Source organism: Papaver somniferum, chromosome 5 (genome assembly GCF_003573695.1).
Source record: "Papaver somniferum cultivar HN1 chromosome 5, ASM357369v1, whole genome shotgun sequence".
Taxonomy (NCBI): Eukaryota; Viridiplantae; Streptophyta; class Magnoliopsida; order Ranunculales; family Papaveraceae; genus Papaver; species Papaver somniferum.
This window is the reverse complement of record NC_039362.1, coordinates 144,065,289-144,189,283: the sequence shown is the minus strand read 5'-3', so window position 1 is coordinate 144,189,283 and position 123,995 is coordinate 144,065,289. Positions and strand designations below refer to the sequence as shown.

Genomic DNA, 123,995 nt, shown 5'->3' with positions numbered 1-123,995 from the left:
TACATAAGAGCACAAGAAAATATAAATAAGTTGGTAAGAATATATAATAAAATACCCCAAACATTTATTTGCTAGTCTGTCTCTAAGCAAAGCTACTCTCAAACTATACCAGGAAGTTCGATTGTGCTTGGTATTTACAATAAATCACTAAATTCCTAGAGGGTGTCATGTAAGATTGGCTAAATATTCATTTATTGGCTTACAAGACTCTAATGTTCTGTTGAAGACTGCTCTTGTTTATGCATGCTAAGTGTGGTTCAATGGAAATGACAAATCTGGTCTTCGGTAAAATGGCACAGGATGGAAGACAGAGATTTGTTTGTTGCACAGTTCAAAGTCATCTGCCAAATGGGGAAGTACACCTTAAGGACTGACTCTCTCGGCCTCCACCTCCATCATATCTGTTGTCGATATAACTTGTACAATGCATGAGATGATATCATGCCATGCATTAGCAAAAAAATCTGAACCAAATAAGGACAACAAGAACATCATTCAATCGACCATAGAAAAACTATTAATCCAACATACCATTTCACCTTCAGGGTTTCTGAAATGGGGGCTCTCTATGATGTACTCATCAGCGAAGTAAACTGTGGGCTCATGGTTTACTTTAAAATTGATCTTGGTCTTGAATCCAAGTCCAACAGGAGTTTTACCTCCAAGTCAAACCCAACTGCCGTTTGTTCCGGCATACAACCATCTAATGACATCTTTTTCTTTATAATAGAATGACAGCTAGCCTTCAACCTTACTAGCTAGCTCTAAATCATAAATTGCTAATAGGGTACCTAATTAATTGAGAGGTGCTAAATTTCATACTAAAGCAAAACATCCTTGCTCTTTAAAATGGTACACCCTCGGCCAATATGATACCCCTATTAGCAGAAGCCTTGTTAAATCAAAGAAATCACGAACTTTTGTTGTCCGTTGTCTTCCCGATGCACATTCAAACCACACGTTATTAAACAAGGAAAAAATACGATTTAGTCCAAAATCCCATTCAAATATACTAGTTAGTCCTGACCCATTCAACTAGGTACAAATTAGTCTCGGAAAGTACATAAATAATCTTCATGATTTACAATTTAGTCCAAATATTTACATTTTAATCCAAAGTGACTCACGATGATGTCAACTGTTTTAAATAATATAAAAAAAAATTAAAATGTTGCAACTGCAATTTTTGATCGGGATGGAATCGTTTTTGTTTCCTAGCTTCGATTAAAAAAGAAGGTAATATCAACATCATAATTTTTATTCTTCGTATTTTTTTTTTGTATAACACGTACAACTTACGGGTTTAATAAGGATTTGGAAAAGATCTTGATTCGCTTATCCTGGAAAATTTAGGACAAGGAAGTCAATTTCTTTAAATGAAGATCACCAGTCCATCGAGGAGGGAGAAAGTAAGTAATTAATGGTCCATTTTCTTTTTTTCTAACTATATGAGTTAATTATTGGTCAAAAACTTGAACAAATAAAAAAATTTCTCTCTAACTATTTGTATTTATGTCGGAGTATATTTGTCCCTATATTTTCCCTGTAATGGTATACTGGAAAAGGTAAGTGCCGAATGTTATTCGGGAAAGCTGTCCCACTTGATGTTTTTTTGTTAATTAATATTTTTACTTTGAGTTAGGGTCCTAAGTTAATTGTTCACTTTACAGATGACTGGCAAAGATAAGGATTTCAATTTTCAGATATATGGCAACTTCTGATTTGTTGAATGAGTTGTCTAAAGACGGATATAAAGCGGATCATGATCTAGAGTTGAAGATTTCGATGACCGTTCAATAGAAAATAAAAGGAAATCCCTCGAAAAGTTTGCATCCTTCCATAGTTTTATTAGCGTTTTTGTTCAATTTTCACTTAGTCACAGAACAATACAAAATCCGATCATAATTAAAGAAGGCAGCTTGAACAGTCAAACAAAATCTAGAAGACATTTTTTCGATTGTATTCCTATACTTTTACATGATTTGTGTTCATCTAATTCAAGTTTAATCTCAATGACAAAGTCGATTATGTATTTTTTATGTAAATGAAGTGTTATATATCATACGAAAGTAGCTTTTGTTGAGAAATCATCAAGCACATTCTTCTTAATTTAAGAAATAAGTTTTTGTCTACATTTCAAAGCAAAAAATACCAAGCTTAAATACCTATCCAATACTTGATGTCTTCTAGATATTTTTTTTATGGCTTACTGTTTGTTGAACCACGGGTATGGAAGAAAATCAGTTTTTGAGAATTCTTTTAAGTACCATTAACTGAGGAGCTCAGGCAGTAATTACTATCCGGACATTTCTGTCCACTGAGAATGAGTTTCTCAATGCAGTAATCGTAGCCTCATATGGAGATTTGGTAAGAAATAGATTCAAAAAATAGTACGTCGCTCATGCTGCTATTCTCTCTCTTCAAGATGACAAGATCAATGAAATAAATAAGCGCATCGCGTTCCTGTATCCAGGAGAAGGACGTGAATACCTGAGCAGGGATTATGTATCTTTTACTGCTAATAATTACACTGAAGCAGTGCAGTTGTATCATAAAGAATTTCTAAACAAGATTGAAAATGCGTACATGCCGCCTCATGAATTAAAATTAAAAATTGGACTGCCAATTATTCTCTTGAGTGGACTAACCAGGGACCAAGATATTGCTTGGGGCACAAGGTTGATTATAATAGAGCTACTAGAACATGAAATTGTTGCGGAAGTGTTAACATGAGCTGCAGTCGGGGAAGAAATGGTGATAGGAAAAAGTGTGATGAAATCAAAGGACACCTTACCACTAACTAGATGTCAGTTTTCAGTGAAAATTTCCTTTGCAATGCACACTGACAGATGCAAGGCACAAAGCTTACACGGCGTTGGGTTTTACTTGGAGGATGACAATCCGTCATACATTGGCTTTTCAAATACAGCTAAGGAACCATCAAAACAAAAATCACTAGAAAGAATGATTTACCAGATGGATACACCAAAACCATTGTCCATCAACACAATCCTGAAAATTTCGGGTCTATAGACCATATAATTCTCCAAGCAGTGGCCTATGATGGGAATCATGAATAGAGGAAGGTTAGAATGATTTGGGTCCTTAATTAGAGTTTTGCTTTATGTTTAATTAGGAAAATGAGTTTTGCTTTTATTTTTCTTAGAATTAGATTTGTTTAGGAATCACAAACAATTCCAACTTTGTTATACTTTCCCTTTTAGTAAATGTTATGGTTCCTTTTTAGTAAATGTCATATATAGCCTTCTTTTATTCATTTTTTTCTTACACACTTAGACGCATCGCAATTTCCAAACAATAACGCATCTCAGATGAACCTGCATTCCCAGTTTTTTCAAGGACACACTTGCCTGCTTCTTTGACGAACCTGCATTTCCCTCATGTGCCTTCACAAACACATTCCTTCTGAGATTTGCTTCTCTATCTATATCTGCATCATATACACAAAACTGAGCAAACGTTTGACTTATAGTAGGAAAAATCTAGTTTCATCATGTGATTTTTTTTTGGGTTAAAGATCGCTTACATTTGGTTTATATATATAGAGGATGACATGGTGTAATTTTTTTCTTCTTTGTAGTCTTCATCTGAAAATCTTCGTAGTATAAACAGGTGCGAGTATCACTACCTACACGCGGTAATCAAAAACAACAACAAAAAATGGCAGAAAACAACAGATTCACAAAGGAAAATACACAGAAGACTTGCAGAACAATATGAAAAGGAAAAGTATACTTATCTCTACCTTGAAGAACTTCACGACCAGGAAAAAAAAAAAAAAAAAAGACATACAAAGACGGCAAAGAAACCATAGGCGAAAGGATGTGAATCTTCGATTTGATAAGAATGATATGATTTTATTCAACCAACAAAAACAAGTTTAATAATGGGGAATACAGCTAAGGAGCCATCAAAACCATAGACGACAAAGAATGTTTGCTATTTTCGATCAATTCTTTGTTGGTTGATGAATCACCAATATTAAATTTTTATTATTATCAATAATTTTGGCCATTTTTTTTGTTCATTTTATTTTCTTGCACACTTATTGGGATTACTATGATTTTGTGATATATAATCTCTATATAAAAAGAACATTCAATATTCCACAAGCAATAAACAGACCCGTGCATCGCACGGGTGATGAACTAGTCCTTAAAACAGTGGTTTTTGTTTGTCCTCATTATCGATTATGCCTCTCTTGAAAGATACTCTTAAGAGATGTTGTATTCGGTCAATTAATTTTTAATTAATGACCTACTAATAATTTTTTATATGAGAAATACAATTAACAATTGGCGAATTATAAAACATGCCGTATGTGTGAGCTGAAAGGAGAAGACAATTCATTTTCTTGCCCGTGTTAATTAACAACACCTCTGAAGTCATTGATGACTCAAGAGAGGCATTTCTATCTTGTCTAAAAAAAGAATTAATTAACAAAATAGGACAGTGTATGAACTACTAAGCTTAGCACTTGCTTTCCCTTTCCTGAATAAATGAACAATGGGTCCCTATGTTTTAGATAAGACGATTAAAAAATATCAGCGCACCTTTGATTTAAATATATTCAGTCGCATCTTAAAGAAGTGTTCGACATTTCATTAAAACAGATGAAATCTAGGAGAAAAAAAAAGTAAATACAGTAAAACTTCTCAAATATTTTTATCTGTGTTGGAAAATCACATAAACTCAACAGACGTCTTTCCGTAAATCTTAACATCCATTCCACAAAGAAAGCAAATATGCTCAAGTATGGTTAGGAAAAATGTCTAAGAGCCTAGAAACCATCCAACCATGCTTTTGTGCCATAACTAAAAAACTATGCATTTTTATGTACACCGCGTATAACTGGTGTACAAGAAAGTACACCTGACTTATAGAAACTGCAAAATTACCGTCTAACACCACTTGGCCATCCCCAAATGAACACCGATTTTAGCAGCAAGTCCAACACCACTTGGTCCTCCTGCAATGATTAAGCATTGAAACTGCAGACTCTATCTAATTATAGTCTGTCATTAAAAGAAAAAAAGATACACCGACACTTCAATTTTTTAGAAATCATCCCTTTAAAGAACTCATACAAAGTAAGATATTTTATGGTTTCGTAACTCGGCAACCAATTCACTTTGACGCAAATGAATTATTTCACGCTTAAACATTCATGTCAAGTCCCAAGTTTATATTAATCATAGTGCTCAAGACTACACAATATGCGAGTAATAGATCATTTCTTTTCCACAAGCATTAGTGCTCAAGACTAGAAGATTACTAAATACAGTATAATTGATTCAGATTAAAAGCTATTTTGTAGCTTCCAAGTTACTGAATTCAAAGACCTAGCTACCACAGATGGCAAGCATTTAATCCACATAACCCATCACTAACTTCATAGTTACTGATCATTCATTCCCTCTGCCAATTTTTGTTTCAGAAAACGAAAAAGAAGCTAATAAATTGACATTTCTCGACTCTCTTTTCAGTTTCTCCCACTGCAAATACTCGTTCTTCCCAACTATTCCTAATCTGTTATATCTATCCAATTGTTGTTTAAGACCCACAACAGATATGTAAGAATCAAGGTAGGATAAAATTACCCGTAATTGTGCCGAGTTATTCCTTTTGATTTTTCATCTAAACAGACCTACATGTAGTTTCAGCATGGATGAAAAAAATTCAAATATCTATGATCAGAACTATTATAGATGCCCACAAAACAACACATTCAAATCAACAACAACATTACATAAACAAAAATGCCGAAATTAATGATACCGAGAGAAATCACCTAACGACATGCTGACATTTCCTAAATGCTTCTTTGTATTTCTTGTGAGTTCTTCCTTTTGATTTTTCATCTAAATAGATATACATGTAGCTTCAACATGCGACATTTTCTAAACGCTTATTTGTATTCCTCAATCTCAATAATGGAGTTAATTCTGGGAAAAAAATATCTTATTATACGAGTATTATCCACACCATCGTAATGAATTATCCTTCTGGTAAAACTAAACTCATAATAAGACGTTGTGAGTAAAGAATTTGGATCCATACACTGATTCATAAATTGAATACGATATACGAACTAAAATCGAGGTAATTAGGTTTTTGAAATCAAAAAAATTCCTGAAATCAATAAATTAATATTTACATCAAATTAAATAATAAGAATAGGTAATACTTATCTTTCAAATCACTTTGATTCTTAAAATTGTAGCGTCCCCTAAGCTAGCAGCTGACTAATCCAAGAGATTAACTAAATAAAGAGACACTAACAATCTAAATCATTTACTTAAACATTCAATTAAGAAATCTGCTACAAAACTTAACCCAAAAACTAACCCCTCTCTGAAAAATATATACAAGAATGCCTCTCAGATGATACATATTCCAGTCATTTGGCTTACAAATAAAATATACAACATAATACACATAGCATAAGTTAACCAACTAACGAACAAAACCCTTGAAGCTTTCGCTGCGCAACTCTGGTCTGTCTCTGAAACTGAAAGTGGGAAAGGGTGAGCACATCATACCTAAAAGGGGTGCCCCGTAGGAATAACATTTAACTTTCATGCAATCATTGGAAATTATTTGAAAACAATTCTTGTTTTCCTTAAACACTAAACACAACTAATTTCACAGCAGTAAACAATCATGTATATGGAACTAACTCCTTCTTCAAACAATGTACTATATTGAGTGTCGACCAATTCCTTACACATCCTATTAGTTTATACTGGTGTCGACCAATTTCTTACACACCCAATACGCATAAAAGCTCGAGTCATGTAGATATAAATGAAGGAGGAATATCCTATATCCGCATGGAAACTCTTATTTCCAGATAGGTGTCGACCAATTCCTTACACACCTATTATTTTCCTAATGGATGTCGACCAATTCTTTACACACCTATTAGGCATACAAATGGAAATTCTTATTTCCCAAACAATTCATAAGGCAAATAAAGCATTACAATTCCTTTCCAAGCAATGGAAAGATTTAAAGAATCAACAGAATTATCGTAATACAAGTTAAACGATGCATGGAATACACAACCAGGCAATGCATGAATTTGTTAAACATAAACTTTTGTAATAGAAAACAACAATAATCACAAAAGAGTTAAATGTATTCCCACCTCTTTTGATGACAAGCCACGCTTACCTCGAGATCCACGATCCACTAGTTCATCCTTTGAATTGATCGTTGTTAATAACTAACTGCAAATAGTAATGGCAAGTCCCAATGAACCATTTACGAAACTCATCACTCCATTCATCTCATTCTTCACTCACAGTTCATCCATCCAATAAACAACATTACAACCAACTTTAGCTGGAACCGCCACTCACATTATACTTCTTATTTCAACCACTAATCTGTAATCAACAGTTACCTGCCTCCATCATTTCATTATAACTTCATCTCTTCATTTTTTCAACTCATTCAACTAAATGACAATTTCAACTTTCCTCCATGTAATTCATCCCAATACCAATCTTTAAACTCAATCCATGCATCATCTCAGCCTATACCAGTTCTCTTATAATTCAAACACAATCTTAATTCACAACCACAGCTTCATTCTCTATTTCATTGTTATCTATTCAGACATACACTCTGAATGGATTCAATCGAGAAATTGAAACTGAGTGCTTCTCTACCTGTCACAATTCAGTACATCCATTCAACTAAACCATCTTCTAAACTTCTTCTTGTTCCTCCTTAATCATAAACTCAGGCTCTAGTTTCACCAACAACTTCATATCCAAAAACCCTAACTTTCAAATTCAGTTTTTATATAATCCTCATCTTCATCTTTGATTCTCAGAAACAGTAGACCAATTTCGTTGAACCTAATTTCTATTTCTTGAAGAACAGGAACCCTAACTAACTTCAATCTCGAATTAAAACTCAAAACATCAATCAAAGTCTTCCAATCCAGCAAACCCATACTGTAATTCCTTCTTAATCACCCTTAATTGAATCTCGAAATCATTTAAGGAACCCTAATTTCATCACAGTTTCGTTACATCTCAATTATTCTTCGAAAAAAAACGCTACCACTTCAATCTAGCAACAACCCTTTGATCTTCAACTGTTAACTTATCGATTTCCAAATAAACTCAACATCAAACTCAAACCCTAACTTATTTCTAGATAACTTATCTTATTCTCGTGACTTCACAGCCTCAGAAATCTCAGAGATTCGTCAGAGACGAAGAACAGAAGAATAAGAAGATGAGAGAAAGGAAAGAAGAAGAAGGAAGAAGAAAAGAAAAATACGAGCTTAGCTACTCGATTGGGATAAGACCCACGACAACTGTAATGTACTATCCAAATTGATATGGGTGGTCCGGGTCGGTCCGGAGCAAAAAGACTATTTTTCCCTTCATATCTATCCAATGATATCTCCTTCATCCCGTATCCGATTAACATGTTCGAGTAGTCCATTCTGCATAACTTTTCGATACATATCCAATGGTACTAGTTTCGTATCCATATCATTGTTAGATTAATTTTTATTAATTAACGTTCGTGTTAAACTAATCGAGTTATTATCGGCTAAGCCGTCTCTTGACTATCGCTAGACCAGTCAAATAGTGTTGACGAGCTTAAGGGTCTACTGTTGATGACGATTCAAGTTATTTAAGTGGAATTGAAACGAGAAATTGTTTATTTGATTCTCAAATTTATATTTCGGTATTGAATTTCCATTCAGACATTGAGAAGATTAGGTTTTAGGATTTTTTTTTTCTTTCATTTGAGAGCTCTCTCGATGTTGGAATGGAGAAACTAGATCCTGAAGAACTTGTCATATCTACTATGATGGGCATTTTCGTCTTAAAAAAATAGATTTGGACCGAATCGTCGACAAAAGGATCAACTCGTTTCGAGTTAGATGAATTTGGACCTCCTAGTACTAGGTATCAGATGTTAGGACTAGAGCGTCCAAAGCCCAGTAAAAATGGGACTAAACGTCATTTTTTATATTAAACAAACACAATCCCACCAAGAGCAACAACAAACTTATGATTTAGCTTAACGAGGCCTTTCCTTAATATCTATTTTCCAAGCCACCGCCCTCACGACCTTTACCATTATCTGTTGGTGATGCAAAGGTCGTCTCAAGGACACCATCGTTGATCAACAAAAGATCTCCCTTACTCAAGCTCTTACTCACCCCTTCCAACTGGCCGCTTTGCTACAAATAGATGTGATTACCCACCTTCATATTTTATTTCAATAGATTACTTACACATAAATGACTCGTCTGAAGGAGATGAAATCAACCATGCTGCCGCACCTGTAACCGTAGACGAAATCCTCTCCTTAATGTGCACCACCTGTTGTCAGATCATTCTTTACATCACATGACAAGGGGAATCGACCACAATTAACCATGATGGGCATACCATTCCACTGCTCTTAGTACAATTAATCACGAGGAATAAGGATCTGATCTTGTGTCTGAGTTGATTAAACCGCGGGCCATGTAGAGCTTTGGTAAAAACATCTACCACCTGATCAAGAATATAGATATAGAAGACCTGCAGCTGATCAGATTGAACTAATTCACGAATGAAGTGAAAATCGATGGCGACATGCTTCATTTTGTTGTGCATCACTGGATTGCTGGCTAAGGATACAGAGGAAATATTATCACAACCAATAGATGGAATCACAAGCAAAAACATGTGTAAATCTCGCAGAAGTTGACATACCCACACTAGCTCTGCAGTTGTTTGAGCTAAACACCTGTATTCATCCTCAGTGCTAGACCTAGCAATTGTATACTGTTTTCTTGAAGACCATGTGATAGGATTAGGACCAAAGAACAAACAGAAGCCACCTGTATATTTTCTATTAATGGGATTACCTGCCCAATCACCGTCACTAAATGTTAGAGCATAGCTCGGATGAACCCACCAAGCGTTGGTATGTCAAGTTTGGTTGTCATATTTTAGTAAATCAAAGCTCATTTTAAGAGTCGCTTGATTATGTACTAGAGTCAACTTCGTAAAGGTTAGCTTGAAAGTATTAGTATATGATACATTACAAGTATTGCGAAGACTAGAAGAAGTGAAGAAGTAAGAATCTACAATGACAACATCATCCTTCCAGTTGAGGTTAGTGATATTTGACTTGAACTGTTTCATTCCCTAACGTATCTTTCAAGTCGTTCATATTGAAAAAAAAAACTGTGAAGCATAAACACTCTAGATAGACATAATATTAAGGAATACAATATGAAGTTTATTGCTTAACCATTAAACTTTGTAGATAAGACATCGACATAATCGTTTAAATGCTATTGTGATTATGTATGGGTATGAGGTGAGGATTTCATCCTAGGAAACAATGTTTTACATGTGTTTTAAGGAAGTAAGTTCATAAACTTGTTTATGAATCGAAAAGGAAATCTCCAGGCGTTATTGGTATTGTTATTCATTGCATATATTGTGAATAACCAATATGTGTGATTTAGTATGACCGCTCATGACTTGTTTGTGTTCTTGGTAAAACTATTCACAAAAGCCTGACTTATGTATTGATATGACTTTTATTAGTGAAACCGATCTAAAGTAATCACCTGAGATGGTATGATCGAGTATGTGATTTGTGTATGACCGAATCTGGATAAAGGGGAACCGATCCTTGTAAGAGGTGCAACATGTCACAAAAGGGAATCGATCCTTGTATGAGGTGCAAAAAGTTTTTAGCAGAAAGGAGAACCGATCCTATGGACATGTGCAACACGTTTTTAGCCAAAGGGGAACCGATCATATGGACATGTGAAACACATATAAGTTAGATACCATATATATATGGGGAACCGATCCTAGTACCTAATCAACCGAATTTTGGAAAGCTAGTGTGACTATGCACAGTACTCACATGGAGGTAGAATCGAAACTTGTTTTGGTAGAACCGTTAAACCCATGATTTGTGATTGAGTATTCTTGATCAATCACATAGTTCTTGAAAGTCAGATGAACCAATTCTAAACTTGTTTGGGAGTATGGCAAATCGGTTTCAAGGTTGTAAGTATGAAAGAGGACTTACAAAAGTAAGGATGTCGACATACTTTGAACATGTACCGTAATGTTTATCTTTAATTGTTCAAAGTTATTCCTTAATAGCTAAAGGAAGAAAATACCAGGATCGAAAGACAAATAAGTTAAGAATATTTTATTTAAGGTTGTTAATTTTATTTTAGGAAAACGAGAATTAGTAATGTGTATTTACTAGTTAAAGATTTTCCAAAGAGATTTTCGTGTCAATATTTTGGACAGAGCATTTCCAGGAATTATGGAAACCGAATTTGGAATATATTGCATATCTTTAGAATATTTTCGGTTTTTGAAATTCCTTGGTGTCCAAACTTCCTTGTCTATAAATACTTGAAGTTTGCATTTCTAGCAAACTAATCCTTCATGACAACAAACTTCCTCGGTTGTGTTTTTACTGGTGTAGCCACCTATTCGGAGAGGAGAGTAACCTAATTAGGTGAAATCTCTTACGGCCACTCAGTTTAAAGTCTTCTTTGGGATTGAGAATCTCTATTAATACCGTTGGTGGGGAACTAGATAATTGCGGTTTATCTTGTATTTTTGATTGATTTGATTGACTAACGGTGGTTAGACTTTGATTGCACCTAGTTTGTTTATGCTTGAGAATCTTCTCTTCTGATATAAGATTCACTCAAACTAGATCGAAGTTTCGACATGGATCTTTAGACTGTTTTTAGTGCTAAAGACGGTCTTGTGATAATCCATTGTTAACAGACTCTGTTCTGTGCGTGATTGATCACAAGAGATTCAAGTTTTTATGTGCAGGTGTTTATTGAAGATCTAAAAAGATTTGAATACTAAGAAGATATTGAAGATTTCTGATTTGGGGTTCATAATCTTTGGTGTGCACAATACTTGTCTCGGTATAAGAGGATCCAACTATAATCGGTTTATCCTTGTGGTTTATTGGATTGATTAGTTGTGTAGATCGACATCAATACAATTCTTTGTGATTAAAAGTATTGATTTCAAAATCTTAACAATTACCTTTGGTAGTCGAACATATATAAGATAGATATAAGAACCTGACAAAGGAAGTTTATTTGAGATAAACAGAAGAGCCTTTGTCTAACTCACATCACTTGGTTGAAGAGAGTTGATACCAAAAAAATTTGTTATTCCTTTACTGTTTGGAATATGAACCAAAGTAATTGTTCCAAGTAGGGCTGAACATGGTTTCGGTTTTCCGCTGAAACCGGAACGAACCAGACCAATTAGGAAGAAACCAAACTGAACCATTTACTAATGGATTGGTTATGGTGTAGAAAGTGGAAAACCGATAGTGTTGGTTTTGGTGTGGTTTGACCACTAAAACCGAACCAAAAACCATTGGAAAACCGATTAATTTTTAAACTTAGTTTTTACCTTGATTTACAAGTATTAGATTCTATCCATTGATTTAGAGGATAAATAGAAACCCTAAATCTAATATTTCATTATAATACTCTCCCTCTTTCTCCTCCTCTTAGTCGCGTCCCTTCTCCGCCCCTAACTATAGCAGCCACTGTTGCTACTCGACTTTCTACTTCCCTTCTTCCTTCTTTTTTGTTTGTCAATAACTAAATTAAGATATATTATATATCTTATTTTTATCTCTAGATTTAGAGTATTCTTTAACTATTCTTGATTTTTTTTTTGTCTGTAAATTTGTGTAAACCAATACTATCGGCAGCTACGATTTTTTATCTGTAAATTTGTGTATTTGTTTTTTGTTTGAGTCGTTTGACATAATTATTGGTTAACCAAAAACCACTGGGACAAACCGAAACCGGCTGGAACCATTTGGAAACCGAACCAATGGTTAATGGATTGGTTTGGTTTATATTTTTAGAAACCGATAGTATTGGTTTCGTTTTTGGTTTGGCTAGGAACCGAACCAAAATCGACCATGAACAGCCCTAGTTCCAAGTACGTGACTTATTCATAAGTTGGAGGCATGGGAATACAGGCGGAACTAGGTGAACTATAGGTTTAGTTGCTTGGTCTCAATTATACGAAGTTGGTTTAATTTTGTGTAGTGTCTTAATCCTGAGACTAGACAAGGTCCCGGGGTTTTTCTTCATTTGCGGTTTCCTCGTTAACAAAATCTTGCTGTGTCATTTACTTTTATTTTCTGCAATTATAATTGCTTGTTATTATAATTCAAAGTAAATTACACAAACTTTAATTCCTATTTACTTGATAGCAATCCTATCGTGTTTGGTTAAGTACGAACCTTTTATCAAGTAAACATGCTTCGTTGTTGTATTGTCTCGATCTCGTATCCAAAGACGATCACACGAAGTGTGAACCGATTAGTTGCATTGTCTCGACTCACATAGACAATCACTTTCGGAAAAAGGACTTATAGGTAGGAAAAGTTTTATCTTGAGGTATATTCGGGTACCCTCGCCTTTTCAATTGGTATCAGAGCAGGCAAAGACGAAAAGATCTAACAATCTGTGTTTGGTGCGATCCAACCTATAAGAATGAATCTAATGTGTGATTCAGTTAACGTACCACCAAGATTTAATGGGACAAACTACCCGTTATGGAAATCGTCTATGAAAGCTTTTCTTCAATCCCGAGATTTTAATACGTGGTTATTAATCGAAGACGGATACGAACTACCGATGGATTATTCGGAGTCAGAGTTTAAACACCTAGAGTCTTATACTCTTGAAGAAAGAGCTCTTGCAAAGCAAAACTCTGATGGTTTGAATGCCATCATTCATGCAGTTAGTCATGATCATCTACATCATGTGCTGACCTGTAGAAATTCTAAAGAAGCATGGTATATTCTTGAGAACGTATTCGAGGGAGATGAATCTGAAAAAGAATCTAGACTTCTTTCCCTTTCATCTGAATGGGAACATCTCAAAATGGATGATAACGATACTTTCTAGGAGTTTAACTCTAAACTTTCTGAGATTGTTAATGCATCTTTTTTCCTTGGAAATGCCATACCTTAAAAGGAAATAGTATGCAAAATTCTCAGATCGTCACCATCCAGATACGAGTCTAAGAAACATGCCATAATAGAAGGTAATGATATTTATATACTTTCTCGAAGCTCTTTTGTAGGAAAGTTAAAGATCTTTGATAAAGAATTTCTTCTGAAGAATCAGACTGAGAAACGTTGACAAGAGGACAAGGTATATGTTGAAAAATATCTTGACTCAACTATTGTGCAACTAGCGCAACGAATGAAGGACATCTTATCTATTGATAAACGTGATCCTAATACATTATCGTTTTGCCATAAAAAGGGTAATGATGAAGTACAATTCTTCAAGTGCCGTAGATTCAGACATATGGCAAAACATTTTCCCAGCAGAAGAAATCAGAAGTGCAACAAGGCGTATATCTCTACTCTTGCTGATATTCCGGAGGAAGAATCCAATGAAGAAATATCTGATTGTAATGCACTTCTTGCCAACTCTAACAGTGATGAATTCTGTGAGTCTAATCAACTCCTAGAAAAACTTGAGTTGGAAATGAAGGAAAATAAAAGGTTAAGCCTAGTACTTGAAAACCTTTTGAAATTCCTTTCAGATAAAACCCGTATGGAAAAATGTGAACTAGAAAAATTGGGTGAAAAACCAAGAGAATCGGAAACTAGTTTTTCTGATAACATGATAAGTTCTTCATGTGGAGAAAATAATCTCACTACAATCCTTCTTGAAAATAAAATTATCAAAGCTCTTCGTAAGGGGATAAATAAGACGAGTAGGTTTATGAGATCTCAAAAGAAAATTGCAAACTCTTGCAATTACAAGAGAAAGAAATAACAGAAGGAAACACAGTCTATTGTGTTTATAAGTCATCCTAAGGATGTCTTTGTTGACTATGGAGAGAATAATTCTCACCTCAACACACACTAATTGTGTTGAAATATGCATCCTCACTTGTTGCCCAAAATTCTGATTGTGAGGAAGCATAAATCTGGGAAAGTTGTTCATGTCTGTTTCTTTAGTGAAAAATAATGGATATCTTTATTTTTGGGAAAAATAGTTTCGGTTTCCATAAACCAAGTTATTCCGAGATTTTCTCCCATCTTATATATCTTCTTCCCGTCCGAAAGAAAACTATTTTATTTCTATGGAGAAATAGGTAAAAGAAGGGTCATCTATTGATGATTTAGCACTTTATGCATCAGTTATGACTGAAACTCATGATGTCTCTCTTCATGGTAACTCTCAAGATTCTTTAAGGAAACAGATTCTTACTGTTAAAGGTTGCATTAGATATCATGAGCTGATGATAAAGGAATCAAAAGAAGTACTAGCTAATCTTCATTCTCAACTGTTTGAGATGAACAAATTATCTACTGAAAAGGGAAGTGCTCAGAAGAATTTGTATCAAGCTTTTGAAAGCAATCTTCACAAGAACTGAGAAGGGAATGATAGACTTCAATTTTTTATTTCTTTCAATGATTGTATTAGGTCTATTATGAATAAAATTATTTTATTTATAATTTTTGTGATAGTTTTTGATTTACATAGCATGTGCTTGAATGCTTTATTATTTCTATGGATGTTTATGGGATGTTTGATTTCGGTTTTATTACATTGATATTCGATCTCATAATGTTGTGAACCATTATGGTTTGGGTGACTTTTAGATTTAGCAGGATTAAGTTCTAGCCCATGTTGGTAGGCTTTATGAAAGGATCATGAGGGGTTCTGGTAGAAACAATATGTGAAAAATTCATAATATGTTGAATCGGTTTTGGTTTAGCATAAAAGCATATGTGTTTCGGTGGTTTTCAACTTTTGCTTGCAATAGTTAAAAACCGGTTCTCAACCTTTCTCTGGTAAAGGTTGGTTGTTGTTATTCTTTTTTTTTTTCATAAGGATGACAACATAATGATAGATCTCGAAAAGTTACCACCGGATAGATCTCGAAAAGTTACGCGGATTTGGCTAATCGAACGTGTCAATCAGATACCAGACGAAGAAGTAATCATTAGATACATATGAAGGGAAAAATAGTCTTTTCATAATTTGGATCCGCCTGGATGCCCTTATCCATTTCTCGGGTGCATTTAATAAGTTTGGCCGGTCTTATATTCACCCGACCGAGAAGATAAGTTCTCTTCTCCCTTTCTTATTTCTTATTCTTCTTCTTCTTTTTTCTTCTTCTCCTGTTTATCTTCTTCTGCGAGTTTGAGAGAAATTAATGGAGGTTCAGCAGAAGGTGGAGAAGGTCATGCAGTAGTCGGTGGTGATGCTGATGGTGTATGTTGTTGATTTAGACTTGAAAGAGAAAGTGAATTAGGAATTAAGTTTTCTTAATAAGTTCAGAGAAGAGGTATATGGTGAAATTGAGTAATTAGGAAGAAGATTAGAGATGGGTTTTGTTGACATGAAGATTTAGATTGTTGATTAGAGTTCAAATTAGAGAAGAGGAGATTTGGAAATTTAGGGTTTTCATAAGAAGTTCAGAGGAGAAATTAGAAGATGAAATTAAGGTGTTAAAGGAAAGATTAGAGATGGGTTTGTCATGAATTAGGTTTGAGACTGAAGAATTACTTGAGATTGTTAGTTAGGGCTCGGGAATTGGTGAATTGGAGTATTTCTGAAGTTAAGGTTAATAATTTGGAGCTTATGAAGAACTTTGGATTCATTCTGGTATCAAGAAGGTGATGGAGTTACTATTGGTGTTGATTCAGTAGACCTATCTTGAGGTGAAATAAAAATGGAGATAAGAGTTTGGTGGTAATGGGCGAATGATGTGACGTGAGTGTTACAGGGAGTGGAATGTTGGATTGCATTTGTAGATAATTGAGTTGCAGTTGTATCTAAGATAAAATGGTAGAGTAGAGTGTAATTGTGCTAATCTGAATTGAAGTAGAAACATCATGTTTGGTTGCTATGGAATGGATGTTGGTAACAGGGGTTTGAAGTGAATAAAATGGATGTAATTTGAGATAGTTATGGTTAGTAGAGATTGGTGTTGTTGTTGTGTTGGTGAAGGTTTAGGAAGATAATGGAAATGAAATAGAGAATGAAGCTAAGTTGGTGGGTTCGGCAGATGGTGTTGGTATTGGATTATGATATGCAGGTAAAGCTTTTGACTATGTGAAAATAAAGTTGAATTGGAAGTATGATTGCAGAAAGAGTATTGCCTAGAGCTTCTATTGCAGTTAGTCCATATTAACAACGATCAATTCAAAGGATGAACCAGTGGATCGTGGATCTCGAGGTAGGCTTGGCTTGTCATCAAAAGAGGTGGGAGTTTATATTTAACTCTTTTGTAATTATTATTGTTTTCTTTTACAAAAGTTTATGTTTAACAAATTCATGCTTTATCTGATTGTGTATTCTTTCCATTGTTTTATTTAAATTCTGAAAGTGTATAGAATACGCTCCTTCATCTTGGTGTGTAAGGAATTGGTCGACACCAACATTGATGTGTAAGGAATTGGTCGACATCAATGCATAATATTGGATATGTAAGGAATTGGTCGACATCCAATATATTTCACTGAAATGTATACAATTGGATGTGTAAGGAATTGGTCGACATCCAATAATACATTGTTTTGTCGAAGGATTTAGTTCCATATACCATGATTGTTTGTTTCGGTGTTTTGGATGGCTTTTTAGTGTTTTGGGAAAAACATGATTTGTTATTGGATGTGTAAGGAATTGGTTGACATCCAATAGACTTCATTATCAATGTATAATATAGGATGTGTAAGGAATTGGTCGACATCCGATATATTCATTGTTTTCCAAATAATTCCAATGATTACTTGAAAGTTAAATGTTATTCCTACTGGGCACCCCTTTTAGGGATGATGTGCTCACCCATTCCCACTTTCAGTTTCAGAGACAGATCAGAGTTGCACAGCGAAAGCTTCAAGGGTTGATTTCGTTAGTTGGTTAACTTTTACTATGTTTATTATATTGCATATTTTATTTGTAAACCAAATTATTATTATATATGTATCATTTGAGAGGATTTCTTGTATATATATATATTTCTGAGCGGGGCTAGTTTTGGGTTAAGTTTTGTAATAGATTTCTTAATTGATTGTTTAAGTAAATGATTTAGATTTTTAATGTTAATTTGTTGGATTAGTCAGCTGCTAGATTTGGGGGCGCTACATCTATGAACCTATGGTTAATACAAAAGGAGATGTATCTATACCGAAGGATACTGGTAGATATAACCCAGAAGAAGTTCTTGCTGCAAAGCAAAATTCTGACGGCTTAAATGTTATCTTACATGCCATTACCCCAGACCTTCAGCACCATGTGACTATGTGCACTAAGTCTAAAGAATCCTGGGATATCTTAGAAACCGTATTTGAAGGAAATACCAATGAGAAAGAAGCTAGGCTTCAAAACCTAAGTTCTGATTGGGAAAACCTTCGTATGGAAGATGAAGCAACGTTTGATGAGTTTAATCACAAAATGTCTGAAATTATTAATGCATCTTTTGTATTGGGTAAGACTATTCCTGAAAAGAACATCGCTATGAAAATTTTCAGATCGCTGCCATCTAGACACGATTCTAAGAAGCATGCCATCGTTGAAGGAAATAACCTTGATACTCTTTCCAGAAATACTCTTGTTGGAAAGCTAAAAATTCTTTATCAAAGTTCTGTTCGAACGTCTGTATTTACTGCTGTCTCCAACACAAGTGAAGCTTCTAACTTTTCTTGGGCTGATGAATGTTGTTTCAATGATGGTTGTTTCGATAAACCACTGATAACAGAAAGGATCAAAGAGTTTGTAAAAAGAAGCAATAGATGTATTAAACGTCACTTGTCAGCATTTGCTTTGGATGATTCAATAGAAGAAAAATCTCTAAGTGTCAACGTCTTGAATACGCCTGATGGATGTAATGAACCCTCAGCTCTTGCAGCAAAAACATTCACGTACTCAAGTTCTGATTCATAATTTGAGTCTGACATAGAGATCTTTGAATTCTTGAATAGAGAGGTTCTTCAAGAAAATCTTCAATTAAAGGCTTCATTGAAGAAACTGGAATCATCAATCCAGGTGAAAATCTTGAGATAGACTGTCTTAATGATAAATTCACCAGAACCATTTCTCTAAAGGAAGAAGAGATTAATACTCTTAAGGATGATCTATAAAGATTATCTGGAAGTTCTGACAAAATTTCAGGAATGCTATTTGGTCAAAAATCCTTTGGAAACACAAATGGTTTAGGATTTAAAGGCAAAGCTGCAGGCATAGTCAACCCCTTTGTTTCTATTGATCATCGAAAAATCAAGGTTGATGGTTGTGATAAATAGAAGGCAATTCAACAAGACAAAGAATCCTTGGTTTGTTCGTTTTGTGGAAATGCGAATCATGTTCAAATCACGTGTTGGAGATTCAAAAGGAACAACAAAAGAATTGCCAAACTGCAGAAGAACATGCAAAAGATGAATCTGGATAATCAACATGGTTTTCCTAAAACCAGTGCTTCCAGAGTTAGAAGAGGTAGGAAACCTGTTTATACAACAAACCTTGGTAAACCACTATGTGGTAAAAGAGGGGAGCGTTTGGCTCACGACGTAACTATCTAAAACCAGTGACGTTTACATCCCCATCTTTAACTCGAGAAGATGAGGTTTGCATCTATGTGGCTCAAGTGATGTAGTTATACGTTATTCTAATTTTTGTTAAGAAAATATTCTCCTAACGTTTTAGATAATGGATCATTAAACCACGGAAGACTTGTTTTACATTCTTCTAGGGTTTAGACGATCATAAGTCTTTTATAAAATCATTTGTAGACTTCCTTTTTCCCCCTAAAAGATACAGTTTCATGGATCCTGTAACTAGAGGCACCACAAAAAGGGATGCATTCGAAGTAGTTAATGTGTATCTATGTAAATGAATCCTTTCCTCAAGAGTGAAGAAAGTGAAGGCCAACAAATAATGGAGAAGGTTCTTCCTCTAACTTTCTCTTGTCTTTTTATCATCTTGATAATAACTTTAGGGGTTTGGTGAAAGATTTAATCAACAAAAGAAACAATTTAAAATCTCAAATTGTTTCGTCTTTAGAAGAGATAACTCACTATGAACGAATGTTGTATCTAACAAAGAACACCTTGCGTGAGCTAAAAAGAGAACTTAGTGAGTTGACAGATATTTCTGAAGATTTAGAGGAATTGAACGATCCCATAATCAATAGTTTTTTCAATCATGAGAAGGAATTCTCGGTAGATGCTTTGAGAAAGATCTACAACGACTAGTAAGTCTTCAAATGAGAATTTTATTTTCTTGTTTTGTTTAGAAGAATAACTAGAGTTTGGAATAGCCATTATTGTGATTACACATAGCTATGTCTAACGTTTTTCATCTTCATGGTTTTAGGTTTATTTGTTTAAATTCTAAAATTGTTTGGAATACGGTTTTTGCAGTATTAATCTTTTTGGTTTTATGTATTGCAATTTGTTATGGGATATGTGTGTTTGCGTCCGTGAACTATGATTGTCCCATACCTTGTCAATAGTTAAGTCTTTCGTATGTCGATATGCATGTATTGATAAGAGAATGAATGAACTTTTTACATTACAAAATTTTGAAACATATTATGTTATTATGCAAATATTGATGGAAGACAGGATGACTAGATGAACTTTTGTTTACAAGGATTATATCTATTGTATGTTATTGTGGAAAGAGTGATGGAAAATATAATAAATCCTTGTTTACTCCAGTATTGATCTTCCCTGATACATATTTTATGTATATACTGTGAGGCTCCGTAAGTTATCTTATGTCGAGCAATTCTAATTAGATTAATCATGGGTTCTCTCGTGGTTAATCTAATTGAGTATTTTTGGATTCAAATTCATATTCGTATGTGATTTGTTATGTCCAAAGAAATCCTTCTTTTCTTATGAAATTAGGGTCGCTCTTGTTGTTCTTTCGAGAATGACATTTTATGGGGGAGAGTTATTAATTGAACTTGTGCTTAATTGCCAAATCTTTGTGGGGAGTGCGGCTGTGGAATATTATAGGAGTTATCCCGTATCTTTATAAACTCCTTGATGAAAGAATTTAGCTTCGGCTATATGATTGCATCTAAATAAGTTGATATGTGCTTTCTTTTGTTCATGAAATATCTCTATGGAAATTTTTAATAGGATCCCTTTTTCATACCTTTGCCAATTTTATTGACAAAAAGGGGAAGAATTAATGTGTAGTTCACACTACAAATACATATGGTTTTCAGATCATTATGTAAGGGGGAGTGGTTTCCATGTGAGATGGAGTATTGACTAAGGTGGAGTGATACATATCAGCATAGTATTGTTGTCGAAGTTGTGATACAATTGAACTTTGATACTGTATAATAATACTATGACACTGTATAACAATGATTGAGAATTCTTGTTTTCTCATTGTTATAGCTACGGATTTTCAACAACGATGATGTTAAACTTACAACCTTTGTGATCATTGGAGTACTTGGAAGTGATGAAGATTTCGAGTAATGTTGAAGATTAGGCATGTGGAAGAAGAGCTACAAAAGTTTATTTATCTTTTTTTGTATTCCATATGTATTGATAGTTTTGTCACTAAAATTGACAAAAGGGGAGATTGTTAGAGCACTGCTCGGTCTAACTAGCATGTGTTGCTATCTCAAGCATGTTTGTCAATGTTAGTGATCAAAACTATAAGTCTTGATTTCTAGTCTACTATAGCTAAGTCTCGGACTAGGATAGAAAGTGCAGTTGAGTTCAAGAAATCCATGGCGATCATCATACAAGACGAAGAACTACTCAAGGAACTGGTGTAACTTCATCGACTAAAAGGTATGTGGAGACTTGAACTTATATATCACTAAAAATTCCATCTACTCTATCTCCTATCTTGAGATAAAAGTCGTTTTTCTATATAGACTTTGATTATACACATTTGCTATTTCGAGCCGAGTTTATCTCGCTTATCTATTTCTCGAAATATGTGTTGGTAAGCTTTCGCTTTGGCCAAGTTCATATTTACCTAGTGACGAAAGTCATATTATGTTTCAATTACTTGAAAATGTCTTTGACGAAAAATGGTTTGTGAATAACAACTATATAACGTTCTCTAAGAATGTTTCAATGATTGGAACGATAGTTTAGATTATATAACCATTGTTGGATATAAGCATTGTGTGGAAAAACATACATGTATAAGTCTTTACTCCTTGAACCAAAGTATGCGTAATTTGCTGCTCAGGAAAACCGGAACAGAGTCCGCGTACTATCGGAGGTTCTCTTCCCGAGAAAATCTGCTGGAGTTTGTAAACTTTTACAAACTTATTCCGGGTACTTAAGTCCGCGTACCTAGTCCGCGTACTTAGGTTGGTTATTTTCTAAAAACGATTTTTCGTGAACTTATACTTATATTAATTAAGGGATGCAAGTTTGCAAACCGTAGCTATAAAGTTCATGAATCGATTCGAGTGAATCAAATCGTTTTTCCTTCGATTGTGTCTTGTATAATTCTACAAGATCTAAGAAATTGAACAACTCTGTAACTAGTTCATTTGAGTCATTTGAACTAGTTGTGGTAAAGAAGAATATGGTTAATATGAAAGTGATCATATGGCTAACCTTTTGGTTAACTATTGTTGAACCAACCAATATACATGTTTGGGTATGGTTACACAAACCTAAAACGTGCATTTCATTTGTGTGTAACAAGCTAAGTTTTCGATCTAACGGTTGAAAGATATTAGCTTGAATCTAATCAGGTTTTCATCTGACGGTGAATATTGAATGCTTTGTTACTAAGCTAACATTGATTTCAAACCCTGATTTGAAAGACTATATAAAGGAGAACTCTAGCAACTGGGAAACATAATCCCCACACCTCCTGTGTGATAAGAGTTGTATAAGCTAGAGTGGATTCTCCTTTAACCTTAGGTTTCTACCGAGATCCTATAGGTTAATGACTTGAAGACTTCATTGGGATTGTGAAGCCAGACCGATACTACTTTCTTGTAGTTGTGTGATCTGATCTTGTTGTTTCTATCGTATTGAGTACAATCGTAACGATTGGCTTGAGATTGATATCTCCAATAGGTAAGATATAAAAGTAATCACAAACATCTTCGTCTCATCGTTTGTGATTCCACAATATCTTCTTTCGCCGCGTCGATTAAGATTATTGTGAGGTGATTGATAATACTAGGATGTTCTTCCAGAATATAAGTCTGGGTTATCAATTGGTTCCTGTTCACCTTGATTTATCAAAAGACGGAACAAAAGTCGTAGGTATTTCTGTGGGAGACAGATTTATCTATTACCGTAGACTTTTCTATGTGATACAGATTTGTTTACTAAAGTCTTCGACTTTGGGTCGTAGCAACTCTTAGTTATGGGTGAGATCAGCTAAGGGAATCAAGTGCGTAGTATCTTGATGGGATCAGAGACGTAAGGAGCGCAACTGTACCTTGGATCAGTGTGAGATTGATTGGGGTTCAACTAAAGTCCAGACCAAAGTAAGTTTGTATTAGTCTAGTGTCTGTAGCAGCTTAATACAGTGTGTGTTCAATCTGGACTAGGTCCCGGGGTTTTTTCTGCATTTTCTGTTTCCTCGTTAACAAAACTTCTGGTGTCTGTGTTATTTCTTTTCTGCATTATATTTTGTTATATAATTGAAATATCACAGGTTGTGCGTTTGAATCAATCGATTGGGAAATCCAACCTTTGGTTATTGATTGAAATTGATTGATCCTTGAACATTGGTCTTTGGTACCGTTCAAGTGATTTCTCTTGTATTCAATTAGACTCACACATTTGTATTTGCTTGAGTAAGAATTGAGTCGAGAAAGAGAGATATAACTCTTTGATATACTTTATTAAGATTGAGTCTAGTTGATTCTCTTGAAAGTATATTGGAGTTGGTCCATACAAATTTCTAATTGAAATATTGGGTGTGGTTGTTGTACCCCCCGCTTTTTCAATAAAATTCACTCAAACTAGATCGAAGTTTCGACAAGGATCTTTAGACTATTTTTAGTTCTAAAGACGATCTTGTGATAATCCATTGTTAACAGACTCTGTTCTGTGCGTGATTGATCACAAGAGCTTCAAGTTGTGGTGTGCAGGTGTTTATTGAAGATCTAAGAATATTTGAAGACAAAAAAGACATTGAAGATTTCTGATTTGGGGTTCATAATCTTTGGTGTGCACAATACTTGTTTCGGTATAAGAGGATCCAACTATAATCGGTTTATCCTTGTGGTAGATTGGATTGATTAGTTGTGTAGATCGGCATCAAATACAATTCTTTGTGATTAAAAGTATTGATTGCAAAATCTTAATAATTACCTTTGGTAGTTGAACATAAGATAGATTTAAGAACCTTACTAAGGAGTATATTTGAGATAAACAGAAGAGCCTTTGTCGAACTCACATCACTTGGTTGAAGAGAATTGCTACCAAACAGATTTGTTGTTCCTTTACTGTTTGGAATACGAACCAAAGGAATTGTTCCAACTACGTGACTTATTCATAAGTTGTGTGGGAATACATACGGAACTAGGTGCACTATAGGTTTAGTTGCTTGATCTCAACTATACGAAGTTGGTTTAATTTTGTGTAGCGACTTAATCCTGAGAGTATTCAATTCTGGACAAGGTCCCGAGGTTTTTTTGCATTTGAGCTTTCCTCGTTAACAAAATCTTGTTGTGTCATTTACTTTTATTTTCCATAATTATAATTGTTTGTTATTATAATTTAAAGTAAATTACACAAACGTTAATTCCTATTTACTTGATTGAAATCCTATTGTGTTTGGTTAAGTACGAACCTTTTATCAAGTAAACATACTTTGTTGTTGTATTGTCTCGATCTCGTATCCATAGACGATCACACGAAGTGTGAACCGATTAGTTGCATTGTCTCGACTCAGTCCATAGACAATCACTTTCGGAAAAATGACTTATAGGTAGGAAAAGTTTTAGCTTGAGGTATATTTGGGTACCCTCGCCTTTTCACTAAACCCTTTCAATGCGAAAATGCCTTTGGTAAACAGAATGCCATAGTCTATAGTCCCTTTCACATACCTGAGAATTCGTTTGGCAGCAGTCATTTGTGTGGTAGTTGGACTTTGCAAGTGCTGGAAGACTTGATTAACTGCGAAGCTAATCTCTGGTCTAGTGCGAGTGAGGTATTGAATACCACCAACTAAGGATTGATATCCAGTAGGGTTGTCAAGATACTCAAGAAAAAAAGAGATAAAAAGAGTCTAGACTTATCCCTCTTAACCTCCAAACCAAGAAAAAAAATGCAGTGGACCAAGATCTTAACCTCCAAACCAAGAAACAAACCCTAGAGACAACAACACATTAGAAAGTTTCTCATACCAATTTCAGGGAGCTTATTTCAGACTGTAGATTGACTTGTGGAGACAACAAACATAATCAGGATGATCAGGATTGACAAAGCCAGGAGGCTGTTGCATATACACCTCTTCCTTGAGATCACCATGTAAAAAGACATTGCTAATGTCTAATTGAGAAATAGACCACTCAAACTGCACTGCGAGAGATATAATTAATCTTATGGTCGTAGGTAAGAGACAAGGTTAAATGTCTCAGAGAAATGAATACCCTGATGTTGATGAAACCCCTTAGAAACTAACCTGGACTTGTGCTTATCTATAGTGCCATCAGCTTTATGTTTGACCCGAAAGACCCATTTGCACCCTACTACATTTTAATCAGGAAAAGGTGGAACCAATGACCAAGTTCCATTTCTAATGTGAGAAGTGACCTCATCATCCATGGAGGCTCTCCACACTAGAAGTTTGTTAGCTTGAATAAAGCAAATAGGGGTAGGCGCTGAAATATCACTTAGAAAAGCTTTTGGCAGAATATATTTAGAGGCATAGTAAGCTTTATGTTTAAACACTCCCATTTTAACTCTAGTAATTATCTTGTGTGGATTACTCAGTATAATAGGTTCAGGTGCAAGGGAGGAGGATACAGAGATAGTAGAAGAGATAGTAGAAGTAGGAGCACCAGATGAAAACTCAACAGGCAGAGAAGATGAAGTAGGAGCACCAGATACAGGTGGAAGAGAAGGATATGAAGCCTCAGAAAGGGTGGACTGCCTGAGACAGAGAAACTCATATGAAAGTGTAGGACATGTAGTGGAAAGACACAAATCTTTAAAAGGATAAGAAGATTTATCGAATATAACATTCCTAGACACATAGACTCTGCCAGTAAAAGGATCTAAACAACGATAGCCTTTTTGAAATGAGTTGTAGCCAAGGAATACACAATGTTTACTTCTGGGTTGTAACTTAGAGGGGGTTTAGGGTCTAAGCCAGGGAAAACAAGCACAACCAAAACATTTTAGGAAATTTATAAGCAGGTTTGCGGTGAAATAAGACCTCTAAAGAAGTAGTGAAACCAATAGATTTAGTAGGCAGTCTGTTAATTAAAAAATTTGCAGTAAGAAAAGCATCGACCCAATGAGAGTGAGGGAGTCCAAATTGAGTGAGTAAAGTTCTACTAAGATTTAAAATGTGTTTATGTTTATATTTGGCGGCCCCATTCTGTTCAGGTGTGTGGGAACATGAGAATTCATGGGTAATCCCTTTGCTGGTTAAAAAATCTTTGAGATAGTGATTAAAAAATTCACCACCCCCATCTGAGCGAATAACTTTAACAGGAAATTGAAGAAGAAGTTCAATTTGATTGACAAAAGAAATAAAAACATGTTTAAAGTCATACTTGAGAGACAATGGAAATAACCAACAATATTTGGAATAATCATCAATAACAACATCATAGTATATTGAACCATCACTAGAGATAACATTACATGGACCCCAGATGTCCATATGTAAAAGAGCAAAGGGTTCAAGACTAACAGAATTATATAATCGAAATGGTTGTTTATGACTACACCCTAGTTGACAGTCATTACAAAACAGTGGTTTATTCTTAAACTCAGTAAGAGCAAAAGATTTATTAACTCGCTAAAGTGATTGGAATGAGGGATGGCCTAGTCTCCGATGCCAAACTTCAGTTGCAGAAAGAAAGGCTGATGGTTGCCAGGAAGATGGTGAAGAGGAAAAGCTGGTGTTGAAATGGATGGGGTATAGGCCATTAATTTGAGTTCCCTTGTACAGAATCCTCCCAGTGGAAAGATCCTGGATAGTGAAGCCATTATAATCAAAGGTTAGGGAGCAGTTATTTTCAGAGGTGAATTTATGTACAGACAATAAGTCTTGAGCTGACTCGGGTACTGTTAGAGCACTGCTCGGTCAAACTCGCATGCGTTTCTATCTCAGGCATGTTTGTCAATGTTAGTGATCAAAACTATAAGTCTTGATTTCTAGCTTATTTATAGATGTCGCGAACTAGGACATAGATTGTGTAGTTGAGCTTAGTTTTTACGGAGTTCATCATTTGAAGACGAAGAACTACTAAGAGCATCCACAGTCATGGAGTCGACCAAATGCCAAATAGCAGACCAAAAGCTAAATATTTTTGGCATTTACAGTGATCAAACACAGTCATGGAAGACTATTTTTTAGTCAGGCGGAAGTATAAAAAACGCCCCAATTCAGACGCACTTTCAATGACCGCCCGATTTCAGGCGCACTTTTAATGACCGTCTGATATCATGCGCACTTTTAATGACCGCCTGATTTCAGACGCACTTTTAATGACCGCCTGATTCAGGCGCACTTTTAATGACCGCCTGATTAGTGAATTTACAGAAATATTAGCCCACTAATCTTCTTATAATAACATATTAGCCCGCTAATCTTCTTCTAATAATGTATTAGCCCACTAATCTTCTTCTAATAACGTATTATCCCACTAAACGAGTGAATACACCAACGTCCCATTGGGGCGTACATTAAAACAACGTCCCATTGGGGCGTACAATATACCAACGTCCCATTGAGGCGTACAATATAACTACGCCTGTGTTGGGGCGTATGTATTACATGCGTTCGGTTAGGCGGAGTTTATAGATGCGCCTGATTCATAAGCTAATTGTATCACCGCCCCATCTTCAAACGGTAATTATACTCTCGTCTGATTTCATACGGTCACTAAAATCTCGCCTGCTTTCATACGCTATTAATACTTCCGTCCCACTATATCTTCGTTTAGTCTGGGTGGATGACCACATTTGGTCTCAAACCCTAATTTTGGCGACCAAATTTGGGTTTGGTCCCTTCCGTTGCGGCACATTTTGAGACCAAATTTGGGTTTAGTCCCCAAATTTGGTCGTGGCTGTGGTTGCTCTAAGGGGAGCTTGTGGAACTTCTTCGACAAAAGGTATGTGGATACTTGAACTCATCTATCACTTGGAAAGTCTATTTCTACTATCTCCTATATTGAGACATAAGTCGTGTTACGATATAGTTTTCTCTATACACATTTGAGATTTCGATCTGAGTATATCTGGCTTACATATTTCTCGAAATATGTGTTGGTAAGCTTTCGCTTCGACCAAGTTCAACTTATATCATGAGAAAATTGCCGAGTAACATCTTACATGGTTTATGTGATACAATCATTAGATGTAGTCTTGGAATGTTTCGATAATGATTATTTCAAATCTTGAAAATTGCTTTGATACTAATAGTGTGTGAAAACATCTATTATCATTATAGAAGAATGTTTCAATGATTGAAATAAAGAGTTTAGAATCTTGTAACCATCTTTGGATATAAGCATAGTGTGTCTGCACATTAGTGTATAAGTCCAAAACCGGGAACCTAAAATATGCATACTTGTGTGTATACAAAAAGGTTGTAGGAGACTGGTTAAGTATGCGTACCCGTACGCATACTGGCGGAAGTTCACGTCCGTGAATTTCTGCTGATTTTGAAAACCAAAACCAAATTCAAATCCGGTTACTTAAGTACGCATACTCGTATGCATACTTAAGTGTGTTACTTTCTAAAATCGGTTGTACATGAACCTAAACATTTATCAATAAGGAATGCAATATTTGCAAACCGTGGATATAATTTTCATGTATTGATTCGAGTGAATCAAACCGATTTTGCTTCAATTGTGTTCTTGTATAACTCTATGAGAATATAGCAATTGAAAAACTCTTTAACTAGTTTCATTTGAGTCATTTGAACTAGTTATGGTAAAGATGAATAAGGTTGATATGAGAGTAATCATATGGCTAACCTCGGTTAACTATTTGTGAACCAACATGGTGTACACGTTTGGGTACGGTTACATAAACATAAATGAGGGTATATTTCATTTGTGTGTAACAAGCTAAGTTCGATCTAACGGTTGAAAGATATTAGCTTGGTTGAATCAGGTTTTTCATATAATATTTAATATTGAATGCTTTGTTACCAAGCTAACTTGGATTGCAAACCCTGATTTGAAAACTATATAAAGGAGAACTCTAGCAACTGGGAAACCTAATCCCCACACCTCCTGTGTGTTACTAGTTGCATAACTAGAGTCGATTCTCCTTCAACCTTAGGTTTCTTCTCGATACCCTGTAGGTTAATGACTTGAAGACTTCATTGGGATTGTGAAGCCAGACCCAACTATTATCTTTCCAGTTGCGTGATCTGATCTTGTTGTTTCTATCGTGTTGAGTACAATTGGAATAATTGAGTCAAGATTTTATATCTCCGATAGGCAAGATATAAAAGTAATCACAAACACCTTCGTCTCATCGTTTGTGATTCCACAATATATTCATTCGCTAGTCGATTAAGATTATTGTGAGGTGATTGATAATTCTAGGCTGTTCTTCGGGAATATAAGTCCGGATTATTGATTGGTTCCTGTTCACCTTAATTTATCAAAAGACGGAACAAAAACTCTTGGGTATTTCTGTGGGAGACATATTTATTCAATCCTATAGACTTTTCTGTGTGAGACAGATTTGTCTATCAAGTTTTCGAATTTGGGTCGTAGCAACTCTTGGTTGTGGGTGAGATCAACTAAGGGAATCAAGTGCGTAGTATCATGCTGGGATCAGAGACATAAGGAGCGCAACTGTACCTTGAATCAGTGTGAGATTGATTATGGTTCAACTAAAATCCGGTCTGAAGTTAATTGGTAGTAGGCTAGAGTCTGTAGCGGCTGAATACAGTATGGTGTTCAAACTGGACTAGGTCCCAGGGTTTTTCTGTATTTGCGGTTTACTCGTTAACAAAATTCTGGTATCTGTGTTATTTATTTTCTGTATTATATTTTGTTATATAATTGAAATATCACAGGTTGTGCGTTAAGATCAATCAATTAGAATATCCAACCTTTGGTTGTTGATTTACATTGATTGACACTTGAACATTTGTCTTTGGTACTGTTCAAGTCTTTTCACATAATAATCAGGCTCGCGGATCTGTATCTGTTTGATTTGCTGATTACATTGTGAAACAAAGATATTAAAACTCTTTGAAATACTTTACTCTAGATTGAGTCTAACTGTCTAGTTGATTCTCTAGAAAGTGTATTAAAGTAAGTCCTCTCAGATTGCCAAACGAATTGTCGGGTGTGGTTGTTAGACCCCTGTATTTTCAATTGGTATCAGAGCAGGCAAACACTATAAACCGAATAAGTTTGTGTTTGATTGATCCTTACAAATTTGCCCTATGGGAAATTTCTTTGGAAAACTTTCTCTTGGCATCTGTAACGCACGTCAGAACTCCTTAAAGATTGTTCGAAGATTATTATGGACAGAACCTCTGGTGTCTCATGATAATCTCTTTTCATCTAAGACTTTGGAAAACTTAGATGGTAAGAAACAATCCAAAGGAAAAATTAAAAAGAAAGGAAGACTGAGAAAACGTTCTTTACGTTCAAAGATATGGAATCTTAGTAGATTAACTCTTAATCTTTTTGAGGATTACTATCGTGATGGATCAATGGAAAAAAATCTATTTAGAGCTTTTGAAAGCGTTTTTAGATTCTTAGAAAAACTTAACTCCGTTAAGTCTAAGAATCAATCCGATAAAGGTTCAATATATGTAAAACCATGCAATCATGGTGTACGAACTAAACTTGCTGTCGACATAAGTAGATCCAATAAAACCGGTTCTCATGATGTTGACACAGTTTCAAGTTATCGGAAAAATCTTCTTTCTAGTCAAATGAAAAGGAAGTTATAAAGATCTAGTAACCCTGATTATCATCATTACTTTGATTATATCACTGACACTGCTCACAAATATCAACCAGGAATAGTGCATGAAGGTCCCTCTGCACGATCTTTCCACAAAGTCTGCTCCGCTCTTCCGCCTCTTTCAGTACCCGATCCCGAAACTTTGTGTTGTGCCTCTTGGTAACAAGTATGGCTCTACCCCATTTGTATATATATTTAGATGGGGCAAGTTATGGTTTGATTTGTGTACAGTTGGGTTAAATATGTTATTTTATCCTTCTAGGATTTTCGAATAAGCTTTCTACTGCATCTGTTTCCTCTCACAAATTGTGTTTTCACGGGATGCACAACCTTGGTGTATGTACATCAAAGAAAATCCCACATTCTTTCTGTGGGTCGCGGTTCATAAACGGGTCCAAGCCCATTTTTAGGCATATAAAGAAGAAGTACGCGTACCTTCTTCTTCTTCCCATCCAGTCCGCATACGTGAACTTTCTAGGGTTCACGAATTTCCTCCATTAAATCTTCCTTGGAGGAAAAATAAGACAAAGGGGTGTTCAAGGTTCATTCCAAGTAAGTGATTTTCTCTCGTCTTCCCTTCCAATTTCTGATGAGCGATTAATTCTTACATGTTTACTACCCAAAATATATATTGTTGGTGCTTATTTTGGTATTTATTGTGTTTTTGTAGGTAAATGAATAAAATGGGCTCTTCCAAGAAAATCGGCTAAACTTAGGATTCCAAAAAGAAAATATGGACTACGGAGTACAAGGGTCGTGGATACTTTTGGATCTAAATGGGATAGGCCCAATTTAAGTTAGTGAAGGAGATGATGGACTGAAGTTGGTTTAAGAAATTAACATGCTCGGGCATTTTGGTCTCGTAAATTTTAGGATGAAGGACTTGGTGATTAGTTCTCGAGGGATTTAGGAGATATCACGTAAAATGAAAAATCCTATTCAATAATTAATGTACGAGGTATGTCGACATGGTGGAGGAAAAAGGAAACTAAATATCTTTTGCAACTAAAGAAGATTGATTTTGAGCATAATATATACTTCACCACATTAATACATGACATCTGTTTTGGAATTGAGATAATGACAAAATGAGTACTTACCTCGTACATAAGATCAACATGTGCTCATATAATATTTTATTTCCCATGAAAAGAAAAGAAGGTGGCCGGACATGTGGCGAGTCTTTATTAGGTAATATTGTGTATTCTTAGACAAGTGGCACACTCCCATTGGACATGACATGTGGAAGAGAATTAAAAGACGAAGGTTAGATTTTGTTGAAATCTATATATTGATGTTGATAACAGGAAACCAGGGGAGTTATTGGAGAGCCGGTGAGCCGGTAGCCAGTTTCACAATTTTCTTTTATTTCTTCTATTTAGTTTTCTTTATAATAATGAGGAACTAGAATCACATGCTGGCATTATGGAGGAAACGTTGTTCCAATAATAAAGTGGTATTTTCTTATTAATTTATTATTGCAATTTCTTTATGATTATTTGCACTGAACTATAATTGATTATAATATTTTGATTAATTAGTTGTGTTCTATCTTGATGGTGCATGCTTATCTTAGATCTCTTGATGTTCCATACTTGCGATTAAAAATTAATATTTTGGAAATCTAATATTGGCAATATCTTAGAATCAAATTGAACGTATGAATTGCATAAATATTGTTGTTAACTGAATCACTTAAAAATTGGTCAATGGTGGAATCCATAGTCTCAGTTCTTTCCAGAATCTTAAATCTTAAATCAATCTTCACAAGTCCGAGAGAACGACAACCTTCTTACCACTATATAAAATTCGATCAATTTTTGGCGCCGCCGATGCTGATTTGTTTATAGATTTGTTTTTAAGTTTTATTTTATTTGTTTTTTTTACGCGTTTTGGTATTTTTGTTTGCTTACAGATTTGGAGCTAAGCTAAAGGAAAAGAGAATGTGCTGAAAAGAAAGGAAAATCCCAAAAAGGAAAGAAAAGAGAAATCCAAAAGGAGTGAAGAAGAAGATTTCGTAAATAATTTTTAATTTTTTTAAAAACAATAATTAAGGTTTTTTATTTTTTGTAATGTTTTATTTTTGGACATTATTTTCTTCTTCTTTTCTTTTGGACATTGAACATTGGACTTTATTTTTAAAACCCTACGGAAGGGTAGTTTTAAATAAACTGTTTGTAGAGAAGGACGGAGATTACGATATCGCCTCGGCCCCTCGGGTTCGTACATGACATAGGAGTCGTGGCCCGAGTCGAATTCAACGGTTCATCCCCTGTCTGGAACGGGAGGTAAGAATTATAAACACCCGCGAATCCCCTGTCAGTGGGTTTACTGGATGATTTCGTATGCATATATGTTGAGGACCTGAAATCGGATTTAATTTTCTAGTAAAGGGCAAGGCCTGGCCAAATCAAGATAAGGACTCGGATTTCATCACCGTTTCCTTCTTCCCCGCCTTAGGAACACGTAACCTACGCGAACCTAAGCCATCAAATTTGGACTAGAACGAGACCGATAGGGTAACGATCTTATTAGGAAAGTTGTTTGGGAAATATTGGTTACTCTTTTGAGAATACTTTGAAGTTATTGATGGTTTCTGTGAGTTGAATACGCCGCCTTGTAACGTCGGTGAGGCCTTGGGTATCAAAGCTCCACTGAGCTTCCGTGGTCTCTATTCAACTTACTTTAACTCGGATTGATTCCAGAGAGGTTTTCTCAGATTGTAACGAATTCCTTTTTGAAAGAATAAAAGATGGTCTAGAAACAATCTAAGGGAGCCATCATGCTTTTTGTTTGCTAGATAAAATAGGCTTGTTGTGGTCGAGTCAGCCTTCTTTGTGTTTGTTTAGAATTCCCTTGCAGTTAGGATGTCGAACTGGTATATCCAATACAATGATTATTCGAATGAGCAACATGAACATTATTCTTTTTATGACCATAATGTGAATAGTGATTGGGAACACCAAACTTTTGAAGGTTATGGGTCATACCATGGTGAGCCCAATTACTATCCACATGCCCACCGGTCATACGAGCAAGATTCTTATAATTCCTCTCCTCTAGATGAAGCACGTAAGATACTTGAGTCAACGCGTAAGTTACTTGAGTCGATACATAAGTTAGCGGACACAAATGACTTAGTTATGGACGAAAGAACGGTAAAAATGAGTGAAACTTCTTTAGAAGATACCCTCAGGAAGTTAGTTGAGTCAACATGTAAGTTAACTGAGTCAACACGTGAGTTTCCTGAGTCAACACGTAGGCTTGAATTAGAGACGGAAGAAAGAGAAGCTCGAATTACTCGTGATTTCCAATACATTCTTTCCTATATCACCCGTGAAAATAGGATAACTTTTATAATAATCAAGATGAAGAGGTTAGAATTGGTAACACTACTTGTTTAGATGAGGTTCGATCATTTTCATGTTATTATAATGATGATTATGATGAGGATAGTATTGATGAAGAACATGAAGTATGTAGGCATAGTGATCAGGAATTTGTTACTCCGATTGAGCTATAATGATGGTTTTGTTTCTAGTACAAATCCAAATAATTTTAATAATTATTCACCTATTCAAAAAGTGAGGATTTGACTAGGGATACCACAGTTTTAGACGATGTAGTTCATGATCCTTTAGCCTGCAGTGTGTTGGATAATCCATTATTAGATGTGCCTATCAGTGAATCGGAGGAAGTAACTTTGATTAACACCTTATTTAATGATCCTTTACTAGAAACTTTCTCTAATAATACTTTATATGATTGTGATGATGGTTTTGAGGAACGAGTTTATTTTGAGTCTAGCGATTTAGAAACAACAGTCTTAGACAAAGAAAGTGAACTCGTAAAAATGAGTGAGGATGCACCTGATTACAACTTAGAAGAATCAATTGACCATTTTAAGGAATCTAATGATTTAGAAATTAGGGAAAGTGTGACTAGTCTACCTAGATACACTGAAAACTCTAAGTTTGAGGGTGATTATCACTTTCCTGGTGCCTTACCTTTAACTCTTAGAAAGTTCACTCGTGTAGGACTTGACATTTGTGCCTCAACCATCTTACAAGATTATCTTCATACACTTTTTCCCGAACCTAGTTGAGTCCATAAGAGAGCTCAGTTGTTAGAAACCCATCCTCTGGTTGATGTGGTTAACCCAGACTATGATACCAAGATTGACTTTGTTTTCCCACCAAAAACTTTTCTTCCAATTATGGGAACATATGATTTTCAGATGTGTCGGTTATTAAGTTTTGAGACTAAACCTAATTACTTTAGGAAAATGGGGTCGACACATTTTCTTAAGGAATACCACCTCTTTCATTGTGGTCAGCTGTGTGAGTCAAATCTGATTGACTTAGAGGATCCCCAATTATTCAGGCTTTTGTTATGCACTTCTAAGTTCTTAGTTGAGTATTTCCAGACTCTTCATCCTGATCTTCAGAATTCCTTTGAGGAAATCCAACCGATGAAATCTTTTTATTTAGACCCTTTTATAGAGCCTGAACCTGAACCACAACTAGATGTAGTTGTCTTAAACAAGGGTATGTTCGATGTCTTCTTGGTTTGTTGTAGTTTCATCTTCTTGTGGTTAGCACTTTTTGATCCAGATGACCCACAGTTATTCCAGCTACTGCTTTATGATTCTATGAGGTGATTAATTCCTTCCGATGTCTGGCTGAAGACTTTAAACTTAGCAATTCTTGGGAGGTAACCCAATCTCATGCAACACGGTAATATCTTTCCTTAACTCTTTTGCTTCGAGTGGTAACAGTTTCTCCTTGTTCATGCTTTTAATTTTATCTTTAGAACATTGAGGACAATGTTAGATTTAAGTTTGGGGGTATGGGAGAAACTTTTTAGTTGCAATAAATAAACTCCAAAGCCTAGAAATTTATGTTTATTAAGGATGGCACTAACCAATCTAAGTGGATGGGAACATCTTGGTTATAGGAGTTGAGGAACCAATCTGATTAGATGGAAACATCTAAAGAGTCTATTCATAAAAGCACAGATCTCAGGTGTTAGAATTAAAAAAAAAAAAAAAAAAAAAAAAAAAACATGGTAGTTTCGCCATATCTCGTTGAATCCTAATCCTTCTGTTTTTATTTTTTTAAGTGATTTGGTGGGGCACACGATTCAAGTTGTTACCATTGCTAGGGTGACATAGAGTGATTGAGATACCAAAAAAAAAAAAAAAAGACCAGACCATCAGACCAACCGGAATAAATTCAATAAAATCGACCACTGGTGCCCTTGTATATGCCAGTTGTGTTGACCTAGAGTTAGGTTTATCGACCACTGGTCCCCTTGTATATGCCAGTTTTGTTGATATTAGTCATACCGGTATCTCAGTCCATTAGGATAGGTTCATCTTGGCAGAGGCCTTTAGACAGATATGGGAAACACCGTTCACTTTAAACCATCTATTTTTTCTCTTTATCCATCTTCTTAATCTTTCCACGTGATTGGTAGACTCCGCTTATGATGTCCAGAAACTATATGAGTAGAGCTCTGTCACTTATATATGAATTTTAGTATGTTGAATGCAAACTCGTGTACAACAATTGGAATTCGCATCAGGGTACTTCCTCCTGTAGTCAATGAGAGTATTCCAACCAAGGAGATTCTTTAGTGCCTTTCAAAGTTCTGCGTAGATAGATAGGGTCTGGAGTAAAGGTTTTGTGAGTACACCTCTGGTAAACCCTCCCGAGAATATAACTTGGTCACTAGGGCCACCTAGTGAGTTTTTATTTTCTAGAATAAATTTTATCGAGGACTAGCAAAATATAAGTTTGGGGGTGTGATGAGCAATTACTTCTTACATGTTTACTACCCAAAATATATATTGTTGGTGCTTATTTTGGTATTTATTGTGTTTTTGTAGGTAAATGAATAAAATGGGCTCTTCCAAGAAAATCGGCTAAACCTAGGATTCCAAGAAGAAAATATGGACTACGGAGTACAAGGGTCGTGGATACTTTTGGATCTAAATGGGATAGGCCCAATTTAAGTTAGTGATGGACTGAAGTTGGTTTAAGAAATTAACATCCTCGGGCATTTTGGTCTCGTAAATTTTAGGATGAAGGACTTGGTGATTAGTTCTCGAAGGATTTAGGAGATATCACGTAAAATGAAAAATCCTACTCAATAATTAATGTACGAGGTATGTCGACATGGTGGAGGAAGAAAGGAAACTAAATATATTTTGCAACTAAAGAAGATTGATTTTGAGCATAATATATACTTCACCACATTAATACATGACATCTGTTTTGGAATTGAGATAATGACAAAATGAGTACTTACCTCGTACATAAGATCAGCACGTGCTCGTATAATATTTTATTTCCCATGAAAAGAAAAGCAAGTGGTCGGACATGTGGCGAGTCTTTATTAGGTAACATTGTGTATTCTTAGACAAGTGGCACACTCCCATTGGACATGACATGTGGAAGAGAATTAAAATAGGAAGGTTAGATTTTGTTGAAATCTATATATTGATGTTGAGAACAGGAAACCAGGGGAGTTATTGGAGAGCCGGTGAGCCGGTAGCCTGTTTCACAATTTCTTTTATTTAGTTTTCTTTATAATAATGAAGAACTAGAATCACATGCTGGGATTATGGAGGAAGCGTTGTTCCAATAATAAAGTTGTATTTTCTTATTAATTTATTATTGCAACTTCTTTATGATTATTTGCGCTGAACTATAATTGATTATAATATTTTGATTAATTAGTCGTGTTCTCTCTTGATGGTGCATGCTTAGCTTAGAGCTCTTGATGTTCCATACGTGCTATTAACAATTAATATTTTGGAAATCTAATATTGGAAATATCTTAGAATCAAATTGAACGTATGAATTGCATAAATATTGTTGTTAACTGAATCACTTAAAAATTGGTCAATGGTGGAATCCATAGTCTCAGTTCTTTCCATAATCTTAAATCTTAAATCAATCTTCACAAGTCCGAGAGAACGACAACCTTCTTACCACTATATAAAATTCGATCAATTTCTAGATCTCATGATGAATTTCAAGGTTTCAAAAGGAATTTCAAAAAAATTGAGTTCTTCATCTTCTAGCATGAATTTACCTATAGATCAAAATTCTCTTAGGATTAGATTTGTCAGTACTACATATGCTGAAGTTTTTGAACGGATTTCATCCAATGGTTTTATTTTAGAAAAGAAATTAGATTTCTCTTGTGGACATAAAGAGGATTTAATTTGTTTTGAAAAAATCAAGCTTGGAAACATTTTTGATGGTCTTGGTGAAGGTTTTGACACTCTTACAAGAATCTTCTATGCTAACATCCATTATGTTAATCTTAATGACATGGAATTCATGACCATGGTTAATATACAAAAGATTCATGTAACTAAAAAGTTAATTTCAAGAATTATTAATATTCCCCTTGGTAATTTTTTCCTTCCAAGATCTTGTCATTAACGTCCTTCTTATAAAACCATCTCCATTGGTCTATGTAGTAAGAGTGTAGTTTGGAATGAAGGAAAGTTTCCTACTATTGATATTAGTCTTTCTTTGACTCCTTTGCTAAATATAGAATATCTAATCATTGTCCCCCCACGATTGAGAATTCTCGTTGGAGTCGTGAGTTTGCGGAATTGATCTATTTCCTTGTATTGGAATTTCAAAGTCTCGACATTTGTGGCTTTATCATTTTTCAAATGGTGTCGATGACTTCTTCCAACAAGAATCTAGGATTTCCTTGCTTGATTGAGCAAATTTGTCGCACTTTCGTTATAGATCCAATTGGGAACTCCATTGGTCGTCCCAAGCTCGTCCGCTCTTGTACCTTCAATCACATGAAGGAGAATGCTTGCAAGAGACAAAGGAACAACACACTTTATGGCTCATATGATTCCTCTTCCATGAATCTTCTTCATCAAATTCATAAAGATGTTTGTAAGATCAGTGCCAAAGTAAGGTGTGTTCAAGAGCAACTACTTGTAATTGCTATCAAGTTTTCGGATATCAAGGATGACACGGACATGATTCAGGCCACTCTTATGGTTTCTGATGATGAAGATGTTGACTAATCTTTCCTTGTCTTGACACTGGTGATTGCTCTTTGTTCTTAGAGTTGTTTTTGATTATGCCTAGTAAATCTTCTTTTAGAGAATTTATTTCTTGTGTTTTTAAGAAGAATAACTAGGGTTTGGAATAGCCATTATTGTGAGTACACATAGCTATGTCCAACGATTTTCATCTTCAATGTTTTTAGATTTATTTATTTGAATTCTAAGCTTTTTGGAAGATGATTTTGCAATGTTAATCTTTTATTATTTCATATATTGCAAATTGTTATGGGATATGTTGTTTACTTCCGCGAACATGTGACTGTCCCATACGTGTTCAAAAGTTATCTCTATTATGTCAGTTGATGAGGTGTCAAACTCACAAAAGATATATTCCTTACTCTTCTTACACTAATGAATAGCACAATGATAAGCAGGTTTGTTCATAAGGGAGAGTTGAATTAAAGTTGTCGATTTAATTTCTGAAAATATGGATAATGCAAAAACTACAAAACAAATATGAATGTGAACAATGAGGATGAGAATGATTATGGGTTCTTTCTCCACTAGCGAACATGAATCTTCTTCAAAATACGTTTACTAACAATCCTAGACAATTTATAAGTTCAACAAGTCCATTAAACTCCAAAGTCACTTCGTAGAATAAGTTCTCTACTCGTGTCTAGTGAATCAAGCCACTTTGAATAAGCTCTCTAGTGTAACTTAACCAACCGATATGCGCTATGAGTCGAATTGATCCTAACCACATGCTCGTAAGTTCGACATGTTAACTTAGGGTTGTCAAACACACATCAAAATCCACAACATCCCATTGTAACGTTGATGCTTTGCTACTAGTGATTAAATCATCTTAACAATTATGGATTAAGACTCATTAACCTAGCTTTAGTATCACAAACAAGATATTTGATTGACCACTCGAACAACTCCCAAACAATCCATGGTCATAAACGCGGTAATAGACAATCAACAAAACAATATAGAAAAGAAAGATTAACTCATATATTCAAGTCACTTAGTTTCGAAATAATCCCTAACCAAACAAGTATTTAGCTACACATGGAGTTCATGTTCTCAATAATCAATTCAAAAGATTCGGGATATGTGCAAGATAAATCGAAAACAAAACCCAATCCGTGGTTGGTGGTATGAATGCGAGCAGGAATCTCCCTGAGTTGGATTGTAGGCAAACTGCAGCTGTGATGGTGATGTTTCGAACTGATGGTGGAAAGTGGATGGTGAAATCGTGGTCTGCGAAGGTGCTACTGTGTACCTTAGTGGTGTGAAAATGGGGTTGCACACAAAACTTGCAAGTATACAAGGCCAAGCTTTATAGTATAGGGATGAGTAGGGGTTTGTCCACAGGGACTTGTGAGTGTGATGAAGTCTTCCTAGCTAAAGTTATCCTACAGTGAGCTAAGGGTAGTAACTATGGTGACAGTGACAATGATCTAGAGTGGTAGTGAGCAGTGATGGATGAAGGCAGTGAATAGCAATGAGGTAACAGTGGTAGTGAAACAAAGGCAGCAGCCTAAGGCAAAGGCATTGAGCAACAGTGACAGAAAAGGAAAAATGCAGAACTGTGTGAAGTTACTAAGGCTTTGAATCCACCCTTGTGTCCTAGCCAAACAATGTGATCCTAGGTTGAGTTGAAAATCCTATGCATACATCTAGAATGGGAGGAAAACTAATTTGCTCACTAGTTTGCCCCTAGCATTGACTGTCTTTTGACAGAACAATCAATCACAGGCACTATGAGCATCAATCTCTTCCCATTGCTCAATCAAAACAATGCATTAAGGCTCTAACCTAGCATTCCACTATCAGACAGTGCACTGAGGTTTCATCTAAACCTTAACACAATGAATTAGAACATAATGCAACTACTACTGAATTTAAACATAAACTTGAAATAAACTGAACTGAAATTGAAATTTGAATATAAACAGGACATGGAAAATAGCATTGAACTTGGAACAAAACAGGACAATTGAGGTCCTGGCTAGTCCAGACCTCTAGAGAGTGAAGCTGGCTAATCCAGACATAACCTTCATCCTCTACACTATGAGCTATTTATACTTCAAAAGCCCCAATAATTTACAAACCCTAAAATTAAAATTAGGTATTTTCAATTCCGAAATTGCTCACCAAATCCGCTGAATTGGTGGTGACCCATGCCTCTTCTCTTCTCTCTCGATCCTTCTCTGCCCTCAATTTCAATCTATAGCCTCATCTATTTCATCAACTCTTCACGCCTAGGGTTCCAGCGAGAAAAAGGGGTGATGGGCTGATGTAATAGATGGCTAGAGAGTAGGGGGATGTATAGGTGATTGAGACAGAGGAGTTGGTGGTAGAGATGGTGGTGACAGGAGCGATGGATGATGGAGTTGCAGTCGGGAAAGTTGGTAGCAGGTCGGGAGAAAGAAGAAGAAAGAAGGAGGAGAAATGATTTGGGTTAGGGTTCTCTCTTTTGGGGTATAGGGTAATTAATGTTTGGGTGTGAGGCAGTTTCATCAAATTTCGATGTCTTGCGATGCTTAGCCGTGGGGTGTGGAGATGAAGATTGATCTAACGGCTAAAAGTGAAGAGGCTGGCAGCGACCGTTGGATGCAGATATACAACGAAACTAACGGCGCCAGATGGAGTTAGGTGCTGTAGTGTTAGACAGGAGCTTCCGATTTCGATGAACGACGATGAAGCGACCATTGGATGATGAGATGGATCCAATCCGACGGCTGAAGATGGAGGCGGGTTTGGATATAGGAAATGGGTTTGGGTGAGGGTTTTGGGCCTTGGGTATGCCAAGCCCATATCTTCTTTAAGAACAATTCTTCCTTCTTGAGCCCATTCCTAGCTTTTTGGACTTGTGCGCACCATTCTTTGCGGCTTCCTTGCGTAATTTCTCCCGGCTTTTCACTACTTTTCTGCTCTTTTCGCTCCGCTATTCATCCAAACTTTATTTATTACCTAAAAATACAAAATTAATTAATAAAAATATTTATTCTTGAAAACAATGAAAATACAGAATATGGGATAAAATGTAGAATTAATGCACAAAAAATGAGTTAAATGCCAAGAAAAATATATAGAAATATGCACTTTTTAGCACTCATCACTTAGATCCTGGGTCAGGTACTTGTATTGTTGTAAACTGGCGCAAGAGATTGATGAGCCTGCAGACTGGTGGTAAAGGTGGATGCAGGTGTAGTGGTGGTATTATGCAGGTGGTATGAGAAGGTGGTGATGTATGTATGCAGTGGAGGAATTATGCGATGTTGATGGAAGGGTTTGGAGAGGAGCAGAGAGCTCCTCTCTGCTGGGAGATGGAAGCAGTCGTGAGAGGGGTGCTGGATGATGTCCGCAGTTCAGCCTTATTTCTTCTTTTTATAGCTCTCAAAACCTGCAACTCCAATTAGGTAAGGAATTGAGTTTCCTTAATCATTCAGAACTCTCAACAGGTACGAATCCCCTCCATTCAGTCATGGAAATCAACGGTGGAAGCAACAAAACTTGGAACTGAATTCTCGCTCAAAACTGAACTCCATATCGTCAAACCCTTGGCGGTGAAGTTCCTTGCCATTCTTAATCTTGAATCTCGGTCCTAACCTTTGGTACAGACCCACCAAGTCACGGCAACACAGCTTCAGTTTTACCCTTCTTCCATTGACCCTCGCGGCTAAATTCAAGTATTCAACGACCAAAATCGAGCCAAGAACTGGTCCTTGCTGCTGTTAGAACCTCTCTTCAACCCATTAATACATTCCATGGTTCAGCTGTGGCTACACTTGGTTCTCTTCCTCCTCTACTTGTTCTCCAGAATCATAATAGCAACAGTCCTTATACACAGGCTCAAATAATCCGCAGCTGAGCTTGAAGTGGTGATGAAAAGGTAGTTCAGACATTTACTCGAATAACTTGTGTGCCTTGAACTTGCAAGGAGGAGATACACTTGCTCTTGATTTATAAATTCATCCCATATCTCCTTCCCTGCAATAGTATATATTCATTCATAACTAAGACTCCTGCCAATCATTCACAAACATTAAAATGCAGCAATCTGCGTCGTTCACTGCCGACCATTACCCTCGGTTCAATTTCAGTCCTATTATCCTGGTATGTCGAGTTCCTGTGAATGTACTTTGAATCTAACACACACCCATTCTTCTTACTCATTTCAGAACTCAAAATCTCTTCTTTGATTCACTCCGTTCATCACCAAAGATCAACAGTATCATATCAGTTTCTTCCCTGTATTTTCTCGGTCAAAACTGAGTATGAAAATAGATTCGGCCCTGACTTTGTATCCATCTCGGCTTCAATTTCATGTCTATTCTCTTAAACACGACCTCAAGAGCCCAAGGCTGACCGGCGGCATATATTAAGAGGAATTAGTTCAGTACATAAGTTTTATCTCGACTAAGTTGAGATCTAATTTCAACTGGAGAAAAACCAGACCAAGCAACTGATAAAGCATTCTCTCTAGCTAGTTTAGAGAGGGTATGTGCGACCTTATTGCCTTCTTTTGGTTCTTGGTTCTAAATTGAGATAAATGGATGTAAACATTCGACCTGTTTCATTGTATATAAGACTAGATTATTGCTGCGGCAGTGCAGTGACGACCGAAGTTTGGAAGTGACTCCGTGGAACTGTAGGGGGCCGTTTTTATTTTGTAACAGTTTTGCAACGATTTTTGTAACAGTTTTTAATAACAATTATAAGTGTAATATTTATGTGATACTTATTATCTAACAATTTTGTAACACTTGTTTGTAACAATTTCGAAATAACAACAGAAGCTTTAGATTCGATGGCCGAATTTTGTTGGTAATCAACGGTCAAGATCAAAATTGAAAGTATAGGTGACGTTTTTTAGCCATTTTCACGCTGGAAATACCGTCAATCGGTTCAACTTCCCATCGTTTTGACCACGCCTAACTATAGTTGTGGTTGATGACTATCTTATTGTCGATCCAATTTTGTGGAAAGAAAACTAATGGGCGTTCAATTTTTACGATTAAAAACCAAAAAAAAAACGTTACAAACGGACTACATTTTGGCTCCACTATGAACACTAAAGGGACTCCCTTCGGTCGTCCCAAAAACCGGGTGGCCCTTAACAACTTCTCGTCTGTCTTTAGTGAACCTTCAGATGGTTGTCCCTTATCCTCTGCTGGGCTCCCGATAGCACTTGCCTTTAAAATGACATTCCTTTCCCTTTTTCAGTTGTTTCTTATTCTTTTACTCGAATGACTCCAAAACACCTATAAAATGCAAAACAAGCATAATACCCGAAAATACAAGAGAAAATAGTAAAGAAAAGTATAAGAAATCGATATTCGAAAGATGTATTTTAAACACTTATCAACTTCCCCCACACTTAATCTTTGCTAGTCCTCGAGCAAACAAAACAAAACTAGTATACAACAACTCCATGTCGTTGAGGATACTGTTACTTTTAGCATGAATAACAATCCTTTAAACCCCTAGGTGTCCCTAGTGGACGAGTTATAGTCTCGTGAAGGTTTACAATAGGTGTACCTACGAAATCTAATCTTCCAACTTACAAAGCGTTCTAGCGTCGCAAGCATCCAAAGAGCTATGAGGATATAGAGTTTCTGCATACTAGTAATAAGAAGTTAGAAATACCAAAGAACATATTTTCATTCTTAAATGTTGAGTGAGAAATAACTACACCATAATAAGAGAATGCGTGTTTGAGAGCGATCAATAAGCATTTCGCCTCGACTTCTACCTTACCAATAGGATTTTATGATAATTTCACACAAAAAGACAGTTTTTTTTTTGGTCTGGTGCCTCGGTTGATATGAAAATAGGTAGTATCCACTAATGATTGATCAGAAACTCTAATAATGCATTTCCCTCTGCACCTCATTTGCATCACCGACATGATTAAATCCATTATTTAACATTCTAACAAGTAAGAAATTCGAATGTAGTTCCCTAACACTTCCAAGTTCAGTTATGTCGGTCAGAATTCTCTATGTAAACATACTTAAAAGCATGCTAGTGACTCTAAAATCTCTACAAGTTGGAAGTTTGTATACGTCAATTTTTTTTAAGGAACCCTACCCCCACACTTAAATCAAACATTGTCCTCAATGTTTCAAATCATTTCAAAAAGAATAAGAGGAATACTTTAAAATGACAAGGAAGTAAGAATTGGAATTGTTCACCTGATTGACGCATACGAATAGAATTCGAAATAGATTCCCCATATACCAACAATCTGAAAATTTGGGGGTCTACCCATAAAACAATCTACATATAAAACAATAACTTCACAAGAATATTAGAAAATAATGATAAAAGTGAAACTATCATCTCCAAAGAGTCACCCCTACACTTAGTTCTTTCCACACTTGGAAGTGCATACAAAACATAAGTGGAAGGAACTTCCATCGGCTCCTCTTGGATAACCTCCATGGTCTTAAACTCAAACACATATGGTGGATACTTAGAAGCAAGGAATTCCGAAAGAACTTTAGAAGCATTCAATTCTATCCCTACATGAGGCATCTTCTTAAAAGATGGATTAACAACTCTTTGGGAAACTACTTCTAGTTTAAAAGGATCATTGTTAGATAAAGATTCATGTAACGAGTTAGACAAACCTTGTATAATCTCACGCACTACGGGATCCTCCGTACTTATGAAAAAGTCCATTGATTCTCCTACATCACAAATATCGTTATTCTCATTCAAACTCTTTACGAGCCATTCTTCATCAGTTTCTTCTATAACTTCCAAATCTTCATCATCAGAATCGAAATATGCTCCAAGTAAGTCATCATAATCCTTACGTTCTTCATCACAAGTTGACTTCTCATTCAAAGTATTTACAATCTCTGAACTAGGGGTGTTATTCACAAAGAAGTCATACTCATCATCGCTCTCATACACAACATAAGTTTTACCATTAATAATTGTAGTGTTTCTAGACTCAACTTCTTCCTTTTGAATAGGAGAATGATCATTATAATCATGAGTTGAGCTATTAGCACTATCATTATCAATATTTCCAAAGGTTCATCATCCTCGGAATCTTCTTCTTGGGGATCTTCTCCATTATCCACACGTCGGTTAACCTCCGCATGTATGGCCCTAGAAATTACTTGAAGAGTCTCTTTCGTCGCTCCCTCTTCTCCCAACTGCTCATATTGTCTAAAGAGTTTCTTTATGTTAACACGTTTTCCGCTACTATTCAAAATAGGTTCTCTAGACCACGTCTCTTCCCGTTGAATGGGTGAAAGATCATAAGTACGATCCGGAACAGGTCTAAATACACTATCATATGTTTCACTTGGTACGAAACTCTGCACGTTGGGAGTTGAGTCAATTTGGTTCCATGTACATCAAAAATCCTTGGATTTTTCAAACATCTGCATGAAACTAGGTTGGAACGTATGAGAAGTATCACTATCCTCCCATCCTTGTGATTGTCCACTTACATAACCACCAAAAGGTTGCTGCGATGTATGAGAATAATCAAAAGGTCTTGTAGAATAACCATCATAGCTAAAAGATTGGTTTTGATTGTATCCCACATATGGTTGGAAGCTATTGTAAGAGTGAGATTGAAAATCAGAATTATTACCATAGTATGTTTGGTCTTGTGAACCATATATGTTGTTCGCAAAAGGATACATCACGAAATTTTTTATGCACACAACTCGTTTAGAGACTTACCTCTTATTCACGCAAAACAAGTGATTTGTACCTGAAAAATAAGATTCTAAAAAGATAAATTATTAAAAGCTAAAAAATAAAAATTATATACAAAAACAGAAAATTAAATAACAACTCAAACTACCAACTGCTTCCCGGCAGCGGCGCCAATTTTGATGACGTGTCAAACTTACAAAAGATATATTTCTTACTCTTTTTACACTAATGAATAGCACAACAATAAACAGGTTCATTTTTAAGGGAGAGTTGAGCTAAAGTTGTCGATTTAATTCTGAAAATATAAATAATGAAAAACTACAAAACAAATATGAATGTGAACAATGAGGATGAGAATGATTAGGGGTTCTTTCTCCACTAGTGAACATGAATCTTCTTCAAAATACGTTTACTAACAATCCTAGAAAAGTTATAAGTTCAATAAGTTCATTAAACTCCAAAGTCACTTCATAGAATAAGTTCTCTACTCGTGTCTAGTGAATCAAGCCACTTTGAATAAGCTATCTAGTGTAACTTAACCAACCGATATGCGCTATGAGTCGAATTGATCCTAAACACATTCTCATAAGTTCTACATGTTAACTTAGGATTGTCAAATAAACATCAAAATCCATAACATACCATTGCAACGTTGATGCTTTGGTACTAGTGATTAAATCATCCTAACAATTACAGATTAAGACTCATTAACCTAGCTTTAGTATTGCAAACAAGATATTTTATTGGCCACTCAACAAGAAATGAATTGCTGAGTTGTAAGAAGAAAGGGCCACCAATCTGTTGTCATTTTAAGATCGAGTTGCGGCTGGAATTCCATCAAGAAAAAAAGGGTAAGGGTAAGGAAGTAGCACTATGGGGTCGACATTTAGGTCATTGTGTATACTGAATTTTGTGTCGGAGTATCAGACCTAGAACCTGATTTTTCTGCCGTTCCATGATGTGATGAATGGATGAGGCAAATAGCCGAGAGCAACATTAGTTTATGATTTTATTATGCTTTTCTTCATTCTTTTAAGTTTTCTTATTTGTAATAATGAGGAGTTAAACCTAATCATTGGGACAGTGGAGGAAGCCATATTTCATAACTGTGGTACATATAATTAATTTTTTATGACTTTTTGCTTTGATTTTAATCAATTTATTATTTTCTTAATTAATTGTGATTTTGTTTGATGGTGTATGCTTAGTCTTAAGTACTTTTGATGCAATATGCTTATGATTTACATTTAATATTTTAGAGATCTACTTTTGGCAAAGAATCAGAGTCAATATTTTTATTATACGAGCTATATATAATTTTCTAGAATTAATGTACGAATCACATGAATATGAAGAATGGTGAAATCCCAAGTCCCAGTTTCTCTCGATATTATTATTATTATCATCTTTTATTTATTTGCCAAGTTTAAATAAAAATTAAAGTCTAAAATCATTCTTAACAAGTCTGAGTAACGAATACTTTGTTTACCACTTCTACAATAACATCACTCATATATATTAATGTTCAAATATTTTCCTGTGATATTCAAGGATAGATCGTGAAATCATAATTCAAATATCTTTTTGATATTTGAAAATATATGCTTACTATATCCCAGAGGTTTGCATATCTCTAGTTGTTACATTAGTAAAGTATATGGATGTACGCTAGCTAATACCAGGTGTCAACTAAGAGTAGTTTCGGTTTATGAGTTGGAATACAGTTGGTATTTGGTAAATTCAGAAATAATATTCTTCGAATATCTTTGGGAATTTTCGAAAACGGAAATACCTTATCTTTCACTCAAGACTTGGTTATATCACTATAAATAGTGCAACTTGTATTCGTACAAACTCATCTTTTGAAACACCACCTAACCGTTTGTGTGAGAAGACAAATCGTTGAGAGAAGAGAGTAACCTAATTAGGTGAAATCTCTTGCGTTGACTTCATTTAAAGTCTTTTTTTTGGTATCAAGAAGATTTTAGTAGTAACGTTGGGGGAAAAAATTGTATTGTTACTTTAGTTTTCAATTATTTATTTAATTGAGTAACAATATAGTTATCCTTGATATACGAAACTTGATTATTCTGTAGTCATTCTGTTTTGATATAAGGTCACTCAAGTTTGTTGAGGATTTACTATTACAAATGTCATTATTCAAGATTTGTAGATAGAACTTTTGATCAATCATTAGTAGGAACCAAGTTGTTTGTGCAGCGGTTACTTTGAAGATTGAAAATGGAAGACTTTGAGACTTTTTCTGTTGGGTAATCTGATCTTTGTGATTCTTCTTGCACATTTGATTCCATGGGGTCCAAAGAAGATGTCTATTTCGATATACATTAGACTTGTTGTAAATATCGAACAAACTGTCTAGATGATTCTCCATGTAGAGTTGCTTGAATAGAGCTTGTTCACCTAGATATATTATTTTATAATCTTTGTCTTGGTTTGATCTTTTACCAAAGTAGTTTATATTGATTGAACGGAAGATCTTTTATACTCATCCTTATCTTTGATCATTGCCGGATTTTGGAGATATACAGTTAGGTTATTACTGAAACAGGTAAGTCCTTACTGTTCCAGGTTACGATCCAAAGGAGTTGAGAACAGAAGTCTTCACAACAAGTGAAGCAACTCAAGACATTAGACTCCGTCTTGAGATTCACATGCGTATCACCGATTGGTTGTAGGCGGAGGGATACTGAAGGATCTAAGTAACTAAGAGTAGTCGAATTTTATAGCGGCTTAATTCTGAGAGTATTCAAAACTGGACTAGGCTCCCCGGTTCTTCTGCCTTACAGTTTTTCTCGTTAACACATCTTTTGTGTGATTTATTTTACTTCCGAATTATATTGTTTATCTTTATATTCAAACTAAGTACACTAGTAATTTAATCCACTTGGTATTCGATCCCGCAGTTAGTTCAGTCTCGAACTTATACTTATACCAGTTACACCAACATACCAAGTTACACCTTTATTGAAGTTATCTTTGGCAGTTATTGTTTCCGTAAGATTACACAAGGTGTGTCTATAATAGGTTGATACAAAATAATGTGGTGTACTCGGTACCCTCGCCATTTTATTGGTATTAGCAGGAAAACACGATAAGAACTAAAAATCTGTATTTAGTGCGATCCAACCTATAAAATAATGAATCAAAACATGGTTACAGAAGATCCTAAAAATGATTCTATCAAGGTACCGCACAAGTTTGGAAGTGCAAAATTTTGATATGTTGTTGTATCCATGTCTCATTATTATCGAGATAAGATAATTGAAAGCATATATTATATATCTGATGAATCTGATTCAGATGCCAAAAGAGATGCTGAAAAAGAGTTGAAAAAACTCTTAAAACCTATTTGTCTTATGTCCACTTAGGTTCGGAATTGAAAACAGAAACTAATAATATTAGGCAAGAGATCATAGAAAATGATATGCAACTGAAGATTTAGCCGAAGAGAACAAGTCTCTCTTAGTTAAAGTAAAATTTCTTGGTAAAACTCTAATTCAATTGAGATAAGACTCTGACTAAAGTATCTTTTATAATTTCTTATGATAAAGAAACAAAGGTCTGTGTATGACTTTGTCAGGTGGTGATAATAATCCTAGTACTGTCACATCTAAAACAAATCATCAATCTTCTAATATAAGTTTATTAGCTATTGGATTATTAATTCGGAAGAAAATCTTGGAACTTCTACATCTATTGTTGTTTTTGGTCATCCTATATCCGATTCAAAGGAAACTTCAAGTCAATATAAAAAGGAATATCATAAGGAATATAACTTTCAGTCAATTGACAAGAAAATAATGCTACTTCAAAATGTTCTTGTAAAAGTGTTTAAAAAAATATCTTGTCTTATGAACTTGAAAGGTTATTCTGAAGTTGACAAAGTGTCCAAGTATCATCCAAAACCAATCAACTCTAAAAATCATGGAAAATGAGTTGATAATTTTTTCCAGGAAAAAGACTACTCCACGCACATGTCCAAACAACCATGGTTCATATGAAGGTTTATCACCCGAGAAAAACATCCGTAAGAAAGAAAAAAGGGATGACTCTACCGCTAAGAAAATCACTCAGAAACTAATTCAAAAAATCATGTTATATCTTCTGGTGAAAGAACAAGATCTGTCATAACTCATAAGGAAATTCTTAGAATGAGAAAATCCTAAGAAAATCTCATTGACAAAATAAACAGAGATCTCAAGGTTATGGATATCTCTTATATCAATTCATCTCTTACTTTTAGATCATTGCTCGGTCGAACTCGCATGCGTTGCTATCTCAAGCATGTTTGTCAGTATTAGTGATCAAAACTATAAGTCTTGATTTCTAGTCTATTATAGCTAAGTCTCGGATTAGGATATAAAGTGTAGTTGAGCTCAAGGACTTCATGGTTATTCATCAGACAAGTAGAAGAACTACTCAAGGAACCGGTGGAACTTCTCGACAAAAAGGTATGTGAAGACTTGAACTTATCTGTCACTCAAAAGTTTATCCACTCTATCTCATACTCTTTGAGACAAGAAGTCGTATGCTATATATATATACTTGGATTATACACATTTGGTATTTCGAGCCGAGTATACCTCGCCTACTATATCTCGAAATATGTGTTGGTAAGCTTTTCGCTTTAACCGAGTTTATATTTACCATGTGACGAAAGACATAATATGTTTCAATCATCTTGAAAAAATCTTTGACGAGAAATGGTGTAACAACTATATAACGTCCTCTAAGAATGTTTCAATGATTGAAATGAGAGTTTAGATTACATAACCAATGATGGACATAAGCATTGTTGTGGAAACACATTTATGTTTAAGTCCTATTCCTTGAACCAAATTTTACGAACTTTGTTGATCAAGAGAACCGGAAGAATGACGTGAGCCAAGTCCGCGAACTGCCGAAGTTCTCAAACCCGAGAATTTCTGCTGGAGTTGACAAACTACTTGCGTGAAGCTAAGTACCCGAACTCAGTCCACGAACCGGCGAAGTTCTCAAACCCGAGAATTTCTGCTGGAGTTTGTAAACTCTGCCCGGTAACTTAAGTCCGCGAACCTAGTCTGCGAACTTGAGAAGGCTATATATCTGAAGATGATTTCTGAACTTAAACTTAAAAAGACTAAGGAATGCAGTTTGCAAACCGTGGCTATAAAAGTTCATGAACCGATTCAAGTGAATCAAATCATCTTTGCTTCAATTGTGTCTTGTGTAGTACATGATATTTCCTTGCAATTGAACAACTCTCTAACTAGTTCATTTGAAATCATTTGAACTAGTTATGGTGAAGAAGAACATGGTTGATATGGAATGCTCATATGACTAACCATTTGGTTAACTATTTTTGAACCAACAAGTGCATACGTTTGGGTACGGTTAACAAACCTATAAGCGTGCATTGCCAAGTGTGTGTAATAAGCTAAGTTTTCGATCTAACGGTTGAGAAATATTAGCTTGAATCTAAATCAGGTTTTCATCTAACGGTGGATATTGATTGCTTTGTTACCAATGTAACTTAATTGCACACACAGATTTGAAAGACTATATAAGGGGAACTCTAGTATCTGTGCAAAACTAATTCCCACACCTCACGTGTGATACTAGTTTGCATACTAGAGTCGATTCTCCTTTAACCTTTGGTTTTCTTCTTCTAAAACCATGTTAACGACTTAAAGACTTCATTGGGATTGTGAAGCCATACCGATACTACTTTTATCGTAGTTGTTTGATCTGATCTTGCATCTTCTATCGTACGAGTACAATCAGATTGATTGGCTTGAGATTGATATCTCCGATAGGCAATATATAAAAAGTAATCACAAACATCTTCGTCTCATTGTTTGTGATTCCGCAACATCTTGTTTCGCTACCATACGATTAAGATTATTGTGAGGTGATTGATAACTCTAGGTTGTTCTTCGGGAATATAAGACCGGATTATAAATTGGTTCCTGTTCACCTTGATTATTATCAAAAGATGGAACAAAACCTTTTAGGGTTTATCTGTGGGAAACATATTAATCCTTTGATAGACTTGTCTGTGTGAGACAGATTTGTTTATTGTCAAGTCTTCGACTTTGGGTCGTATAAACTCTTTGTTGTGGGTGAGATAAGCTAAGGGAATCAAGTGCGCAGTATCCTGCTAGGATCAGAGGCGTAGGGAGTACAACTGTACCTTGGATCAGTGGGAGACTGATTGGGGTTCAACTACATTCCATTCCGAAGTTATCTTGGAGTAGGCTAGTGTCTGTAGCGGCTTAATACTGTGTGTGTTCAATATGGACTAGGTCCCGGGGGTTTTCTACATTTGCGGTTTCCTCGTTAACAAAATTTCTGGTGTCTGTGTTATTTCTATTTCCGCATTATAGTGTTATCTTTATAATTGAAATAATACAGGTTGTGCATTAGATCATCGATTAGAATATCCAACCTTTGGTTGTTGATTTAAATTGATTGATTCTTGGATATTGGTATTTGGTACCATCCAAGTTATTCTTTATGTTTGATTAAAGACTCGCTGATTTCTATTAGCTCGAGTAAATCAAAACAAGAGAGAGATATTAACTCCTTGAGATACTTTTACCTAGATTGAGTCTGACTGTCTAGTTGATTCTCTAGAAAGTATTTCGGAGTTAGTCCAAATAGATTGCTAAGCGAAATATTGGGTGGTGTTGTTAGACCCCCGCTTTTTCACTTACTGATGTTCCTCTTCATAGTATCTCAAGGAAAGATCAAAGTGAAAAGAGGAAAGATAATCGATTTGGGAGAAATTACCTCAAGGGAAACATGAACAATTTTTCTGATACTCGTTGTAATCTAAGCGAGGGTTGCTCCAATGTAACCTAGTTGTATTGTGGAAGTGATCCTTCATCTAAATTTCTCGGATAAAAAAGATGAGGAAGCACACAAAATGAGAGGAAAATTTTATTTTGTTGATACATGTAATTTAATAGTTGCATCATTCGAGTAATCATCTTTGGTAGACTTAATGGGTAGTTGCAAACCCATATTGTCATAAGGTTCATGTACAAACCGATTTTTGTTGTTTAGGGTTTTCAAAAAGTATTGCCTAATGAAAAATATCTTCTTCTATTTTTGTGATTTTCGGAAAAATACTTTGTATTTGAATTTTACAGGAAAATAAACAAATCTTTTCTCAGGGAAAACCCTTTGTTATTTTCGGTCTGAAAATATTTTCTTAAACTTTTAAAGAAAATTTCATGCTTACGGAAGTATTGAGAAACCCTTGCAGAATTCTTATAAAGCTTTGAACATATCTCATGTGACTCGCAGTATCACTATGGTAAATAAACAAGAAGACATGATGGGATCGATACTGAAAGGAAAGTCCCAAAAACCACGTCTAAAGGTTAAGAAATGTCAATGTTGAGAAATTTAAAGGGATCGATACTGAAAGGAAAGTCCCAAAAACCATGTCTGACTATGATTCCGCTAGCTCTAATGGATCTCAGAAGGAATCCTATTGTTAGAGCATTGCTCGGTCGAACGTGCATGCATTGCTATCTCAAGCATGTTTATCAATGTTAGTGATCAAAACTATGAGTCTTGATTTCTATCCTATTTAGATGTCTTGGACTAGGACATATATTGTGTAGTTGAGCTTTAGATTTCACGACGTTCATCTCTTGAAGACGAAGAACTACTAAGGGGAGCTTGTGGAACTTCATCGACAAAAGGTATGTGGAGACTGAAACTTATATATCACTTGGAAAGTCTATTTCTACTCTATCTCCTATATTGAGACATAAGTCGTGTTACGATATAGTTTTCTATTATACACATTTTAGATTTCGAGTTGAGTTTATCTCGCTTATATATTTCTCGGAATATGTGTTGGCAAGCTTTCACTTCGGCCGAATTCATCTTACACTCGAAAGTTCGAATAAGATCATATGAAAATTTCTGAGTTACATCTTACATGGTTTGTGTGATACAATCATTTGGTGTTGTCTTGGAATGTTTCATTATGATAATTTCAATAACTTGAAAATCGCTTTGACGAAAGATAGTTTGTGAACAAAAACTATATAACGTCCTCTAAAAAAGTTTCAATGATTGAAATAAAGGGTTTAGAATCATGTAACCATTTTTGGATATAAACGTAGTGTATTAATCACATTTTTGTACAAGTCCAAAATCGGGAGCCTGAAGTATGCGTACCCGTACGCGTACAGGTGGTTACGGATGTCTGGACAAGTATGCGTACCCGTACGCATACCAGAGGAGAGTTCACTTCCGTGAAAATCTTCTGGAGTCTGGAATGTGTTGAAGTATACGCACCCGTATGCGTACCGGCGTAACCAAACTCAAGTCCGGCTACTCAAGTATGTGTACCCATTTGCGTACTTGAGTGGGTTACTTTCTAAAATCGGTTGTGTACATGAACATAAACATTTATATAATAAGGAATGCAATCTTTGCAAAACGTGGATATAATGTTCATGAATTGATTCGAGTTAATCAAACCGATTTTGTTTCGATTTTGTTCTTATATACTTCTATGAGAATATAGCAATTGAACGACTCTTTAACTAGTTTCATTTGCGTCATTTGAACTAGTTATGGATAAGATGAATATGGTTGATATGAGAGTTATCATATGGCTAACTTCGGTTGACCATAATTGAGCCAACATGGGTGTACACGTTTGGGTACGGTTACATAAACCTAAATGAGGGTACATTTCATTTGTGTGTAACAAGCTAAGTTCGATCTAATGTTTGAAAGATATTCGCTTGGTTGAATCAGGTTTTTCATATAACGATGAATAATGAATGTTTTGTTACCAAGGTAACTTGGATTGCAAACCATGATTTGAAAACTATATAAAGGAGAACTCTAGCAACTGGAAACCTAATCCCCACACTTCTGTGTGTTACTAGTTGCATAATCTAGACTCGATTCTCCTTAAGCCTTAGGTTTTCCTAAACCTTGTAGATTAACGACTTGAAAGACTTCATTGGGATTGTGAAGCCAGACCCAACTATTTCTCTTGTAGTTACGTGTTCTGATCTTGCCAGATTCTATCGTTTGAGTACTATCTTCTTTAAGATTTGCTCGAGATTAATTTATCCGATAGGCAAGATAAAACGTGATCACAAACATATTCGTCTCATCGTTTGTGATTCCACAATGTCTAATTTCGCCATCATACGATTTAGATTATTGTGAGGTGATTGATAATACTGAGCTGTTCTTCGGGAATATAAGTCTGGTTTATAAATTGGTTCCTGTTCACCTTGATTTATCAAAATATGGAACAAAAAATCTTGGGTATTTATGTGGGAGACAGATTTATTAAATCCTGTAGACTTTTCTGTGTGAGACAGATTTGTTTATCAAGTCTTCGGCTTTGGGTCGTAGCAGCTCTTGGTTGTTGGTGAGATCAACTAAGGGAATCAAGTGCGTAGTATCCTGCTGGGATCAGAGACGTAAGGAGCGCAACTGTACCTTGAATCAGTGTGAAATTGATTAGGGTTCAACTACAGTCCAGTCCGAAGTTCGTCGGTAGTATGCTAGTGTATGTAGTGGCTAAATACAGTGTGGTGTTCAAACTGGACTAGGTCCCGGGGTTTTCTACATTTGCGGTTTCCTCGTTCAGAAAATTCTGGTGTCTGTGTTATTTCTTTTCCGCATGATATTTTGTTATATAATTGAAATATTACATGTTATGCGTTGTATCGATCAATTAGGAAATCCAACCTTTGGTTGTTGATTGAGATTGATTGAGCCTTGAACATTGGTCTTTGGTACCGTTCAAGTTTACTCCTCTTATATTCAACCGGGCTCGCAAATTTCAATTTGCTGATTGCGGATAGAATTAAGAGTTAGAGATATTAAGCTCTTTGATATACTTTACTCTAGATTGAGTCTGACTGTTTAGTTGATTCTCTAGAAAGTGTATTGGAGTAAGTCCTCTCAGATTTCCAAACTAATTGTTGGGTGTGGTTGTTAGATCCCCGAATTTTCTGTTACCTTCTTGATTTTGATTATGAAGATCCAAAACTGACAAAGTGGCTTCCCACTAATGGGATGATATATTATATCGATGGTTTTGAGGATTTCAAAACTAATCTTATCATCTCAGTTCGGAATCAAGATTAGTTGAAAATAAAGATTGAGGATACTGCTGATGAACGTGCACTAATGAAAAACAAGTTGAAAAACTAAAAAAACAAGAGGTGGTTGCCGACAAGTCTCTCGAAACTATCTTTAAGGGTTTGAATATTGAAGAAAAATCAGTGAACAACCAGAGCACATCCAAAGATTAAGAAGCATTCTTTTGTTTAATTCTTTATAAGAATGGATTTGCATGAACCTAAGTCTTACTGGGAAGCATCGTCTAGTTCAGTATGGAAAAATTCTATGAGAGGATAACTATCACTAAGAAAGCTAATACATGGTAGACCTTCCTCCGGGAATATCTGTTGTTGGAAGTAAATGGGTATACAAGATAAAGACTAACTGGAACGGTAAAATAGATCGTTTTAAATATCGTTTAGTTGCTCAAGGATACACTCAAGAGTATGGTATTGCTTATGAAGAAACACTTGCTCATGTTGCTCATATAACCACAATACATAATCTTCTTGTTCTTTCTTTTGCTAGTAATTGGGATCTTCATCAAATGGATGTTAAAATTTTATTTCTTCATGGAGATCTTCAAGAACAAGTCTATATGCAACCACCATTTGGATGACCTCATCATCCATATCAAGTGTGTAAGCTTCGCAAATCTATTTATGGACTTAAACAAGTACCTCATGCTTGGTTTGAAATTTTTTCCGATGCTATTCTTCATTACCGATCACTCAAAGTGCATATGATTCAACCATGTTCATTTGGTTATTCTTATTTTATATGTTGATGACATGGTTATTACAGATAATGACTTAGAGGGCATTAATGTTATAAAGTTTCACCTAAGATATTGTTTTGAAATGAAAGATCTTGGTCCCTTGAGGTATTTTCTCGGTGTTGAAGTTGATAAATTATCTGGTGGTTATTTTATCTCTCAAGTGAAGTATGCCTCTGACATTCTTCAACGTGTTGGACTAACTGATAGCAAAGTTATTGATTACACCTCTTAAATTAAATATTACACGGCCAGACACTAGTCATACAGTTCATATTATGAGTCAGTTCATGTCAGCTCCAAGATCGACTCATTTTGTTGTCTGATGTTCTTCGGATTTTAAGTTATATCAAAGAAACTTTATATCGGGGATTACATTTCATCTCTACGCCTGATCTCCGTCTCCGTGCATGTTCCGTTTTAGATTGGGAAAGTGATATCAATGGTCGACGTTCAACCACTAGATATTGCTTGTTTCTAGGTAAGTTTTTAATCTCTCGGGGTAGTAAGAAACAAACAATTGTTTCCTTATCTCTAGTGCTGAGGCTGAGTATCGAGCTCTTGCTCATACCATTTATGAAATTATTTTGGTTGCGATGGATTTTTCATAATATGAGAGTTCAATTATCATAACCTACTTTGTTGAAGAATAAACCAAGATACTATGAAGAAGACAGAAGGGATCAACAAGTGTTGTTTATACAATAATATGGATAAACTATGAGAGTTGAGAGAATGTGGTTGGATCAAATGGTACAGTTGACATGAAATGAATGGATAAACAAGCGTTGTTGATCCATGGTACGGTTTTTAGAAGTTTACTTGGGTTGCAAGTATTACTGGTTTTAAGAGTTTATTTACGTAAGAATTGTCTAGAAGTTTCTTGTTAGAGTTTGATTCTGTTTAGGAAAGTTTTTTTACTTGAGAGTCAAGTTTGTTAATCATATAAATAGGTTGTTGAGGCATGAGTCGAAACACATCAATTAAGAGAAGTTTTTTTGAGTTTAGTTTTGTATTATTTCATTAAGTCTTTGATATCAGATTTTCTACATCTAGTATCAGAGCACTGGTATCAGATTCTAGGGTTGTGGGTATGAGTTGTTGAGTTGAAGAAGATGAGGATTTTAAGTTCAATTAAGGTACCTGTGTTTGAAGGTAAAAACTTCGAGCACTGGAGGTTGCAGATGGAGAATATTTTCACATACCAAGAGGTATGGGATATTGTGAAAGATGGTTATGTAGAACCAATAGAAGGAGCTGTAGGTGAAGGAGCTGCGCAAACCCTATTAACTGAAAACAGAAAGAAGAATTCTAAAGCCACATACATTCTTCATCAAGGTATTCATGAATCTCTCATGGATAGATTGATTTATATTAAGCAAGCTAAAGCAGCATGAGATTGTTTGGTAAGCTACTACACATGATCTGACAAAGTCAAGAAGGTTAGATTACAAACTCTGAAGAGAAAGTATGAATTACTGCAGGTGGAAACTACTGAAACAATATCATATTTTTTCTCAAAAACATTAAACCTTGTCAATGAGATGAAAGCTAATGGTGATAATATAGAAGATTCAGCCATTGTAGAGAAGATTTTAAGAAGCGTGCCTGAGAAATTTGAATCAAAGGTTACTGCCATGGAAGAATGCAACACAGTTGCAACTATGACCCTTAATGAGTTGTTGGGTTCATTACAAGCTTATGAACAAAGATTACAATAGAAAATAGTTGCTACAAAACAAGTTGAAGAGGCACTTCAGAGTCAAGTTAGCTTGAGAAACAATCAAGGAAAACTTATGCTGGAGGTTTTCAAGGAGGATACAACAATGGAGGGAGATCAAATAATGGGAGTTATAGGAATCCATTTGATAGATCAAAAATACAGTGCTATAATTGTGGAGATTTTGGACATATTGCTACTGAGTGTCCAAAACCAAGAAAGACAGTTGTTAATAATTACAAAGCAAATTTCAAAGTTGATATTGCAGAAAGTCAAGAAGAAGAATAATAAGAAAATAAGGATGAAAACATGCTACTTGCATGTCACATAGCAGAAGAACAACCACAACTTAAGTGGTATTTAGATACTGGTTGTAGAAATCATATGTGTGGAAGAAAAGATTTATTTGATAAGCTTGATGAGTCTGTTAGATCAACAGTAAAGTTTGGTAACATTTCTACAATTCCAGTTATGGGAAAAGGAAGAGTTGGAATATTTCTTAAGAATGGTTCAAAAGCATACATCATGGATGTATTTTATGTTCCAGGTTTACATCAAAATTTGCTGAGTATGGGTCAGTTGTCTGAAAGAGGATATTCTATGAATATTTATAATGGTTTTTGCTTCATCAGAGATAGAAGAAGAAGGTTGATAGCTAAAGTTCAGATGACCAAGAACAGGTTATTTCCTTTGAATATTCAATATCAAAAGGAAAGTTGTTACAGTAGCAGTGTTCATGATGATTGTTGGTTATGGCATAAGAGGATGGGACATGTGAACTTTAACAGTTTGCAAACATTAACAAAGAAGGAGATGGTGTCAGGCTTACCTTTATCGAGGTACCAGAATCAAGATGTGAAAATTGCATCTTTGGCAAGCAGCACAGAGATCCATTCCTAGTAAACAAAGCTAGAAGAGCTGATCAACAATTGGAGATTGTTCATAGTGATTTGTGTGGTCCTATTGAAGTAAATTAACATGGAGGTATCATTATTTTATAAATTTGATTGATGATTTTAGTAGAAATGCATGGGTTTATTTGCTTAAACAAAAGAGTGATGCATTTCAAGCTTTTAGAATTTTCAAAGCTTATGATGAGAAACAAATTGGTAAGAGTATCAAGATCTTGAGAACTGATAGAGGCAAAGAATATACTGTTGTTGACAAGTTTATGGAAGAACATGGCATTCAACGTCAACTAACTGCAAGATATACACCACAACAAAATGGAGTTGCAGAGAGGAAGAATAGAACCATAATGGAGATGGCAAGAACTATAAGAAGAACAAAAGATTTACCAAAACGTTTTTGGGGTTATGCAGTTGACACAGCTGTGTATTTACTCAAAAGATGTCCTACACATAGTTTGAACAACATAACACCAGAAGAAGCTTGGAGAGGTGTAAGGCCAGGTGTAAGACATATGAGAGTTTTTGGGTGTATTACATATGCACATGTACCCAAAGAACTAAGAAAGAAATTGAATGACAAGAGTGAGAAGTGTATCCTTGTTGGTTATAGTTCAGTAACCAAAGGATATAAATTATACAACCCAGAAGCAGGAAAAGTGTTTACAAATAGAGATGTGATCTTTAATGAAGATTCAAAATGGAACTGGAATAATGGATCAACAACGAATGTTGATCCACATAACACTGGATCAACAATAAATATTGATTCAACTAATAATGGATCAACAAGGAATGTTGATTCACCTACTGCTGTCAGAACAGTTCCAATTGTAGATGAAGAAGAAGTACAAGCTCAAGACAATGTTGAAGAACAACATGAGGAAGCAAGAACTGAAACAACAACACAAAAATAAAATACAAGACCAAGACCAAGAAGAAAATATATCATACCTGCTAGGTTGAATGATTATGTTTTAACAAGAGATGATGAAGATGATGATGATGTATTGAACTTTGCATTGTTTGGAGATTGTGATCCTGTAGCTTATGAAGAAGCTGTTAAAGAATAAGGTTGGATTCAAGCCATGAATGAAGAATTGGAGTCAATTGAGAAGAATAACACTTGGGAACTGACAACACTTCCACTAGGAAAGAAACCTATTGGTGTCATGAAGTAGGTTTACAAAACAAAATATAAGTCAAATGGTGAAAAAGAAAGATTGAAAGCAAGATTAGTTGCTAAGGGATATAGACAAACACAAGGAGTTGATTACTCAGAAGTGTTTGCACCAGTTGCAAGACTTGATACAGTAAGAATGATTATTGCTTTAGCTGCACAAAAGAATTGGAATATTTTTCAGATGGATGTGAAGTCAGCATTCTTGAATGGAGTATTGTAAGAAGAAGTTTATGTTGAGCAACCAGCTGGCTACATTATGGAGGGGAAGGAGAATGAAGTATACAAGCTAAACAAAGCTTTGTATGGTCTGAAACAAGCACCAAGAGCTTGGTATGCAAGAATAGACTTATTTTCTCAAGAAAAGTTTTACAAGATATCCACATGAGCATACTTTGTATTTGAAAGATGATGGTCTTGGCAGTCATATTATAGTGTGTTTATATGTGGATGATCTCATATTTACTGGAAATAGTTCAGAGATGATCAAAGAATTCAGGGAGGATATGGTGAAGGAGTTTGAGATGACAGATCTTGGTTTGATGTCATATTTTCTTGGTATTGAACTTCAACAAACTGAAAGAGGAATTTTTATTAATCAACAAAGGTATGCTGAAGGAATTTTGAATCGTTTCAAGATGGATAATTGTAATCCAATTTTAACACCAGTAGAAGAAAGACTGAAGTTTACAACAGATGGATCAGGAGAGCTTATGAATTCAACAGATTTTTAAGGTATTGTTGGATGTTTAAGATATTTGAATGCTACAAGACCTGATATCATGTATGCAGTTGGGTTGGTTAGTAGGTTTATGGAAGATCCTAGACAATCACATTTACAAGCTGCAAAACGTATTCTGAAGTATGTAAAAGGAACAATAAGCATGGGAATCTTCTACATTGTTTCAGAAGATCCAAAACTGGTTGGTTTTACTGATAGTGATTGTGTTGGAGATACAGAAGGAAGAAGAAGTACATCAAGTTATGGATTTCAGTTGGGAACTGGTTTTTTCTCTTGGTCATCTAAGAAGCAACAAGTTGTTGCACTATCTACAACAGAAGCTGAGTATATAGATGCTAGCAACTGTGCTACACAGGATGTATGGTTAAGAATGAGAAGTCATTGTTTCAAGAACAAACAACACCAACAACAATAGTTTGTGATAGTTTGTGAAACAATAGTCATTTTTTCAGGATTCTTAGTTAATTTCACTAACTAAGAATCCAGTACTTCATGGAAGAAGTAAGCATATTGATATCAAATATCATTACATCAGAGAACTTGTAAGCAATAAGGAGATAGATGTTGAGTTTGTTGAAAGTGAAGAGCAAGTGGATGATATTTTCACCAAGTCTTTGAAGTCTAACACTTTCATTTACTTACATGGAAAACTTGGAATAATTAGCAAAGAGTATCTTGGTTTAAGGGAGGATGTTGAAGAATAAACCAAGATACTATGAAGAAGACAGAAGGGATCAACAACTATTGTTGATACAATAGTATGGATAAACTATGAGAGTTGACAGAATGTGGTTGGATCAACTGGTATAGTTGACATGAAGTGAATGGATAAACATGCGTTGTTGATCCATGGTACGGTTTTTAGAAGTTTACTTGGGTTGCAAGTATTACTGGTTTTAAGAGTTTATTTACGTAAGAATTGTCTAAAAGTTTCTTGTTAGAGTTTGATTTTGTTTAGGAAAGTCTTTTTACTTGAGAGTCAAGTTTGTTAATTATATAAATAGGTTGTTGAGCCATGAGTCGAAACACATCAATTAAGAGAAGTTTGTTTGAGTTTAGTTTTGTGTTATTTCATTAAGTCTTTGATATCATATTTTCTACATACTTCTCTTTTTTAAGATAACAAGGCAAATAAATTATGAACATGAATTCGTTGCCAACTTGACACCAAAATGAGAATTCTAAGAAGATACATAGCTTGTAATAATAGTAATTTGCGTATGTTATATTTGAGTGGTTCCTTGATCCAGGGGATACCTGCTTCCATTTCAAAATTAAGACATCTAATATACCCGAACTTATCAAGATATCAAAAACTTGATGTGTTACATGATGAATCAATCGGTAGTCTCTATAAGCTGCAGAGGTCGATATTAGATGATCATACTTTCTTTCTGGAGTTCCTGAAAACCTTGGATTGATGAAAACTCAAGGCACCTTGATGTTACATATACATGAATGATAATTAATGTGACAAAGTTTCGTAGGTCTGTTACTTTGCATCGAAATTTGCAAGCATTGTATATCTATTATTGCAAAAACAATTTACAAAATTACCTGAAAAATATGAGCCTGGAAACAGCTTCGAAGTCTTGATATTTCACTCATAAAAGTCATCGAGCAAAATTACCTAGAAATTCTAGTTTTCATAAAATAGACATTGTAATCAAAATGCTGAGATAGCAACTAGTCGTGCTTTGAAAGAAAAATCTGTAAGGATCCGATTGTTTTTCATGAATGATTTTTTAGGGACCATGATTTTATTAGGCCACCTTCCCTATAGTTATATGGGGTGTCCTAAAGTATTGAAATGACTAACCTATCCTTAACCTAGTTTAATTTAAAACCAACCTAATAACCACCTATATATATATATAACCACCATCACCGCCCACCACCGCCGATTACCACCACCACCACCACCTCCGATTATCACCACCACTAACCACCGATTACTACACCCACCTCCTTCCACCACCACCGCCGATTACCACCACCACCAACCACCACCACCTATCTATATATAGCTTAATGTAAAACATTAACAAAGATGTTCTCACAAACCCATTACTTTTCATTCGTTTTTGGTTGAATAAATGAGAAGTAATCATCAAATTGAGTTGAAAACGGAAGTTGCAGAGAGGTTTAATGGAGGTTTTTTTCAGAGAAAAGTTCGGTTATGTAGCAAAAAACAAGTCCCAGCCGAACTTTTAGTTCGGTTACGTCGCAAAACATTCGATTTCGTCGCAAAAAGTTTGGTTATCACGAATTAATTTTTTCTTAACCGAACTCAGAGTTTGGTTGATTCGAAAAAAATACTTTTAATCGAACTCCTTGTATTAGAACAACACAAATCCATAAATTCAGTTCCTTCGCAAAATAAGGATATCACCGAACTTTAAGTTCAGTTGGTAGAGCAATTTGATATGTAACCGAACACACAAGATGTACCCAAATAAATTGTTAAGTTCAAAGTTCGGTTACCTACCATTTTATACTAGGTAACCGAATATAGCACTGTAACTTCGGTTTTTTTTATCGGTGAGTTCGGTTATATAGCTTTTGGATAAAAGTTTCCGAACCAACCGAACTATGTACAGTTGGTAAAATTTTATTTTCACGTAAAGTTCGGTTAGTTATTGTTTGCAAAGCAACCGAACTTCTAGACCCTAAAGTTCGGTTACATTGCGGGCAAACCGAACATTACACTGTACGACCAAAACCTCCATTAACGAGCGAGTTCGGTAACCTGCGTGTTTGGAAAATGTCACCGAACTACACTTTCAGGTGTGTTTGGTTACATGTTCTTGACATATGGTAACCGAACTGGCCCAAATCTACATAAAAAATTTCATTTTTTTTGAAAGTTTGGAGCAATTAAACCAACATTATCTAAGTTTGAAGCATACCTGATAACCCAAATAATCTTCCTCCGGTTGTGGTTGGTAATTTTTTTCATGTGTTTTCTTCTTCATCTTCTCTAACTTTACTCTCTCAATAATTCTACTTCTTTAGCTTAATCATTTCACTAATGATTTCACTAAGCATTACCCAAAATTAATCAGGAGGGTAGTCTAAGTATTAATATAAATATCTAGATAACGGGTGACCTAGATTTACTTCTAAATGTCTTACTAAATATAGAAACATGGTCCCCAAAAAAATCATGTTCCCCAAAAAAATCGTTTTTCATAGCGGTGCCGGGTGCGTGTGAGCCCGGCCCAGATTTGTCTATTTAAATCAAGACGCGTCTAGCTTGCTTAGAGTAGAATTGGCTTGAGAGACGCACATCGAAACTAAACGGGGTGACACTTAATGAACTGATTTACTTTACTAGACCAAAAAAATGTCAATCAAGTTTTGGTGTGTTCTCATAGATCTAGGTAAGCATTGACATTTATATCGACATAATTTTCTACTCTCCCAACTTGTTTTTTTCCCGGAGCAAAACCAAGAAAAAATTGCTCAGTTGGAACTTGATTCCGACGATTTGTGTTGGTTAAAGTCTCATGTGTCTTGTTCTTCTTATCCTGTTCTTTAATTTACACATCCTTTATCATATGAGTGCACCTGGTGGAACGTATATAAATGGCAATGAATTATATATAATCAAGTTGCTCAGACAATTCAAAATAGTGAATTTTACTTTTGTGTCAGATTAACTATGAACTAAGTTAGCTAGTCTTGATTTATCCTATATTTAAACAATGCTGGACCTATCCTATTCTTTCGTTTGTTTCATGAGATTGAGCTACTAGTTTTCCATTACTTCACTTATATATACACACACAGTCATAGTTATCATCACCGGTAATATCATCATCTGATGCTGCAAAATTCAATGGGTTTGACGATTTTCAACCCCCAGTACTACTGCCCATTAGCAAGTATGGCAGACTTATTAGCTATATTATCCTTCTTCTATTATCTATGGGTAAGGCAGATTGTTACTAAGTGTACAAAAAGAAACAATTTCAACGATGCAGAAATATCGCCGCCTGAGGCTACAGGTGCATTGCCCATAATAGGCCATCTTCTTCAGCTAGTAGGGTCTACACCGCCTTTGTTCAAAAAACTTGGCACATTGTGAACACAGAGATCAATGTCATCTGAGTATTAACAAATAATGCGCGTAGACTCATGACAATACAGTAAATAAGCTGCGCCTGAGGGGAATGGATTGGTTATGTCGAATCCTTGACTCAGAGTTCTAATACTCTTTCTCGTCTCATCAACTACAATCATTGTTCTTAGCTCATACAATAAGATAAATAGTGGATGAAGTATAAAATGTACGAACATGATTTACCATAAGTATCAAATTGAACATATAAAGTATAAATGCATGAACATAGACGAAACGATTAACTTATATGATTCTCTGTCTGCGGGTTTGGGTTTTTCATTATATGTATGAAGGTTACAGAAATAGTCGAATGATTTTGAGATCAACATAAGCATGCGTAGCAGGAGGAACTTCACTTACACTTTCTCTATCTCTCTGTCTCTCTCCTATTCTCCTCTCAATATTTTTCGCCCCCTCTTCACTTGGGAGAGAGGGGTATTTATAGGATGGTTACGTGGGGTCCACTTCTGAAACCCGTTATAACCTTATCCTCTTGTGTCTTGTGCCGCTTACGCAGAGGTCTTCGTGTTCTCGGTTCTCTCTGCGTGTTCCGTTTGAATATGCAGTGCTATCTGCGCTTCCTCCACCGGCTGACTGACACGTATGCTGTTTGAGGGCATTTAATGCGGGTAGTTGAGATGTCTGTCCGCGGTAGACAGTTGTTCTCTGCCCCTTTCTTGTCTGCGTCAGTCTGACTATCCCCAGCCGTAGATCTTAGATCTTTCTGGGGATATGATAAAGTGACTCTTGGGTTATCCTCCAGTGCTTCGCAGTGTTCTAGTATTTATGTCTTCTCGATCCTCTACCGTTGGATCTGGTGGGTGGCGACGCTATCTTGACAAGGTGCGTCTCTTGGCTGTCCACGTGTGATATCATATCTTGATGCTCTCAGCCGCATGTCCTCCGCGTGTGTCTTTGTGGACACGTGGCGGAAGATGAAATGTGTACCTACACACATGTCTGACAAATATGGACCTATCTTCATGGTTCGGTTTGGTATGTACCCAACCTTGGTTGTGGGCAGTTGGGAGATATGTAAAGAATGCTTCACTACGAACGACAGATTCCTTGCTGGTCGTCCATCTGCTGCTTCGGCGAATAAGCACCTCACATTTGCCATGTATGCTTTTTCGATGTATGGTTCTTTCTGGCGGGAGATCCATAAGATCTCTAACATCCATTTACTCTCACAAAGGCGTGTCCAATTGTTCAAGCATATCCCCTACTTGGAGACTTCCGACTATATAAAACGTTTACATCAACGCTGGATGAAAAGCCAAAGCCAACAAAATAGTACAATAGCTTCGACAGGTTTGGTTAAAATCGATATGACCCAAGTTTTTAGAGAGCTAACCTTGAATGTGATGTTGAAAGATATCGTAGGAAAGTTACTTTTTATCAAGAACAAAGACGATCATGAAGACGCCACCGTAGGTTATCATAACAAGGAGGAGGAGGAAGAAGAAGGTATAAAACTCCACAAGACCATCATAGAATTCTTCACACTAGCAGGAACTTCGGTTGCATGTGATGTTCTTCCATTCCTTGGGTGGCTGGATGTCGATGGACAAAAAAGACACATGAAGAGAGTAGCCAAGGAGATGGACTTGTTTGCTTCCAAATGGCTTGAAGAGCATCGACGGAAAAAGAAACTCCAAACAGTAGTATCAAGCACCGCGGTAACAGGAGGTGCTAACAATAATTATGATGATGAGAACGACTTCATGTACGCAATGATGTCAGTTCTTGATGAAGAAAATGGTAATCTGTTCTTTGGTTACAATCGTGATTCTGTCATCAAAGCAACCTGTCTGTATGTAATTAACACCTTCTGTAAATTATTTATTTTGGTTGATACCTCCCTTCTTGAAATGGTTAATTATATTTATCTTTTGTCTATTTGACAGCAACTTATATTAGCTGGCTCAGACAGCACATCAATTACGTTGACATGGGCTCTCTCACTACTACTTACAAATCCTAGTGCCTTAAGGAAGGCTCAGGATGAGCTTAACAATAAAGTTGGCAAGAACAGAAATGTAGAGGGAAGTGATATCAATGACCTAGTTTACCTCCAAGCAGTCGTCAAGGAAACACTCCGGTTGTACCCACCTGGCCCACTCTCCCTGGCTCATGAGGCTATAGAAGACTGCAATGTAGGTGGGTATAAAGTGAAAGCAGGCACACGTCTGTTCGTCAATCTGTGGAAACTGCACCGTGATCCTCGTGTGTGGTCAAACCCATTAGACTTCAAGCCAGAGAGGTTTCTTCCGAAGCTCAATGATGACGGTGTTTGTGGTGAAGCGGCAAACATGGATTTTCGTGGTCAAGATTTTGGCTACATACCATTTGGATCAGGGCGAAGGATGTGTCCAGGGATCAACTTCGCCATCCAAAACATTCACATGGTGTTAGCTCGCTTCCTTCATGCATTCGATTTCACCGCAGCTGGAGGACTAGAAATAGACATGTCGATGGAAGGTTCGGGTTTAACAGTGCCCAAAGCAACTCCACTTGAAGTTCACATTCTCCCACGCCTCCCTGTCACATTATACTAGTAGTAACGAAGATTTAAGTGCGTCCTTATTGTATTATTATCATAAGAATTGTTGAATAATTCAGTTCCAACATAAGAAAATAAATCGGAGTCTTATGACTAAATGGCAGTCGTGTAAAGCTGCTTTTGAACCTTGTATTCGGCATAATGCATTATGAACAGATCTTACCGGTATACTACATATTAATAAAGCATAGTTGTGTGCATATCCTTTGCCTATATTGTCTCTGATTTTGTTCTCCTGTTCTAATCCCAAGTTTCTGTTTCCAACATTTCTTTGAATTCAAATTGCCAAAATGTTGGGTGCGATGGTTGAGGACCGTGAGGTGTACCCAAGAACACGAAAATTAATGAAGCCTATGCATTGTGATTAGATAGTAGTTACCACTTTAGCTGCTGGTACCTGGACCAAAATAGTTGACCATTCCTGAGTAGATTTTTATTATAATGAAAAAAAATAGTATTGGACAAACTCTAACATTTCAGAGTAGAGCTGGCAAACGGGCGGGCCGAGGCTGGCTTGTTACGGATTACACGGGTTCGGGTTAACACGGGCCAAAACCTGCGGGTTGATATTCTTCACGGGTGGTAATTTCTTCAACCCGCGCCCGTAACGGGTAAAACTTGCGGGTTCACGGGTTAGCTGGTTTCTGCTTAGTCAACGAACGAATTGACAGAGTTTCCTCTGATTTCTGGATTATTTCCGACCACATTCAGGCCATCAAAAACTCCTTCTCTGCAACCTAACATTCATCTAATTCATTTGACATTTCCATTCAATTCAATCAACAGATTACAGATTCAACAGTCAGTGACTCGGTGTCGCACCGAAATTTAAAAACTTAATGAAAGGATCAAGAAAATTGCAAAACTTAACAATAATTTGACACTAGTTTTGCATCATGAGAGAAACACAGACTCACAGAGTCACAGATACACAGTATACTAATCATTGTATAGTTTAGTACTCATCAGTTCATGATATCTTCAAAAAAGAAAAAAAAATCTTCGAAACCGTAGTAATACCATTGTTTGTACTTTGTATCACCAAGTGCAACAATAAATATATTAATAACCACTTCCTGCACAAAATGTATATTGTGGTTAATCAAAAAAAAGTGATAACTGTCCAAAAAAACATCTCCAATCTCTTTTTTATACAAAATTTGGAGACACTGCGATAACTGTCTCTCCAAAAAAATTCTCATTTTCCATGTCTATCTTTGAGTAGCTCCAACCATTCAATATGAATCTGTAATTTCAAGCAAAAATAAATCAAACAAAAGAAAATATTCAAGTAAAAAACATGGAATTTGCATAATTACCCCGCTTTATATTGAAGAAGTACGCATACTAATTAGACGCATAAGAACTTACTTCCCCATTCTCCTCTGTCCTATCCTCCACTTCACCAAGTTCAAATCCTAATACATCTTCTCCAATAATCTCATTGTCTTCATCCATATCTTCTTTTCCTACATGGATAAAAACGATCAAAGTTATATATGAAATTTACACATTCAACTAAATGAAGTATTACTGAATTACGCGGCTCCACTTAGGCACACTTACCAACTCCATGTTTCCAATCACGAGTTGTTATCAACGCCTCAGCATTTTCAGGTAATAAAGAACTGCGAAACCGATCAATTACCCTTCCACCAATGCTGAATGCAGATTCCGAAGCGACGGTTGAAATAGGAATTGACAAAATATCCCCTGCCATTCTTGAAAGTACTGGAAATCATTGTTCCTGGGCTTTCCAATACATTAGGATATCGAGCGGTTGATTAACAAATCCATATTTCTCGCTAAGATATTGATCCAACTCTGACAAGTCAGATTGCAGATCACCACCACTTTCCTGTGCTGCAGCATATTCCTGCATGAAACAAGTAATAAGTGAGTGCAAGGACCAGTTATCTTCTATGAGGACATATAATATAACTTCATAAACGCACTGTGTTTGGTTAAAACACAAAATAATACAAGACCACATGTACTGACATAAGTAAGCTTTAAAATTACATGGATCCACTCACTTCCTTGATGGGCAGAATTCGCACCAGTTTGAATACCAAAATTCTGAGTTCCACTACCAGAAGCTCTTAACAAGGTGTAATACTCATTATAAAGTTTTTTCATATCTTCACGCACATCAGCAACTTTACTTTCTAATTGTCTTACATCAGGATACAACTTGGAATAAGCAAAGTTAAGATACTTCAGTTTCAATCTAGGATCTAACACAAGTGTCATAGCCAATATAGGACTTAAGTTCTCCCAATAACTGTTAAACTTTTCTTGCATCTCTTTCACCATGTCCCTAATGAATTCAATTTCATTTGTGCTTTCGTTTTTTAATAACACCTGAACTTGACAAACTCCTTCAAAATATAGATTGGAGGTAGGATACTTACTACCAGAAAACAAAGTTGTGAGATCATAAAACGTCTTGAGAAACTTTGTGACCACTTCAATTTGATCCCATTCTTCGTCAGTTGGGAAGTCTTTATAGTCTGAATCCACCTCCTTCAAGTGAGCGAAAACACTTCTATACACAAGACAACTGTCTAACATAAGATAAGTTGAATGCCATCTGTATAAAAAAAAAGTAACAAACATTCAATGAGTATATTATAAACAATAATACCATTCTTTAACTGTATAACAAAATAAAAGTGGAAACCCACCTTGTCTTAACATCTTGACGAATACCCCTTCTTACTGCAGACATTCCTAAAGTATCAACAATGTCCAAGAACTTTTGTTTTCTTACTTGGGACTTTTTAAGCGACTTCACTGACTTTCTTAACTTAAGCACAACTGGATCAATCTTCACAAGTCCATCTTTTACAATAAGAGCTAAGATGTGATCACAACAACGCACATGAAAGTATTTTCCCTTGTTAAACAGGATCTTCTTTGCAACAAGTCTACTCTGCATAATTCTAGCACAAGCTCCGTTATTTGCAGCATTATCCAAGGTGACGTTGGATATTTTTTCTTCAATTCCCCAATCTTCTATCATTGCAAATAGCTTGGCAGAAAGGTTTTCACCTGTATGAGGTAATGGAACTCAAAAGTTAAACTCCCAATTAAGTACTTCAGTTCACATGTATGAGGTGGTGGAAGATCTCAAGACTCAAGTAAAATATCACATGCACATAAAATAAAAGATCTGAATACTCAAGTAAGTGCTTCACCTGTATGAGGTGGTGGAAGTTCACAAAAATTCAGTAGATACTTCTTTAATTCCCAATTTTGATCAAGAAAGTGGACAGTTAAGCTTATATACCCTGTAGTCATAACATAGGTCCACATGTCTGATGTTAGACACATCCTACCTGTAAGGATTACACATACATATCATCACATCTTATCATAATCAATTACACATACATAAAAGTATAAAACAAAACATATGGTGTGGGTCAACAGGATTTGAAATTTTGAATCGTACCTGGAGCAAGTTTCAATATGTTTCGAATAACTTCTTTTTGTGCATTATGTTTTTTGATAATATCGGCTTTCCCAGTATTCCTTGATATTGGTTTAGCATCCTCATTTAGATAAGCACATATGTCCCTAAATTCTTTCCACTCCACCAAAGCCAATGGGACATTTCTTGCAATGAGTAATTCTGAAATAAGATCCTGAAACTTCATCTGATCAATTTTGCGTACGCGGGAAGACAACTGGCCATTCTTTGCAGATAAAATCATTTGCCCTATGTCCTGAGAATGACGCTCACGGCACTTATGCCTTTTCATAGATGAGGTTCCACCTTTCTGGTTATCATATTTATATCCCACTTTACAAGCCTTGCACACTCCCTTCTTTGATCCATTTTTATATTTAATGAGATCAAAATATTCCCAAACATCAGATCTAAGTTTATGTTCCTTTTCACCTGAAACTGGTGCAGGTGCACAATCAACAGTTGTAGAGGCATCCAAAGGATCTACCATCTCAACATCATCATCCTCACCGTCACTACTCATAACATCGTTATAATGAGTTTGTTCTTGTACACTTGACATCCTGGAATCTGGATGGAGCCACAAAGAATAGGTCAAAGACACAAAAATCAGTACATTACTTACTAGTTACTATCATGGTTCAATAACAAAACACTCAAAGAATTCAAACCAATAAGGGAAAATAACTTGGACAAGAAAAGAAAACAAAATCCATCAGATTGTTACTATTGTCTACTATCATGGTTCATGGACTAACATCAGCAATTGACTTGCAAAATGACTCAATCATCAACTTTGGTCATTGAGCAGTGAAAGTTTGAAACATAACCAATCTAGAGAAATTATCAGACATGACATGAATTACATAAACACAGTACACAGAAGAACTAAAGAAGATAGGATTAGAAGATTACCTGTCCTCAACTCTGAATATTCCACAACAAGATGAAGAATTAGCAGAGATTATTAACAAAACCCCAATTCCAAAATCTGAAAAAACTCAAACTAATCGAATCACTATCTGCAGAAGTTAAGATGGAGAAGAAGACTCGTTTTTTTGAAGATTAAAATCAATTAGAAATCACACTTACCCAGGAGTTCGGTGATTGTGAAGATTCAAGTCAAGTCTTTCAAGATCGATTTCAACATTCAACTAATCAGTGAACTGCGGATCTGCAGCTGCCGCTGCGGACGGAGAAGAAGAAAGAAGTAGAATGCAAGATTCAGAGAAGATAACTATTAACTAAGCTAGCCTCTAGGGTTTTTTATGTTTTATTTATACTCAGACACGTATAAAAATTGATAGGGACACGCGGCTGCGGCATAAATGGAACTGCGGGTATACGGGTTATATCCGCGGATTTACGGGACGGGACGGGTTTATCCGTTCTCACACAAGCCGGCATTTCTCCAACCCTAACCCGGCTTGTTAAGACAACCAGCCAAGCCGGGTGCGGGTTTTCACAGTCCGGATCGGATTTATCCGCGGGTTTTTGCTAGTTTGCCAGCTCTATTTCAGTGTCCATTAAATCAGTTTCAAGTTCTATAAGTCACTCTTTTAGTAGAACAACAAAATATTCATAATCACAAGATTCAGAACCAAACTCACACCCAAAATCCTAACTCGAGTGCTCTATGGGGATAGTTGAGAGTGGTTGTTACACTACAAGAAAATATAGCTATTTTTACACCATATATTGCCACACCTTCGATATAGGTGTTGCAAAAACAAATTTCTAGTCACAGTACTTTTCAGCTGCAGCTAAAAGCTATAATTTATTGCTCCAAAATGAAACTTTTACCACACAACTGTAGCAATAATATGAAAAGAGTGGCAAAAAAATATAATCTTTTGCTGCAGTAATAAGATTGGTGCTGCAAAAAAGATTTCTTGTTACATAGGTTATCGCGACACTAATAGGAGTTTATGCCATAACTATAGGGTACTGCAATATATTAAGTTTCTTGTAGTGTTACTTGTAGGTTTGACTCTCTCACCCCGTTCATATATCTAGAGCATTACTGCAAATCGTATATCAAAAAATAAAATAATTCTTATAAGATTTTAGTTGTCTTCTCTTCTCGTTTCCTTTTGATCAAAGTTAATGGGCGTTGCCACTTGCCACTATTTTAAGTTTATACGACGGCTTAGGGGAAACTCACATTGAAAGCTTATCTGAGTGGAAACTAACATTGAAAGGCACCTCAATTCATCATTAAATTATATGCAAAATGGTCTGAGTTGCACTGGAAACATATACTACTAGTTTTAGACTAATCTTTACCATTAATAATTAATTATATTATATAGAACTAACTTATATATATTTCTCTATATAAAAGAACAATAGCTAGCCTTCAACCAGTAACGTTTACTAGCTAGCTCCAAATCAAAGAGATCGCAATGAAGAATTTAAGAACTGCCGTTGTCCGCTGTCTTTCCCGAAGCATAATCAAACCACACCTCACAAAACAAACACGACCTCACCGAGAGCAACAACAAACATGTCATCTAACTCCATGGGGTCTTTCCTTAATATCTGCACATTACATTCAAATGGGACTTCTGTTTGCGAAGCCACAGCCTTTACCATCAGTTGGTAATACAAAGGTCGTCTCGAGGACCATTGTTGATCAACTAAAGCTCTCCCTTTCTCAAACACTTACCCACTTCCTTCCTCTTACGGGCCGGTTTGTTACAAATAGATGTGATGATCCACCTTCATACTCTATTTCAATAGACTACACCAACAATGACTCGTCCGAAGGAGTTGAATTCATCCACGCTGCCGCGCCTGTAACCTTAGACGAAATCCTCTCCTCAGTCTATGTACCACCGATTGTCAGATCATTTTTTGCATCGTATGACAACGAGGAGATGGCAACAATCAACCATGATGGTCACACCATTTCATTGCTCTCGGTACAAGTAACTGAGCTTCTTGATGGATATTTCATTGGCTGTTCTGTAAATCATGCAGTTGTGGATGGAAATTCTTTCTATCATTTTCTTAGTATGTGGGCAGAAATATGTAGAAGGAAAGGAAATGATATCGAGTTAATATCACGGCCGCCTATCATTAAAGGTTGCTTATTGGAAGAACGTCAGGAGGTGGATCATCATCACCATGATGATGATAATAATAATAATAATAATAATAATAATAATGCATTTCTTTTTTCTCTTACTCTCCATCCTGTCTGTTGTGTTGAGCATCGCCTCCAAGTGCAAGTTAGACTTAAATGCATGGTACCTCGATGATGGCACCATCATTGGTGATACGTTGGAAGTCTCCAAAGCCTTGGCTATAATTCAATCTGAAGGTGTCCGCAGGGGTCTTCACCTCAACATCACCAAAACTGAGTTATTTTGGCCTACACCAGATCAACGGAGTTTAATTCCAGGCGTTTTCCCTGCCAACATTGGTCGACCCTCAACTGGTGTCAAACTCTTAGGTGGTCCTGTCAGTCTGGATTTGCAATTCTGCAAGGGAATGGTGATGCAGAGAGTGACTAAAACCATCAACCTCATGTCAGTCGTCAAGAAGCTCAAGGATCCACAGAGTGAACTATTATTATTGCGCAATTGTACTGGGGTCTCCAGATTATACTTCACTATGTGCACAACAAACCCCTTAGCATTGCAGCAAGCTATGACTCACTTTGACGATCACCTCTTTCATTATTTGCAACGACTTATTACTGCAGATGGGGCAGGATTTGGTCCATTGCAATATCGCATCGCTACCCTACCAATCAAAGACGGAGGTCTCGGCGTATATACGATGCATGACACCAGCAAGTACTGCTACTTGGCTTCACAGCTTCAAACTCAGGCTATACAGGATGTCATATTGAAAGACATCCCTCATACCAGTCCAAGCTCAACATATCAGCAAGCTTTAGCAGACTACCTCCAGGTCTGTGGTCTTACCTCTTCCTCACATAGCTTTGACGATACAGCCCCTCATTCTATGCACTCCCTGGCTGTCTTATACTTCGAAGCAGTGAAGAAACAGATCCCCACAACCTACCATTTGAGTGTACGTGACAGTGTTTTATGGCAATGCAACAAGCTCAAACACGCCCAAGATTATTTACTAGCCATACCCATTGCCGGTTTGAATCAAACCCTTGGACCCCGTCATTTCAGATGCGTTCTCAGCTATCGACTTGGCATCCCGCTTTTTCCCGAAGGCAGTCATTGTCCAAGCTGTAATAAGGAGATGGACATATTTGGAGACCATGCCTTACATTGTGCCAGCGACGTAGGACTCAAATTCCGACATGATCTGGTACGTGACATTTTTATGGATATATGTATCAAAGCCGGAGTCGCAGCACGTAAAGAAGCAGCCTTAGGTTTTCTGTCAGATGAGAATGCTGCTTTGAGGCCCGCTGACTTATTGTTACACAACTGGGAAAACGGCAGAGATACATGCTTCGACGTCACAGGAGTTTCTCCCTTCACTGGGGAAATTCGTTCTTTCACCCCGGGCCAAGCTCTCTCTAAGGCGATTCTCCGTAAACGCAACAAATATTTAGTGAAGTGTGAGTCACACGGATATGGCTTTCATATTCTTGCTTTCACTACATTGGGTGAACTAAGCGAGGACACGGTGGCTTTTGTAAAGAGGATGAAGAACTGCCTACCCCACAATGACGCAAATTGTGGCACTGGCAGCTTTCTTTTCCATCGTTTAGGTATTGTAATTCAAAAGGGTGTTGGTTCTCAGCTTGTAGCTAGGTTACCAACACCTTCCATGTAATATTACTATTTTTCCTATTTTCAATAAAAGCCCTCAAAGGCACGTTTCATAAAAAAAAAAAAAAAAAAAATAATAATAATAATAATAATAATAATGCTATCGTCAACCTCCCTTTCTGTCATCCTAATGAGTTTATCGGGAGATATCCACCGCCACCTCTTGCAGAGAAGATCTTCCATTTCTCAGGCCAATCTATGTCAAAACTAAAAACCCAAGCAAACAACGAGTGTCGAACAAATAAGATATCAGCCTTCCAATCCTTGTCTGCCCTTGTTTGGAGATCACTAGCTCGAGCACGTTGTTTACTAGAAGATGAAGAAACATCTTGTACGATATGCATCGATGACAGGTGGAGATTGGATCCTTCAATGTCCAGAGACAACTTCGGATGTTACATGAACACGCTAGTTGTTAAAACGAAGGTAAGGGAGCTACTTCACAATAACCTTGGTGCATCTGCTTTGGCTCTGCATGATGCTGTAGCTGGACACACTGACGAAAGCATTCGGAGGTGGTTTAATGATTGGAAGAAAACCCCCAAGATTTCTCTACTTGGACCGCAGTATGATCAGTGCACTATGCTCGTTGGAGGCTCACCAAGATTCGACGCTTATGGATGTGATTTTGGTTGGGGAAAGCCCATGGCCGTTCGTTCCGGGTGGACATTTAAGTTTAGTGGCAATGTGTGGGCATATCCAGGTCGTGACAGCAACGGAAGTGTGGATCTTGAGATCTGTCTTTCACCAACAACCATGTCCGCACTTGAATGTGACGAAGAATTTATGAACGCAGTTACAATCAAGGACGCATTTTAGAATTTATGCACTTTCCATGGAACCAAAAAACAGAAAAACAAATAGGTTCAAAAGTTGTAGTAGTTTATATTCCCTCCATTTTCAGAAAAGAAATACTATCACTTTTTCAGTTTGTCATAGCAAAAATAAGTGCAATCATTGTGTATCGAAATGACGGAGATGAAAGACACACAGTGTATTACTTATACCCTGGTGTTTTAACTTTGAACTGTGGCATTGTTTCTACTAGTTGCCACCGTCAGGATTTTTTCTCCCAGGAGAATTTCATAAACAGGCTGCACAATTGATTCTATCATGTAAAAGACTAAACGGCCGTGTATGCAACAGTTTAGACATGAACTTTAACAACCAAATGTCCAAGGATATTGATAACCTTCGATGTGGAATTGACTCAAGTAGGAGGAGTAACATTTAATTTGCCAACACTTGAGTATATTTTATTCTGAGCTGCTGTCTAGCAGACTCTAGCTCTGCCTTGCCACTCACATTTTATAAATCGGGTAGTCATCCATCGAGGTAGACTTAGGCATATATCTTAATATTATCACTAAAATTGACCAAGCCTAAAGAAAATTATTCGCCTTGTACAATTCTGTATAAAAGCTTTACTTTGGACGGTCTTATCTTGACTCTTGCGTTCAACTTCAGTTTTCTGCCAGAAGCTTAATTAGTTATAAATATGAGAGTTGTAAATGAGTAGCCGTCATAAGTCATGTCATAGCTATAACTTAGACCGAGAGCTATAGTTACCCTTACGCATATCTGTCAGAATCTAACTCAGCAGATGCATAGAGATAGAGTTCATGAGTGGTCATCCAGTTAAAGGGATTAACAGTTTAGTTGACACTATACGGTACATAATGCTTAGTTGACTATTTTTTCTTACAACAATAACAACGACACCAACGAGCACCAGAATACACAAAGACATTGAAGAGCTCTAGGTATTAGAGACCATCACAGCTGTGTCGCTGACAAGCACAATTTTCCTTCCCAACATCGATGGAAATACAAATAGGTTGAACCTTTCCCTTCCCTGACCACGTCGAACGTTTCTGAATCAGATCGTTTAAGAAATCATCCAATTTCTCGATGGTGACATTTGGCATAACAACAATATGAGCAATATTTCCCTGACAAGCGAGTTGCCACTTGTGAATAAGATCTTCATTTTGTGGCCTTTCAAAGACAACAATATTGCTAAATTCATTCAGCATGGCACCTATCCCTTCAGCACGTAGACGGTCTTTCAAATACTGGGCATTCGTGAGGCAAAGTTGGACTTCTTTTTGAATCCCACAATAGCCTTTATGGTTCAGTGCATACCAGAGGTAAATTGGTGCATGACCACTGCGACCACCCGTGATTGTGGCATCTCGGGAACCTATGTACTCAACATTCCTTGAGAGAGCATTGATGTGATCTAATCTTGTTATCTGAACACCACAAGGCATTGGACATCCAACGAACTTGTGGCCGGAAACACTAATACTCCCAATTGGCTTCTTAAATGAGATTTTTGGAGCCTGCTTAGTGTCCAGAAAAACATATATAAGCAACAAAAAAAAAAGATTGACATGAAAGCAGATCGACAAATTAACGCATATAGATGCTCTCGTAGTCTCTTTAAATATACTAGAAAACTTCTGTACTTGCTTTGAGAGAGAGAGAGAGCTCACATGTTTAACAAACGGCATCATCAAGCCAAATAGAGCCCCATCACAATGAATGTAGAACCTGTCTTCGGAGAAACCAATTGTTTTAAGGGTTTCTATTACAAGATCGAGATTGTCAACACCTCCTTTAACAGTGGTTCCTGCAAAAGATATGTAGACATGAGAGCTCTACTGATTCAAATGGATGGAACTTACAAGAATCATCATGAGGACAGCAGCATATACCAATGGGCCAATGGCGCACCTATATTGACGTTAACTACAGCTGGGTTGTTCTTGTTATGCAGTAGTTTGGCTTTGAAATCTGCATAATCTATTTCCCCAGAGATCAGAGTGTTAACTTTGACACACTTCATTCTGTACATTCGCGCCGCTTTAAAAACAGAATAATGTGAATCTTCTGAGGCATATAAAATTCCATTAGGAAAAGCTTCCCTCCTGACGTCAAATATAAAAAGTTAGTTTGACAGTGCTCAAAATGAACCCAAACTTTCAAGAAATACACGAGATGGAGCTATGTTGTAAAAGGCGCTCTAGGCGCCCAACCTTGTGGTTTTATAATTTTCCTTGGGCTCCCTAGGCGCTATTCTTTGGAACACAAGGAATACTTTATTCTGAATCAAGACATAAAATACTTAGCAATTTTGAAACGAATGGGTGGAAAAATTGGGATTTCACTTGGAAAATAAAATGTTCCATACTAATGGATTCGGGGCCATAACCATGGGCTCCAATGCACGAGATCTTGTAGCACTTACCAATGAGGTCCTATCCATTAGTATTACACATAAGAAATCCATTCTAGACGCCATAACCATGGGCTCCAATGCACGAGATCTTGTAGCACTTACCAATGAGGTCCTATCCATTAGTATTACACATAAGAAATCCATTCTAGACGGGCTTGGCACCTCGCCTGGCCTAGCGCCTAATACAACACATAAGATGGAAGTAGAGTACTCACCCTAAAAGAATACCGTGAAAATTTCCTTCTGTACCACCGTTTGTAATGTATCCCCAATATTCATGATTTTCTATTTCCCAGAGTCGAGCAAACCACTCTAACACACCCACTTCGAACTTCCTGGAATGAACAGCATAGCTGCTCTCAATAAAGGGATCACCACAGTTGTTGATGTAGAAATTTTGCAGCCTCGAAAGAACACCATAATCGAAGTCCAGATTGAAAGGGAAACCTGCATGACTCATATATAAGTTTAGTGAGAGTGATGCAAATTGAAGGAACCACTTTTTCTTTACGTACACACCTAAGTGATGTTTGGTCCTTTCAGTCATACAGCTTTCGTATATAGCAAGTACATTAGCCATATACGCTTCTCTTTCCGAAGTGTTTTCTCCATCCTCGTCAGGCTCAGTAACGGCATGGGGAAAGATTGTATCAACGATTTCTTTCCCTGTTACATTTTCAGCCAAAACAACTGCAGCAAAATCCTCCCGTAAAGATGCACTTGTCCAATCAAATTCGTCATACGGTACAGATACTTCAAATTTAGCTCCAGGCACCCCAACACTTCCAACCATGATTACTGTGAAGAATGTGAAAGAAATGTGGGAGAAAAGAAAGAGATAATCATGAAGAATGCAAGAGCATGTGAAATTTTATATAGCTGCGGTTTTGCATACGACTTTGGACATATCTGAACTATAAAATTAAAATAAGTAGTGAAATAAGCTAAACATGATATTAGCCGTCTACGTAAGCGCTATACTTTTTGCTTCTTAATCACCCAGTTGATCAGTTAAACTATTGGATTAACACTCCCGTCTTAAACTAATCAGACGACTTATATTTATTTTTCCTCTTTCAGTTTCCTTTTGATCAAAGTTAACGGGCGTTGCTACTATTTTAAGTTTATATGACTGCGCCTCTCATTTTTGCGGTGGTTCCCCTTTTGTTAAAAGCTAGCAGGCTTTACCACTATTTTTCTCTTCTAGTTTCGTTTTGGTTTTTGATCATTTGTAAGTGTAGAGTAATAGGATATTTTGAATACGGAGGTCAATAATTATAAGAATTCATAAGACGGCACTATGATTCTGGATCAAAAAATATAGAGGATAGGTTATTAATACATACGCAGTATGTATTGATTACTAGCTATTTATGATGGTAAGAGTTCAATAAAAAGAATGTTATTTAATTTTGAAAACTATTAACCAGTGGACTTTTCGTTATAACAGTCTTTTCTTAATTAAGATTTAAGCATCGCACTTTGTATAGGTGGCAACTGGCAAATACTGCTCAATAAATCTTCTAGAATCTAGTTTCTTACTTTACCTGGATGCACAATAATACACCAGTGAAAAACCTACTCATTGTTACCATTTCTTAAGTGAGGATCATGCATCACATTTCCCTCCTCCTTTTTACTTAAAGGGTGTCCAACTAACGGTTCTTTCTTTTGGCTGAGCATGATCAAAAGTTTTTCTATCCTTATATCAAGTCAAAAAGATATAAAGATGCACACTCCTTGTACTTTAAGCTCACTCTTAATGATGGGGTGTTACCATGATCTCTACTGTCATATTTTTTCACCCCCAATAATACACAGTTACTAGCTAGTCGTTATATATACAGGGATTGATGTAAGGTCTTCCTAAATCTAGCACGACATACAAAGGCTGTACATTTCGGGCTGGACAGTGGACATTCCCACTGTTGTTGAGGATCCTCAAGCTCAATCGTAATTTCAGTGCCTAGAGAGTAGACACTCAAATATTTCATCGTTGGACTTGGGGTAAGTAGGTTTGTGGAAGCCCGAAGTAGGCATGCCGGCATGCAACAATTCCAACTTGGAAAGCCCGCCCGCCTTTGAGGTGGAACAAGTTGACAACGTCAAGTCTCCAACAACTCTTCTCTAGTCACTGTGCAAGTGAGGGAATAGATGCTATAGGGAAGCCTTCTATTAGTAAGGGGTTTCATTTTCACTTTCTAACGCTTAATAAGAAACGGAAATTAAAGTACTCTTCATATTTACAAATTAATTTTTAAGATTTAATTTTTAGCACAACTAATATTACATTAAATTAATTCAATTTCCTGAAAGGGAGTTGACACTTACTCAGTAAAAACATACTAATTCACTTTTATTATTCAAAAAAATACTAGTTAAGTTTTACGAAAACAAACTAACATCACTTGCAGATAATTTTACAAGAATAAATAAAATAAATAGTGCATTAAACAAATGAGGTGTCTTTAAATAATGTTGTCATAATGTAAATGATGCAAACAACTAGAAGATGCCTCAAAACTAATATTTTTTTTAGAATTTATGGAGCTCACCGATCAGCCACAAACATGTGATAAAAGTTATAGTTTCGAAAAATTCGAAAATATCGACTATACTAAGCAATTGTCTATCTGATAGCGATATGATGGAAACGATAATTTGTGCCAACAACCTATAAGTCTTAACTTTCTAGGATCCTTTAAGATGCTGTGATTTGAAGATCTAGAGTTCTTAGGTCAAAAGTGGAAACTGATTACTAATTAGGTGAACTAGTTTGTTCTCTAAGAAAAAATGACCGAAAACACAGTTGCCAGTTCACCGTTTGAGTATTGGTGTCAGTGTGACATGTTTTAATCTTCATTTCACTATTGATCCACTTTTAGTCATTTGGCCCTCGGTTTAACACAAACCTAATATTGGATGACCACATAGTAGAATGTGCATACACCCCGACCTAAAAAGACACCAATGACCACTACCAAGTACCAACAATTGTTGGATTATATATTTATTTTTGAACCGACTAGTTTGGATGACTTCACTGAATCTAACTCATTATATCTCATTATATCTGACTCAAATAATGGATATATGTCCAACGAGTAAGACAATAAAAATAAGAAATTAAAATAATAATTCACATGAATCTATTCCAACATGTGTCAAACAAAATCAGATATAAAATGATATCCGACTCAAATAAGTCCAAAGTCTAAATCAGATGCATGGATCAGATTGACGTAAAACATTCCTATTTCGAGTTAGACATCATAAAAATAGAACAAGAAGTGATCACACATCTTACTCAAGTTAACTGCCAAGTAAGGTTTAGATCACGAGTCAGATCCAATGAAACATGAGAATTTAGTTGTGGAAAATCAGTGTACCCCATAACTAAAATTCGTCTTCCTAACAGCAGCACACCTGACTGACACCATTCGCAACTTAAAAAGGTCGTAATCCGTGTGTAGTATTCATTTCATTCATTCGCTAGTTGAAGAAGTAAAAGAAGTAGAACAAAGACTGGGTCTTCAGCAGTTATGGATTACCAACAAGTGGAAGAAGAAGAAGAAGAATTGAATGGAAATTTTAATTCCTATTCCTATCATCATCACCCTAAGAGAAAAAAGAAGAAGAAACTGTAGTAAAACCTAAATCATCATTGCCTTTTTTTTACTTTCATCATATCACTACTTTACTTCTCAATTTCTCTTGTAATTCAAGCAAAATCTGAATAAGTATGACCAGGAGCTCACTGATTATAATAATTTGATGTCAGTACTTAGTACAGACACTTCTTACAAGATCTCTAGTGTTTCTTCCTGAATTGGGGTTTAATGAATTCTATGATGGGTTACTTCTGGGCTTCTTTCTGGTTTAATTTCCTTCTGATTCTTCACAGATTTTCTGACGTCTCAGTTGCTGATCAGGATGGTATGTTTAAATTCCAGTATCCTCCACCATTTCTATGTTATTATTATTATGTTCATCTTCATGTATCTTGATTTATGGCTCTTTTAACAGTTTCATTTTATTGATTAGTTTAACTTACTTAATTGACAATTATAATGCATTCAGTTGGATTAATTGCCTGAAATGTAGAGATTAATACTAGCCCAATATTGTGTCAATACACTAAAATTGACTCTGGTGTAATTGTCAGGTTTTTTGAGTTTGTATTGTGGCCGAACATCGGGTTTCACTGATTCTTCAAACATCTCATGGGTTCCAGACAATGCATATGTGACTACAACCAACACAACTAACTTGAATTTCATGGATGTTAGTTCATCATCATGGATTCCGTTACGGTTCTTTCCGAATTCTAATGATGTTCGTGCGTGTTATAAATTGCCAATGCAAAATATGTCCCAGTCTGACCAGGTTCTTGTTAGACCTCAATTCTACTACAAGAATTATGATGGATTACAGAAGCCTCCAGTGTTCTGGGTGTCTATTGGGAGGGCTAACGTTGCAACTGTGAACCTGAGTAGTTCAGATCCATGGATTGAAGAGTTTATATGGCCTGTTACCAAAGACACACTCTCGTTTTGCTTGCACGCGCTGCCTGGTGGTGGTTTTCCTGTCATTTCTAGGCTTGAAATTCGTCCACTTCCTCAAGGAGCTTACAAAATTGGCATGACTGATTCTCTGAATAAGTCACTAAGGAAGAAGTACAGGGTAAATTGTGGTCAAAACAATGGATCAATAAGGTAAGTCAGGATGTTTCTCTTTTCCTCAGTGTTTTCCTAAAAATTAGTTATAAATGAGGGATGAAACTAACCACATGGGATCCATGTTTTCTTGTCTATATTAGTCTGGTTGACTGACTTCTGTAAGATTTCAGGTATCCTTTTGATTCTTACGACCGTGTATGGGATGTCGATCAAAACTTTTCTCCTTCTCATTTGTCAACTGAGTACAACACTCAACTTCTCATTAATACATCTGGCATTATGGAGAACCCACCTGTTGCCATTCTTCAGACAGCGAGAGTACTTGCAAGGAAGAACGACTTGACTTATGACTTCTCCCTTGATACGTTGGGAGACTATTACATTGTTCTTTATTTTGCTGGAATTTTGCCCGTCTCCTCGGTGTTTAATATTTTAATCAATGGAGAAGTTATGAGTACTAACTTCACTGTGAAGAATTCGGAAGCTAGTGTCATCTTCTTTGTAAAGAGTGGAATCAAAACCTTGAATATCACTTTGCAAAATGTTAGCTTCTATCCACAAGTGAGCGCCATTGAGGTCTATGAGCTCGTTGACATCCCTTTGGAGTCTTCTTCAACCACAGGTATATTAAGAAATATGCTTACATTTTTCAGCTTCATCGAAAGTGAGCTTTCTTCCAACTGTGAATAATTCACATCATCTTCGTCTTATCCTTTTACACGTGATGCAGTCTCAGCACTGCAAGTTATTCAGCAGTCCACTGGATTGGATTTGGGATGGGAGGATGATCCATGCTCTCCAACGCCATGGAAGCATATCCAATGTGAAGGAAGTGTAGTTCGTTCACTGTGAGTGCAACACATTTTGACCAGTTCAACTATCTTCGCCAACTTATCTCATTATTTATATTTGTTTCTGTACCCACTATCCATTTGTTTTCTTTTTAGGATGCTTTCTGACATTAGTTTGAGAACGATCGGCCCTATGTTTGGTGACTTGCTAGATCTTACAACACTGTAAGCTCTTCATTTGCTAACTGATATTTTTTTCCCACATCCGTTTTATATTTTTTCGGTAAAAGGTTTTGAAATCATCTAGCCATCTACTTATTTTCTTCCTCGTATGCACTCCAGGGATTTGCACAATACATCACTTACTGGGGAGATACAAAACTTGGGCAGCTTGCAGGAACTTGAGAACTTGTAACTTTCAACTCTACATAATCAAATTGATCACTGGCTTCTTTAAGTTGAATGCAAAAAATTAAAATCGGATCATTTTTATGTATTGATCTTGCAGGAACTTAAGTTTTAATCAGCTCACCTCCTTCGGTTCTGACTTCAGCAGCTTGACTAGCCTGCTAACTCTGTAAGTTTCTAGAACCAGCGGACAAAAAAGGAACTTACTCTCCATTATCTCGATATTATGCACCAAACTTGAATTGCAGTGTTATTATCATCATAAAATATACAAGACCTGTTCATTTGGCCGGGGTATGCAAATTTGAACCTCTCTTTTTGGTTTTGTGTGAAGGGACTTAAAGAACAATACTCTACAAGGAACAGTTCCAGATAGCGTGGGAAACTTAAAGTACCTACAATTATTGTAAGTTTGGATGTGTGTCTGACTCAATTAGCAACCTCTTTTCTGGTAAAATGATTCCTTAAAATAATTTGTATCTTTTGTGCAGAAACTTGGAAAATAATAAGCTTCAAGGCCCCCTCCCGCAGTCAGTAAACCGGGCAACATTGGACCTTAGGTATACTTTGGTGATTCTGGCTCTTAGTTTTTGGTGTTCGGCATCTTATCCATCTCTTCTGTGCAGGACAACTGGGAATTTGTGTCTTTCCTTCTCCCATTCAACATGCAACGGTCTTTTAGATAATAATTCACTGGAGACACCTCTGGTTACAATAGTCAGCAATAAGAAGCGGAAGGCCATCCATGATCGGAGAGCTATTATAATTGGTTGTGTTGTGGGAGTCTTATGTGCCCTCTTCTTCATATTACTTATTGGCTACTTGTTCTGGAGGAAGAAAAAGGAATCTGGAATCACTTCGACATCACGTATGTAATGTTTAAAGTCTAATTCGGATGTCAATACCATCCACTGTTTCACTCATACCACCGTCTTTCTGATGTTTTAGTACCAAAACTGGATATGCGGAATTGGAACGCAGCTAGAGTTTTGTCTTACAAAGAGATTAAGACAGCTACAAGAAACTTTAAGGAGATTATAGGTCGTGGTAGTTTTGGTTCTGTCTACCATGGAAAACTTTCAGATGGCAAATTAGTAGCTGTAAAAGTGAGGCTTGATCGAAGCCAACTTAGCTTGGATTCCTTTGTCAATGAGGTCTGTAATCTAAACCCTTTCAGATTTGTGGATATTGTTAATTTGCTGATTAGTTAAGACTAGTGAGTGGCTTGTAGATTCTGTTTCCCATTTTCTTTGTTTTCTTGCTTTGTTTTTTTTCCCCTTCTAACTATGAGGCTGTACAGGTGTATCTTCTGTCGCAAGTTCGCCATCAGAACCTTGTGTCCTTGGAAGGATTTTGTTATGAATCAAAACAACAAATTTTGGTGTATGAGTATTTATCTGGTGGATCACTAGCTGACAATCTTTATGGTATATGATGCTCAATGGTTACCTCTCAACACTGTTGTACCCCATAGCGTGTTCCATTTTTTACGTGATATTTTCTTCATCAAACTCTGACTCTCATCTTTTCAGGTCAAAATCACAAAAAAGTTGCACTAAGCTGGGTTCGTCGACTGAAAATTGCTGTTGATGCTGCAAAAGGTAATGAATTTGATTTGTCTAGGATTGTATAGCAATAATGCAATTAGTTAAAGGAAACCAGGAATTCTGCACTGTCCGTCCCTTATTGTCAGCCTTAGTATAAAAGTTCAAGGCTGAAGGTGGTGTTATATTAAAAGATGGTTAACATTGGCAGTGTTTTAAAGCAGACGGTGCTGGGGACCTGTTGCTTAGATGGTTTCAAGTAGTAGGTACCTAGTTGGTGAACTGAAAAGCTGTGTAATTGGCTTTGACCTAGAGGTTACGCCATTACATTGACTTAGCAACATGTATAATGGATAAATAACATGACTGAGTATAAGTGCGCAAATATCATACTTTAACATCTATCTGTCTCTTATCTCTTTGACATCTTAGACCAGTTATATTTCCCGACTAATTTATAGTTCGTTAACATGTCATGTATTAACATATTATTGTTTTGATATCCGTGGTCTCTAATAGGTCTGTATATATTTTCCGGTGAAATGTTGTTATATCTATGTTGAGTAGCTTTCCTTCTTGGTTTTGATGTGTATTGCCCAATATCTGAATTCCAATAGAGATGATGTGTTCAATTGTTTTTCGAATTTATCTAGAAACAGAAATATTAAATAGCAAGTTGTGAAGAATTTTATTTTTTTACGAAACAATCTCAAACAATTTTATATTATCAATAAAATTAAATATATCTCAAAGATGTTGCATCATTTTACCAATTTGGACTGTGTCATCAGCACTTTCATCTTTATCAAGAATTGGAAGTTTTGACGAAACATCTCTCTGTGGCAGGTTTGGATTATTTACATAATGGAAGCGATCCACGAATCATACACCGTGATATTAAGTGCAGCAATATCCTTTTGGATTCGGAGATGAATGCCAAGGTCTGTGACTTTGGTCTTTCTAAACAAGTGTCAATGGCAGATGCAAGTCATGTGACCACTGTGGTAAAGGGCACTGTTGGTTATATCGATCCCGAGTAAGTTCTCCCCAAAAAAAAGTTGTTAATTTTCTAAGCATGATCCACAAATAACTTGCTGTGTCTTCTATGCTCAGATACTACTCAACTCAGCAGTTAAATGAGAAAAGTGATGTGTATAGCTTTGGTGTTGTGCTCTTGGAGCTCATTTGTGGGCGAGAACCCTTGACTCATGCTGGCTCTCCAGATACCTACAACTTGGTGCTATGGGTAATCTCAAAATTCTTCTTTTCTTATTAAAAGTTCCATTCTTACGATGCAATTCCAGGCAGCATGTCGCAAAATTCCTGTTTTGAAGTAGTTATAATATACCATCTACTTAAAATCCTGTCCAGTTCATTTGCTGGATTTCCATGAGTCCATGACCTGCTTTTCTTGACCGGGAAAAGGCGAGAAAGGAAAAAATTAAACTGACATCGCGATCGAACTCAGAATAGTCCCATTCTATAGTTGCACATGTTTGTTTCGTTTGTGCTACAAGGGTTACACTTTGGCAATTTTTAAGTTTGGAAAGTTCATTTCTTAAAAAAGCATGTGATGAGAAATATAGACAATGATGTCCCTGAAATGGGTGAATTTAGTCTGACCCCTTGATCCCATATAGGTGTTGCCTTCGCAGTGCATGTTTTGAACTTTACGTGGTTTACGACAAAAACTATAGGTTTGTGATTTAAATGTAAGAGGAAATGGGTGAACATGGAGCTGGCCTTTTAGTCATTGTACCAGTTCAGTTTTGTATTTAGAGTAACCTCATATTTGAGAGCCCAAAGTTGCGTTGAACTGTGTCAATTTATGGTCTTTGACAAGTAGAACAGCCCAACAAGTCACTCATAATCATAATTTTGGGCATACCAAAATCTTTCAAGGCATACTGAATGAAGACAAAAAAGGTTGTTGAATAGCAAAATCAGATAACCCCTTAACCCAAAAAAATTTTAATGGCAGATCTGCCCTTTACGTATTAGTGTTAATAATCTTGATTAGTGATTAAATATTTTGTTTAGAGATTAAGATAATTTTCAGAATTATAAGAGTTGTTTAGATGAAAAATATGAGGAAAAAAAAAATCAAAGTTTTGGTTTGGTTAAGAAGGAGAGAAAGAGAAGGAGAAAGTGAGAAAATTATAATTCTTGATTCAATGGAGGATGAGGAGGGTCATCTATCATCTAAAAAACCTAGGAAAATACACATCAACTACACCAATGATTCCCAAATGGCTGATTTCTTAGATTATGAATCATGGTTCGGCGAAACAGGTTGAGGTTCGGCTCATAGAGATGAACGGTTCGGCTTACTGAATCTGTTTACTGCATGCGCCGAACCTATAATTTCCAATTCCCACCCTTTTGCTAGACACTAGTTCGGCTTATATGAAAGTTTCATAGTAAGCCGAACAACATCCTGAATAGCCCGGAATAAAATCATTACTAATTCGGCTTACATATCCAAATTCGTATGTGCCGAACATAATTTTTTAATTTCTGGGTTGAAATATTGTTACTGGTTCGGCACATATGGAGAATATCGTATCAGCCGAAACCTCTTATGTTCAAGGTTCGGCACATAATATGATTATCGTCTGAGCCGAACATGAATTTGTTAATTTTTGGGTTAAAATATTGTTCGCGGTTCGGCACATATTGAGGATATCGTATAAGCCGAAACCTGTAAATGTTCATAGTTCGGCACATAATGTGATTATCGAATGCGCCGAACCTGAAGGACAAATGATTCGGCGTGTAACTAACATTAGAGGATAAGCCGAACTCTGTAAATTCGGCACATAACTGTTAAGCTATTCATTAAAACATGAAATTGACGGTGTCCATAACCCAATCCCAGCACCATTAAAAACAAAGTTCAGCACCTTAAAGCAAAGGTGTTTGCAACACCATAAAAGTGTACTTAAAACTTAAGAAAAAGTGTACCATAAAAGTGTACATAAAAGGGCATTTAACCACGACCCCTCTTCTTAGTTCCACGACCACCTCTTCTTCCACCTTGGTCTTCATCTTCCGACGCATCATTACCGGGTTGGACGGTAGCACCAACTTGGCTTGTACCTTCACCAACTTGTCGAGACCTCTTAGTGGTAGGCCTTTGTTCGGGTTCCTCGGGTCCTTGTCCTTTGTTGATGATTGCATCCCACTTGTCGATGAGGTATTTTTGTTCTTCCACGGTCATTGTTGTTTTGCAACCAAGTTTGGCCTTCATTTTCTTCAACATCTCCCTACCCGCGGCAACCTATTTTTCATTTGAGAACAACTTATAACCATGAGGTTGAAGACATTTTTACCATAACTAATATATGAAAACAGTATAAAGTGAAGTCATTCTTACCATAACCTTGAAAGCCTTGACTACATCTTCGGAAGTAGACTTGTTGGTGATCTTGATTGGCCTCGCCTTCCCCTTATCAGATATCTTTTGCCTTTTCTTATTGATAATGAAGGGATGAGAAATTTGGTTATACCAATCCATATAGCCCGGATCCTCTTCACATGGATCATCAAGTAAAGGTGTTAACTTGGACGCATCTAATGTGTGATTGTCTAAATTATTCCAAAACTCAACGGTGGGATCAGGATCATACTTTGGTTCCCAAGATGAAGTGGTGCTTTTAGTTCCCTTACCACTCTTTGGTAACAACCTGAATTTCTCGTCAAACAAAGGAACCTTTTGGACACATCCTAATTGACGGAGTACTCGCCTAGGATCGTATATAACATAACCACCGGGATACCACAATGGCCCATGATACATACCTACCGGCATATCCTCATCTTCAACAACTTCATCTTCTTCATCTTCATTCTTATATGGTTGAAAAGCGACATCATCAACACCAAGACAGTCTAACGTCTCTCTCAAACTTGCCACCAACTTCTTTTTGTTCTTTTCTTGGAGTCCTCGTACGCGTACCGTGCTGCAGTTGGCTCAGTATCAACATAATCGACATCTTTCTCAAATACTTTGGCCAAGTTCAAAATTGGGAAATGGTCATATATCCACACCTGCGTCCAAAGAACCACATTAAAAAATCAAAGGAATTGAACTGATAGAAACAAGTTTTACTTGGAAACATCAAAGTAAGACTAAAGTTTGCAAACTCAGAGAACTATTCGGCTTATATGGATCAAGTATTATAAGCCGAACCAAGTAAGAAAAAACTTCGGCTTAAAAGGTTTTATGGTTATAAGCCGAACCATACTCTGAACTCCCAAAAGTTACCTGGAGCAAAGTGAAGTTCCCTCCGATGTTTGTACTTGTCAACCTAGACGCGGTGGCAAGTTGGTCCAGCAGGTAAGCGAGCGTAGCCGTTCCCCAAGCAAACTTGTTACAAGTTTCAAGATTCTTTACCAATTGGAGATAATTAGCATTTACCTTGTTTCCGGTAGTGTCGGGAAAGATGTCTCTACCAAGAGTATAAAGCAAGTAGGTAGTTCCGGTTTGCTTCACTTTGACGGGATCCATTATCAACAAACCTTGTGTGACTCTTTCCTTTGTGTTCTCAAACTCCCTTTTCAAGTTAGTCAACTTGATCTTCTTATTCTTCTTATTTCTTCCACCTGGTATGAAAACGGTATCGACATCTTTAACTAATCGACAAAACTCCAACTCAGTTTTCATTGAACCCCAACCAAGGCATTCCAGGTACAAATTGTATAGCTCATCCCAACTCATGTCATAAAAACCAGCATCCACACTTACACCCCTTGCTTTAAGACATGTAATCTTACTAGCCTCATCAGGAGTGATTGACATCTCTCCAAAAGGTAATTGAAATGTGTAAGTTTCTGGACAAAAGCGCTCGGTAAATGCAGAGGTCGACACATTATCATATTCCTTATGTCCATAATTGATAGCAGGCCATAAAGCACTGGCTTGTACGTAAGCAATCACCTCAGGAACCTCTTCATCAAGACTCCATTCCGCTGCCCTCTGGTGTCTCAATACTCGGACTGCACGGTTGTGATCAGGAGTTTCATAAATTTTCTTCACCCAAGAATCGGCATAACCAATCAACACATTTCCTCCATCTTCCGGAAGACCATGAGGCAAACCATCTGATCGAGGTGTAATTACGTCATCTTCATCAGGAATGTGTAAACCAGTGATCCGTCGATCATCATCGTTCTTCTCTTTCTCGGGTTCTGCCACCTTCTTACCTTTCTTGTCTTTCTTGGGTTTTCCTTGGGGTTGTGTTTCTTGATGAACTTCTTGATTATCATCAACTTCTTCATCTTCAGCTATTCCTTCTTCTTGTCTTTCAATTCTTACTTGTTCAGCTTCTTCTTCTAAAATTCCTCCTCTAGCTCCCGCTCCCAATTTTTTCTTACCTCCTCCTCTAGGATCCGGAGTTTTAGAAGTAGAAGGTGTTACCTCCATCTTCTTCCTCTTTGTAGCTGCATTGGTCCTGACACAAGTATGAAAGTTATAAGACTAATTCGAACAACAAAGAGATTTGGAAAGCCAAAAACTTGTAAGAAAATAAGAAGGCTCGGCTTACCCGAAATAACACATATGAGCGGAATCATGTCTTGAAATTTTTATTAGCTTACACAGAGAGTGGATCGGCTCATACCACAAAACAATTATAAGCTGATCCCATATATTCGGCTCACAACCGATACCGTCGAATAAGCCGAATCTATGATTATGAACTCAAACATGTATTCGGCGCAACATGATATAATATAAATAAGCCGATCCTACACACTTGTAAAATTTATGAAATTTTAACAATAATATTCGGCGCAACACTAATACTATCGATTAAGCCGAATCTAGACTTATGAATCGAAACCTTTATTCGGCGGAAAACTAATACAACCATACAAGCCGATCCTAAGCACATGCAAAAATTCTGAAATTCAAACAACAATTATTCGGCACAAAACTAATACTACCATACAAGCCGATCCTACGCACATGCAAAATTTCTGAAATTCACAAAACATATTCGGCACAAAACTAACACCATCGAGTAAGCCGATCCTAAATATAAGTCTCTGTGTCACCAAGTTCGGCTCAAAACGGATTTCAGATATACGCCGAGCCGTTCATATGCACTTTCATGGTTCAGTTTCAAGAACAGCTCGGCGCACATCTAAGATTTGTTTTGCGCCGAACCATACCCTGTAACCGCCGCAGAAACATGATTTTGACGAATTAAATCAATCAAACCAATCAAAAACATCAAATACGAGATGGGTTTGTAAAACTAACCTTCTTATTCTCATTTGTGGAGTTGGTTCTTCTTCAATCTCTTCTTCCGGTTGATTTTGTGGTTGATTTTGAGTTTCTTCTTCACTCTCTAAATCTTCTTCTTCTTCTTCAATGGGTTGTTCAATCGCTCGATTAGAACGAGATACTGGCTTACGGCGAACCATTATATAGATGAGTTTAATCGTCGACTAAATTTTCACGAATCGACGATTAAATTTCCGCGATGATACGATGAAAAAAAAAGGAAGAATAAGGGTTCGGCTGTTGTGGAGGAGGAAGAAGAAGGGGTTAGGGATATGAAACTGATTTTGGTTTATTGATTATAGGTTTTTGTATTAGGGATAGGGATAGATTAGTAGTAATTTAGAGAATTTAAGGGCATATAGGTAATTGAACCACCCCATAGGTACCCCTTATAAGGTCACCCAAGTTAGGATTAGTCCTTTGTATGCCTTGAAAGTTTTAGGCATGCCCAAAATTAGTGTTCTTTGGAAACTCTAATGTCAATTTCTTGAGTTCAGGAGAGCTTTAACAAATTGAGTTCTTTATAGCTAATGAGTGTGGAGAATACTTGATACGTTACATAAAACTCTAGTTATATCCAGCAAGTATGGAAAGCGAGTTCTTATTGCTGGTAACTTGATATAATCAGCAACGAAAAGCTTGAAACACAGTGAGCTGTATTGTACAATTTTATCAGACATTTTCAATAAACTTTAACTGGAATATTTGCTTGCAGGCGAAACCTTATTTGCAGGCTGGTGCTTTTGAGATAGTTGATGAGAGAATAAAAGGAAGTTATGACTTGGAGAGCATGAGAAAGACCGCCTCTGTTGCTTCAAGGGCTGTAGAGAGAGATGCATCACAAAGACCAACAATGGCTCAAGTTTTAGCAATACTTAAAGAGGCTTACAGTATTCAGCTTTCCTACATATCATAGTGACCAATTTAATTTTAGGAGCCCTTTTGTTCATGTTTCTATGGTTACCTTATAGAATCTACAGAAAAAGTTGAGAAATGTATTGGTTGTAGCAGTAAGCCTGATATTGTAGGAAATGTTGCTCTTTTTTTTGGCATACCTTTCCCAGCATTTTTGCATGCCCATGGGGCACTGGCCTCTTGTTACCACAGAGAGCCCTAATCTCACACGATAAATGACATTTGGTGAGATTTTAGACCATTTTCAGCAAGTGATTTACGGAAGGAGAAGGAACAAAAAGATATTACAATGAAAACTGAAGAAACCAAGATGAATTACCATGGAACAGTTTCTTTTACTGTTATACATTGACCCAGCTGCTCTGACGATAAAAACCGCGGCATCTTGTTTAAGCTTTCTACATGCTGCACAGACGGCATAAGATTTTGGAATAGTACAGATAAAATAATAAGATAGATAGACACGGACGAAATAGTATACCAACTACAGTTCTACATAATCCCATAGGTAAGCACAGGACACATCCCAAGCACCCTCCTTTTATACAGACAATAGGAGAGAGGACCATGTCCTCAAGAAAAAAAAAAGTTCTGAGATTAGCTTTCTGAATCTGATTGCTTTGGGAGGCTAACCCCACCATTCATTCGAGCACGCGCTTCTGCAAACATCCTCTGCTGTTCGGCTAAGGCTTCTTCTTCAGTCATCTCAGCAGCACTGCTCCATTTTCCTTTTGGGGAATCCTGTTAAAGCCATCAAAACGAAGTACGAGACTACGTCAGATAATCACATCATAAATAACTTACATGTACATCAAAATGACCAAGAACCTTGTCATCAAACATACCAGAGTCTCAAGCTTATGTTGCTCATATGCAGAGTAGACCTCTTCAATGTATTCCCCAAACCCTAATACCTGAAGACAAACTATAATTAGATGGCGCACACAAGATTTCAATTATGCATCTGAACTCCAAAATTTTTGATAAGAATCTTGAGCACCTGGGGACAATTGCAAAACCAAAGATAATGGTTCTTAACATTTCTATAGCCATAATAAAACAAGCAAGCTGAATACATGCCAAATTCATTATGTCTCTAATAATATAAATACAAGTATCTAAGTGAATTTTGACTGCTACTGGTACTCAGTTATATTTTTCTACCAACACATTAAGCAGAGTACTATCTTGAAATTTCTACAGACTAAATGCTTAACTATCCTTCATATAGGAAGCGGGTGGATGCATAAATACTTAAATAGGCAAAACTGAACTGAAGTTTGACAAATATCAAGAAAATCTTTTGCAGACCAAAAACTTCCTAATAAATTGAAAAGAAAATAATGAATTCATAGAAAAGGAATTTTTTGATTCAAACAGGTGCACATAAAGTTTGGACAGAAAAAAGACCTCGAGTGCCTTCAGGACATGCTCAGGTGCAATTGTTCTTTTCTCCTCCCGATTGCACACTTCATTGGATTCCGAAGAGATGAGGTTGATGAACTCTGCAAAAACATGATTACAAAGGGAATTATTTTATTTCTTGAAGGAATACAAATACAACTTTTAGCTCCAAATTAGAATATGTATTTGTGAAGCATAATAACTCGTCCCACTAACAGTTTTTACTACTGTGTCCTCCCATGACGACTGAATTTGGTACGATGAAGCCTAACCTCTACTATATACTTCATGCTGTATTTATTGAATAACATGTTTCCTGACCAGAGCAAATCAAATTTTAAATCTAGGTTCCAAAAGCATAACCCGATTCTATCCAATACAGGTTTACATAAATACAGCAGTAAGTACCAGACCTTAGAGAAACACTTCTAGAGATTTACAGAAGATTAGTTCCAACTATCAAAAACCGTGATCAAGGAAATCAGTATTGACACTAATACGAGACTTCTTTCTGTGTAGTCTCAAACATCTTAGATACATTAATTTAGATAAAGAAGGTTCTTAATTGGCTACTAGGTTACAGCCTTGCACATTTGGCTACTTTCTTAAGCCATAGATTTGAAACTAGACTCTTAATCCATTTATACTAATGATGATAGAAAACTTTTTATCCTCTTCTCTTCCACAACCGTAGAATCGAAGGAAATAGCTTCAAATTATTTATATGCATCACTACCTCAAGTTGCATCCCCCCTTGACGGTCACTAAGGATACAAGGTGTACGCAGACGCCCCATTCGTATTACATGGGGAGATCTAACTCTCTGAGTGATTTGAACTTCTCAATCACCCTAGACATTCACAAGCTAACGCTAATTCTGGTGTACATGAAAAAAATTAAGATACCAGCCACTGTCTGAAATTCTCAAATGCCCTAACTAACAATGAGTTCCATCAATCCAATTACACATCTGCATAAGAAAAAAACAATGTAACAGACTGCATAAGAAAAAAAATAAGCCATTGTTCTCCTCACCTACGCAACACTCCACAAGAAGATCTTGAGCATCCCTTGCAACACGAACATCTTGAGGTAGCATCTCCTTAATAATCTTAAACATGGTTGCTGAAAATTGGAAAAGAAACAGAAAAACAACACATGAATAACACTGAATGAGTGACAAATCTCGCAAGTTGCAAGGCCAATGTACATTAGCATGCATAATAATATTATGATTGATATAGCATCATAAATTTCAAAAAATTAAGTCAGAAGATCAAAAAGAAAAAAAAAACCTTTAGGTAAGGTAACATCTTCCTTGTTCTTCCCGACTATGTCCATGGGTTCCATTCTGCGATCAAGAAAGAAATAAAATAACCCAAAAACAGAGATCAAAACGAAGAATACGAATACAGGATTTAGACTGAACTGGGGTATACCTATAAATTGTTAACGGAAAGATGTGACTTTGAAGATAACCGACGGGTTAGAAAGGAAGAGGAGGAATATATCAAAAGAGATTCAATGAATCGAAGAAGATAGAATTCGAGAAGAGAAAGGAAAGCTGAGTAGAGGAGGGAAAATCATAGCTGATAAGAGAAGAAGGAAATAAATAGATGAAGAGATGAGATTATTAATAAAAGGAGGAGTTTTATGAGGACGAATAGAAGAACAATTAGGGCATCAAATTGAAGAAAATCGAATTTCAGTGAGAGAGAGGAAAAAAAAAAAAAAAGTTTTGTGTAATTACAATGATGCCATTACATTAGATAGACCAACATGAGCGTATTTGACAACTAGAAGCGAAGCACAAGTTATTGTCCGAACCCAACTCCGAAGTTCAGAAGCGAAAGTCTTCTTGCTCCGAAAAGAAAGATCCGCGTATCACTTTGCTCAGTTGTTGCTTTCAAATATCCCTCAAAATTCGCCCTTTAAAGTATACCGTTATTCAATTTTTAAAAATATTCTTATCTTTTGAAATGTGGAAGCAACTAGCACAAATTTTTTTTAGGAACGAACACAACTAGCACAAGTTGTTTTTAGATGTGGACACAATTTTATACAAGTTGCTTCCAAAAAGTGGATGCAACTTTCTCAAGTTGACTCCAAAAAAATAATTTTTTACCTCTCGGAGGTATTTGTGCAAGGACAACAAAAACGGGGGTATTCATAACATTCCCACAGTCGAAAGTCCATCTGGAATCTGATTTCCAAATTGAAATTTTTTTATTTTTCGACTTAATTAAATTGGTAAACTAATTTCCAAATTGAAATTTATTTATTTTCGACTTAATTAAATTGGTCAACTAATTTTTATACTTGCCAGACCAAGGTATATCCAAATTAATTAGGGTATATAAAACTTTAAGTGGACTTAGTTGAAAGGCAAAGAGACATCCAAAGACCGTCGCCAACTTTTTTAACCATTATTTCTCCTTAGTCATTGATTTCTTCTCTTTCTCCATAATGCAATCTTCTCCTTCCCAACCTAATGACCACTATTTTATTTTGTTGTTTGAATGTCAAATGAGGTCACAAATAAAATTGTTGTTTTGCAGTTATATAATCGTCAGAGTATCTCTTCATCGACCTTGACGACTTTTGAAGTTTTATTTTGGTCATCATCTTTTTGGGATGAATATCGTGATGACTTTTCATCTCTGTAACATTCACAGGGTCGTTATGATATTCATCCTAAACGTTGACGACTAGTTGACGAATACGATTAGTCGTCAGGTTATGAAAATCTAAATAATACCGACTAATATTGTCAAAAACTTATTTTACCCGTGTTCCATTTTGTAATTAGTCGTCGGGGTTTTCAAAACCTAACTTGCCGACCAGGTTATGGTCATCACTTTGATATAATTACGACCCTGACAACCAACAACTGCCAAAAAAACTAATTTTATTGTGTCCATTTTTGCTTTTAGTCGTCATGTTTTTGAAACTATAACCATGACGACGTCTGGTAATAGTTAGTCGGCATGGTTGGAATAAATACAACATGACGATATTAAATTGACTACTAAAAGTCGTGATTTTGTTATTATACAATCATGATGACCATGCATGGTTGGCATGTAGTCGTGCAGTCGACCATGGCAACTTTTTATGCCTGAAAATCCTGAAAGTGTTAATTCCATCTGTAATTTGAAGAACTAAACCAACAGAACCCTATTAAATTCCATCTTGAGAAGTGTTGGACTAGAGTAATTCATTTTCATTATAAAATTCTCAAAAGCCAAAGTTTTCAAAAAAAAAAAAAATGTTACAAGATTCATAAGTTAAACCTAACAACAACCAAAATGTATGCTTCACGAATTTAATCTAATATTATTAATTTAACTAATTCAATAAATTAGTATTAATTAATCAGGAGGAAGATTAGGCATTACCAAATGTATATGGATAAAGGGCTTTGAATTTTACTTTCAAATGACCCTTGTTAGAGCAATGCTTGGTTGAACCCATTGTCTCAAGCTTGTTGTCAATTTTATATGATCAAAAATATATCTTGATTTCTAGTCTACTAAGTCAAGTCTCGGACTATGTTGGAATTCGGTAGTTGATATCATACATCACCCTCAAAGACTGATGATCGACGAAGACATTTGGAGAACTTCTGTATCAGGTATGTGAAGAGTGAACCATTCTATTTTACTCACTATCTTACCATTCTATTTGTTGGGACTATGTCGTATGACTTTTAGAAGATTTACAAAGAAGAAATTTCGAGTCAAGCTTGTGTTGTTAAAATCTCGAAATATGATTCTACAAAAGATGTTTAACGGTCCTTAACAACATTAGTTCGAAACAATTAATTGTTTGAGAATTAATTTGTGGATCAATTGGAAATCACCCATATAAGACATTTATCATTTGGGAATATTTCAAACATAATAAGAGAGAAATTCATGAACTTATGATATTTCTTCTCGAGGTAGGTTGACAAACCACTTACCAAACCATAGATATATGAGTTTCAGAAATACGGGAAAGGTTGGCGAACCAGTTCGCAAACCGCAAATTCATATTGGGATAGTTCACGAACCGTGGCGTACTGAATGTTTGTGTTGGTATTGAAAGGCTAGCAGTTGAGGAACCTGGTTCACGAACCATAACCATTTGATTCGGGAGTTTTGTAGGGTTGGAGAACCATCCCGGTTCGCTAATAGTGTAATCTGAGTTCTCAAGCCGAGTAGGGTTAGCGAACCCGGTTCACGAACCGTATCATCCTGACTCGTGAACTAGCCTTACGGTTCAAGAACCATTTCACCAACTGTCCCGGTAGAATTTAGCAGATGATCAAAGACTTATTTTTTTTTAAATTATGTTTAGCATTGCTATGACTCTCTTAAACACTTCTAAGACTTTATTGATCACTTAAACACTTATGTTTGTGAATCATAATTAAATTCTTATGAACATCAAATTTTTTATTTTTCATATGGCATACTTTCCAAACCGAACAGTCATTATACACGGTTCCGTAATCGGACCATTCAAGACCTAACATATTTGCTTGATTCCCAAGTTATGTTAGCTTGAATTCTAAGAAACCATCAATGTTGAAAATCTATATATAAAGATGCTCTTTCAACTAAGAAATTCAATCCGTGATATTTGACGTCCTAGTTGATAGCTAGAATCATCCTCTATGGACCTGGGTTTCCTATGAGAAAATTAGGTTTACGACTAAAAGACATGCTTTGGGGATTCTTGAAACCAGGTCCGACTATCTTTACCCTGATAGTTCGTGTATCCTGATCTTGGTTTTATGTTATCTAGGTTTTCGTAATCTCTTTCAGGAAAGATAGATAGAAATCGTAAAGTTCTCTTCGTCACATACTTTATGATTCCTCGTGATAGGTATCTGAAAATTGATTTTAAGTAATCTATTGAAGATCTTTCTTGAGAGGTGGTAAAAGATCTAGTCTTCTCATTTAAGTGAGTGTAATTGTTCCGGATTGTGAGGTTTGCTAGATTTGTCTATTGCAAACAGATTTCCAAGCCTTAATATTTGATCTAAAGGGAAATCAAATAAGCTTATATGTTAGAGGCAGATTGGTATCAAAAGTCTTCACTGAGGTTGAAGCAATTCTTAGGCTATAAAAGACGTCTGCTAAGGGAATCAATTGCGTAGACCCTTGCGAGGTTCAAGAACGTAAGGAGCGTGACTGTAACTGAACTGCTTGTATGATGGATTCGGTTTCAACTGCATTCCAGTCCGAAGTCTGATAGTAGGCTAGTGTCTGTAGCTATTCAATACAGTTTGGTGTTGAAATCTGGACGAGGTCACGTGGTTTTTCTGCAATTGCGGTTTCCTCGTTAACAAAACTTCTAGAATCTTGTGTTTTTCCTTTTTAGTATTATATTGTTTATCTTTATAATTTGATTTACGAAAGTTATACATACTCAATCTTAGTAGATACGTCCATCTAATTGTGATCGATTACGAGACTTGTTTCTTGTAGAATTCGTATCTTGAAAGATATATAACAAGTTTAATCACTTGGCAGAATTCTGATATGATTATTTGGATTTGACTAGATTGATCTTGGATATTGATTTTTGAGATCGTCCAAGTACTCTTCTTAACAATCCATAGACTCAATGTCTTATACATACTGCTTGAGAAGAGGTAGACATATAAATTTTATAAATATATTGTCAAGGATCATTAAGTTGGTCTACTTGCAATTATATTAGGTTTTATCCATACAGGTTTCCGAACGAAAAAATTGGTGGTATACTTGGTATACTCGCGTTTTAAAAGCTTAAAACATATGATCAGGGATATCAAAACTAAGCAACCTATTTGAGAGATAGGGGAAAACCTAAGTCTACCATGGACAAGAGCCAGAGGGTTAAGAAGAAACACCCTCCTTACAAATAATAATCGTCATATACGAACACAACTTGAACACATATTTAAGAAAGTAGATATCAAAACAAGCAGAAAATTCGCTCATGCACGTATAAAAAACACCATTTTAGGAGTCTAAATTTTAAAAACACCTAGTTCAAACCCCCATTTTCACATAACCCAAGAAAGCACAAGAAATATAAGGAGAAAACAAAGAAAAACAAGATCACAAGGAAAATAAATAAAGCTAAGAAGCTTCGAAGCAAAGACACAAACCCTAAAAAATCTCTAAGAATAGTTTCATCACCTTCACAATACCCGGACCCATTTTGAAATTTCATTTTAACATACCTGGTTTTAACACACCATTTGAATCCTTCTTTTGTATCCCCTTTTTTTTATCACAGCACATAAGAAACCAAGAAAGAGAGGTATAGAATGACTAGATCAACAAGAATGGAGGAACATCAGAATTCAAATAAGATAAGAATCAGAAGAGGCAATAAAAAATCATATAAACCCCAGGTCTAAATCGGATTCGAGTTAATCTGGAATTTGATTTCCAAATTATAATCTTCACTTTTCAACTTAATTAAATTGATAAACTAATTTTTATGTGGTACCTTCTTTGTAAAATAAAAATAAAAGGATTCCATATGTTTCATTTTAGACGAGGATTGGGAGTTCTCATGCAGATAAAGAGAAGAAAAAAATTCCATTTATGTCCACTGAAGAAATTCTCAAGCATCAATTTCTATAACTATGTTTAAAATAAAAATGCTCTCAAAACTTAATTCACGGATGTTATTGGTAGTTTTGTGGAACGAAATATGAAAACCAAGTATTTTTGGAAGTAAAATACCTTAAACTTCATCTAAAATGAAATGGGTGGAGTAAATCACTCTCAGTTACTCACTAATAACGAGTCTTGTCTCCCAAACTAAAAAAATACTCATGAACCATCAATTATGTTTTCTAAATTACATTTTTCTTTTATGATTGATGTCGTTAACTCTAGCGTTAAAATGAACCATTAGGGAAGTTTCCATGGATATAACAAACTGTCAAGTTTATCAGCTTTTCATCCATTTGGAAAATTCCTGGGGAACTTAGGGTGCGTTTGGCACCAGCGGAGTTGAGGGTGGAGTTGAGTTGGAGGATGTAGTTGGAGGACCTAGTATTGTTTTGGTGTTTGACATAAGTTTTTAGGGAGGATTTCTAATTCCCGTCATTTTATTTTCCTTTCTTTAGTGGAAAAGAAGTTGACGCCTTACCTCATAGGATTTGGAATTTCACCTTTGTTTTCCGTCCTCCTTTTTTACTTTTAATTTTTTTTCTCATCTTCCAAAAAACCTCCGCCATAGAAACCAAAATTCCCACCGCTAATCTAGGTAAATTTCGCAATATCTCATATTTTCATGAACTTTGGTTAATTTCCTTCCATGTTTTCTTTCATATAGTTGTATTCCTCATCTTTTAATGGAGTCCGATTCAAATTTTTCGATGGATATCCAAATCCTAGTTATTTTCTCAACCAAAAAAATCATGATTAGCAAACATTATGTACCTTTTGGGCTTCTACAGGTAGGGGGTACTGATCAATTTGATGTTTTTCTTATTAGATCTACCTTAATTCAATCTCGGAGTTGAATGAAAAGGAATTGGGAAATGAACTAGGATTGAAGAAATTAGTGATGGAATTAATTGTTGAAGTTTTGCCCGAATTGAAAAGTATTATGAAAGAGAGTTATATAAATTATAATGTTGATGGTGATGAAATCTTTGCTGCTTCTGGAATTTTAGATGTTGTTTTGGGTTTTCTTTGATTCTACAATTGAAGAGTGAAAGCAATTGTGACTTTCCTGCCAAACACTAAATTTTAAATTGTAGGTAGTTGGAATTCGCTGGAGTTGAAACTCTAGGTACTTGAAACTACCTACGGATTGAATTTAGTGGTGCCAAACGCAACCTTAGCAAATTAAAAAAAAAAAAAAATTGGATTGGCAAACCAGTTTTCCACTATGGTAAAATATAATTGGGAACAAAGCAAAAAACGATCGGGGAATGTTAGGATGCTAAGGTTTAACATATGATGCTAGCGGTTGAACATGCGTCGGGGGCGGTTAAACAAGAGTTGTTAGCAGTCAAAGGCCATCCTCCAATGGCTAACTCGCCAACGACACTGTTAGAGCATTGCTCGGTTGAACTCACAAGTATTGCTATCTCAAGCTTGTTGTCAACTTTAGTTATCAATACTATATCTTGATTTATAGTATATATTTAGTCAGTCTCAAATTAGGATATAAGTGTGTAGTTGATATTCAGATATCACTACGTTCTACCACTTGAAGGCGAAGATCAACGGGAGCTATAGAGAACTTCTTAAAAAAAAAAGGTAAGTGAAGACTAAACCACCTATGTCTCAAGTTTTCACCATTCTATCTATGAGACATTATCATATGACCAAATTAGACATTATATATGCATAACAGAAATTTCGAGTCAGGTTTATCTTGAATATTGTTCTCGAAATATGACTAAGCTTAAGAACATTTTTTCATACTTGATGAATTTGGTGAAAAATAATTTATTGTTTATGACCTTATTATGATTCAAGATTTCATCATTTGAAAATAGTCTGGAACAATGATATGTGTCATTGATGTTATTCGGGAATTCTTCAAATCGATTATTAGAGAAATATAAAACTACTATAAATCAGGATACAAGACAGTATGCATACCATTTCACATACTGGGAGAACTGTTATTGTTCAGGAGCCGAAGTAGTACATGTACCCAGTACACGTACCGACTTCGCTGTAGTTCGGTACCGACTTCGCTGTAGTTCGGCACCGACTTTTTGGTACGCATACCTGGTATCCATACCACAAAAAGTCTGTGAACTCGTGAACCAGGAAAGGTACGCATACCTAGTATGCAAACCGGAAAAGATCTGTTGGTTTCAAAACCGGAAAGGTACACGTTACCAGTATGCATACCGTAAAAGATCTGTGAGTTCCTGAATTCGTTTTTGTCTTAAGGGTACATATACCCGGTACACATGCTATGACAAAAATATTCATGAACAGGTATAGTACATGTACTTACCATGTCGAATATTTTCAGATGCATCAGAATTATTTCTATGAGATAATGGGCATTTGAACAACTCTCTAAAAAACACTATCTAGATATTTTTGATCATATGTGTGATTCAAGAAAATTCTTACAGTGTTATATGATAATGGTTAAGCTTATCGTTCAATTGGATACTTTTGTCTAACCTTCATGAACTTGTCATTGTACATGGTTCGGTTACGGTTCATCCTAACCATAGTGTATATTTTGCGATGTTAATCTCAAGTCAAGTTTTTCATCTAACGGTGATTATCAATTGCTTGGTAATAAAGCTATCTTAGCTTAAACCTAAAGAAACCTTGATCTTGAAAGTCTATATAAGGAGAACTTTAAGCAACTAGGATTTTTGAAACCCTGACACTATTCTTGTGTGTCTTAGTTTTAAACTAGATTCATCCTCTCCTTAAAACCCTTTTAGGTATTAGCGATTAAAAGACTTCACCTAGGGATTCGTGAATCCAGGTTCAACTATCGCTATCTTGATAGTTTGTGTATCATGATATTTTTTTGATTGTTGAGCTTGCTCCAAGAAACAAGATAGATAGTAATCACAAAGTTTCTTCGTCTTAGACTTTGTGATTCCACAAGTTTATATTTGTGAAGTGAATAATAATCTGGGCTTCTCTTCGGGAGTCGTAAGACCGGATTTTGAGGTTTGCTAGACTTTGTCCATTGTAATTTATTTCCTACCTCACCTTGATCTTGTTAGAGCATAGCTCGGTTGAACCCACCAAGCGTTGGTATGTCAAGTTTGGTTATATATTTTAGTGAATCAAAACTCATTTAAAGGGTCGCTTGATTATTTACTAGAGTCAACTTCGTATAGGTTAGCTAGAATGTTACTAGGATATGATACTTATAAGTATTACGTGAAGACTTGAAGAATGTGAAGAAGTAAAGAGCTACATCGACGACATCATCCTTCCTATTGAGGTTAGTAGTATTTGACTTGAACTGTTTCATTCCTAACGTATCTTTCAAGTCGTGCATATTGAAAACATAACTATGAAGCTGTGAATGATTATACTTTAGTTAGACATAGTATTAAGGAATTACAATACGAAGTATAACGTCTATCTTTTGAACTTCGTATATAAGACATCGATATAATCGTATGAATGCTATTGTGATTATGTATGGGTATGGGTGAAGATTTCGTCAAATGAAACAATGTTTTACATTTGTTTAAAGGAAGTACAATTCATAAACTTGTTTTGTGAATCGAAAGGGAAATCGCTAGGCTTATTGGTATTGTTATTCATTGCAAATCTGTGGATTACCAATATGTGTGTTTAGTATAACCTCTCATAACTTGTTTATGTATCTTGGTAAAACTATTCACAATGCCTGACTTTTGTATTGGTATGACTTTTATTAGTGAAACCGATCTTAATTAATCATCTGAGATGGTATGATCGATATATTGTAATTTGTATGACCAACTCGACATTCTGGAACCGATCCTATTAACAGGTGCAACCGATCACAAGTATGTGGAATCGATCCTTGTAAGAGGTACAACAAGTCTTAGTAATTGTTAACCGATCCTATGACTTGTGCAACCGATCACAAGTAAATACCATAATTATGTGGTAACCGATCCTAGTACCTAGTCAACCAATTTTTGAAAAGTTAGTGTGACCGATCCTAGTACCCACATGGAGGTAGAACCGAAGCTTTGTGTTTTGGTAGAACCGTGAAACGCATTAATGGTGATTTGATAAGATAATAAATCACATAGTTCTTGGAAGTCAGATGAACCAATTCTAAACTCGTTTGGAAGTATGTAAAATCGGTTCCAAGATTGTAAATATGAAAATGGATTTATAAAGTAAATATGTCGACATACTTTGAACATGTGCAGTAATTCTTATCTTTTATTGTTCAAAGATATTCCTTACTAACTAAAGGAGAATCCCGGATCGAAATAAAATGAGAATCTTTTAATTAAGGTTTTTTAGGTTATATGCTTTTAATTTTCAGCCATTAAATGCATATCTTTAGAACTAAAAATTGGTAATGTGCATTTACTAGTTGGAGATTTTCTACTGAGATTTCGGTCAATATTTGGACAGTGCACTTCCAGGAATTATGAAAACCGTTTTTGGCTTTATTGCATATCTTTGAGAATATTCGGTTTTGGAAATGCCTTGGTATCCAAACTTCCTTGGTCTATAAATATTGAAGTTTGCATTTCGAGCAAACTAATCCTCAGAGCCAGCAAAACCACCTAGTTGTGTTGTTACTAGTGGAGCCGTCTATTCGGAGAGGAAAGTACCCTAATTAGGCGAAATCTCTTACGACCGCTTGTTTTAAAGACTTTGTTGGGATTGGGAAGCTCTACGAGTACTGTTGGTGGGAAACTAGATAGTTCCAGTTTATTATTAGTTTTTGATTAATTTGATTAACTAACGGTTGCACCTAGTTTGTTTATGCTTGAGAATCTTCTCTTCTGATATAAGATTCACTCAAACTAGATCGAAGTATCGACGGGGATCCTTAGAACTGTTAGTAGATCTAAAGACGTCTTGTGATAATCCATTGTTAACAGACTCCGTTCTATATGTGATTGATCACAAGAGATTCAAGTTGTTTGTGTGCAGGTGTTTATTGAAGATCTAAGAAGATTTCTTATTTGATTTGAAAAAGCGGGGGGTACAACAACCACACCCAATATTTCGATTAACAATCTGTATGGACTAACTCCAATATACTTTCAAGAGAACCAACTAGACTCAATCTTAATAAAGTATATCAAAGAGTTATATCTCTCTTTCTCTATTCAATTCTTACTCAAGCAAATAGAAATCTGCGAGTCTAATTGAATACAAGAGAAATCACTTGAACGGTACTGTTAGAGCATTGCTCGGTCGAACTCGCATGCGTTGCTATCTTAAGCATGTTTGTCAATGTTAGTGATTAAAACTATAAGTCTTGATTTCTAGTCTACTATAGCTAAGGTCTCGGACTAGGATAGAAAGTGTAGTTGAGCTGAAGAACTCCATGGCAATCATCATACAAGATGAAGGACTACTCAAGGAACTGGTGGATCTTCATCGACTAAAAGGTATGTGGAGACTTGAACTTATCTATCACACAAAAGTCTATTTATCTCCTATCTTGAGACAAAAGTCGTTTTGCTATATAGACTTAGATTATACACATTTGGTATTTCGAGCCGAGTTTACCTCGCCTATCTATTTCTTGAAATATGTGTTGGTAAAGCTTTCGCTTTAGCCAAGTTCATCTTTACCTAGTGACGAAAGTCATGTTATGTTTCAATCACTTTGAAAATTGCTCTGACGAAAAATGGTTTGTGAATAACAACTATATAACGTCCTTTGAGAATGTTTTAATGATTGAAATGAGAGTTTAGACTTTATAACCATTTGGAGGATATAAGCATTGTTGTGGAAACACTTATATGTATAAGTCCTTATTGCTTGAACCGAAGTTTGCAAACTTTGTTGATCAAGTGACGGAGAAGTGAGTGAGCTAAGTCCGTGAACTCAGCCCGCGAACCCAGTCCGCGAACTGGCGAAGTTCTCAAACCCGAGAATTTCTGCTGGAGTTTGTAAACTCCATCCGGGAACTTAAGTCCGCGAACCCAGTCCGCGAACTTGAGTAGGTTATGTCTAAAATCGATGTTTAGAGAACTTATCTTTATAAACTAAGGAATGCAATTGCAAACCACGGCTTTCATGAACTGATTCATGTGAATCAAATCGTTTTTGCTTCAATTGTGTCTTGTGTAGTACATGAGATTTCCTTGCAATTGAACAACTCTCTAACTAGTTCATTTGAGTCATTTGAGCTAGTTATGGTGAAGAAGAATATGGTTAATATGAAAGTGATCATATGGCTAACCATTTGGTTAACTATTGTTGAACCAACTAATGTACAAGTTTGGGTACGGTTACACAAGCCCAGGAACGTGCATTTCATTTGTGTATAATAAGCTATGTTTTCGATCTAAAAGTTGATAAATATTAGCTTGAATCTAATCAGGTTTTCATCTAACGGTGAATATTGAATACTTTGTTACTAAGCTAACATTGATTGCAAACCCTAATTTGAAAGACTATATAAGGGACAACTCTAGCAACCAGGAAAACTAATCCCCACACATTCTGTATGATACTAGTTGTGCTAAGCTAGAGTCGATTCTCCTTTAACCTTTGGTTTCTTCTTCTAACCCAGGTTAACGACTTAAAGACTTCATTGGGATTGTGAAGCGAGACCGATACTATTTTTCTTGTAGTTGTGCGATGTGAGCTTTTTGTTTTTATCGTACGAGTACAATTGTAATAATTGGCTTGAGATTTCTATCTCCGATAGGCAAGATAAAAAGTAATCACAAACATCTTTGCCTTATCGTTTGTGATTCCACAATATCTTTTTTCACTGCATCGATTAAGACTATTGTGTGGTGATTTATAATACTAGGTTGTTCTTCGGGAATATAAGACCGGTTTATTAATTAGTTCCTGTTCACCTCGATTTATCAAAAAAATGAAGAAAACTCATAGGTATATTCGTGTGAGACGGATTTATCTATTAATATAGACTTTTCTGTGTGATACATATTTGTTTATTAAAGTATTCGACTTTGGGTCGTAACAACTCTTAGTTGTGGGTGAGATCAGTTAAAGGAATCAGGTATGTAGTATCCTGCTGGGATCAGAGACGTGGGAGAATAACTGTACCTTGGATCAGTGTGAGATTGGTTGGGTTTCAACTACAGTCCAGACCGAAGTTAATTTGAAGTAGGCTAGTGTCTGTAGCGGATTAATACAGTGTGTGTTCAATATGGACTAGGTCCCGGGGTTTTTCTGCATTTGCAGTTTCCTCGTAAACAAAATTTCTGGTGTCTGTGTTATTTTTTTCCGCATTATATTTGTTTATATAATTGAAATAATACAGGTTGTGCGTTGTTCAATCAATTAGAATATCCGACCTTTTGGTTGCTGATTTAAATTGATTGACACTTGGATATTGGTCTTTGGTACCATCCAAGTTTATCTCTCTTATATTTAAATTGAGACTCGCAGTTTGCTTGAGTAAGATTTAAATCGAGAGATAGCGATAAAAACTCTTTGATATACTTTTTATCTAGATTGAGTCTAACTGTCTAGTTGATTCTCGAGAAAGTATATTGGATTTTGTCCATACAGATTGCTAAGCGAAATATTGGGTGTGGTTGTTAGACCCCCGCTTTTTCAGGTACCAAAGACCAATGTTCAAGGATCAATCAATTTCAATCAACTACCAAAGATCGGATTTTCCCAATTGATTGATTCAAACACACAACCTGTGTTATTTCAATTATAAAGATTAACAATATAATGCGGAAAAGAAATAATACAGACACCGGAAGTTTTGTTAATGAAGAAACCACAAATGCAGAAAAACCCCGGGACCTAGTCCAGATTGAACACACATTGTATTAAGACGCTACAGAAACTAGTCTACTACAAACTAACTTCGGTATGGACTGTAGTTGAACCCCAATCAATCTCACACTGATCTAAGGTACAGTTGCGCTCCTTACGTCTCTGATCCCAGCAGGATACTACGCACTTGATTCCCTTAGCTGATCTCACCCACAACTAAGAGTTGCTACGACCCAAAGTCGAAGACTTTAATAAAAAATCTATATCACTCAGAAAAGTCTACGGTAATATATAAATCTGTCTCCCACAAAAATACCTACGAGTTTTGTTCCGTCTTTTGATAAATCAAGGTGAACATGAACCAATTGATAACCCAGACTTATATTCCCGAAGAACAGCTTAGTATTATCAATCACCTCACAATAATCTTAATCGACGCGGCGAAAGAAGATATTATGGAACCACAAACGATGAGACGAAGATGTTTGTGATTACTTTTATATCTTCCCTATCGGAGATATCAATCTCAAGCCAATCGTTACGATTCTACTCAATACGATAGAAACGTCAAGATCAGATCGCACAACTACAAGAAAGTAGTATCGGTCTGGCTTCACAATCCTAATGAAGTCTTCAAGTCGTTAACCTACAGGGTCTCAGTAGAATCCTAAGGTTAAAGGAGAATCGACTCTAGCTTATACAACTAGTATCACACAGGAGGTGTGGGGATTAGGTTTCCCAGTTGCTATAGGTCTCCTTTATATAGTCTTTCAAATCAGGGTTTGCAATCAATGTTATCTTAGTAACAAAGCATTCAATATTCACTGTTAGATGAAAACCTTATTAGATTCAAGCTTATATCTTTCAAATGTTAGATCGAAACTTAGCTTGTTACACACAAATAAATTGCACGTTTTAGGTTTGTGTAACCGTACCCAAACATGTACATTCGTTGGTACAACAGTAGTTAACCAAATGGTTAGACATATGATCACTTTCATATGAACCATATTCTTCTTTACCATAACTAGTTCAAATGACTCAAATGAACTAGTTAGAGAGTTGTTCAATTGATTAGATCTTATAGAAGTATACAAGACACAATCGAAGCAAAACCGATTTGATTCACTCGAATCGATTCATAAACTTTATAGCCATGGTTTGCAAAATTGCATTCCTTAGTTAATATAAGTATAAGTTCACGAATAATCGTTTTTAAAAAATAACCAACCTAAGTACGCGGACTTAAGTACCCGGAATAAGTTTTTAAATAGCTCACAAAATCCAGTAGATTTTCTCGGGAAGAGAACCTCTGACAGTACGCAGACTGCGTTCGCGGACTCTGTTCCGGTTTTCCTAAGAAACAAAGTACACATACTTTGGTTCAAGGAATAAGGACTTATACATGTATGTGTTTCCACACAATGCTTATATCCAACAATGGTTATATAATCTAAACTCTCAATTCAATCATTGAAACATTCTTATAGGACGTTATATAGTTGTTATTCACAAACCATTTTTCGTCAAAGCCATTTTCAAGTGATTGAAACATAATATGACTTTCGTCACTAGGTAAAGATGAACTTGGCCAAAGCGATAACTTACCAACACATATTTCGAGAAATAGATAAGCGAGATAAACTCGGCTCGAAATAGCAAATGTGTATAATCAAAGTCTATATAGCAAAACGACTTTTGTCTCAAGATAGGAGATAGAGTAGATAGACTTTTGAGTGATATATAAGTTCAAGTCTCCACATACCTTTTAGTCGATGAAGCTCCACCAGTTCCCTGAGTAGTCTTCGTCTTGTATGATGATCGCCATGGAGTTCTTGAGCTCAACTACACTTTTTATCCTAGTCCGAGACTTAGTTATAGTAGACTAGAAATCAAGACTTATAGTTTTGATCACTAACATTGACAAACATGCTTGAGATAGAAACGCATGCGAGTTCGACCGAGCAGTGCTCTAACAATCTCCTCCTTTGTCAATTTTAATGACAAAACTATCAATACATATGGAATACGAAAATAAATAAATAACTTTTCTAGCTCTTCTTCCACATGCCTAATCTTCAACATTACTCGAAATCTTCGTCACTTCCAAGTACTCCAATGATTCCAAAGGTTGTAAGTTTAGCATCATCGTTGTTGAAAATCCGTAGTTATAACAATGAGAAAACAAGAATTCTCAATCATTGTTATATAGTGTCATAGTATTATTACACATCATCAAAGTTCAATTGTATCACAACTTCGACAACAATACTATGGTGATATGTATCACTCCCCCTTAGTCAATACTCCATCTCACATGGAAATCACTCCCTCTTACATAATGATCCGAAAACCATATGTATTTGTAGTGTGAACTACACATTAATTCTCCCCCTTTTTTCAATAAAATTAGCAAAGGTACGAAAACGGGATTCTAATGAAAATTTCCATAGAGACATTTCATGACCAAAATAAAGTACATATCAACTTATTTAGATGCAATCATATAGACTAAGCTAAATGCTTTCATCAAGGATTTTATAAAGATACAAGATAACTCCTATAATATTCCACAACCGCACTCCCCACAAAGATTTGGCAATTAAGCAAAAGTTCAATTAAGAACTCTCCCCCATAAAAAGTCATTCCCGAAAGAACAACAAGAGCGACCTTAATTTCATAAGAAAAGAAGGATTTCTTTTGACACAAATAAAAGAGAGTAATCAATGTAAATAAGAGTCATGTAAAGAGTCATCTTTTTGTTGTAAATAGTCTTGTAATAAGCAAGGAGGGTGCAGCCATCGATGTATAACGCGGGTAAAATGAAATATCACCAACTCATTGGGTGAACATTCACAATTCTCATAAAGCCGGACAGCTAGCTTGGCTTAGAATCCGGTTCTTAGCCTAAAAACTATCTCTTGGTGGTTAGTAGTCATAACTTCAGGTTATTCTAGAAACATGTGTAGATACACTTTAGACTCTTATCACATGTCTTTAGTTGTTATCAGTGCTAGGATTGTGCCTTAGATAGCTAGATTGACATCTCCATTTTGCTGTGAGCTTCTACTGTCTTGCACATGTCACATTTGATGGAATCTGAGCTTATATTTTGACCTAGAACTTTGTAGGTACGTTCTAAGCAAACCTTCACGAGACTTCACTCGTCCACTAGGGACACTTAGTGGTTTAAAAGGCTTAGTGCATACGCTAAATGCATTCGAGAGACCAGCGACAGTGGTATAGGTAGGATTTCCTTAGTTTTGTTTTACTTGAGGACAAGTAAAATTCAGGTTTGGGGGTATTTGATGAGTCCTAAAAAGTGCATATTTCTATATCTTTTTGTTGGCATTTAACTCATCTTTTGTGCATTAATTCTACATTTTATCCCATATTCTGTATTTTCATTGTTTTCAAGAATAAATATTTTTATTAATTAATTTTGTATTTCTAGGTTGTAAATAAAGACTAGATGAGTTGCGGAGCAGAAAAATGGTGAAAAGCCGGGAGGAATTACACAAGGAAGCCGCGAAGAATGTTGTGCACAAGACCAAAAGGCTAGAAGTGGGCTTGAAGAGGAAGAAATTGTTCTTAAAGAAGAAATGGGCTCAGAATTATCCCAAGCCCAACTTATCTCCCAAACCAAAACCCAAATCCATAACCCACTTCTCATGTAGCCGTCAGATTGGATCCATATCATCATCCAACGGTCGCCTCCTCTTCGTGCATCAAAGTCTGAAATTCCTGACCAACACTACAGCACCTAACTCCATCTCACGCCGTTAGTTTCGTTGTATCTCTTCATCCGACGGTCTCTGAAGGCTATGTTCCATCTTATCGTTGGATGCATTTCAGATGTATCGATCAAACGCCTATCACTCGCCTAACATCGAAATCTGATGAGCCCGCCTCACACTCGAACAACCTAACCCTATACCCATCGCCAAACACTCCCATCCTTCTTTCCATCGACTCCATCTTCTCCATTCCGTCTGCAGAGAAAAACTCTGCCACCACCATCACCTCCACTGCCCCGCTCAACCACCACCACAACCACCACCGAGTTCTCATATCAGCCAACAACTACACCCCATCATTCTCCTATCCCCTAGCCACTCATTACATCAACCCCTCAACCTATTCTTCCCACTGAAACCCTAGTTTTAGGGGTTGATGAAATTAGTGAGCTAGAAAGGCAATTGAAGGCATGGGAAGACACAGAAGACGCAATAGAAGAATGGGTCGACGTTATTGAGTGTTTTCAGAAAGTAGGTATGATTTAATTTTGATTTCTTTGAAACCCTAATTATGATATTTTGGGGATTCGAGGGTTGGACGTGTGCAACTATAAATTGAGACCTTGGGTTGTTGTATAACGCATGCTGGAATAGCCAGTGTCATTTGGTTTGATTTTGGGAGAACTGGATTAGCCAGTCTCTCCAATTTTTGTGCTGTTCCATTTATGTTCACTGTGATGTTTTATGTTTAATACTATGTGATGTTAATGTTTAGTTCCTCAATTGTTCTAAGTTTATCCACTGTTATGTGCTTCCCATGTTATGTTATTGTGTTTAAATTCATGTTTTGTTTCACTGTCAATTGTTAATGTATGTTTATCTTCATGTCTATCATGTTTATCTTAATGTAAGGAGTCAGATCAAATTATGACATTCATGTTGTGTTTGGAATGCTGAGATAGTCTTCATCATGTGCAGCTCATGCCCAATGTTGCTAAGCCCTTAGACTAGTTGTACTTTAATCAGATAATTAGTACTTTGGTAAGTATTTTAGTTGTGATTAGAATATCCCTTAGGTTAATGGTGGATTCAACGTCCTAGTGATCATCCTCTTGTCTTCATTGTTTTCTTATTTCTACTTCACTGTTTTCTTCACATCACTGCCCTTGGCTTAGGCCTTGGTTTATTACACTGTCATTTTATTGTCTTTGCTTCACTGTTTATCTCCATTGTTGTTTGCTGTTTTGTGCCTTTCTTATCACTTGTTGTTCACTGTTAGTGGTGGAAGTTTAGGTTAGAATTCATGTAAATTGAGCTGATTGAGAAATGGAGGAATTTAGTGTCCACTGTTGCTTGTGATTGATTGTGATGTTAAAAGACAGTCAATGCTAGGAGTAAAACAGTTGGACAAGCTTCTTCTCCTTCCTTTCCATTTATGTATGCCCTGGAACATAGGCAGGCTAGAACCTCCACCTAGCTCCATTAGGGACAAGGATTTAACCAAAAACAGCCACTGCCTAGCATCTTTCCTGTTCTTCTTTGTTATCTATCTGTTTTTGTGGCTTCTTATCACTGTTTTTATAGTTGTTTTTATAACTGTTTTGTGCCTTGTTCTTCCTTTGCCTTTGGCCCTTGGCCATTGCCTTTGATTTATCACTGCCATGCCATTGTAAATTCGCATCTTTTTTCCCTGTGTTGCTTCCATGTATATGCCATTGTCACCTTCACCATCATCATTGTTGTTTGCTGTTTGCTTTTGCCATTGTAAATATCCATGTTTTACCTTTGCCTAGTGCTCTGCTGCCTTGTTTAGATCCAGCTGCACTAGGTCTTTTTGGCTTTTCTGCCATTTTCCTTCCCTGGCCTTGCTGCCAGTTCTCCCCCAGCTGCTACTACTTGTTGTTGCTGTTGCTGCTGCTGTGCACTGCTTCTGCTGCTGCTGAAGCCACCACTGCTGCTGCTCCAGGTCCAGTTCAATTCTGGGCTACAAGTCCAGTCATTACAAAAGCCCACTGTATCTGCTTAGAAACCTAAGGCCCAACTCAGTTCAGTTTATTCAGTCTTGGGTTAATCTAGAAGCCCATTGACACTCAAAGCCCAGTGCACTTCAAAGGCCAAGCCTAGTGCACTTCTAGACCAACTGAGACCAAGCTCAGTTCACTTCATTGTCAAACAAGCCTATAATCCAAAGGTACCCTAAGCCCAAAGCCCAAAAGGCTTCATAGTTAACCAACAACAGTTTAGGAGCCCAAAATAGCTAGAAAACTCCAAAACACTCCCAGTCTCTGTGGATCGACCCGTACTTGCACGAGCTACAACTGACGACCGTGCACTTGCGGTATTACTGTAGGCCCGTTTCGTTTCGCTTCAATTTTATACGCTTTCCCGGGCCCACCAAGTTTTTGGCGCCGTTGCCGGGGACTCGGGTTTGTTTCTCTAGTAGTTTTATTAGCTATTTTTGCATTTCACTGCATAGCATTTGCATCTGCATCTGCTTCACTTCATTTGCTGTTGGACCTGCTGTTCTGAACCAGTTTTTCCTCTGCTGGGACGCCACCAAGGAAAAGAACCAAAGCCCAACTGGGTTTTTGCAACAATATCAGAGCAGCTGGGATGTGCTAAAAAGGTAAACCCATTCAGAGAACCCGAATTGTGGGCTTGTAATATTAAAGCCAATTTTTGGGCTTTTTATTTTCTGTTGGGTTTGTAATTAATTTTTGTGGGCTTGTTTGTTTAATTTGTGGGCTTGTATTTAATTTTTGTGAGCTTGTTTAATTTGGACTGGTATTTTGTATTCTGGGTTTTTAAACCCAGCTGAGCTTGTAACCGCTCACGCTAGGTTAACTCGTTAGTGGGCCGAGTACCCAAATTCTAGGCCGAGATTTTGGACTCAGTTTCACCAAACGTTTTCAAACCAGCTGAGCCAAAGCAAACACAAAACCAACAGTGGGCTTGCTCCCATTCAAAAACCAAATTTTATTTTCTTTTAAAATAAATAAATAAATATTTTCTCTCCCATTCAAAAACCAAAATTTTTACTTGCTCCCAAATTTTAAAACCAAATTTTATTTTGCTCCCACATTAACAACCAAATTTTTTTTTCTTTTTCTTTTATCCCACCAAAACCAAATTTTTCCCAAAAATCCAAACCCTTTAAAAACCAAATTCTGAGCTTTGTACATTCTTTACTTAGCTTTTGAGCCAATCATGAATAGATCTTTTTCTACAGTTGGGGAGTACAACAAATCCCTTAGAGAACTTGCATATGGACAAACTTCACGTTATGAACCTTCCACGGACCATGATGTCAATAGTCATAGGAATTATTATGGACATTTTCAAAGTCCCGAGCCGCAATACATGAACCCTAATGACTATTCATACATGCATCATTCATCACAACGTGAAAATGAACATTTTTCTAGTGCCTCACTCACACAATCATCACTGATCGATCAATTAAAATCTCGAATCACAGCTTTAGAAATGCAATCACATGAGGAATCTGTCACGTCTAATTTTCTTAGGCAACCTGAAATCTATGCATGTCCCGCATGTGGTAGTTTAGACCACCCTGTTGAGAATTGTCATATTTTGCATAATTTTAGGCAATCTAGAGAAAATCCAAGGTATGAAATTCCCATAAATTGTGAGAATGGTAGTCATTGGGACCATAATCAATCCTTTGAGGGTTGCGATCAATATTTTGTAAACCCTAATGACCATGCACACATGTACCATTCACCACAATTTGAACATGAAGAATTTTGTACTCCCATGAATTTAGACTCCACCACAGAAGCTTTAAGACTCAGTAAGCAAAACTTTGATAGATCTACATCACGAATTCATGCATATTTAGATCAGATTTTGCTTCACCTACAAAAGGAGGAAATTCATGAGGAAATGTATGTTGTCCCTAATGAAGTGTCTAGTCCCATTCATGTAAATGATGTTGAATATGAACCTAATTTAGAGGAACATGAATCGACTAATGACACCACCACTGTTAATGAGGACCAATATGCTACCATGATGATGATTATGATGATTATGATGATATGTTAGAAGAACATGAAAATATTGTGGAACCTGTTGGTTCAAAACATATGGCTTCTCGCCCTCGACCTTCATGAATGTTGTTTTTTCTAATACTCATTGTAATTCATATGATTTTGATATTGACATGGGATTCGTACAATTATTCTGTGAAGATGAGCATGACATAGGAATAGTTGAATCTTCTGTAGACACTAATGCTAATATGCATGAAAATATATTTGATGTGTCTGATTCTCTACCTAGATCACATTGTGATATTTCTCCTGATTTTCCGATGCATGAGATAAATTTGTTGATGATGTTGATGACTCTGATTGTGATCTTGCCAATTTGTTTGATGATTGTGAGCATGTTGTGACACGTGTAGAAGACTTAGGAGATGTTGATGTGATTAGTAATGATGTGCCTATCGTCCTACATAAGTCACAATCTGATGGCCTTCCACCAACCTAGATTTGGTTTGTACCCATATTGTCAAACCGATTTTTCTGAAGAGTCCTAATCTAGGTTTGGAACTGTGTGCTCCCAAGTCCTCTTGGACTTTTTGCATCTAGAATATATCTTGAGGACCACAGTTGGAATTAGCATGTTTGCCCGTCCCTAGCACAGTTCACTTGAGTTAGACCGTGACATGAGAACCCCCAAAACTGAGAGATTTTGTTTTCCAAAATTTTATCCATTGAAAAAATCCAGGTTTGGGGGTACCGTCATTTTTGTTTTCACAGTTCACTTGCGTTTCTTTCCTGTTATATTTGTGTGAAACTGTTGAAACCTCTACACTTTGTCTTTTGGGTTGATCCTCAACTCTTTAGATTGTTAGTGTATGGTGAATTTTTTGTATATAATCCAGTAGATAAAATTTCTTAAAACACTTTTGTTCCTTTTGTATATATTTTGCTAATCCAATATGATCTCGGCTGAAATATGTTGGATTTTTTTCCTTGAATAACGGAGTTCTAATCTTGCTTTCGCCGAAATCGGGTATTCTCTTTCCTTTTTCTCTACTCAACATGATCCTCTTCATATGTTGTATTATAATTTTGTTCATATTTGAAACTTGAGGACAATGTTTAGTTTAGGTTTGGGGGTGAAAAGTAGATACTTTGATAATCCATAATTGAAAACAAGAACTCCTTCTTTTTGAAAAAATGAAAAAATCAAAATAAAATTAAAATGATAAAAAAAACATAAAAATGGAGCTCATTTACCTTGAAATGTTGACTCTTGTGCAAATATGTAATTTTTAGGGGTCTTAATCTAGATATTTAGGCACCCTGATTCTAGCACAATTCACATAGTGATAAGAAATTTGCACGCGCACGATCTACCAATACATGTATAGCCTCGATCTTCAAGGTGTTTGATAGGAAGTTAGATTGCCAATCACTTTAGATACTGAATGAGACTGACTAGCTTGTTCTTTGGTTGGCTGGGATAGAAGTTGGAGATAGTTAAAGAAAAGCAACCATAGAATTTGACCGGATGCATTCGATAAGGGCCACCTCTTGCTAAGAGTCATGTAATTATTTTTTCTTTTTGTTCATGTATCAAAAGTGTCCCATGTTTAAGATCAAAGTTATATCAAAAAAAAAAAAAAAAAAAATCAATTATTTTTCTATGTTTTGTCATGTTAAAGACAATATCTCTCTTGTTTTCCAAATAAAAGAGAGTAATCAATGTAAATAAGAGTCATGTAAAGAGTCATCTTTTTGTTGTAAATAGTCTTTAATAAGCAAGGAGGGTGGCAGCCATCGATGTATAACGCGGGTAAACTGAAATATCACCAACTCATTGGGTGAACATTCCACAATTCTCAATAAAGCCGCAGCTAGCTTGGCTTAGAATCCGGTTCTTAGCCTAAAAACTATCTCTTGGTGGTTAGTAGTCATAACTTCAGGTCATTCTAGAACATGTGTAGATACACGTTCACTCTTATCACATGTCTTTAGTTGTTATCAGTGCTAGATTGTGCCTTAGATAGCTAGATTGACATCTCCATTTTGCTGTGAGCTTCTAACTGTCTTGCACATGTCACATTTGATGGAATCTGAGCTTATATTTTGACCTAGAACTTTGTAGGTACGTTCTAAGCAACCTTCACGAGACTTCACTCGTCCACTAGGGACACTTAGTGGTTTAAAAGGCTTAGTGCATACGCTAAATGCATTCGAGAGACCAGCGACAGTGGTATAGGTAGGATTTCCTTAGTTTTGTTTTACTTGAGGACAAGTAAAATTCAGGTTTGGGGGTATTTGATGAGTCCTAAAAGTGCATATTTCTATATCTTTTTGTTGGCATTTAACTCATCTTTTGTGCATTAATTCTACATTTTATCCCATATTCTGTATTTTCATTGTTTTCAAGAATAAATATTTTTATTAATTAATTTTGTATTTCTAGGTTGTAAATAAAGACTAGATGAGTTGCGGAGCAGAAAGTGGTGAAAAGCCGGGAGGAATTACACAAGGAAGCCGCGAAGAATGTTGTGCACAAGACCAAAAGGCTAGAAGTGGGCTTGAAGAGGAAGAAATTGTTCTTAAAGAAGAAATGGGATCAGAATTATCCCAAGCCCAACTTATCTCCCAAACCAAAACCCAAATCCATAACCCACTTCTCATGTAGCCGTCAGATTGGATCCATCATCATCCAACGGTCGCCTCCTCTTCGTGCATCAAAGTCTGAAATTCCTGACCAACACTACAGCACCTAACTCCATCTCACGCCGTTAGTTTCGTTGTATCTCTTCATCCGACGGTCTCTGAAGGCTATGTTCCATCTTATCGTTGGATGCATTTCAGATGTATCGATCAAACGCCTATCACTCGCCTAACATCGAAATCTGATGAGCCCGCCTCACACTCGAACAACCTAACCCTATACCCATGGCCAAACACTCCCCTCCTTCTTTCCATCGACTCCATCTTCTCCATTCCGTCTGCAGAGAAAAACTCTGCCACCACCATCACCTCCACTGCCCCGCTCAACCACCACCACAACCACCACCGAGTTCTCATATCAGCCAACAACTACACCCCATCATTCTCCTATCCCCTAGCCACTCATTACATCAACCCCTCAACCTATTCTTCCCACTGAAACCCTAGTTTTAGGGGTTGATGAAATTAGTGAGATAGAAAGGCAATTGAAGGCATGGGAAGACACAGAAGACGCAATAGAAGAATGGGTCGACGTTATTGAGTGTTTTCAGAAAGTAGGTATGATTTAATTTTGATTTCTTTGAAACCCTAATTATGATATTTTGGGGATTCGAGGGTTGGACGTGTGCAACTATAAATTGAGACCTTGGGTTGTTGTATAACGCATGCTGGAATAGCCAGTGTCATTTGGTTTGATTTTGGGAGAACTGGATTAGCCAGTCTCTCCAATTTTTGTGCTGTTCCATTTATGTTCACTGTGATGTTTTATGTTTAATACTATGTGATGTTAATGTTTAGTTCCTCAATTGTTCTAAGTTTATCCACTGTTATGTGCTTCCCATGTTATGTTATTGTGTTTAAATTCATGTTTTGTTTCACTGTCAATTGTTAATGTATGTTTATCTTCATGTCTATCATGTTCTGAACCTCAAATGCTAGGATTAGATGAAGCTATGAACCAGTAAGGAGTCAGATCAAATTATGACATTCATGTTGTGTTTGGAATGCTGAGATAGTCTTCATCATGTGCAGCTCATGCCCAATGTTGCTAAGCCCTTAGACTAGTTGTACTTTAATCAGACAATTAGTACTTTGGTAAGTATTTTAGCTGTGATTAGAATATCCCTTAGGTTAATGGTGGATTCAACGTCCTAGTGATCATCCTCTTGTCTTCATTGTTTTCTTATTTCTACTTCACTGTTTTCTTCACATCACTGCCCTTGGCTTAGGCCTTGGTTTATTACACTGTCATTTTATTGTCTTTGCTTCACTGTTTATCTCCATTGTTGTTTGCTGTTTTGTGCCTTTCTTATCACTTGTTGTTCACTGTTAGTGGTGGAAGTTTAGGTTAGAATTCATGTAAATTGAGCTGATTGAGAAATGGAGGAATTTAGTGTCCACTGTTGCTTGTGATTGATTGTGATGTTAAAAGACAGTCAATGCTAGGAGTAAAACAGTTGGACAAGCTTCTTCTCCTTCCTTTCCATTTATGTATGCCCTGGAACATAGGCAGGCTAGAACCTCCACCTAGCTCCATTAGGGACAAGGATTTAACCAAAAACAGCCACTGCCTAGCATCTTTCATGTTCTTCTTTGTTATCTATCTGTTTTTGTGGCTTCTTATCACTGTTTTTATAGCTGTTTTTATAACTGTTTTGTGCCTTGTTCTTCCTTTGCCTTTGGCCCTTGGCCATTGCCTTTGATTTATCACTGCCATGCCATTGTAAATTCACATCTTTTTTCCCTGTGTTGCTTCCATGTATATGCCATTGTCACCTTCACCATCATCATTGTTGTTTGCTGTTTGCTTTTGCCATTGTAAATATCCATGTTTTACCTTTGCCTAGTGCTCTGCTGCCTTGTTTAGATCCAGCTGCACTAGGTCTTTTTGGCTTTTCTGCCCTTTTCCTTCCCTGGCCTTGCTGCCAGTTCTCCCCCAGCTGCTACTACTTGTTGTTGCTGTTGCTGCTGCTGTGCACTGCTTCTGCTGCTGCTGAAGCCACCACTGCTGCTGCTCCAGGTCCAGTTCAATTCTGGGCTACAAGTCCAGTCATTACAAAAGCCCACTGTATCTGCTTAGAAACCTAAGGCCCAACTCAGTTCAGTTTATTCAGTCTTGGGTTAATCTAGAAGCCCATTGACACTCAAAGCCCAGTGCACTTCAAAGGCCAAGCCTAGTGCACTTCTAGACCAACTGAGACCAAGCTCAGTTCACTTCATTGTCAAACAAGCCTATAATCCAAAGGTACCCAAAGCCCAAAAGGCTTCATAGTTAACCAACAACAGTTTAGGAGCCCAAAATAGCTAGAAAACTCCAAAACACTCCCAGTCTCTGTGGATCGACCCGTACTTGCACGAGCTACAACTGACGACCGTGCACTTGCGGTATTACTGTAGGCCCGTTTCATTTCGCTTCAATTTTGTACGCTTTCCCGGGCCCACCAGAAACCCCCTGATGTACTTTTTTTGTTTTCTATACATCCTACCCAATCCGCATTTGAATAAGCAGAAAGGTCAGTGTTAGTATCAAAAGTGTAAGAT

The 123,995-nt window shown here is 36.3% G+C and overlaps 7 protein-coding genes across 7 annotated transcripts; 4 read left to right on the top strand and 3 right to left on the bottom strand.

Annotated features, from left to right (window-relative positions):
• The first annotated feature begins 61,558 nt into the window (after window positions 1-61,558).
• On the top strand, window positions 61,559-62,807 carry LOC113279788 (uncharacterized mitochondrial protein AtMg00810-like). The gene is made up of 2 exons (XM_026528454.1): window positions 61,559-61,647; window positions 62,405-62,807. Exons 1-2 carry the CDS (start codon window positions 61,559-61,561, stop codon window positions 62,805-62,807), a joined length of 492 nt encoding a protein of 163 aa, XP_026384239.1.
• A 4,667-nt stretch (window positions 62,808-67,474) lies between these two features.
• Window positions 67,475-69,076, top strand: LOC113279787 (cytochrome P450 CYP82D47-like). Its single transcript, XM_026528453.1, has 2 exons — window positions 67,475-68,335; window positions 68,426-69,076. Exons 1-2 carry the CDS (start codon window positions 67,475-67,477, stop codon window positions 69,074-69,076), a joined length of 1,512 nt encoding a protein of 503 aa, XP_026384238.1.
• Window positions 69,077-70,819: 1,743 nt separating this feature from the next.
• LOC113279786 (zinc finger BED domain-containing protein RICESLEEPER 3-like) lies at window positions 70,820-73,046 on the bottom strand. Its single transcript, XM_026528452.1, has 4 exons — window positions 72,570-73,046; window positions 71,769-72,016; window positions 71,065-71,674; window positions 70,820-70,957 (listed from the first exon to the last, which is right to left on the bottom strand). The coding sequence occupies exons 1-4, from the start codon at window positions 73,044-73,046 to the stop codon at window positions 70,820-70,822; spliced, it is 1,473 nt and encodes a 490-aa protein (XP_026384237.1).
• Window positions 73,047-77,520: 4,474 nt separating this feature from the next.
• LOC113279785 (uncharacterized acetyltransferase At3g50280-like) lies at window positions 77,521-78,141 on the top strand. The gene has a single exon (XM_026528451.1). It carries the CDS (start codon window positions 77,521-77,523, stop codon window positions 78,139-78,141), a length of 621 nt encoding a protein of 206 aa, XP_026384236.1.
• Window positions 78,142-79,088: 947 nt separating this feature from the next.
• On the bottom strand, window positions 79,089-81,359 carry LOC113279784 (serine decarboxylase 1-like). The gene is made up of 5 exons (XM_026528450.1): window positions 81,086-81,359; window positions 80,782-81,013; window positions 80,062-80,255; window positions 79,821-79,957; window positions 79,089-79,667 (listed from the first exon to the last, which is right to left on the bottom strand). The coding sequence occupies exons 1-5, from the start codon at window positions 81,357-81,359 to the stop codon at window positions 79,089-79,091; spliced, it is 1,416 nt and encodes a 471-aa protein (XP_026384235.1).
• Window positions 81,360-84,078: 2,719 nt separating this feature from the next.
• Window positions 84,079-95,332, top strand: LOC113283043 (probable LRR receptor-like serine/threonine-protein kinase At5g48740). The gene is made up of 16 exons (XM_026532193.1): window positions 84,079-84,502; window positions 84,732-85,281; window positions 85,416-85,867; window positions 85,976-86,093; window positions 86,193-86,261; window positions 86,379-86,447; window positions 86,545-86,613; window positions 86,779-86,850; window positions 86,936-87,004; window positions 87,071-87,312; window positions 87,393-87,598; window positions 87,745-87,871; window positions 87,977-88,045; window positions 88,835-89,024; window positions 89,102-89,234; window positions 94,993-95,332. Exons 1-16 carry the CDS (start codon window positions 84,406-84,408, stop codon window positions 95,191-95,193), a joined length of 2,733 nt encoding a protein of 910 aa, XP_026387978.1. The 5' UTR covers window positions 84,079-84,405; the 3' UTR covers window positions 95,194-95,332.
• Window positions 95,333-95,489: 157 nt separating this feature from the next.
• On the bottom strand, window positions 95,490-98,331 carry LOC113283044 (protein Dr1 homolog). Its single transcript, XM_026532194.1, has 6 exons — window positions 98,036-98,331; window positions 97,892-97,947; window positions 97,632-97,721; window positions 96,603-96,697; window positions 96,038-96,106; window positions 95,490-95,933 (listed from the first exon to the last, which is right to left on the bottom strand). The coding sequence occupies exons 2-6, from the start codon at window positions 97,944-97,946 to the stop codon at window positions 95,790-95,792; spliced, it is 453 nt and encodes a 150-aa protein (XP_026387979.1). The 5' UTR covers window position 97,947; window positions 98,036-98,331; the 3' UTR covers window positions 95,490-95,789.
• Window positions 98,332-123,995: the final 25,664 nt, after the last annotated feature.

What these genes read in the sequence shown, in the direction of transcription:
- LOC113283043 (XM_026532193.1), top strand. Translation starts at nt 84,406, where the DNA reads ATGAATTCTATGATGGGTTACTTCTGGGCTTCTTTCTGGTTTAATTTC. An exon ending in TTGACTAGCCTGCTAACTCT is followed by an intron (nt 86,614 to 86,778) that starts GTAAGTTTCTAG and finishes TTTTGTGTGAAG; the next exon opens with GGACTTAAAGAACAATACTC. An exon ending in GTTGGTTATATCGATCCCGA is followed by an intron (nt 89,025 to 89,101) that starts GTAAGTTCTCCC and finishes TTCTATGCTCAG; the next exon opens with ATACTACTCAACTCAGCAGT.
- LOC113279785 (XM_026528451.1), top strand. Translation starts at nt 77,521, where the DNA reads ATGTCAAAACTAAAAACCCAAGCAAACAACGAGTGTCGAACAAATAAG.
- LOC113279788 (XM_026528454.1), top strand. Translation starts at nt 61,559, where the DNA reads ATGAATGAAGAATTGGAGTCAATTGAGAAGAATAACACTTGGGAACTG. An exon ending in AAACCTATTGGTGTCATGAA is followed by an intron (nt 61,648 to 62,404) that starts GTAGGTTTACAA and finishes TGGATGTTTAAG; the next exon opens with ATATTTGAATGCTACAAGAC.
- LOC113279784 (XM_026528450.1), bottom strand. Translation starts at nt 81,359, where the DNA reads ATGGTTGGAAGTGTTGGGGTGCCTGGAGCTAAATTTGAAGTATCTGTA. An exon ending in AAGGACCAAACATCACTTAG is followed by an intron (nt 81,014 to 81,085) that starts GTGTGTACGTAA and finishes TGAGTCATGCAG; the next exon opens with GTTTCCCTTTCAATCTGGAC. An exon ending in TGTAGTTAACGTCAATATAG is followed by an intron (nt 79,958 to 80,061) that starts GTGCGCCATTGG and finishes TATCTTTTGCAG; the next exon opens with GAACCACTGTTAAAGGAGGT.
- LOC113283044 (XM_026532194.1), bottom strand. Translation starts at nt 97,946, where the DNA reads ATGGAACCCATGGACATAGTCGGGAAGAACAAGGAAGATGTTACCTTA. An exon ending in TCTTGTGGAGTGTTGCGTAG is followed by an intron (nt 96,698 to 97,631) that starts GTGAGGAGAACA and finishes ATGTTTTTGCAG; the next exon opens with AGTTCATCAACCTCATCTCT. An exon ending in ATGTCCTGAAGGCACTCGAG is followed by an intron (nt 96,107 to 96,602) that starts GTCTTTTTTCTG and finishes GTTTGTCTTCAG; the next exon opens with GTATTAGGGTTTGGGGAATA.
- LOC113279787 (XM_026528453.1), top strand. Translation starts at nt 67,475, where the DNA reads ATGTCTGACAAATATGGACCTATCTTCATGGTTCGGTTTGGTATGTAC. An exon ending in TCAAAGCAACCTGTCTGTAT is followed by an intron (nt 68,336 to 68,425) that starts GTAATTAACACC and finishes TCTATTTGACAG; the next exon opens with CAACTTATATTAGCTGGCTC.
- LOC113279786 (XM_026528452.1), bottom strand. Translation starts at nt 73,046, where the DNA reads ATGGTAGATCCTTTGGATGCCTCTACAACTGTTGATTGTGCACCTGCA. An exon ending in CGTCAAGATGTTAAGACAAG is followed by an intron (nt 71,675 to 71,768) that starts GTGGGTTTCCAC and finishes TTTTTTATACAG; the next exon opens with ATGGCATTCAACTTATCTTA. An exon ending in ATGTCAGTACATGTGGTCTT is followed by an intron (nt 70,958 to 71,064) that starts GTATTATTTTGT and finishes TGTTTCATGCAG; the next exon opens with GAATATGCTGCAGCACAGGA.